The sequence below is a fragment of the Erythrolamprus reginae genome, chromosome 3 (assembly GCF_031021105.1).
Source record: "Erythrolamprus reginae isolate rEryReg1 chromosome 3, rEryReg1.hap1, whole genome shotgun sequence".
NCBI classification, from domain to species: Eukaryota; Metazoa; Chordata; class Lepidosauria; order Squamata; family Dipsadidae; genus Erythrolamprus; species Erythrolamprus reginae.
In genome coordinates, this window is record NC_091952.1 from 201,646,485 (window position 1) to 201,749,225 (window position 102,741).

Here is a 102,741-nt window from a genome sequence, read left to right on the forward strand (position 1 = left end):
ATTCAGAATTCAACTGCACTTCTAAGTTAAGCAAGAATGCTGTGTATGTGTTCTAATAAATCAATGTAAATAAGAGTGTGTTGTATTGCATATAACAAATGATCTGTTTATTTTAGGGGCAGTTCAGAAATGAGACACTGAATGGAATGTAGTAATGATTACAGTATTTTAAAATATTCCTTCTTTGAGTTTTTCAGATAACCTTGTGTTTCTGATTTTTCTTGTTATGAGATTATAATTAACTTTAGGAAATCATAACTCCAAATTCCTCCTTGATTTTACAACATATTATACATTCAGTTTTCATCCTCACCAATGTCTTGTCTTTTACCATAGGAAAGCTGATATAGAACCAGTTTTTTAACAGTTTCAAGATGTTATTAGAATGATGAATGAGAGAAAGATGGGAATAGGTAGAGGAATCTAATTCATCCAATGCTGATTAGAGTTAACTCACCCTTTAATTCTGACATGGCTGTTCAGTAATGTATTTTACCCACTAAACATTATAAAACATTTTGGGAGGAAGCAACTGTAGTCAGTTTCAATGACCCCCTAAATTTATAAAGAATCGCCTCTTTTCCCCCCCTCAAGGTGTGGAAAATATTTTGTAGTTTATTCTAAAGTCCTAAACATAAGGACTGAGAATTAAAAAAAACCCAGTGGCAGTCAAACAATTTACAGTACTGCTTTGTTCCTGTCAACTCTTATTCAAAGAAAAGCTAAATTGTCTTCATATAAACCATACTTTACCCATCACGATCACACAAAACTATGTAAACTATGTAAGCCTTAAATGCAAGAATTATAAAACTAAGAATTAGCTGTTGTTTTTTAAAAAGCAGTTTATTTCTGTTCTGCATTTTAAGATAAAATACCTGGTATAAATATAAATGTTATAATTGTACAACAATTTTAAAAGTAAGACACCTAGAATAAATTAAAGATTTAAACATAGAGTTTACAATGTAATTGTGTAACAGATGCAAAAATCAATGAGTTCTACAATATATGGCTTTTTTAACTGTTACTTTTATTACTTTTTAAAATATGTATTTAACATTTCCTAGCCATTGCCTGAGCCCACATAGAAGCTATTCCTGTGCTCTCACATATTTGTGAACATAAAGTGCATTAGAAGTAATCAAATGTCTCATTCCTACATTTGAATTATTGAAATTAAAACACCTGAGTAATATCTAATTATTTTAGATAAGTGCAATTTTATGACTGCTCTTGATTATATTTTAAAAGGCATATGAGACAAAAACAATAATACTGCAAAAATATTTAAGCAAAATTATATTTTGCTCTGAATCATGGATTTTCTTCATTTTCTAGTTGGTTGTTAAGTATGTGCATTAAGATTAATTACTCTGATACTGTGCTGCAACCATCATTTGGATAAATTGCTAGAGACTAACAATTTTTCTTCCATGCTCAAACACAGCTTGAACAAATTGCTTGAAGATTCTGTCCATATACGTGCACTTTCTTGGCCACAGTCCTTCCAGAAAACCAATATGGCCTCCATAGGAAGTAAGGATCAAAGCTATATTAGTATTCTGTTTTGCAAGTTCCACTGGTATAGCTAAAGAAATAAAACAGAGCAGCAGGGAGAGAAAAGTAATATTTTAATACTCATAAAATTATTTGCAAATGTTATAACTTAATGATTTATTTAAGTGCAGTTCTGGTTTGGGTATATTGTATACTGGTTAGTAAAAGATAAGTACTGATCATAACAGAAGTGTGTGTATGTGTGCCTGTATGTATAAACACATACACACACACACACACACACACACACACACATGCCGCCCCGAGTCCTCGGAGGGGGGCGGCATATAAATCCAATTAATAAATAATTATATATCTATATATCTATATCTATCTATATTTCTATATCTGTCTCTCTCTCTGTCTGTCTGTCTGTCTGTTTATCTATCATCTATCTATCTTCATAGATTTTCATGGGTATAGGTATGTAGGTCTTGGCATATTCGGGTCTTTTCCCATGTAAGGTTGATAGAATCCTGGCATGTTTCGATGAGGTGCCACTTGTCATCTTCAGGCTGGTGCTTTCAGCTTTGAGCTCAGACGAACAAAGCGTGATCTGAGCTGCCATCCCTCTATAAATATTGGTGGGTGGGTGTAGAGTGCTGGCTCAGCTGTTGCAAGTGGATTGGTTGGCTGTGTTGGAACATCCTGATTCTAGGGTAACACCTTATGTAATTGATGCAGTTGATGCACTTTTCCAACACCTCAAAATAACAGGACATGAAATTGAAACTAAATTAATTTCCAAAACTGAAAACTCCAACAAAAGAATAATTATAGAAGCCATTGAAATAGAGAAGCACCCCAACATGAATAAGCACGATGATACCTCCCGCCCACCAGACATCTGGAAACTAGCCCTAATCAACAAACTAATCCCAGCCACAAAAATTGATACAAGACCCAGAACAACACAGGAAGCTACTACCAATCACCCTCACCAGACCCAAACCCATACCCACCCCACAGACAAAATACAACCACCACCCAGAAGCCAAATCACGGCAACACCTCCAGCTGCTGGACCCCCCTCCAACACACACACAAAGCAAACTGACACACACCATAAACAGAAAGTCAGACCACAAACTCAGAGCCAAATCAAAACCCGGCATGTTACACCACAGACATACATTACAAAACAGCTGACTAGTCTGCAGGCATCAACTGCAACAACTACTCAGGATGTCATCCTTAATCTGCAAACATCATCTAATCTGCATTTATCAACTGCATCAGTTACTCAAGGTGTTATCCCATCAACAAATCAGGATGTTTCAACACAGCCAACCAACCCGTTTGCAGCAGCTGAGCCACTCCACACCCACCCACCAGTATTTATAGAGGCATGGCAGCTCAGACTACGTTTTGTTCGCCCGAGCACAAAGCCAAAAGCACCAGCGTGAAGATGACAAGTGGGACCTTGTCGAAAGGTTGCCAGGATTCTATCAACCTTACATGGGAAAAGACCTGAATATGCCAAGACCTACATACATATATCCATATACATATATGTACAAAGATACAAAGCTGAAGGGATTAGATATTGTGGCCTAGAGGTTAATTCTCTGCCTTAAAAGCCAAGGCTGCAAGTTCAAATCCCAGTGAGGGTATGGCTAGCTGATGAGGCCAGAACAAGGCCAAAATAGATCTATCCCAGTCTCCCTTAATTTTCAAATTCAGCAAAAACATATGACATATACATATATATTATAAGGCAAAGGTTGCAGGTTCAAGTCCCAGTGGGTATGGCTAGCTGATGAGGCCAAGATAAGGCCGAAATAGATCTATCCTAGTCTCCCTTAATTTTCAAATTCAGCAAAAAAAAAACATGTGATATATATATCACATGTTTTTTGCTGAAATTTTAAAATTAAGGGAGACTAGGATGGCACCATTTTGGTATATATATATAATATACAATCTGTAGACTTTCTTTTGGATTACGAGACTAGAAATTAGGAATTGACTACTTTGCATCTGGATCCAGAACTGGATACCAAGAAATTATATAAAATCCCTCTATAGTCTATAAAATACCTTTAAGTGAAATAAAATTTGGCAATGTTTGTGTTGGCACATCCAAATCCTATTGCACTGCTGCCTTACTCTGTAGAAGCTTTTAAATAATGCAATGCAAATTTATTTCTAAGGACAGTCAATTCAAGATCAATCAAAAGCATTATCATAAGAGAACAAAAATAAATAAATCTTGCCATGATTTGGTGAGAAGACATCATCTAGAGAATTTAAGCACAACACTGGAATTCCAATTTTCTTTAATTTATGACATGGACTGGCATCTTCATAGTAAGCTTCAACTGAAGGATAGCCAAACATGACTGTGGTAAACTGCTTGTCAAATTCCCTAATAGTCTTAGCCTGAAATATATAATTCAAATTATGCACTTACATCTGCATTAATAAAAAATAAAGTTTAGAAACAAATTATTCACATACCTTCATTACCAGATTCATGTTAAATAGCTTATCAAATACTTGCCGATGTCTATAAAAAATACAAAAAATCAAATTAAAAGCTGCGAAAGAAATCTGAATTTGCACAATGTTCTAGTCTACATAGTGATTGTCTAGCTCTAGCTTGTGGTTCAAGGTCCCAGCAATTGCGACCAATGAATTTAGGCAATTAGAAAGGTTGAGAACTACAGAAAAGTAAAAACAACAATTAACAGTAGTTCAGAGAGGTTAAACCTATCCAAGATGTCTATAGAGCTAAGTTCAGACAATTTTGGGCTTCTATCAGAAAGGACTTTTTCTCCTTGACTTCTAACATAATTGTTGTTCTACATGGCTAGGGCAATAGACACCGATCTTCAGTGGGATGATCTTGGGTGAAGTTGATTCTTTACACAACGTATTTTTCACTCATTTTGAATTTCATAGTAATATTTTTTGCTCCAAAATGTTCTTGGCTTTCACTTACCTAGTGATTGAAGATTTTAGACAGCTGGTTAAATAATAATTAAAAAGAAGCCAATTTACTGGTTTTTCCAGTGAGTCTGCAGATTCAAAAGCATTCCATCCTGCTGAAAACACTGCAGCTGCTTTTAATGGTGTTTTTTCCCCAGTCTTGCCCAAATAGTTTAAAAGAAGCATGCTACAAACAGGAGAGAAACAGAAGTCTAAAAAAATGATTTCACAAAGTATTTTTACTTATCCTGAATATTTATATTTTATTTTTGTCAGGCATGTATTTGATAACATTTTTTTTGCCAATGTGTAAGACAAAGCATTTGTTGGTTGAGATTTGGAGTTGCCAATTGTTTGACCATTCTGACACATAGTAAAGGTATTTTTGTAGAATAGCAGCACTGTCGGTGGTGTTGAATACATAGTAAAGGTATTTTTGTAGGATAGCAGCATTGTTGATGGTGTTGAATAGTTTTACATCATCAGCAAAGAGAATGCAGTTGCTTATAATATGATCACAAAGGTCATTTATGTAAAGTATAAAGAGTGTGGGCCCTAAAACGCTTCCTTGTGGAACATCACTGTTAATAGGTGCAGGGTTTGATAGTTCCCTATTTTGACTACTTGTTGTCCATTGATAGGAAGGCAGCTATCCACTTATGCGCTAACTTTTTTGTTTTGCATTAGCTTTTGTAATCTATGAGTAAACAGTGCCAGATGTATTAGATGCAGTGCTAATATTCATTGTTCACTGATTATGATGCCATTTTTAAAATTTGGAACTCAAAAGGCTTACACTGAATCACTGAGTTGGATCCATAAATCCAAATCATATAGTAAAAGTCTGGTATATCTGCTACAGAATTACCTACTCAGGGGATAAGATTTTTGTTTTTAAATAAAGATGTTTCTAGTGAAGCACAAGAAAAGTCATTCCAGGCAGAGCACCATTAACATTCTTTAGATCCAATTTGTAATCTTTGTTTTTTCTCTAGATTAATTTTTAGTCTGTTTGCTTTGTTAGCAAAGCTGAAATAACAATACAATATTAACAATATAATATTAACTATGTTAGTATCAATGTGTTCAAATTTGAGTTTAGTACTAAATTGTGTTTTAGGATTTGATTTCACCAGTGCAAAAAGCTCATGAAGATTTTTGTGACTTCCTTCGGTCAGCTTATATAGTATTCCACTGAGGGAAAGAATGAGATAAAACTATTTTTAATATTTATCTAATGAGCTTTTATCTGCTTGCCATAAAATGCCATTAAGGTTTTAGTGAGTGTGGGTGAATGGCCTACTTAGAATCAAATTCTTCCCCAATGTGATAAATCTACAACTTTGGGATTTCCATTACAAAATACTTACCCTCCCATCGAAACACCTGCTGCCATCAATGCAGCTGGAGGGTATAACTTATGTATATAATCAATAATTGCTTCCAGGTCCTCTGTATTAGCAGCACAGTATGTTCTTGGTGTCTACAAACAGCCCCAAAATGAGAAACAGTACACTTATCATTTATATTAACTTTAAATAAGACTGAAGCAAAGCAGGATGCTACTGAGTGCAATACATGCAGTGTATTAATATAGCTCTAATGACACTTTAGAAGGTTGAAGATTACCATTCCATAGAGAAAGAGCTAACATTAGCTCTCCATCGGGAAAGAATGTTTTCTGATTCCTCCCTTTCCCTTTGTTTCCTGTGCTGCCTCCTGAACTGCTTTCAAGGATTCTCCAAACCTCAAGATGACTACAGGATAAGGATAACTACAGGACAAATCTTCTGCCATTAGTAAATTTCTATCAATTATGTACTAATAAATAAAAATAGATCTAATCTTGGTTATTCAAAAAGGCATAGATGCAGGAATCATCCAAAGCATTGTGATTTGTTTGATATTAAGTTAATATATTACATGAGCCTAATCAGTGTACAGTAGTTGTCCAAAAAATGCATGTGTATAATTTGTACATTTGCAACTTAACCCACTTGCAAATACATATCATCAAATAAAGTGACTACTAACAAGGCACATATGCCCAGACACATTGGAAAAGACTGCACTATACTTATTTTATCCTAGGACAGAAGAAATGTCTATACAGTTTTTTGATACTTTTGTAGATGTTCAAGACTTTCACTTGTAGTAGCCTAGATCTACCCTACCTGCTTCCTTAAATGAATTTGCCACATTTAATTTTATAGCCTACTAAAGCATAAGACAATTCTTACTATTTATCTAATGGGCTTTTATTTGAAGGCTCAAAATGTTGCATGCTCATTAACTCAGTATAAAATCAACTCATAAAAGAAACTGGAATGAGTTTCTCTATTTTTCAATTAGAAAGCTGAAGAACTGAATTATCACAGTTCCTGAACCAGCTGCCTATTATCTCTTATACTCCCGGATGTATTTATGTATCATTTATTTTACAAGGTAGCAATTAAATCAAAGTAGAAACCCCTGAGAGGTCCAGAAAACAGTCCAGTCCTTTATGGACACCTGAAGCTACAAATCCAGGCTGAGCTGAAATTTGAAATACAATTTTTAGCAAGTAGCTATGAGTTAATGTATGATATTTTAAAGTCAGTGCAATAACTAAACTCCTTCATTTAGGCTGCAGGTAGTAGAACTGTTGGCAAAGTTGATACTTGAGCTGTTTATCTTAAGTATTTTGCTGTGCTTTATTATGTGATTTTACCTGAAGAAGAAGAGAGATGGAGGACTAAAAGGAAGGAATTGAGGAAAGTAGAGACAGAGGCATTTAAATGAATAAGGATGAAAGATATTAATGCTAGAAATTTTAGGGGAAGAAACAGTTTGAGACATGGGGGTCAGCCTAAAAGAGAATAAACTATATGTTTGTATCTTGAGTTAGATCAAAACATGAATTTTAGTTCATTAGTAATTGATAATTGAGCAAATTACTTGTCTTTTAATATCATCTAACATCCCTGTCTGAAATGGCTGTCCATAAATGGCAAATAACAGAATTGCTGTAAATTTACAGATTATACTGCTTTTTTAAGGAATAATCTATGTTCAGCCCCACTTAAAAGGATCTGCCCTCCTAAAGTAATTATGCAAAGTCTTCCTTAAGCATTATTTATAATTTGTTTTAACAGAGACTGTTTAAAAAAGGGAGAATATTGCATCTGTTCACTTATGAATTTTTAACTGTACTACCTGCCGTGATTATTTTTTCAAACTCAATATGACAGTATATAATTATGCAGTAAATTATGAATATTTATTTATTTGACTTCTATGCCGCCCAATCCCGAAGGACTCAGGGCGGCTTACAATATTCCTAGATTATAAATGCTTCTACCTTAGAAGGAAATTTTAATGTTAACCTATATAATTGTTTCAACATCCAGTTAAAATAGATTTTTGCTTCTGAGATACAATTTAAAAAATACTTGGTCTATCACTGTGTATTTTTTCTGTATTTATCTTAAGAGACAGAAAATGTAATGACTGAAAACAATGTAATATAAATATTTGAAGCTATCAAACTAAATATATAAGACTATTCAATGTATACACTAGTTTCACATATTAATAAAACACAAATCTGGTTTAACATTTTAAATTAATGACTCAAATGTTTTCCCCCTCTGAGCTAAGACCACTGGTATTGTTGGATAGCTCCCAATTATCCTAGAGCAAAGTAGTACAGGAAAAACTCTGTTGATTTGGTTTATGAACTATCACCCCTCTAGATCAGGGATATCAAACACGTGGCATCACGTTACCGGCCCATGACGTATGGTAACTTTTTTCCCCTTGGCTAAAATGGGCATGGCCAGAGCATGACGCATCCGGCACGCAGGCCGCAAATTTGATACCGTGCTCTAGATATATAAAAGCTAAGAGGTAAACAATAAATTAAGAGATTGATGTTTAATTTTATGCAGAATTCACTGCCAAGCAGGAATATACTCTCTGATCAAACTCACAGCATCAACACATATAATTCTCACAGATATAAGCCAGAGAAGAGCCTTCATGTGAACTTGCTTAAATACATCAATCACATCATTCCTTCTGAACAAGTTTGAGAGTGCCTTGTTCTGATCAATGGTGTCCATTTGGAGATGGTGACCTACAAATGGTCATTAGCACGTTGCTGCCTTGTTTGTATTCTAAAGATGCACCTTACACTGTGGAAGTATTGTCTACTAGCTCAGTTCTCAGGAAAATGTGGGGCATATTATCTAACTTGCAGTAGAAAACTAATGTTCAAAGAGAACAGTGTTTGTATTGAAGTTCTTTGCTTGATTATGTGCAGTACACAAAAGAATTATACAGATGTAGTATCTGCATTAACAGATGATGGGATAAAATTATTTCACAATGAAATTATGAATATTGAATAATGAATATAGAAATGAATGAAAGTATATACAATATAGGTAGTCCTCAACTTATAATTACAATCGAGCCCAAATTTTTTGTTACAAAGTGAGACATTTAAATGAATTTTGCTCCATTTTTCGACTTTTCTTGCCACAATTATTTAGTGAATCACTGCAGTAACATGGTTGTTAAGTGAATCTGGTTTTCCCATTGACTTTGCTTGTCAGGTGGTCACAAAAGGGGATCACATAACCCCAGGACTCTGCTATGATCATGAATATGAGACAGTTCCAAGTGTCTGAATTTTTTTCACAATGGCCATAGAAATACTGCAACTGGTTGTAAGTGTGAAAAACGATCCTAAGTCATTCTTTTCAGTGCCGCTGTAACTACAAATAGTCACTAAATGAACTGGAATACCTGTACAAACATAGATATATACATGATAATTGACTGTATGGACAATAAATTTACAAACTTGATGTAAAGAACCCAAAATAAACAGATTTGTTTTATTGATCATGGACCACAATAACATTTTATCTATCACCTAGATACGTATAACGCTTTGTAGGAATGTTTGATCGTTGTTAGCAAAAGTTACCCCATTTACCTTGATTTTAATTGCTATGAGAAGACCCTGAGATTGTACTGATTGCTGAATAATTTAATTCTGCCTTGATGATCTATAATTCTATTACATATTTTCCCAAACCTGTATCTCTCTCTCTCTGTTCCCTCAAGATACTTTGCTTTATTTGACACTACTACAGTGCACTGTATTTTGAACTATGATTGTAAATAAACTTTAACTGGTGAAGCTTTCCATCAACTGAAGTTTGCTTTACCCCTACAATCTTTTCCACAGACAAAGCAACTGATATCTATGATATATACAAAATTCTACAATTTCCAGGCTGGCTAATCATTCTCTACACAGGGCTAGCTCTAAAATTTCTATTGATATTTTAGATCAGGAGCAAGAAATTGGAATGGAACTAATTTTGGTGAAGAACTTCACATTTGATCCCTAATTAATTTCTAGGGATAACTCAACATGGTACTTTTCATCTTAAAACAGTCATAATTCACATTATTTAAAAAATTGCCTCTTTTGATAAAAACTGCTACCCTAACTCTCATGTGTTGCATATTTGGATGGAGACTTATCCAAACACATTTATATGAAATTGGACCTAAAGTTTCTAATGTGATGCTTTGGTTATCACTGTACAGGTAATTCTTCATTTGTAACCTTCCGTTTAGCAATTGTTCGATGTTATAATAATGGCACTGAAAAATGTGACTCGTGACCATTTTTAATACAACCATTGCATCCTCATGGTCACCTGATCAACATTTGAACACTGGCTCATATTTATGATGATTGCAGAGTTCTGGGATTGTGTGATTAACTTTTGTGACCTTCTGACACAGTCAGCAAACACATCAGATTCACTTTACAACTGTGTTACTAACTTAACAACTGCAGTGATTCACTCTAACAACTGTGGCAAGAAAATGAGGCAAAACTCACTTAACAGCTGTCTCATTTAACAACAGAAATGTTGGGCTCAGTAGAGGTCCTAAATCAAAGCCTACCTATATTTACACTATCACTTTAGCATTTGCTGGGCTTCCACTCTACCTATATTTTATTTAGTTATTTAATTTGTTTAAAGCATATGTTTATGTAGTGGTTGATGTGCTACAAAACTAAATGAATTGGAATGAGAGCAACTCACTGGGATATCATGAATTTCTGCATCGTTCTGCTAGCCTAAACAAAACTATACATACATCTTGCCTGAGCTAAATATAATTCCCTAGGTCAGGAACATGCAGTCCTTTTAAACCCAGACTAATTAGCTTTTATGTCATTTGCTGAAGGCTACTGTAATCTCTCTCTCTCTCTCTCTCTCTCTCACTGATATAGATGGCAATGTGATTTCTGATGCCTCTTTCTCTATTGTGTGCCTCTTTCTGTCCTCCAATACACAATAGGGAAAGAGGTCGCAGAAATCACATCGCCATCTATCAGCATGACTAAGGTAAAAACAAGTTAATTACAGGAGGGAGGCAAGGGTGTGGGCCTATTGCGTGTGCAATGACATGGCATAACTAAAAGTAAGCGTCTCCCCAATGGTGGTTTTACACTCTGACAATGTTATCAGGGGAGTTAACAAAAGCTTAGTATAATAAATACTTCCTGAGATCGTGATGTCTATCGTTTCTTATATAATTACACCCAGAACTCTGCTTGGAGAAATTCCTGCAGTTTTCTTGGCAAGGTTTTTCAGAAGTGGTTTGCCATTGCCTCTTGCCCAGGGCTGAGAGGAAATGACTGGCCCAAGGTCACCCAGAGGGGACTAGAACTCAAAGTGTCTAGCCTAATGCCTTAACCACTACACTAAACTGGCTCTCACTGATTGAATTTAAATTGTACTAAACTTAATCATAGGTCATATGATTACTACTCATGCATTTATTAAGCTTCCTATCTACTACACTAAAGATTAAATAAAATCGGTCATAGTATTTAGGCAATTTTTGGAAGAGATTCAGGTGCTGCATTTTGTCTTGCATGCTATAAATTAAAATTTTCGAACAATATAATGAGGTACCATCGACAAAACAGAACATTTTCAAATCGGCAACGAAAACTCCTACAACTCTAATTTAGCAAGATAATTTGAAATCTAAAGCACAGTACAAGTTAAATCCTTTCAAATTGTAAATATGACACTCACTGCAAACACCCTGTCCTTGCAAAACCTTTATTTATCCTCATTTGCCTTGCAAACAAAGGAACTCCTTCAAGCTTAGATCAGGGTCACTGATAGGTTGCAGAGATAGGAACAATATAATAAATGATTCTGGCACATGGAGATGATAAAAATAAGAAAGTCAATTAAAATTAGCAGATTATAGTTAAATAAATTAAATCTTCCCTGCTATCTAAAAATGCTTGTTTGTTGAACTGAGAACCCACAGGGCTGTGTTCTGCTGATCCCTGTGCTCTCTACAAATCTACTTCAAAAGATGAAACAAAAAAGGTTATTTGTATTATTTATGCCTTGCTCTTCTAACAGTTTGACTCTCAGAATAAGCTATAATTCGGTAAAAACAAGGGTTGAGGGAATGCTGTAAATTAGGTGCCTTTGGTAGATTTCTCTTGCCTTTTTCTGGTGAATTTCCTCCTAGGATATGGTGCAGTAATGGGTTCTAAAACCCTTTACTAGCAGTCCGCCTGCACAGAAGCATCCTGGGTGGGTGGGCGGAGCCTTCTGCTGCCGGCGCTACCAATTCTTAGAATCGGGCCGCTGATATGGTGGTTTCTCTCTCATCATCTTGTTAATTGCAGAGAAAACTAGCAGGCCTCATAACTACTACGCCACTCCCAGAGATCAGGCAAAGGCATGAGGAACAGCTGTTGCACCTCACCTGGTTGGTGAGTCACCTGGGTACAATTTTTGGGCCAATAACAGTTAAAGTTTATAGCCATGTTCATTATTTAATCAATTCTTAGCTTAATAACCAATACATGAAATATATAATACTATGACAATCCTCTTTTTAATTTAATTCTATTAACTACCATATATTAACTCTATTAATACATTTTCAATATTTCATCTATTTTTATTTCCAAATATGCCATATAATACAATATTTGGTTTATTTTCTCTCTTTAATTGATACTTCATTTCTGCACCATCTAATATTTTCCTAATCACATTCTCCTCTATAGGGATCTCTTCACTTTTCCAATTTTGTGCAAATACAATTCTAACTGCAGTTATTACAAAGATAATTAAATATACATTTTCTTTGCTATAAGTTTCTGGTAAAATTCCCAACATGTTTCAAGTTAATATGTTGCTGATTCATATGTATTTTTGTCCAATATTTCTTATCTTCTATGCATGTCTACCACATATGATAACACGAGCCAGGTGTCGACATTTCCAACATTTCATATTTTGCCAATTACCAGATCTTAGATTTATTTTACACATTAACATTAGCATGCAGCCTAAAGGAATGCAGTACTGTATATGTGAGGAGAGATTTTTGCCTTCTTTCTGGAAATGCTTTATGGAACACAGTATTAAATGGAATTAAGTGTTTCCATTTAATTCACAAACTTGGAAATCTGAACTGTTGTCTCTAAATTTGGCAATGTTCTGTATGGGTGTGATGATAAATTTGTCACTTACTCATTTCTTCACCTTTCACATTTTAACTGTATTCTCTTTAGCAATATAGTTAATCACTTCTTCGGCCTTCATGTTTTAACTAATACAATTTTTTATTTCAATGGCACTATTTTTCTTCCTATTTTATACTATATTCTTAGATAGGGAGACTCTCTGCCCGGTCATTCACATCCTGGTCATCTCCCATTTGGATTATTGCAATATACTCTACCTGGAGCTATCCTTTAAAAGTATCTGGAAGCTTCCACTGGTGCAATTCAAAGAATGATGTGTGTAACATTTTTGCCACGCAAGGTAAATTGGGTGCTAATTTGCTTCCTGGTCCAATTCAGTGTGTTGGTTAGGACCTTTAAAGTTCTATATCGCAGGGGCTAGTCTACCCATGGAACTGTCTTCATCCCACTACATCAGTCAAACAGGGAAGAAATGTTGCAGACCCCACAACTAAAAAATTCCAGCTGGAAGAGAGCCTTCTCTGCCATTGCCCCCATTCTCTGGAACATTGCTCCCACAAAAGGTGGGGTGGGCTCTGACTCTCCTGGCCTTTCACTCATGTGTGAAAACACTGCGGCCTTGCTAAAGACTCACAGAGGAAAATACAGCTGTGAGGATGATTAATGCCCTGAACATTCAACTTCTACTTCTTAATTCACTTTTAACATTGATTTCTTAATCATACTTGTCATTTTTTTAAAAAATTATATGCTACCCAGAGTCCTTCTGAGGAAAATTGATGGTTTCAAAATTTTAGAAATAAAAAAATAAATAAATTTAGAATAACCACCAAGGGATTAAGTTTTTTAACACATAAAGAACTGTTACGTTCTTTCAGTTATGCCCACTACATTACATTTGCTCAATGTTCTTACTTTATTTAAGAGCAATTCTTACCAAGAGATTTTCACCAGCAATTCCTCGATAGTTAAAAACCACACACCTTTAAAAGACAAACAAAGAGCACTGTTTACCAGAACTGTTCATTTGAGTATTCTTGGAGGTGAAGAGCCACATATCTAAAACCTGTTTCAATGGGTATTTTTTGATTTGCCAAAAGATTCAAAACAAGGAATAAAAACATGTATTTTCCACAGATGTACGTTTTCTGTATCTGCCCATTTTTCCCCCTGTAGCCCAAACTAAATCATTTGTAGATGTATAGATAAGAACAGGAAGAAGGTTGAGAATCTGGATCAGGAGGAAGAGACTAGCTGACTTCCTCATTAACATGTTTGCCACTGGTGCACATGCTGCAGCCAATTTTGATGAAAGTGATGAGCTACTTTCAACTCTCAATGCAGTGTTTATATTGTAGTGTAATACCTGCAGTGGAGTAAGGGTGGCAAGTACCTCTTTATTAACAAAAGATCAATTACATGGTGCAAGTGGGCTTCAGACTGAAAATAGTAAGTCTATGCATCCTGAATGCCATGTCTCATCATTTTGTCTTTCTCTTTTTAATTTGCCTGCTGATGTTAATTTATATCTCTCTCTGCCTTTCAGTATGTCTGAACCCAAAAAACATACAATGTTTTTGTATGGAAGCAATCCAGTCGAAGTTTGCAGCAGGCTATAATCTCTCAGGCTCTCAAAAACACTGCTAGGGAACAAAGTTGGAATCACCCTCATAGACAAAAGCTAAGCAGGTCCTTAAGAAAGATGAAGGGATGAGCTTTTCAGGCCAGGAGATGGAAGGGAAGAAGTAAGAGTGGAGTTGGGATGGCCAGTCCAAACTACAATTGTAGGCAATGAGGGTTTGGGTGGAGACAATGCATGAAAAGGTGTTGCAAACCTATGGCTATTTTGCTGGGAAGAGTGGGGGCAGGAAGGAGGCATTAGAAGTATGGTAAGAAGCTGGCTAATAAGCAGAATGATGGTGAAAGCCCCACCCCCACCCCCAAATCATTGCTTTATAGATGAGAGGAACTTGAAAGAATAATAAAGTACACTGAAGAAATACATAGACTTGTGGTGAGATTTATAAGATGAGAATTGAACTGCTAAAAAATCTGGGATTTGACTCCTAATGCATTTTGAAAATCCCCTGCACAAGCTCTAAATAACTTTGCAGGTAGATTCCTGCAAAAAAGGCATGGAGGAGGAAAAAAACTTCACAAGATGAAGCTTATGGATGTGACAAAATTATCTGGAAATAAAACAGCAGTTTCAATTTAGTTTCTGAACATTTTGTTACCAGACTTGGTAAAGTCAACAAGATTTTTTTTATTCTGTTCCAACTGACCACACTGGCACACAAGACATTTATAAGCTAAAGAGAAATAGGAGAAGAAAATCCTGCTGATTGTGGTATCTAGTTTGGTAAAGAAATGTTCAGAAACAAAATTGAAACAATATTTGGAGAGCCAAATATCACAGCCAAAATCTAAAACCCAAGTTACAAGTATTTTCTATTATTTCATAAAACGATAGTATTCAACATTTAGTAAAAACTGACTTAGGACAATGACCTTATTACTTTGATCCTTCCTTTAGCCAACATGTGCCTGTTGGCTAAAGGAAGGATCAAGCCTTTGGTTCGATAGGCTCAGCTGAAAATCTTACAAATTGTGCACTTTTACACAGCTGAATTAGTTAATGGGTGGATTTGAAAACCACTCCTGTCCAAGGCACACGCAAAGCAGCCACCATGCTACCATATCAGGAGACAATTTTCCACCTACCATTTGATTGGGAGAGCCTCCGTTTTTCCAGAACCCAATACTGTTGGGCTGGGCCTGACTGATTCTTGGGAAGGTCACACTGATGCAGGGAAAATCTATTTTATCAAGTCTCCTGCAGGAGTATATTTCTAAAAAAGTCTCTTGCCTCTTAAAGCAGATATAACATTCCTTCACAACATGCAACTAATCCATGCTTTGAATGAGGATGATTGAATGATTTCCATGCAGAGGAAACTATGGGTGTGAAGTTCCATAAGAACTTTTTAGGGACTGTAAGCAACACAAAAAAGCAGAATTGCAGATATCACATGGCTATTATACATGCATGTTGCTTTTTGTTTTGTTTTTGAATGAATTTATATCTACAATATCTGCCTTGTCAGAATAAATATTGGTGGAGAGCGCTAACATTAGAGCTCTAAGGTCCGGGTTGCAAAAATCCACATAATTACTAGATGAGAGTGTTAAAAATTTTATTGTTCTGGACTGGTACAGTAGCTGTAAACAAACAAATGCAAAACTATTTTTTCATTCAATACCATGTATGATGGCAAGCTACCATGTTGTGCAACTAATCTCAGTTGATACAGCATGATATATCAGGATTGCCAACTAGGTTTGCTTTCTTTATATCCTCAGGATTCATACTCCAGAGGATTTTAAGGGAATTGCTTGTAAGGAGGCTACAGATGTAGCAGTGATACAAGAATAGCCAGGGACAAGAGATGGATATGGAAAAATGTGTATAAGTAAGTAGGATGTGGCCTTTTATTTTAAAATTTTAAAGGGCTTGGAGGACAAGATGGCCTTTTTTAACAAAATCCAAGGAGTCTCCTCATTCAATTTCCAAGATTCTATGGAAATGCCAGCTTCCTATTTAACCCTTTATTTAATTTTATTTGTAACATATTTCACTACTTCTAACCTTGTACTTTAACCTCTACAAAGAACTGGGTCTCTTATGTGGCATAGTTCTCCTGAAACTGAATTTGCTATTTTGTGTTATCACTGTCTGGAATCCTTTCCAAAAGGACCCATAAATATTTGCGGATTTATCATGCATTTAAAAGCATAATCAGGGATGGAAATTTTCTCTAATTCCTTACATCTATTATAGACAATCAGAGTTTCTATTGCATGGACAGAATTACAACACAAATGTCAAGGGCAAATTATTATACCTGTATCCCAGTGTTTTGCTCTGTTGAATCATATGAAGAATATATGATTCCTTGCTTGTTCCTGTGAGGCCAGGCAGCAATAGTATAGTAGGCCTGGTGCTGGAATCAGGGTACTGCATGCTATTGTCATTATCAAACCAGTCCAGGAAAATCTGTCCTCCATCTGTAGCTGTAATAAATTCACTGAAAAAAACAACAGTAAACAGTGTTACAGAAATGCAGTGTAAAACCAGTGTAAGAGTGCATATGAGCCCCCTCAATTTGCTCCAAAAATTGCCATGCCTTTGTATTTGTAAAGTGACAGAAAAGAAACTTCTCACATAAAGGGAAATAATTAAATATAGCTTCCGGAATACAAGTAGTCCACAACAATTCAGCCCAAAATTGTTGTTGTTGCAAGGTGAGAAATTTGTTACAGGAGTCGTCCCCCCCACCCCCAAATTTAATGAGTTTTCTTGTCATGTTTATTAAGTGAACTGCTGCAGTTGTTGAGTTAATCTGGTTTTCCCATTTATTTTGCTTGCCAGAAGCCTGCTTTAAGGAAGTGTGCAGGGAAAAGAAAAAGGAGAGGCCTGCCTTCCAATTAACTGACCAGTAATTAATAGCCTGCCTGTTCACACCAATCACAGTAATTTGCAGGAGAGGGGCTGAAAGATGCATCTAGGTTGAGCAAAACAGGTGGGAGAGCTCTTCCTTCCTTTAACACAGGGGTGTCAAACTGACCACCGTGGGCTGGATGCGTCACATGTAGGCCACGCCCACCCCAGCTCCGCGAAAGGTGGAAAACATCGTAATACATCACATGATGGCAACCTGTGACTCTACAAGTTTGACACTCCTACTTTAACATCTCGCTGCTTTTTGTGCTGAATGCTGGGCAAGGAAAGTGTTTTATCTCCTGAATCAATTCGCTCACAAATGCCAGCATTTCTTTGGATGAAACTGTGGGCTGACTATGGTGACAAAACTACAACATAACAAAAGATTGCTGTAGCCAACTGTTTCTTCATAGAGAAATTTGGAGTTTTAAAAAAGTTCTTTAAAGGCAGTTTTTTTTTTTAAAGTAGTATTATGGTTACAACTCTTCTCCAGATATATTTATTTAGTTAGTGGTTTGTAAAGCTACCTACTTAATATATGACATGATTTTTATTAACAAATGAAACTAAACCAAAGCTTCCATATTTTAACAAGAAGCAAAATAATAACTGCATTGATCCCATCAACATTCATTTTGGATAGTTTATTGTTAAATAAACCATTTGTTACAAGCAACACTGATGGGGATTATCTGGCAGGGCCAGGAGAGGCATGGAATGGGAGGAAAGAAGCCCTCATTTTTTTCTTTCAATTTCATGAAATTATCCCCAGTCCCTGTGGAGAGTCATGGAACCAAAGGGGTTAAATCATAGAATTTTCTTATCCCAATACCATATGCCCATTTTATTATTTTACGTGTTGATCTCCCCACTTGGAAATATCAATAACATGACAAATTTTGAAGCTCTTGAGATTGTTAATAAGATTACATCAATTCACTTAGAATTGAGGAGGCATTGAACAAACATGTGACTAAATGTTGAAAGCTCCTGCTGTAAATTATTTCCATTTAAAAAGCAATGGAAGGGAATTTTATGAAGTAGGAAGAAAATGGTAGCTTGGTATGGTAACAAATTTGTTCCTAAATTGACTTTTCATAAATACCATTTTTACCAACATGACCCCTTGTTAATGAAAGTAGAGTTAACTTTATTTGTTCTTATTCATATTCATTCAACAAAGTTTCTAAATATAATTCAAGTCTATACAATATCTGGATTGATGGTAAGTACCTTTAGAAAAAATTCCATAGCCTGGTATTTTGCATTCTAAAATGTTACTCTTCTCTTCTAAAAGCACAGAAGTGATTCTTCAGATGTTCCAAAAATATGCTGTGAGAGGAGCATCACATTTGCATTGGCTCATTCTCACCCATTTTCCTCCCCCCAAATATTGCTGTATACCTGTACACTAAGGTTTTTATTTGATGTACTGTACATGCTTATGTACAGGTTCCAAATTTGTCTTCTGGCAAAGGTGCAGATGGATGCCTGTGCTCTCCTCTCTATACATTCGTAGAACATGTGACAGACAAGTGATGAAAGTCAATACAGACAAAAGAAAGAAGGAAGGAAGGAAGGATGGATGGAAAGAAGGATGGAAAGGAAAAGGAAGAAAGATTTAAGCATACACTTGGTTATATATAGAAAGGACATTCCAATAGTTTCTGGAAGGAACAGCTGTGTAAGAAAGGAAACAGTACTTACTTCCTATATTGCACATTTGGTTTAGATGTAATGAAAGGACGTAGAAGGGTTTGCAAATGGCCTTCCCAGCACCATACAGTGGGATAGTATATTTCTGTCAACACCGGGCATTGGTCCTGCAGAAATTGGCACAAGTTCTCATTGCCAGTTATCAGCTGAGGTTTCTAGAAAAACATGTAGGAAAGAGGAAACATCAGAAAATATTAGAGAAAGTTTACAAGGAGGCACAATGATGTTGCTGCTGGAAATAGATCTGAGATGCACTGGGAATAACAAATCAGAAGTGCAATGTTGTGAAGAAATGTGCTGAAGTCCCCACTGAAATAAACAGGAGCAAAGCAGAGTAACATTTTGCAAATTTCCGAAATATGTAATTGTCTGTAAGGATGTAGTTTGGATTAAGCTCCTTGTACCCAATACCAAAACATTGTTAAACTTGCAGACAAGGAATCTGTATCTAGAAAGCTCACAGGCTCAAAAAAGGGAATACTGTAGTATGGCAACTATGTACATAACTGATGTACTTGTAACTGTACACATTTTTAAAGAATGTACCATTATCCATGTACATAGAGCAAATAAAAGATGTGTGTATGAGTTTGTTTGTTTGTGTGTGTGTACATATGTGTGTGTGTGTGAGAGAGATATATTATCAGAATATGGTAAGTGTGGGTATTGTAAAATATCTTAATGTATTATTCTTAGATATCCAAGGACGCAGCAGACATATAGAAGAGAGGAATTAGAAATTGCAAAAATGCAAAGATGCTTAACCCTAGGAATGTGTAATATGCAGAGAAAAATTTATAGTAAATTAAGCCTGCTTTTCTAATGGAAGGATTTCAGTATCTTCTCCTTTATTTTCTTCTGTGGACACATAAACAAAGTTTTAATAATGATTAACTACATTTTCCACTACATGACAGAAGATAAAGGAGACATTTTACTCAAGACAATAATTGAGCAAGGGCTTAAAAATACCCTTGCTCTCTCAGTATGTGTGTTTGTAATTTGAGTCACAGTGCAAATTCTGTTAACCTACATAAAAATCCAGATGCCTTCATGTTATCCTTTTGTAATTTTAATGCAATGTTGAGGTAGATAGACTGCAACTTCAGAGACCTTCAGAGGAAGCACATTATTTAACTCCTTTCAGTCAGGTTTCAAGCTTCTTTATGCTTACTGATGACCTCTAGCAGGGCTCAGATTGGAGCAGCTCTATTGTCTTGGTCCTCCTTGACCTTTCATACCATCAGTCATGGTGTTTTTTCCAGTGTGGAAGAACTAAGCCTGAGGCCCACAATTTGCTGCTCGTGTTTAACATCTGCTTGAATCCAGTGGGTGAGGTCATTCATCACCGCAGGGTCAGTATCAGTAATATGTTGATGATACCCAACTTTGTAACTCAACCCTGCATCCACCAAATGATAAGGCTGAGTTCCTAAGTGCCTAAGGATAGTGGGGGTGGGATGGGAAAATACTTTAAAATAGCTCTGATCCGGCTGTCTTTTAAATATGCTCTAATCTAGTGGCCTTGTTCTTTCCAGGATACTGTACTGGGAAATATTTGCCTTCTGGGAGAATGCCTTGAATGTGCTGGCTATATTGACATGCAGGCAATCACCTTCTCTCTTTTATTGCAATGGGTTTGTTTTATGCTGCCTACATTTATTATGAGCTGAGCAGATTAATCAGTCAATCAGGGAGAACTGCAAATAGCAAGACCAAAAGGGAGCTCTCCAACACCTCAAATTTCCTTCAGCATGATGACAGATGATCAGTCTCATCTTCTTTTTATCCAGCTTGGATTTTGAGAAAAATCTCAGCCCAACCACATTTACTTGACCTGAGAACCACAGGTCCCCACAGAATACAGTGGCTCGGAAACCATGGAATGCTATCTAATATTTAAAGTTAACAGAAAATTAGATTGCAAAAGAATAGGTTGGGGGGAAAAACTGTTTAAAGACAAACTCTTAATTGCTACCAAACGTAATGGTCACATACACATTCTAGATGCAGAGAAGCCACAGTCAATTATGGATGACAGAGGTGATTTTAATGCCTTCCTTACGGGCTACTTGGAAACATTTAATTGGCTGCTGTTATAGACAGGATCATCCAGATGGAGACTCTTAATTTTAGAAGAAAATGGAATATGGGGTGGCGCAGCAGGTAGAGTACTGTACTGCAGGCCACTGAAGCTGACTGTAGATCTGAAGATCAGCAGTTCAAATCTCATCACCGGCTCAAGGTTGACTCATCCTTCCATCCTTCCGAGGTGGGTAAAATGAGGACCCGGATTGTGGGGGGAAGATGCTGGCTCTGTTAAAAAGTGCTATTGCTAACATGTTGTAAGGCGCCCTGAGTCTAAGGAGAAGGGCGGCATAAAAAGTGAATAAATAAATAAATAAATAAATAAATAAATAAATAAATAAATTGTCTTAAATCAGCTTATTTTAGGTTTACTAGAAGGACATTTGCTGGAGTGGAAGGGATCAAAAAAGTAAAGATGGCAGCTGCTGCAATTGTCTAGTTGTGTCTGCCATCTTGACTTTTCTGAATTTCTCTCCCATGTAATACTTTTGCAGCCAAGACGTATTATAATTTGAGTACCTTTATTCCAAACAGCATTTTTTTAAAAACAAAATGCAGGGTAAGCAAATTCAAATATTTTCAACCATGATTTAGTTAGCCCGGGTAATAATTAATTCACACAACCATTCACTTTGCCCAGCAAGAATTGTCTCCAGGCATAGGGAAATTGATTCCCCTCAGCCGCTCCATTTTATATATGGTTTGTTTGGGTTGTATGAATGTTTTTAATCAAGGGTTTTTAACTGTTTTGCTTTTTTTAATCATTGGATTTGTATTTTGTATTCCTGTTGTGAGCCGCTCCGAGTCTTCAGAGAGAGGCGGCATACAAATCTAATAAATAAATAAATAAATAAATTATGAATAGCTAACAGTGGCAAAGACGAGTAATATTACAGTGAATAATCATTTATTCCTTTGGCTTGCTACATAGGAATAGAAGAACTATACAGTATTTCACATAAAGAACACATTTTTTAAACCTGTCCTGTCTGGTGTCCTCTGAATAAAGCTGCTGCCATTTCCTCTGGCTAAAATTCTGGGAATTGCCACACACACACACACACACACACACCCTGAATTGTATTTGCAGAAAAGCCCAATGAATTAGGGGGCCTTATTTCAAAGTCTTAATACTGTAGTAAGAGAGAACAATGCATTCCATTTACTTCAGTCCTTATCCTAGATTTCCTGTATGCCTCCCCTTTCCACAAGCTGGCACCGGGTTCCTCTGCAGTGTATTTTGCAGCAACCACTGAGGGACCAAGGTTACTGAGGGAAAATAACCCGCCCCACCCCCAAAAATAAAATAAAATAAAGCAAGCCTATTTTCGTTTTATTCATTTAAAATGTAGAAGGGGAATTCGCCCCTTGGCTTTCTCTTGGCTTTTCTCCGACGCCGAAATCCAAACCGTTTGTTGCCCTCAAGGCCTAGCTTCTAAAGTTAACTGTGGATAATTTAACTTGTCTTCTTTCCAAGTGGGTCACAGCCTGGCGACGAGAATCGTTTGGCGGTTGCCCGCTTTCCGCGGGAGGGTTTCCCCTGACCACTTTTTTAAAAAAGCGGCGACTGCAGGGCGAAGAGAAACGGAAAGGCTCACCTTGGCGATCGTCCTGAGATAATAGCAGACATAAGCGGCTCCGAAGCACAGTACCAGCGACCAGCCGATCCCCGAGGCCAGCAGGCCCTCCCTACTTTCCAAGTACGCCGAGAGCTCTTGGAAGTCCATTGCTAGACGCCTTGAGGAAATCGCGGCTCCAAGCTTACATTACAACGCCGAAGAGGTAGGGGAGAGAGAGATGGTTGCAACGGTAAGGATGCTGCTCTCCCAAAAGCGGCAAATCGCCGGCTGCAACAGTAGAGGGCTTTGCTTTAATTCTACCGCAGCTCCCGTTTCTCTATAGGATTACAGGCCGGGCTACTCCGCCCCCGTTCCTCCTTCCCTTAGCTCGGCGGCGGGGACGGCGAGGCGCTGTAGGAATCCCGGGCGTAGCAAAGAAAAGAAAAGAAAAGAAAAGGGATGGTAGATAGTTTTACAACCAAACGTCAATTGGTTTTAAAACAGCGTTATTTTTCATTAGAAAAGTATGCTAAGCGGGGAATTTAAATTTGGCCTGTTGACTCCATCGCCCTGCAGTTTTTTTGGCAACATTATAGGCAAAGGATTCACTTGAGTGAGATGAGTGATATAAGAAACGTGGTGAATAAATACATTTATTTTTTAAAAAATAAAGCATTGTTTGCCATCGATTCTGGACTTTACAAGTCTTCTGTTGCTTTTAATCCTTCTTCAGGAATTGCATTTAAGTCTACTGCAGGAATAGGCAAAGTTGGTTCTTCTATGACTTGTGGACTTCAACTCCCAGAATTCCTGAGACAATCGTGCTACTTCAGGAATTCTGGGAGTTGAAGTCCACAAGTCATAGAAGAACCAACTTTGCCTACCCCTAAGTGTATGGTTCTAAGTGTATGGTTCTCAACCCGGGAGTAATTATGAGGAATTATATGCAACGTACTGTCTACAGTTAATATTAGGGGTATTATAATATATAATATTTTGGGGTTGCCTAAAACTATAGGACAAGACAAATTTCCCATGGTGCTAGGAACTAAAGCTTCTATCCTGGCGCCTTGGAACATATTTTTTACAATCCCACCTTAGTACCAAGTGCACAGTTCTAAGACCTATGCTGTCTATTTTTAGCTGGAAGGTGCTTTTCAAATGGTTAGGTTGATACAAAATTTTACTTGAAATTTTATGGATCGAACCTTGAATGATCTGAATATATAATATGTATCCTGCCAATAAATATTTATCCAATTTATTATGTCTATTAGAATTGATTTAGTAATTTACTAACATTGAATGGCACCCCACAATAAATATAAAAACATTACTATTCCAAGTGGAATAAATATAAAATTATTCAAAACCAACATAAAATATAATTAGAAAATGAAAATGAGAATTGTCTATGGTGTAAAAAGGAATTGTAATAAACTGAAAAAACAGGCTGCTGTTGTACAATACATTAAGCTATAAATCAACTACCTTACTTTTTTAGCCCAATGTTTTTTGTAAACTAAGTACAGTGTCACTAGTTATGTTTCTGAAAATTTTGAAAAATTCTGGAAAAAAAAGTTATGTCAGAACAAGGATGGATAATGCACGCAGCGGTCTCAGGGACCTGTATGAGGATGACAGAGCTCTACCCCTAATATTAACTGTGGACAGTACATTGCATATACTGTAATTCCTCATGTTTTATGCTGTAAGAGTGGAAAGATATCACTTTAAAACTAGAGCAGAAAAAGATAAACCAGACTGTTTTTTGGATGGTCATGAGTGTATTGAAGAAGGAATCATCCATTTGTTGTTGTTGTTGAGACAGCTCTAATCTGTTTAAAACTAGGAGCTCTGCTAATGTCCTCTTATCATCCCTGTTGACAGCTAGGCTGTTCTATTACAGGTGCTAATGTACTGAACAATTATAAATATCAGTTACCATTCTTGTATGAGATCACTGGAACAACTTTTACAGCATGCAATTGTATCTGACTACACAGTTATTAATTTACACATTTTATTCAATTTAACATTTAAATCCAGTAGATAGTTGCTAGTCCATAGACATGTCATAATGTTAATGTTTAAAAAGTTGCACTTTGTTTTCGCTTTTGTTGAAACAAATATAATTATATTTTCAAAAAACATTAATTTTTTTTCAAATGTTGCTAATAAAGAATATTCAAAAGCGTTATAAGCCATACCTATGTTTGGTTTTCTGTGACTATAAGTAAATAACAGTTCATAACATTTCGTGAAAGGTGCAAACTTTCATGACATTAAAAGTAACACTACATTAAGTGCTTGAAACTTACAGAATAGTGAAAGACCAATCAATTAATTACTCTGTTAAAAAAACCCCTAACAGCTAGTGCTAGTGCAAAGCAAAAAGGCTGAGTAAAAGTTATAGTAATAATAATCTTTATCTTCATAGGCTCAAATGCTGAATGAATAAAAACCACCTTGGCTAATTGGGCAAAATAATGTCATGGCTAAAAGGATTAAAGGTAGACACATCACATTGACAGATATGTTTGTCAATCTGTGGTTTCCCCAGTTGTAAAATAAGGTTGTTTGAAATCCTGATACTCAGAAAGACGCCATTGCTTTTGAATTGTTGAGAGATTATTGAGAATATTTTCCAAAACGCTGTGAAAACATGGCTCTGCCGGCAGGCTTGGGGGCCATAGAACTACTTGGTCCCAGAAACATGAATGTTATTGAATGGGTTTGTTTGGTTTTTTTACTGGTTTATATTTTTTGTGTTACTTAATGTTATATATTATATTGTTTTATATTGCCTATGACTGTATGGCGCTCACAGTCCATTAGGAATTGGAAAGCTTAGAAGTTAAATAAATAAAATAACAACAACAGAGTTGGAAGGGACCTTGGAGGTCTTTTAGTCCAACCCCCTGCTTAGGCAGGAAACCCTATACTAATTCAGACAGATGATTATCCAACATCTGCTTTAAAACTTCCAGTGTTGGGGCATTCACAATTTCTGGAGGCAAGCTGTTCCACATTAATTGTTCTGACTGTCAGGAAATTTCTCAGTTCTAAGTTGCTTCTCTCCTTGTTTAGTTTCCATCCATTGCTTCTTGTTCTACCCTCAGGTGCTTTGGAGAATAAGTTGACTCCTTCTTTGTGGCAACCCCTGAGATATTGGAACACTGCCATCATGTCTTCCCTGGTCCTTCTTTTTATTAAACTAGCCATGCCCAGTTCCTGCAACCATTCTTTATTTTTAGCTTCCAGTCCCCTAATCATCTTTCTCACTCCTCTCTGCACTTTTTCTAGAGTCTCAATATCTTTTTGCATCGTGGCGACCAAAACTGAATGTAATATTCCAAGTGTGGCCTTACCAAGGCATTATAAAGTGGTATTAGCACTTCACATGATCTTGATTCTATCCCTCTGTCAATGCAGCCTAGAACTGTGTTGGGTTTTTTGGCAGCTGCTGCACAGTGCTGGCTCATATTTAAATGTTGTCCACTAGGACTCCAAGATCCCTCTTACAGTTACTATTGTTGAGCAATGTACCACATATACTGTACTTGTGTGTTTGGTTTTTCTTGCCTTACTTTTTTCACCACTGAATTTCATTTTGTCAGACAACGCCCATTGTTCAAGTTTCAAATTAAATTAAATTAAATTTTGGACAGAAAGAAAATCTTAATATTAGAAACATAGAAGATTGAGGGCAGAAAAAGACCTCATGGTCCATCTACTCTGCCCTTATACTATTTCCTGTATTTTATCTTAGGATGGATATATGTTTATCCCAGGCATGTTTAAATCCAGTTACTGTGGATTTACCAACCACGTCTGCTGGAAGTTTGTTCCAAGCATCTACTACTCTTTCAGTTATATAAATCTGATTTATTTTACCGAAAGAGTAGAATAAATAATAAATTAAATAAATAAATCTAGTTGAAATAAAACCAGATTTTCACCGAAGCACTCGTCAGCACCCATTCTAAACATAACGTGAGAAGGCTACAGAAATCGTGGAAGGAAAAGTTGCATCCAAGAGGAGGCCAAGATAAGGTACATCCCCCGGTAACAGAAAGGTGAGCTTCCAACAACTCAAAGGAGCAGTTACTGACAGCCAATCCTGAGAGAATCACAAAGCCTCTTGACAGAACGATTTAACGATATATGAAAGGAACGCCGGCAGAAAAGCTGCTGCGAGCTATAAGCGGCGGAGCTATTGCCCTCCAGTTGTCCTTCCTCTTGTTGCCGGCCTGATTCACCCACCAGGCTCTTCTTAGGCTTGAGAAGAGCGTTCAGGTGCAGCTACATTTCGGACAGCAAATCCAGAAGAGGTTCGGCCCTGAGCGATGCAATACACTTCTCGTTTCCCTAGAGGTCCCTAAGGAGGCTCTCGCTTCCTTTTGTTCTGAATGGGGCCCTTCCCTTCCCCGGTTGCAAGATCGGAGCATGCGCAGGAGAGCCCCGCGTACCCTATCTGCACTACCCACGGCCGGGATGGCGATTACCGCCGTATAGTGCCCGGATGTAGCAGCCGAAGGTTCGCCCCCTCCCCTTTCGAACCTGCATAAAGCGCGGCCGGGTCGGGCGACACCATTTGGGGGAGGGGGGTTGCGCGGGTGGAGAAAAGGCTACAAGTCGTGATCGCGGCGCTCCGCTGGCGGAGGCCGCATCCCATCCACCCCGCGGGAGGAGGAGACCGGCCGGCCGGTCGGCTGGTTTTGGTTTTTCCCCCCCAGGTCTTTGTTATTCCGGCGTCTCGGGGAAGGCATCCCGACGGCCTCGCTTTCCCCGTTATTGGCGCCCGCGACTCTTCCCGGCCTCGTCGCTACACCGCCAGCTGGACGCCCCCGCCCTCCCCCCAGCTGAGTAACAATGAGCAATTCGAGGAACAACCGAGTGATGGTGGAGGGCGTCGGTGCCCGCGTCGTGAGGGGGCCCGACTGGAAATGGGGCAAGCAGGACGGCGGCGAGGGCCATGTGGGCACCGTGCGCAGTTTCGAAAGCCCCGAGGAGGTGGTGGTGGTCTGGGACAACGGCACGGCCGCCAATTACCGCTGCTCAGGAGCCTATGACCTGCGCATCCTCGACAGCGCGCCCACAGGTGAGAGGGAAGCGGGGGGGGGGGGGGGGAGAGCAGTAGTGTGCGGCACCGTCGGGACACCACTCGGGGTTGTCGGCGACTCTCAGACGAGGCCTTGTTTGTCCGCGGGGCTCCTAATCATAGTTTGTCTCCCTGCTCAAGAGAGGGCGTGGACGGGGAAGCCCATGGCAAAAGTTGCCCAGGGGACGTTAAAAGCTCAGTCAGTGCAGAAAATGTTAAAAAGGATTCAAAAACACACTTAATGGAGAAAGGAAAGAGGTGGGTAATGAAATTGACCTAGTGTGTTAATTGAAATAATAATAATAATAAATAATAATAATAATAACATTATTATTATTATTATTATTATTATTATTATTATTATTATTATTATTATTATATGCCACCCTTCTCTGAAGACTTAGGGCGGCTCACAAGATACAATATAAAACAATGCATACAAACAAATCTAATTAGTTAAAAACTACAAGCTAAAAACCCAATATATTAAAATCAATCAACCAATTCAATCGCAACCATACATCACGTTTAGGGCCTGGCGACATTTATTTATTTAATTGGATTTGTATGCCACCCCTCTCCAAGGACTCAGGGTGGCTCACAGCATATATAGTAGGCATAACAATACAATAAATCCAATTAATACAATTAAAAATTAAAAATAAGTGAGTCTTGAGACTCTTGCGGAAGGCAAGGAGGGTGGGGTCAGTGCGAATCTCTGGAGGGAGCTGGTTCCAGAGGGCCGGGGCAGCCACAGAGAAGGCTCTTCCCCTGGGTCCCGACAGACGACATTGTATGGTTGATGGGACCTGGAGAAAGCCGACTCTGTGGGACCTAACTGGCCGCTGGGATTCATGCAGCAGAAGGCAGTCCCGTAAGTAATCTGGTCCGATGCAATGAAATGTTATTATTACTTGTGATGGAGAGCATCCCATTCTTACATGCCTTTAAGTAATGGGGTTAAATCCTAGGTTTGGCCCCTGTGGAGGTGAATTTATATAAGAAGTTAGTTCAATTGGAACTTCTTAGTAAGATTTTTTTAAAAATAAAATTTATTAGTAATTAATAATAATAACCGATACACACTACACAAAAGACAAGTGCACAGTGATATGTGCTCCTACCACCCAACATCGTTCAGAACCTCTCCACCAAAATGAGGGTGTACTAACTTATATTATTTTAAACCGAGAACATTACCATGTTTACAGATTGTAGAGTGGTTCCAGTTTATTCTTTATAACTCAGTCTCGAATTCTACTAACCATAAAACTCTAACCCTGTCCCATCTTCCCATCAATTTTTTCACTTTATTTTCATTAATCGTATTCGTTTTTGTATCCATAATTTCAAACTGAATGTGTTCCACCATGTACCGTACCAATTTTATGTTGTCTATTTTGTTGCATCCTTCCAACCTAAGATTATTATGGCTTGGGTACTTTCTATAGCTCCTTTCTTAATTTCTCAGAACTTCTTAGTAAGATTCGGAGTTTCTTCAGTTTAATGGTAAAACACCCTCTTTATTCTGTGAGACACACACACATGAGGATGTATGATGGGGCTTGGATTAAATATAAAAAGAATTTTCTGCAAAAGTGTCTTTCATCTTGCAATATAGGCATGCTTTTTTTCCAGAGACAATTTCAGCATTCTTTTTTTAAAAAAAGTATAGTGCTGAAGTTAAATATTGGGGGGGGGGGGGGGGAGTGTTGGCAACAAAGTCATGATGACACTGTGAGTTACTCATTTTTTTAATAATAGTTTTTGATCCAAGTTTGGAACGTTTTCATCCCAGTGCTTAAGATGCACTTAGTCTTGGAGAAGATGCCCCTTGTAAGCATATTCAGCAACAGAGAAATAAATTTATATTTATATTGCGGTTTTACAATTGTGAGGAATGTGGATTATTAATGGCCTTGTTTTTTCAATTATTGTAATATGAAAAATACAAGGTTCTTAGAAATCAGTTGTTACTGAATTAATGACATTTCTGATATTTATTCAATTTCTATAGCTGCCCATCTAAATCAATGACTTTAGGCAGTTTACAATTTTAAAAATAGGCAACAGTATTAACCTTTTAAAACAAAAAAACTATAAAATGTAATAAATATTTATCCAAAGTAAACATGTATTTTAGCAGAGATGCAAGGCCAGCAAACAATAAAGCCAGGAAATGGGGCAGTACATTTAGTACCCCAGGCTCAGGAACACAGCTAATTTTTTAGAACTTTATGAAAGGGTTGGGGCCATTCTAATGTCTGAATTGAATGTCAGATATTTTCACAAATCAGGGGCTACTGCACACAGTGGCCATTTTCTAGCCCCTACCAGCAACACTATTTGACTGACAGGATCTTCAGTATGCCTAATATGCTAAATTGAATTGGACAAGTAGAAATTCTTGCAAAAAAGTAGGTCTCTTAAGTAACCTGGTCCCAAGTCATGTAGGTCTTTAAAGGTGTCAACCAGCACCTTGAATTACACTTAGAAACATACTAGTAAAGGCATTCCAGTAGTAGTGGTATTACATGTGCCATAAATCTGGCAACATTTGCCACCTGTGCAGTCATATTCTGTTCCAGTTCTGAATGTTTCTGAATGTTCTTCAAGGTCAGCCCCATGTAGAGCATGTTTCGGTAATCTACATAAGAGGTTACAAGGGTGTGATATACACTGCTAAAAAAACCAAAGCGAACATTTAAACAACAGAATATAACTCCAAGTAAATCAAACTTCTGTGAAATCAAATTGTCCACTTAGGTAGCAACACTGATTGACAATCAATTGCACATGCTATTTTGCAAATGAAATATTCAATGAGAATATTTCATTCATTCAGATCTAGGATGTGTTCTTTGAGTGTTCCCTTTATTTTTTTGAGCAGTGTACTATGCTACTAACAGCATTCTGGTCCAAGAATAGGTGTAGTTGGCACATACCCCCGTCAAAGGTGTGCAAGACTCTCCTAACCATGGTTGCCATCTGCTGTTTTAGTAGGAGCTATGAGTCTAGGACAGGGGTGACAAACTGGACAGGCTGGATGCGTCATGTGCAGGCCATACCTACCCCAACTTGGGGAAGATGTCGCAAAACATCACATGACAGCAATATGATCTGGTGAGTTTAACATCCGTGGTCTTGGAAGACCCCCAGATTGTACAAGAGGTCTGTTAGGTAGTGCAGCCCCATCCAGAATTAAGGATGGAAGAACCTGTTTGTAGATACAGGACTGCCCTTTTTATTATTAAATTTCCGGTCACAATTCAAAGTTATTTATTTATTAGATTTGTATGCCGCCCCTCTCCGTAGACTCGGTTATGACCTTTAAAGCCTTACATGGCATTGGACCAGAGTATCTCCGGAATTGCCTGCTACTGCACGAATCCCAGTGACCGATGAGGTCCCACAGAGTTGGTCTTCTCCGGGCCCTGTCGACTAAACAATGTCGTTTGGTGGGCCCCAGGGGAAGAGCCTTCTTTGTGGTGGCCCCGGCCCTCTGGAATCAACTCCCCCCGGAGATTAGAACTGCCACCACCCTCCTTGTCTTTTGTAAACTACTCAAGACCCACCTATACCGCCAGGCATGGGGGAGTTGAGACACCTTTCCCCCAGGCATTTTTTATATTTTATGTTTGGTATGTATGTGCTGTTTGGTTTTTAAATATGATAGGTTTTTATATGCTTCTTTTTTAATATTAGATTTGTTTTGCTATAATATTGTTTTTTATTATTGTTGTGAGCCGTCCCGAGTCTTCGAGGAGGGGCGGCATACAAATCTAATATTATTATTAATTATTATTAAGCAATTACCCATTGAAGGCAAGTTTCTTTTTTATGATTAAGTATATATGTTTGAAATTTCATTAAATTGGTGAACATAGAACTAGTGCTTAAACTCAGATGTGGGATGGAAAAAAAGACTGCTTACAGCTTCTGTAGAAAATTTCATTAAACTACATTTTTAGAAATTGATTAGCAATATAATTAGAACTACTCAGTGAAGGGCCATACTTATCTTTCCCTACTGGATCGGTTCCTGAAGTGTGTGCATGAAAGAAATAAGTGAAAATAGCTGTAATCTCACATGAAGCCGCTTGGACATATGAGATTTTGGCAATTTTTGCCAATTTCTTTGCTTCCGCACATGCACAGAAGCAAAGAAAGGCCGAAAATTGCCAAAATATCACATGTGAAAGTGTCCTTGTGTGAGATTTTGGAGATTTTCACCATTTTTTTTATTTCAGCATATATGTGAAAGCAAAATCTCGAGCAGAGGTGCGCGGGGGCATGCGTGTGTGCAGTGGGACACGCAGATGCGCACGCATCACCATTTCCGCTACCAGAACGATGATCCCAGGCGTACTGGGGGCAACCTGTCCCTAGAACTACTAGATATCAAATAAATTAGGTACTATTAGGATTAGGACTGGTAAGATTGACCCTCATACTTGCAGTTCCTTCATAGTCTCCCTTAAGATTTCGATATGCAAGAGAAGTGTTTAATATTGAAGTATCATGTTCATATTAGAAAAATGAGAATTCTAGTTCTCTTTAATGGGTCTTATTCCTATGCAAGTGCAGATAGCATCCTATTTTAGTTTTAGAAAATATGAGTAGTCCTGGACTTACAACCATTTGATAAGTGACAATTGAAAGTTACAACAACACCGAAAAATATGACTTATGGCAATTTTTCATACATAAATATTAAGTGATCAAAATTCAGGTGTTAAGCAATTGGTATGTACAGTATTTATGATTGCTGCAGGAACTGGTGATCACCTTTTGTGACTTCTGTCAAACAGAAGATAATGGGGAAGCCAGATTCACTTAACAATCATTTAACAACTGCAACCGTGGCAAGAGAGGTTGTAAAATGGGGCAAAATTCACTTAACAACTCCTTGACTTAGCAATAGAAATTTTGGGTACAATTGTGGTTGTAAGTCAAGGACTGCTTTTTCCCTTGATAAAATATTTTATTTATAGCTTTTATAAACATATTTTGATTCATTGATCAAATATTTTATACTTTTTAATGGCACTGTCTTTTTAATTATAAATTATCATTAATATTCTAGAAAATATAGAAGTTGGTGAATATCTGTAGTTTCAACTTCTAATGTTCTGGGTCAGTGTTTTTAGCAATTAGGAGTCTAGTTTTCTAGAATAAAGAGAATCTCCATAGACATATTGTTAATTGATGGCATTACTTATGCAAATCATTGTAATACTATAGGAATTTGGTTATAAAATAGAATTATGTATTTTATACTAAGATTATTATATACATTCTTGTGTAACAATAATTTAAAATCTTACGTGATTGATGGAAGCCCATTTTTTTGTTCAACATTCAGCTCCTTTCATTCCATGTATCTTTCCTGTATGTATCTTTCCATGTATGTAGGACTCCAAACTGAGCTCTATAAATTTGCTTTCTGGTGCAAAAATCAAGGAGGGAATCAAAATGTTCTTGAGCTATTTACAAGGCTGTGTTATCTTGGTCAGGATGAAATATTTTTTTCACTTTAGAATAGCTTTAATTAATGTTAGAAGGAAGAAGGAGAAAATCCTTTGATTCCTTAGATTTAGTTCCTAAAGTTTCTGCCTGCTGGGCCCCATATTCATAATCACTTGTTATTTTAAGTGATGACTTTATAGAATATAACCTCTGACAAACACTTGCTAGGTAAGCAGAAACACATTGCTTGTAAACTTAAATGTTCAATCCCACTAAACGTTACATCTCTATTTGTTTAGCACAGGCTATATCCATTCAGAGGAAAATATCCTTTGCATATTATCTTTTCAATAAGGTATTCTTTGTTACGTAATCTTAACATATCTAAAAATTGGCAGTTCTTTTGTTTGATCTTGTAAAAATTTGAAACTGATGTAACATAATTTTCTATCTTAATGTTTGAGACAATAAAAACATTTCCCAAAAAGTTAATTTGAATATGGATTTTGTGTTGATATATATCTCTAAATTGGAATGATGGAATTGGAGTTGCTTTAAAAAAAGCATATCACATTCATATGTTTTAAGTGGGAAAAAGTTTGAACTGTCTGTTGGCTTTATCATTTAAACACATATTGATTGTATATATTGATTGAAATAAACTTTAAATGTTTTAGTTATTACAAAATATGCTTATTATGCAAACACATTTATTTCAATTTATATGACTGCCCATCTCAAACTCATAACTCTGAGCAGCTAGTAATATTAAAAGAAACCAAAACTTTTAAAAGACATAGCAGTCACAGTAAAAACAAATTCATCAACCACAATTCAGTATAACAAATGTAAGGATTCAATGTTTCTGTTGTTAGAAGATTGCCTGTTTGCTTAGAAAAGATTAACTGTAGGGGGAAATGCAGATTTGGAAATTATGTCATTTCTCTTGAAATTAACAATACAGTGGTACCTCTACCTAAGAACGCCTCTACTTAAGAACTTTTTTAGATAAGAACCGGGTGTTCAAGATTTTTTTGCCTCTTCTCAAGAAACATTTTCTACTTAAACACCTGAGCTTGGAAAAATTTCACAGGAAATTTGATAGTGGCACAAAGGCCTGGCCAGTTTCCTGCTATTCCCTCTTTAATCCTGGCCATCTCGGGCTTTTCTGGACTGCCAGAGGAGCCTTTCGGTGGCACTTAAGGAGGCTTTGGCAGTCCAGAGCGAACAAAGCATTTTCCTTTCTCTGGGTGCTTGGAGAGGGAATAAACCTCTGCCAGTGCCCAGAGAAAAGAAATGCTCCCTTCGCTCTGGGCAGCTGGCTACAAAGCAAGCGAGCGAGAGAAGAGGGGAGCCCTTCATGAAGCATGGGAAGGAAGAGGAAGCAGATGGCAGCAGCAGCCACCTTTCGATCAAAGGAGTGGGAGGTTCCCCCCTCTTGCCTGTCTGGGTTTCTCTCTCTGGCGCAGTGTATGGGAGGCAGCCTCGCTCCGGGTGTATGGGAGGCACGTGCTCCTCCTCGCTGCCTTAGAGTCCCTCTTTTTTTTTAAGCCTTAAAGTTTTGGATTTTTTGATTCCCCTCGTCTCATTTTCTTCCTTCGGCAGCAAGTGTCCTCCTCCTCCCCCCACCCAAATTCTGAGCTTTTATTTCTTTCCTAATGGGTTTACACACATTATTTGCTTTTTCATTGATTCCTATGGGAATAATTGCTTCTACTTACAAACTTTTCTACTTAAGAACCTGGTCACGGAACGAATTAAGTTCTTAAGTAGAGGTAACACTATATATGAAATGGTAGGAAATGTCGGGGTAGTTCAGTGATGCATTAGATTCAATAAGGCATTTGTGTTTGGTAGGCCCAGTTCTAAATTTTTAAATAGATGGGAAGACAACATAATAATGATGGAACTCACCTAACGATGTTGAAGATTTATTGTAACATGAGTCTGAGAAGAATTCAGACTCAAACAGCAACTGACATAGCTGCCCTTTTAAGGATGCTGTTCCTGTCTGTGACATTTTTCTTGTTAATTTATTTCATTGACTCCTAGTTCTATTATTTTGTGAGATGACAGTTTTGTTCTTTCTCTTTTTATGCCATGAAGAGAAAAGCCCATTTCATTTATAGTAGCTATATTCCTTTTTAAGACACAGTGTATAAAACCATGGACTGTTTTTATAATGTATTTTTATATAAATTTTAATGATGATACTGAAGTTTGGTCAGCTGTAATATGTAAAGAATATTAAATTTGTCTGGCAGATTGGATTGTTTTTAATATGTAATTATAGATCCAGTATCTTATATACATTCATATTCGATAATTTGACATAAGTAGTACCTGAAGCTATTATGTAATTAAATTGAATAATGTGGACATTATAGGGTGAGGTTTGAAAAGTAATTGAAATTATAATAGTGTACTCAATGCCTAGACTTCAGTGTATTTGCGTTTGCTTTCATATGTCTTGTTTACTATGTTAGTTGTATATCTATTTATAGGTATTAAACATGATGGGACTATGTGCGATACTTGTCGCCAGCAACCAATAATTGGTATCCGATGGAAATGCGCGGAATGTACAAATTATGATTTATGCACAGTATGTTATCATGGGGATAAACATCATCTAAGACACCGCTTTTACAGAATAACCACACCTGGAAGTGAAAGGTAACAAATATGATTTATTTTAAAACTATTATTTTTTAAAATTCCTGCATCTAAAATATTCATTAAATTGAAATATACTGTTTTAGATTAAAACAAGTTTTAGATTTTGTCAACAAGCATTTTAAAATACGGTAACTTATTTTTGATTAGGTATCCCTTTAATGTATCATCATTATTAAATTTTAGGGTATTACTGGAATCTCGCCGTAAGTCAAAGAAAATTACTGCAAGAGGAATCTTTACAGGTGCCAGGGTAGTACGAGGAGTTGATTGGCAATGGGAAGATCAGGATGGTGGCAATGGACGCAGGGGCAAAGTAAGAGTTCAGAGTACCATTATTGTTTCCTGGACAATTAATGACTACTGGCAGAATATATTTACTATGTGTTCCTATAAGTGGAGGCTTCCCTTACCAATGAATTTTTGATATTTCTTTGGATTTTCCTTCTAACTAGCAGCCTTTATCTATTCTCTGTGCCTTTAAAATATAAATATTGATATGTTTACTGACTCATCCTGGTGTGACTCACTTACAGTGCAGTAATATTGTTGTATACTGAGATAATGGTGTAATAAAATTACTTGGTGATTAAGTAGTTAAAATTCATAATAAGTATGATAAAACCAGATTATAGTATATTTCTAAGAAGTGTTTGATGGCAAAAAATTGCTTTTCCATCTCAATTGGATCTGGTCAGTGATGGCCTGTAATACTTCTTTCTTGGTAAATATGCTAATAATCAATCTTCCTCAGAGAACTTAATGATATAATGTTTAGTGCAGGGGTATCAAACACACCTCGTCATGGCAGCATCATGTGGTATATCGGGACTTTTCCCTCCTTTGCTAAACCAGGGATGAGCGTGGCCAGCGTGTAATTTGGCCCATAGGCCAGAAGTTTGAAAACCCTGATTTAATGGATTTCTTGGATATTATGGTTGGCTTATTTATTTTTTATTATGTAGTGTAAATTTTTATCTATTACTTTTTAACTTAGGAGCAGACTACTTGAAAAAAAATGACCTCCCAAAAATACACCTTGTTATTAAACTTTGAGGGAGGCTAAATCATACTGTAAGAATATATAATACTAATAGAAAATATTGCTGCCTTAAAAAGAAGCAACATGATAACTGCTTTAAAAAAATAAGAGTAGACCCACTGAACCTTACTGACGTTAAGCTAGTTTGATTAGATTTAAGCCTTGCAACCCAGAGGTGGTTGTGGGTCACATTGCAGTCTTGTTTTCGGGCTACAAGATAGAAATGACTGTAGTTACCCTGACAGATGACTATTAGGGAATAGACAAATAGTGCATTCCTGCTTTTTTTTGGTTTTGATACCCATAATATTCTTCTAATAGCTTGCCAGACAAGACTTGGAGCACCATGTTTAAGTGATTTGGATATTTTCTAAATGATGTGGTATTGATGTGGTAAATGGGAGAGATATCTCTGTTTTGCCTGCTAGTCTTTAGAGAATTTCATTGGTCCCTCATATTTTAAATAATTGGTGCAAATGTATAGAATACTGTATTATTAAAATGCTACTTTAATATTTTTCTTTTTATAGTTCTTTGTTCTTTTTATTTTTTTAATAACGATTTGTATTGTAATTTATTAGCAGACTTTTTGGGTCTACTAATTCAGTGTTTTTAGAAAAATAACAAAGAATCTTGTCGATTGTGGGATAATCATAATTTTACTTTTTTTATTTTTGGTAGTAAACACGGATTCTTTTTATTTTGCTAGGTAACTGAAATCCAAGATTGGAGTGCCTCAAGTCCACATAGTGCAGCATATGTTTTATGGGACAATGGAGCTAAAAACCTTTACAGAGTTGGCTTTGAGGGCATGGTAAGAAGTAAAACAATACAAAGAACCAAAGTATTTCATGATGAAGTAATAACAATAGCCTGTACTGTGCTATTTTCTTTTGTGTTATCCTTCTGTCAGTTTGCATGCTATTAAGCGCTCCATTGTTCCTATAGCTATAGGGATAACTTATGCATAAGCCTGATTTCAGGCTAATTTTTAAGATGGTTTTTGTCTCTGTATCTATAATATTTCCTGTTTTAAATAGGTGACATTTTTATAAAATAAAGGAAATATCTTTAATAGTAGAGATTGCTGTAAAATAGTTTTGTGTTATTTTCCATGTTTCATGAGTAATCCAGTGTTTGGATTACTCATGAAACAATGTATTATGGCCATTAATTTTTTTGCTTGAGTAATTTTGATTTCTATGATGCTAGGGCTACAGCTAACATTTTCTTTTGTTTTATTTCACATGTACAGTACATTATTTCTGCAATCATTGCATAGCATGGATTTACTTGTTAATGGGTATCTTTTAGCATTAGTAAAATTATTCATTTTTAATGAAAATTTATTATATTGGAGTTTGTTGTCTTCGTACAAATTTATGTCCTAATCAAGCTGCAAGAACATCCCATGTTCTGTTTCGTAATAAAATAGTGTGATGCAAATGTTGGGAGAAGTGTACTTTATTCAAAATTACGGATTGGTATAAATAAGCTTTTCTCACCATCTTAGTTTTGCAATACAGAGCACAATCAGCCAAGGCGGTTCATTGATTTTAAAATCACTTTTTGAAAAGTTTTACATTCAAACTTCATGGTGTTACATGTTCAAACATAACTATAGGTTACTTGTTAAAAATAGCTTACTGAGTTCCATGAATTTACATGCTTTCCTCCCATGCTTTGATGTTTTTCTTTGCTCTTGTTACCAAATTGCAGGGTGCAAGTGTGCAAATGTAGAGTGTCGGTCTTGTATGATATAGTTATGAATTTTGAAAGTACCAGTTACTGGTTTTTAAGATTATTGTATTTATATTATTCAGAGGAGAAGACATTATTCTTTGCATCTTGCATATGTCAGTTTACATTTTTGGAACTTTTGTTTCTTGATAAAAAAAGAAACAGAATTCTTTGTAGCAGCACGTGGTTTGAGTATACACCACCTGTCCCTTTGTTTGCTCACTGGGTTGTAGTTGATGCAAATTAAAATTCAGCTTTCTTCCTGTATACCTCAAATAACCTTTGTCCAAGGGGTATTTCTTCAGAGATAGAACCAGATATCTGTATTTGGATTAGACATGGCAAGAACAATTAGATGAAAGGAAAATTAGAATTTGTTGCTGAGTATATTAGCTGGTCTTTAGATTGTTTGTTTGTTTGTTTTTGCCACCCATCTCCGCTACAAGATGACCTGTATGTAAACTGTAAGCTTGAAAAACTGTTTTATTTTATGCATTTTTATTTGACTTTGCAAATATTTTCAAATGTTTAGGGAAACTGTGATTCAGCATTATCATTGATTTTAGAAGAGATGAGTGTGCCTCAGTTAGACATGGCTTTCTAATTGTTGAATATATACAGAGAAGGAACTTGGTATGATTAAAATGAGAAAGAAATGAAACTTGATAATCATAATAGCAATAGCAAGCAGTGACACTTAGACTTATATACTGCTTCACAGTGCCTTTACAGTCCTCTCTAAATGGTTTAGAGTCAGCATATTGACCCCAACAATCTGGGTCCTCATTTTATCAACCTTGGAAGGATGGAAAGCTGGGTCAACCTTAAGCCTGGTGAGATTCCATCAGCCAAACTGCTGGCAGCCAGCAATCAGCAGAAGTAGCCTGCAGTACTACATTTTAACCACTGTGCCAACACGGCTCATATGACTACAGTATATCCTGAGTTATAATTGCAAGGCTTGAATATTAATTTAAAACAGTCATTTTCCAAATAGTTTGTACAGATTTACGACAGAATAAATGGCAGAATTTTCTAATTTGTTTTTGTTTGCCTTGAACTATAGGACAAATAGGGCAAAGGTTATGCTACAAAGTTATGCACTGAGGGAGCTCAACCAATTCTTTGTACATATGTTGTGCAGTGACAATAAAGATTTGAATTGAATACAATTCCTTATACGTTTACTAGTAATAACTTTCACTTAAAATAATCAGACTTACATCTGAATAAATGTACTATGATTTTTCAGTCTCCAGAGTTTTAATGGTGAAGTATGAATGCCCATTTAAAACCAGAATCTAATTACTATATAGTATATACTGCTTAGAATCCTGTTAAGTATCAGTTTGCTATTTCTTTATGAATTATTGAAAGCTTTAAAAGTATTGTTTATCAATTTTATCAAAAGCAACATGAGAAAATATTATTTTACTGAAAGAGTAGTAGATGCTTGGAACAAACTTCCAGCAGACATGGTTGATAAATCCACAGTAACTGAATTTAAACATGCCTGGGATAAACATATATCCATCCTAAGATAAAATACAGAAAATAGTATAAGGGCAGACTAGATGGATCATGAGGTCTTTTTCTGCCGTCAGTCTTCTATGTTTCTATGTTTCTAAGTCATCATAAATATCTCACTTAATCTTATGATGCATATATTGGTTCAAAGTTAAATTCTCTCTATGGATTTTTATTTCTTCTAGTCAGACCTTAAATGTGTCCAGGATTCAAAAGGAGGATCCTTCTATAGAGACCACTGTCCTGTGCTTGGTAAGATACAGAATCTGAATTCTGATATTCAACGCACAAAGCTAAAGGGATATATTTGTAGGCATTTTAACAGACGATTGATGACAATGACCAGTGGTTATAAGAAAAATGTCTGCTTATGTAAGGAACCATAACTCTTGAAAGTAAATGCAATAAATGATTATTGTCTATTGGGGTTCATAAATACAGTGATTGCTGGATACCCTACCAAGGAATGCAGAAAAGTAAGGCTGCAAGTTAAATGTCTCCTGAAATTATATATAAGAATTAGAAAGACAATGTTTAATTCTGATGAGAATGTGGGGTAATCTTACTATGGACTTATTTGGAGCTGCTAAATTCCATTTCTTTAAAGTGATTCCATACCTGCCGTTTCTTATGATGCTGGTACCTCCTAACAAAAATGTCCATTATTATGCCACTATATTGATTTTTTTCATACTAAGGAAAAGAGAAGAACCTGATTATCTGCGTCTTTCCCCTCCAGGTCATCAGGCAGATTTAGTTTGTCTTCTTTCACTGTAGAATTCAGAAACCTTTAGAAACCTTTGTATGCAAAGATAGAACCTTATGTGTCGCCCAGAGAACATTTTACTTAATATTTATCGTATTTTTCCAGACTATAATTGCAGAGGTTTGTAAAATGAAGTGGTAATACCATTCCCTGATTTCACTTTTAGTTATGTAATGCTGCTATGTTTCTACATTACTGAGATTAGACTGCTAAAATAGCAATGTATCCTTTTATATGATTATGAATTATATATTTATTTATGGATGAAATATCCAAAACATACATTCTCTTTAAATTCTTAACTTTAGGAGAACAGAATGGCAACCGAAATCCTGGTGGTTTACAGATTGGTGATCTAGTGAACATTGATCTTGACTTAGAAATTGTTCAGTCATTGCAACATGGTCATGGAGGATGGACTGATGGAATGTTTGAAACCTTAACAACTACTGGCACAGTTTGTGGAATAGATGAAGACCATGACATTGTTGTACAATATCCAAGTGGGAATAGGTATATTAATTTATTTTTTTATAAAGCAAATCATTCTTATTCTGCAAGGGTTTAATTAGTGTTTTATGTTTACTGTTGTGTCATGCAAGATCTCTAAATAAGAATGGAAATGCTAATTCATATTGATGATGTGACTTCCAGGAAAATACCATGGGCTTTATTTTATATTCATTGCCCTGTATAGCAGGGGTGTTAAACTGGCGGTCTGCGGGCCGGATGCATCAGATGTAGGCCACATTCATCCTATCTCTGCAAAGGCAAAAAAGGTTGAGATACAATATGTCATGCAATGGAGTTTGATACCCGTGCTGTATAGTATTACTAGGGAATCTTTTCACCCATTAATACTACCTTAAAAAAAAATCTATATTCTATGAGTAATCTGCATTACAGTGAACCCTCGATCATCGCGAGGGTTCCGTTCCAGGACCCCACGCGATGATCGATTTTTAGCGAAGTAGCGGTGCGGAAGTAAAAACACCATCTGCGCGTGCGCAGATGGTGTTTTTGCTTCCACTGCCGCCCGCCCTTCGCCCGCCCACCCCGTTGCTCGCGCCTGGGGTGCGCGCGCGTTTGGGGACTCCCTAGATCCGCTCCCCAGCTGGGGAGCGGATCTAGGGAGTCCCCAAACGCGCGCGCTTTCCCCAGCTGGGGAGCGGAGCTGGGATGTCCCCAAGCGCGTGCCGCCCGCCCGCCCACGCCGTTGCTCGCGCCGCCGCTGGGGTCTTACGGGGGCAAGAGGGGGAAGACCCAGGGAAGCCTCTGCCCGGCGGGGAAACTCCACCATCTATGCATGCGTGGAAGGGCACGCATGCGCAGATGGTGGAGTTTACTTCCTGGTTGAAAACTCGCGAAATAGCCCTTTCGCGATACTTGAACATGCGAAACTCGAGGGTTCACTGTACTTTGGTTATAAACACATCAAAATAATATAACAAATACAAATGGGACACATTTGTCATTTATTTCTTTTGATATATTTTATACACAAATTAGATCCTTTAAATTACCGCTCTCAAGTAGAATTTTCATGAAAATAATAAATAATATAGCACAGAAATATCTTTAGATTCTCCACTCTGCATTCTGTGTCATTTGTCTGTTTCTTATGTCTTGCAACAAAATTATAATTATTAATAGCAACTTCATTAATTTTGCTTTATAGGTACAATAAGGATTATTTCTATTTTTTGTAAAACTTTGTACATTTGCTGCTTATCATGACAGGAGAAGTGTCTGTTTAAAACATTTAGTTTAGACCCCTAAGCTAGCCCCCACCCTCTAACTGTATGATAAAATAAGTTTGGTTTTACTCAAGAGCACTACTTAACCAACAGCTCAAATTGGAATAGTTTTTTCATGCCTTTCCAAACTACCCAATTCCCAATTGTCTTTGTTTAATAATATTTGATTTACTTCTATTTAACTACAGTCTAACAGCACTTTGATAGCTTCAGCCTGAAAATCTGTGCAGTTCCTTAACCTTTAGCAGTGACGGCGAACCTATGGCATGGGTGCCAGAGGCAGCACACAGAGCCATATCTGTTGGCATGTGAGCTGTTGCCCTAGCTTAGCTCCAATGTGCATGTGTGTGCCAGCCAGCTGATTTCTGGCTTGCACAAGGCTCCGGGAGGGTGTTTCTGGCTTCCAGAGAGCCTCTGGAGGGATGGAGGAGGGTGTTTTTACCCTCCCCCAGCTCCAGGGAAGCCTTTGGACCCTGGGGAGGGCAAAACACAAGCCTACTGGGCCCACCAGAAGTTGCGAGACAGGCTATTTCTGGCCTCCAGAGAGCCTCTGGGGGGTAGGCAAAGCTGTTTTCAGCCTCCCCAAGCATTGAATTATAGGTGTGGGCACTCGCGCGTGTGCAGTAGCATGTGCCCATGCTCTTTCGGCACCCGAGGTAAAAAAGGTTTGCCATCACTGACCTATAGTATAGGCCTGTGATGCAGTAGTGGGTTCTAAATTCTGTTGCCACCAGTCGAGCTCATGCTCACGCACGATGCTTCGTAGAAATGTTGCGGGTGCGCAGTGCCTCCTGCTGCTGCTACTGGTTCACAGAATCAGGCCGAACTGGGATCAACCCATGACTGTCTTGATGGCGTGCCAGAGGAAGCATGCAGAATCCTCTCTACTGGCACACACGTCGTTGCCTCAGGTCAGATCTCCATGCGTGAGCAGTTTGGGCACTCAGTGTCTAAAAGGTTCGCCATCACGGATAACAGGCATTTTGTACACAAAGACTTTCCAGGGGAAATTGTCAGCAGCAGTATTCTTAATTCTTTGTACAGTTAATTCTCCTTCCAATCATAAGCAAGTCTTCGTTGGGATCATACTACACTGCTGAAAAAAATAAAGGGAACACTTAAAAAACAGAATATAATTTCAAGTAAATCAAACTTCTGTGGAATCAAACTCTCCACTTAGATAGCAACACTGATTGACAGTCAATTTTACACGATGTTGTGTAAATGGAATAGTTGTGTAAATGAAATATTCAATGTGAATATTTCATTCATTCAGATCAAGGATGTGTTATTTGAGTGTTCCCTTTATATTTTTGAGCAGTATAGATAGAACAAGGAAACATTTTTCTAAATCCTTAGACAGTTTTTGCTTAGAGTACCCGATTTATGACTACATTCTTAAAAATATGTGAGCAGATTTATTTTTCAAATACTGTATCAGAGTAAATTAAAAGGCATGCTGAACCAAATTAAAGGTTCATTGTGTGTTCTATAGTGGCCAAATAGATGCCTGTGGCTTGCCTTAATGCCAGTGATGGCTAACCTTTTTGTCACCGCATGTCAAAAGCACACGTGGACACATCCATAAAGTAATGTAGATGCAACCCCTCAAGTGCTTCCATACATCTCTACATGACCCCTCTGCGCACCCAGTCCCCTGCATGTAGGCATGACCCACACTTCTCTCACCCCTGCACATGCGTGCACTCCCCCCGCGTTCCCCCACTCCGCGCATGCATGAACTGATTGTCGCACCCCCATGCATAATTTATCTATTTCTTCCACAAGGCTCTCTTGCCTCTATTTAAACATATCCAGTGAAGAGAAGCCTATCACCTTTCTGTTCAATTAGTTTGTTAAATTGCTCTCATTCTAAAAAAAAAATTGCTTTGACCTTTTTTTTTGTATTTCGTGATATTGGCAGTCATATATTTTAAAATTCTTTTCTTAATTATTGTTAGATGAGATGTGCCAAATGTTTTCTGTAGAGACACTTTTTTGAGTTTAGACAATTGTTTCTGATTTAAAACAATTCACTCTGAACTCATAACTCCGAATCTTCGGAGAGGGGCGGGATACAAATCTAATAAATAATAATAGTAATAATAACAACAACAACAACAACAACAACAAACTTTACCAGAAATGTTCTAACCTGAAACACAGTAAGCTTGAAACAGCTCTAGTAAGGTCAAAACAAATTTGTTAAGTTTCTTATTAAGTTGGAATTCCAAGGCTACCTCTAATATTTAACATGAATTTATCTTTTTTTTACAGTTGTCACACATTAAGTCAGTATTTTCCTAGTTAGATTTTACAGCTTAAAATCCCTTTGCTAGTCAGTATTAAAATCTAAGATGCTATTTTATGGCTGTATACATTCTGTATAAAATTATGATAATTGTTTTCCCTGGGCGCATTTTTTGGTGAAAACAGGCTGTGCAGAGCACTGCAGAGTGCTTCTGGGGACCTGGGAGGACAAAAACCTGACACAGACAGGCCAAAACCTTTTTTTCTTGTTTTCCTCCTGTAAATTTAGGTGCGTCTTATAGTCCAGTGGATCTTGTAGTCTGAAAAATACAGTAATATCAGCTCATGTACAAGCACATTTTTGCAATATCAGCTCTATTTCTTACATTTATCAGCCTGTTTATTCTTAACCTATGTTTTCTTAATGAAACATCATTTTGTAAAATATTTTTTTGTCCACGACTATTAAATTTGCTTTAATAAAAGCTGTAAAAAGTTTTCGAAAGTTCAAATATGTGTCAGCTTTATCTTATCAGTTCACCCTAACTGCATAATTAATAGAGCCTTGAAAGATTTGTAAGACCTATCTTTTGAGAACAATCACAGAACTATCTTCAATAAGATTGATTCTACTACCTACTTGAGATTCACTAGTGTATCAGCAGGTCTACTTAGAATTAACTTTAATGTAACTGGCTTGCAAAGTACTGGATTGCCTTTCAATTACTTGATTAAAAAAATATACTTGAATGATTTTCACCTGAGCTAATAATCAGTATCCTAAAATCATTGTTAGGATATTGTTATAATATTTCAGAATCAAGTATCAATTGCAAATGGAAGGCAAAACTGAGCAATAGTGAACTAAGCAGCTTATGTTTTCATAAAACTATAAAAATCACTTGCTGTAATAATACGTTATTTTTACTTTTTAGATGGACCTTTAACCCTGCTGTTCTTACTAAAGCCAATGTTGTCCGAAGTGGAGATGGTGTGCAAGGTGCTGAAGGTGGTGCTTCACAATTTCAAGTGGGTGATCTTGTCCAAGTTTGTTATGACTTAGAAAGAATTAAGTTACTTCAAAGGGGACATGGTGAATGGGCTGAAGCAATGCTTCCTGTAAGTTTATATAAATATATTTGTTGTTATGTAATTTGAAATAAAATGTGGATAAGTTTATTTCAGGAATGAAGTGAACTCCTTCAATGAATGGCAGTGAAATTTTAGAAAATTATGTAAATTATGTCCATTGCAGATAGGTTTCTCTTTCTGGATAAATCCTATTGATAATCAGGTATAATGAATCAATAAGGAGGAAATGATTTTCTGCTTGGATAGTTTATTCCATCAGTTACCATTATGACACAAGTAAGCAATACCCTGTCTCCCAGAAAATAAGACCTTTCCTGAGAATAAGCCCTAGTATGTTTTTTTTTACGTGTCTGCCTAATATAAGCCATACCCCCAAAATAAGTCCTACTTAACTACTCAAGACTCATTTATACCGCCAGGCATGAGGGAGTTGAGATAGCTCTTCCCCCTAGGCCATTACAAGTTATGCATGGTATGTTTGTATGTATGTTTGGTTTTATAATAGGGGTTTTTAGTTGTTTTTTTATTATTGGATTGTACATGTTGTGTTTATTATTGTTGTTAGCCGCCCCGAGTCTGCGGAGAGGGGCGGCATACAAATCCAATAAATTATTATTATTATTATTATTATTAATTAATTAAGAGCTTGCACAACCTGCCAGCTGCCCATTCCATTTAGTTGTTCGCAGTGCCACGGTGGTGAGGCAGTGTGGTGGTGAGCTGTCCCATGCACCCTACACCGGCTTACATCAAAGTCTCAGCAGCCAGGCCACCCACGCCTTATTAGATTTGTCAGGAACTGTTTTTATTGTGTTGTGAGCCGCCCCGAGTCTACGGAGAGGGGCGGGATACAAATCTAATAAATAAATAAATAAAAATAAACACCTGCCTCATGGTGATGGCACTAGCAACCATGTGCAGCAGCAACCCACATGGCTGCCATCCCACTTTATATCTGCTTGCTCATGGCCGCAATGGAGCAGGAGACCTCGCAGTATGTTGCTGCCATGACCGCGAGGCAAGGCAGGTATCAGGATGTGGCCTAGCTATCTAGCCCCGAGAGTCCCCTGGGAGTTGGGTGGCATATAAATAAGACAAACAAACAAATAAGCAAGTCAGTGCGGGATGCGTGGGGCAGCTCCATCCCCCTGCCTCATCGCAGCAGCAGTCACGTGCCACATGGCCTCCTGACTTGCTACAAACAAGCAGAAGTGGGCCCTCACATACACGGGGGGGGGGGAAAAGAATAAGACACCCCTCAAGATAAGCCCTAGTGTTTATTTTGGGGGCCAAAAGAAAATAAAGAAAATAAAACCTGGTCTTATTTTTGAGGAAACATGGGTAGTTATGAACTTGGAATGAAATTTGATGGAAATATTACCTATTTTTTAAGCATTATTGAATATTGACTATAAATATTACTGAATATGTCCTCAACTTACAACCATTTGTTTAGTGACCATTCAAAGTTTCAACGGTTTTGAAAAAAGTGACTTATGACCGTTTTTCACATTTACAATTTACAAGGTCAGGTGATCAAAATTTGGATGCTTGGCAACTGGTTCATATTTATGATGGTTTGTTATGCCCCAGGGTCATGTGATCATCTTTTGCAACCTTCTAACGAGCAAAGTCAACAGGGAAGCCAGATTCACAACTAATAACCATGTTACTAACTTAACAACTGTAATGATTCACTTAACCACTGTGGCAAAGAAGGTTGTAAAATGGGGCAAAATTCATTTAACAAATGTCTTGCTTAACAACATAAATGTGAGGCTTAATTGTGGCCGTAGGTTGAGGACTATCTGTATAACATTCAATCTCTAAAGTATATCTTGTTTTATCTTCTAGGATTAAACATCTATACAATCTTAAACATTTCTAGTATCTTTAAAACCATCTGGTAGAACAGATTTCCCCAACTTTGTGGACTGGCGGGAGGGAAAGAGGGATGGTTTGTGCAAGCGGCCTGCAACTGCGCACAGATCCATTTGCCCAAGTGGTGTTCATGCACATTTACCGCACAAATGAAGTGCGCACACAGCATTTGCCCATTGCTCATGCAAGTGAGGATGTATATGTACATGGGCTCACTGGCTATTTCCATGGGCCAGTTGCAAATTCCTCATGGCCCATTAGTGGGTTATGGCCCAAAGGTTGGGGAACTCTGCGGTAGAAGATCACTTAGCTAAAATGAGTTGGATTATTTGATTACCAAACTTATTGAAAATAATACCAATATTTTATTGAAATGGTAATAGAAATGAGCTTTTTTTGTATACCATTGATTGATCTGCAGTCATTCGTTATTAGGTCAACATTCAAAGAACTTTATTGGAATATAGAATAAGATATCCATATAAAATGATGATTTTATTAATAAAATAATATAAATAATATTAGCTTTCTTTAATCTAGACACTAGGTAAAATTGGAAGGGTCCAGCAGATCTACTCGGATAGTGACTTAAAAGTAGAGGTTTGTGGAACGTCCTGGACATATAATCCAGCTGCTGTGTCAAAGGTAGCATCAGCAGGATCAGCTATAAGCAATGCATCTGGTGGTAAGTTAGAAGCTAACAAATACTAAAGAAATTGAAATTTTGAAGTCAGCTATGTTGCTTAGTTTTTAATTTTTGTTGCTGTCTTTTAAGAACACTTTCATTTAGAATAGTTCTCAAATACACAGTGTGCAGCCTACTCTTGAATATTTTGTTAGATACATTTTGTGTATTTAACATTATGATTTTATTTATTTATTTAACCAAATTGCATGATCTCCTGACTCATACATTTCAGCCTTGGTCAACTAACAGATAATTAAACAAGGAACAAAAGGAACCAATGAACATAAAAACCACATAACCACATCAGAGCCAATTACTTGAATGGATTTGTCTCCCAATCTTCAGAGAAAAAAGCAGGGTATTATTACAGAAGGATGACACATTCTATTTTCTGTCCTTTTGGCTCCATCAGTTTTTATTCAACTTTTTTTCCTACTGTACAGTAATTGTTCAGATGATAAAGTGTTTAAGTGTTATTATTCTTACCTTTTTGTTTGCTATTTTCATTTTTATTCTTCACATATTTCTGTAAATTTACTTCCCCCACTCCCCTTAGCAATATTACATTAATAGTTTGTTCCATAGTCAGCTAGATGTTCAGACTGGGATTGACACTTTTATTCACCTATCGAGTCCTTCCAAAGGACTGGATAAGCAAATATTAATGTTTGATAGTGTGAGAGGTATTGTCACAGGATGTAAACTCTTCAGAATAAAGCTGCCTTTTGCAATTGATTGATGGTGAATTTGTCAATGCTGATGATATTCAACTGGTGCTCCAATTGTTTTGGAATAGCACACTAGGAATTTATTACTATTGGTAGTACTTTTACTTTATATCGCCCTTTTGCAGGTCTTGGTTATCATTTCCTTTAACGAGAATAACTTTCTAACCTTCACTACCTAGCAGATGATAAATAACATTTAAACTTGCTCATGAATATCTGCTCTACCATAATGTTTCCATTGTAGGAAATGCTAGTATGCAGTTATGATCTAGGCAAGGAGCAAATGTTGAAGCAACTTTAAAAAATGTTGGAATATAGATTGTTACATGTGAATTAAATAAGAATGTTATGTTTAAATGTATCATATTCATTCATACATTCATATTCTATACACCTGGTAATAATAGTTGTTTCACTTAATATTCACAGAAAGGTTGTCCCAGTTGCTGAAGAAATTATTTGAAACTCAGGAATCTGGGGATCTTAATGAGGAGTTGGTTAAGGCAGCTGCTAATGGAGATGTAGCAAAAGTGGAAGATTTGCTTAAAAGACCTGATGTGGACGTGAGTATTTAATTATATCATTTCTAATAAGGGGCATTAAGAGTTTCTAATCAATAATCAGAGGCTCTTGGAAAGAAAACATTTTGTAATCAAAAGAAAGATGGACTTTTCTTTCACAATCTTTACTGTTGCAAATAGGAAATTAATTATTTTATTTATTTATTATTTATTATTTAGATTTGTATGCCGCCCCTCTCCGCAGATGCTTTAAAATAGGAGGCTTGCCCATTTTAACATTTGTCCATTGCTTTTTGAATGCACTGTTTGCTTCAAATATTTCAAAAATTAGCCTCTTAAGAAGTTTACATTACAATGTCCTTTAAATAATTACTTTGCTTTGAAGTGATATAAACTTTGGAAAAACAAGTAATTAATCCAATCTTCTCAAGTTACCCTCAACTTGCCACCAAGATCATTTTTTTCCAGTTCAGTGTTTTAAAAACTAATATTTTAATACTCCATGTGTTCATATCCTGCTTTTCTTTCATAACTTATGGCAGAATGCATAAATCTAAAATATTTTAGTAGAGCTAAGATATGTTTTCTCCGTTATTATAAATTAAAGATAATTTGGAAAGACAATTGATCAGATCTCTACAAGGTATTTTTTACAGTTTAAGTATGTTATCTTTTAACTGTTTCTTCTTGACATTCTACTTCTATTAATGAGCATGGCTATATTAATGTCTCATTTTAAACTTCTTTGATTTATTAATATATTTTAGGTGAATGGACAATGTGCTGGACACACTGCTATGCAAGCTGCAAGTCAAAATGGACATGTTGACATTTTGAAATTGCTTCTGAAACAGAATGTGGATGTAGAAGCAGAGGTATGTGAAAGCTTAAATGTTTAATAATAGTGAAATGTAATTATTATACATTATAAATTATAAATATCTGTATTATATCTTAAAATATTAAATATTTTAAAACATAAAGTTGCCTAATATTATTATGGGTTATTGTTTGTAAGATAATACAGTGATACCTCTTCTTACGAACCCCTCTTCATACAAACTTTTCATGATACCAATCCGGTGTTTAAGATTTTTTGCCTCTTCTTCCAAACTATTTTCACCTTATGAACCCGAGCTTCCGCCTCTGGGAATCCCTTCATTTTTGCCAGCACTGCTTTGAATCCCAGCGAGGGGAGCCTCAGGGGAATACCAGCGCTTCCGCTGACAACCGAAGTCAGGACGTGGGATTTCCCAGGAAGGGGAGCCTCAGGGGAATCCCTGCACTTCGGCTGACAACCGATGTCTGGAGATGGGGTTTCCCAGCGAGGGGAGCCTCAGGGGAATCCCCACGCTTCGGCTGACAACCGAAGTCCGGAGGTGGGGTTTCCCAGCGAGGGGAGCCTCGGGAATTCCCGTGCTTCGGATGGCAACGGAAGTCCAGAGGCGGGGATTCCCAGCGGCACAAGGCAAAAGGGGTGACTTTTGGGATGGGGTTGCACGCATTATTTGCTTTTACATTGATTCCTATGGGGAAAATTGCTTCGTCTTACTAACTTTTCATCTTATGAACCTGGTCACGGAACGAATTAAGTTCGTAACACGAGGTATCACTGTATTTCTTTTATTGCTAGTTATGTAATTATTTAACTAGCTTATTGAATGCATCCCTTTCATTTGATTTAATTTGGTAATAGCCAATAGTTTTATTTTAGGGTATTTAAGGATTTTATGCTTTTAAAAAGAAAATAATTCCCTTGTGTAAAATAAAGTCAGGACAATAAAATGCAGGTATACTCATTCAACTAATGAACCAATTAATTATGGTTACTTGAATCAATTTTACTGAATTGAGATTAATAGATCATTTCCTATAAAGGGGAAGAAACTTGAAATTTACAGATTATATTACTACTGCACCATGGATGGTTCTTTGCACTAGCAATTGAGTTATTGACTAGACTGAAGGTTGCATGCAGGAAGTATCAGAAATTATTAATAGAGCAGTTCATAAATAAAGTTCTTCTCTTATAAACAATTGGCTATGACTTGTAACTAATATTTAATAGCAAAATAAGTTGCTAAGAGCCATGGTGATGCAGTAATTAGAATGTAGTATTGCAGGCTAATTCACCTCACTGCCAGGAGTTTGATCCTCACTATCTCAAGATTGACTCAGCCTTCCATCCTTCAGAGGTCGGTAAAATTGAGGACCCAGATTGTTGGGGGCAATATGCTGACTCTGTAAACTGCTTACAGAGTAAAGCACTATGAAGCAGTATACTAGGTGCTATTGTTATTGCTATTGTGTATGTTAATTCTGTTTCAATGTGAAGTAGAACTATACATACACATCATCTGCTATTGATGCTTTAAATCATTGCATCCTTTTATTAACTATATACAACAATTTAAAAGCCTCCCATTAAATTGTAGAACAAAAATATTATGCAGCTGAATTTTAATTATTTAGGACAAAGATGGAGACAGGGCTGTTCATCATGCAGCCTTTGGTGATGAAGGAGCTGTGATAGAAGTTTTACATAGAGGCAGTGCAGATCTCAATGCTCGCAATAAGCGTAGACAGACACCACTTCATATTGCTGTGAATAAAGGTCATCTACAAGTTGTGAAGACATTACTGGACTTTGGTTGCCATCCTAGTCTCCAGGTAATTTAAATTGCTGTTTACTTTTTATTTATTTATTATGAACTCAATTTGAGTATTTTTTTCATACGTACATAACTTTGAAATATTAAATAGGGTTAGCCTCCGAGTTATAATTTGGAGTGTAATATCAGAAACGGGCAATGTTCAGCTTTCCATCCTTCCTATCAGGATGTATGGAAGTTTGAATATACTGAAGATGATGATAGATTGGATATGATGCAGATGAATAAACTAAGACCAGTATTTTTGGTTTCTATAAAATCTGAGGAAGAATTATTTCTAAATAGTACACCATTGTAAACAGGAATTCTTTTGCAATCCTGACACGGTGGCCTGTTTCCATTTTACTAGCTTTTGCTACCACGCAAACATGGTGATGACTATTGATGTAGAATGTAGATGTTGGTCAAGAGGGACTGGATAAATTAATTAAAAAACAGGGTGTCTAGCTAAATATGGTGTTGGCTAAATTCAGTAAAGCTCTTACTACATTCTTATATCAGGATTTTTTTTTTAAAATGAACTTTGTGTTTGTTTGAATAGATGGGGAAGATTTATTTAGTTAAAATATTTATTTCTCTAAAAATTTATTATGTTATATGTTAATTTGATTTTTTTACATTGTTTTTTAATTGGGATACCAAAGTGGCATTTTTCTTTCTATTCGAAAAGGCAGCATCAAATGAACTTTCTCTGAAAAATACTTTCAAGATATTGTCTGTTTTTTTATTGCTTTGATAAAACATACCCATGAATATTTTCTGTAGGTGTTCTATCTGATAGTTTCTGTGCTTGAGGCTAGCTCTATAGTTTATGGCCTGAAACAGTAGCCTTTCCCCCTCTATTGGGATCATTTGCCAGAAATATGCTTCATCAGCATTCCATATCAAACTTAGCTTCTACAGTCAATGATAAAAGGTGTATTGAATCACTTGTATTTTAAGATATTATTACTGAGTAAACTTAAAATATTTTAGGGCAATTCTTTTTCTGCATCTGTTAATGGATAAACAGCATTGTATTAATGCCTTTCATGGTATAAGGCATCTTAACATTTACCCAAAGGATGTTGTTGTGCTAATTTAAGATCATGTCAATTATACAGATGTATTCTGTCCAAAAATCAACTATTTTTTCATATCTAGCTATTTTTTTCTTGAAGTTTGATAGGTAGTTAGGGAGGGAGATAAAGAAATTTATATAAATTGACTAACATTTATTTTTAGGATTCTGAGGGTGATACTCCTCTGCATGACGCAATAAGCAAAAAGCGTGATGATATCTTAGCAGTCCTCCTGGAAGCTGCAGCAGATGTTACTATTACAAATAACAATGGATTTAATGCTCTTCATCATGCTGCCTTAAGGGGAAATCCAAGGTATTGTATAGGTTTACTGTCTTCTAATGTTTGAGAAGCATAGTGTTATAGTAAAAATGTTAACATTAATTCAGAAGAATTTTAACATTAATTTTTTTATAGCTTAGTAGTTGAAGTATTAAAATTATATAATTGAACCATTTAGAATTGATGTAGTGAGTATTTGAACAAATGCAGGTTATAATAAATTATCCATATAGTTAATTGCTTTGTGTGCAATCAGGTGTTTGTTCTCATGCAACTACACTCTGTAAAAGTATCATGACGCAATGCAGAATTACATTTACTTTATTTTGCAAAGACTAAGACTGGATAAAAAATGTGAATGTGAAATTGAATGTGAATGTATAGCTTGTGGAATAACAGTGCGGATAATATAATTAATATATACAGGTTGCCATCCAATTATGCAAAGTCAAAGCCAACCGAATCAATATAAAATTTTGCTTTTTCTAGTATGATGTTAAAACTCAGAATCACCATTGAAACTAATTATGGAGGATGTTTAAGCTCAATAAGACAAAGCACTACCTTTAGCAACTCCATAGGATCTTTGTCTTTTTGTTAAAATATTGTAGTTGTGCTGCAATAATAATAATAATAATTAATAATAATTAATTAGATTTGTATGCTGCCCCTCTCCGAGCTATGCCTCTTTAGATACGTGGCAAGAATTGCAACATAGGAAGAAAAGCAGTGTGCTTTTATCTGATCTTTTTTCCCTTGTCGTCCCCCCCTCCCCACACACTACTGACTACTTTAGGATTGAATAATTAACAGAATGGTGAAAAGCCTTTAAAGAAGTGCTTCGTAACATGTGGACATGTATACAAAGCCTTTCCTTTCAAATTGCTAAAGCATGCTTGCAAAGCTTGTGCAGCTGCTCTTGACTATTTCCATATGTGTGGTCATACACAAACCACTTGGCTTTGCTTTTGCCTCTTTTGAAGCAGCTGCGTGAGCCTTGCAAACCTTATGGCTTCTTTAACGATTTGTGAATAAATGCTTCATGTGAGCTTATGCATATTATTAAGCCTCTCTTTTTTAAAGGCTTTGCCCAAGCCTTATTGTTAAGCTGTGGAATTTGCTGACATCAGGCATGATGGCTGACTTAGTTTTAAAAATGGTAAGAGAAATTCACTGAAGTTAATTCCATCGGTGGCTACTACTCTTGTTGGCTGGTTAGTTCTTTTGGGATCGCAGATAAGATAAAGATGCCCTTGGATTGAGCTTCACTCCTGATGAATTCATATAGTTGATAACTAAAACAACAAAGCAAAATTGAATTGTGAGCCTCTTCCTCTAGGGTGTTTTTTGACTTTCTAGACCAACTTACAGCACTGGTATTTTTTTCAGGTCTTTGATCCTGTCTTTTGAGCCTTGATACTATTACCGTACTTGCTGAAATAGAATCTTAGGCTGATATATTAAATGTCATTTGAGAAGCCACAACAGTATAGGACTGTCACTGTCCTATCAATCTTTGGTCTAATGCAGCTGGTTGGTTACTCTACACAGTTGAACTAAGAGTGCTGGACTGGACAGGCCACTGGCCTAATTCATTAGCACTCCTCTTGTGTCTATGAAGCACATTATAACATCATACATTTTCTGATTTCAGCCATGGACTCTCTTTAGCTCGGACTACTTTTTTAAAAGTTTAATTTTCAACCAGCCTATGATAATCCAAAACTTTGTAATTAAGTTTACAAGCTATAATTTATGTCATCACTAGCTGGTATGTCAGTGTAACTAAAATTGCTTTTGTCTAAAAGGGAATGGAAATGAATGTATAAGGTGGGCTATTGGCTGAATTTTTAAACAATTTTCTGCAATCATTAACTATATGTTCATTTAGAAATTCTATCTACATTTCTCTCCTAATTGACTAATATATACTAAAAGTTGGTATGGTACGCGATTTAGACAATAGCAATTAATGGTATTCAGATCCAAAGTGAGAAAGGTATACTGGATTTGGCATAGACCTGTCTATGTCAGTAGCATATTTTTGTCATGCTTCGAGGCCAGGAAAAGACCCCACTTTTAAAATGCCACTGAAAGTTTCAGTGATCATGCCAAATTTAAAGCACCTTTTCCATTTTGGATTTGAATACTATGCACTAGCAGAAGAATATGTGCCTGTTCTCAGAAATGGCACTACTTTTTGTAAGTTAATATCACCTTAATAAATGTATTAGAAGCCATATGTGATTTGCAATGTCTGAAAATAGTATTCATTGTTGTTTAGATAACATACTTAATCTTTGGCATATCATGGGCCAGAGCTTTGGCTAGTACATTTGCCACTTACCGTAATCATTCTATAATGGTTAATGTGAATGTTGTTAGCGATGTAATGCTACTAGTCAGAAGCCTGTAGTTCTGTATTTGGATGAAAAAATTTCTTCCACAGATATTTCAATTATGAAAGGAAATAGTAGAATCAAAGGTGTCTGAATCTATTTGGCAGCATGTCTTTTTTAGATTGGGGTTAGCGTATTAATTTAAAACTGGCTTTCAGAACTTGGGTTGAAAATGGCAAACTAATAGGAAAATACATTATCCAATAGTAATTTACTGAAGTCTTGTAATTTAATGGTATTTTTATTCAAACGCTATCTTAATTTATATTTTAGGACAGGCAATGTCAATTTAATGTGAAAAAAAGATATTGAATACTTTTTTGTCACCTATTTGTAATTCTTTATTTTGTTGAATATGCAGAAAGTGAAGAATGAGCTTTAACTGTATCTTCATCTTTGTAGACGATAAAAACATTGTCTGTGAGATCCCATCTGTGTGCCATAAGAGAAAAGATCCAAAGTCTAATCCAAAATTCCAAAAATGAACAGTAAAACATAAATATAATTTTCTTATCTAATTTCATTCTGTATCTTTTATTTTTAGACAAATTGCATTTAGAAACATAGAAACATAGAAGTTTGACGGCAGAAAAAGACCTCATGGTCCATCTAGTCTGCCCTTATACTATTTTCTGTATTTTATCTTAGGATGGATATATGTTTATCCCAGGCATGTTTAAATTCAGTTACTGTGGATTTATCTACCACGTCTGCTGGAAGTTTGTTCCAAGGATCTACTACTCTTTCAGTAAAATAATATTTTCTCATGTTGCTTTTGATCTTTCCCCCAACTAACTTCAGATTGTGTCCCCTTGTTCTTGTGTTCACTTTCCTATTAAAAATACTTCCCTCCTGGACCTTATTTAACCCTTTAATATATTTAAACCTGAAGATTGCCCCTAAGCTACTATAGCTAATAAGGGATGATAACTCTTTTTATTATAAAACTCAGTTATTTTATACCAATATTTCCTCGATAATACAACCGAGTCTTATATTAATTTCTGCTCAAAAAGGCTTATTAGAGCTTATTTTCCTGTTAGGTATTATTTTCAGGGAAATATGGTACTAAATGCTTCTGTCTGGCTAACAAATTTAACTGTCAATTAGGGCTTATTTTGGGGGGTAGGGCTTATATTACGAGCATCTGGAAAAATCATGCTAGGGCTTATTTTCTGGTTAGGTTTTATTTTTGGCAAAACAGTATTTTGCTTTGCTAAGCTACTATAGTATGCTAGATTTTTCAACAGAGTGAGAATAAGAGTTTATGGCAGGTGCAGCAATAAATATTGACTCTACAAATAACCCCATAAACTCATAAATACAACATTGCAAAATAAACTGTTTTATTGCAGAAAGATACAAGCCACATGTGTGGAGAAAATCTATATACGACAGAACTTAGATCGCCGCCGCCGCCTCTTTTCCTCTTCTTCCATTTAAATTCCAGAGTTTTTCCTTCTGCTCCTTTGTATCTAGAGAAATTTGAACATTTTCTTCCTGTTCTTGAGATTGTGAAATATCATTCATTGTTTATATAATGGTTTTATTTAACCTGCAAATTTCCAATTCTTGTTATAACTTCACCCTGAGCATGGAAATGAATTTCTAAGAAAGCAAACATGCAATCATGAGCCTAGCATGATTCAAGAACAAGGTTCAAATACATAAAATGCTTTTATTCAAAAAGATGCTGCCTTAATAACAAAGATCAACTATTGCAGTTTTTATTAATCTAACTAAATTAATACGTCAGGTTCAGGGTTTAAATTTTTTTTGTCTCTTTCCCCCCCTGATGTGATAAATGACTTTTTCCTGCCCATTCCACAGTGTTTTGATACAATCTTATTTTTTTAAACTATCCTTCTGCCCGTGGCAGCTTCAGCAGTCACCTTAGGTAGTGAATTCTGGAGTGAATGTGGATCTCTAACAGCGGTCCCCGTCTAAGTCTTCTTCTGTGTCCCAGATTGTTTGCAAAACTGTTCATGTCATACCAGCTGCCTAATTAGTTCCAAAATTCTTAAAAGTTCAGGTAGAGGTTGATGATCCATCACCAGTGCTGAAATTAGATTAGCTTCTGGTCCAGTCAGTTCAAAATACAGAAGAGGAGTCTTCACATAGTAAAAGTACATGTTAAATTACTAAAATGTTTTCTTTTGGAAGCATAGTATCTAGCAATTCAGCTAAAGCAAGATCAAATCAACTTATTATTTAGATAGATAATGACCAAGAAATAGCTGTACAGTAGGCTACATTGAGAAGTCAGAACTGGAAGAAGGTAATAGCAAACCACTTCAGTATTCTTGTCAAGAAAACCAAATTAATGCATCTATAAAATCCTCAGGAATCAAACTTGACTTGGAAAAAAAGAAAAGGAACAGAGTTAATGTTAACCTTCCCAGAATAGGCTCCAATGATCAGTTTTGTATAGCTTTTCCCTTTTTAATATTCGTATTATTAAAAATCAGTTGATAAAAACACTTGTCCTGTAGTGATCAATACATAGCTACAGCTGGTTGAAGGGGACCAAATCCATTAAACATGTGATTTGATTCCATTTTACCAGCTTAAGCAAAGCATTGAAAACCTAATTTTGCCATCAAGCCTGGGACCCTGAGTCAATTTCTTGGCTAGGTTATAATGAAGGTGTGATGTCAAGAATGTTCTCTGGTGCTATTTTATGTTATATATGTTGTTTATAATTTCAATTGTACTTCTTTTTTTGCTCTAGTTTTATTCCTATTTTCACTGTTAGATGTACAGAACCATCTGTAGGAGAGGGCCCCCCCACATAAATTTATTAAATAAATAAATTGAAGTTTAGGAAGCATACAGCTGCTTCTCTGTTAAATATCAGATAAGGGGAATCATATGCAGTACTTACTTTTAAGTTTTGTTTATAATGATTCATTTTTATATTATTAAAAGTTGAAAAAAACCCTTAAACCTAAGCCATTGAAGAAAAAAGTTATGGCTTGCAATAATTCTTCTTAATTATTTGCGTTTCTTGGGTGAGAATGTGAATATATTTTTACACAAGTTTACTGAAAAGAATTAATTAGAGAACAGTATTTCCAACAATATTTCCACAAAGAGGTTTATTTTGAAAGGCCTTTTCTGTTAACAGGTTAGTTCTGTACATATTCTATCTACATCTGTTTTTTAAAAATGATTTCACAATTTTTGGAATATAGTTATACTATGGCACATAATTTAATATGCATATGTTTTAGTTAATAAAATGGGATTCATCTTTAAGTATAGAAGAGCATCTTATTTGGAGACCTGTGAACTTTAAGATGTGCTAAATTGGGGTCCGATTAATTTGGTCTCTAATAATGCATTACTTATATAAAATATTTCATTGCAAAGACTTTAGTTTTCTCTAAATATACAGTATGTCTATCATATATAAAACTTGAACATTTAAAACTGTATCTATTTTTGTCAGTAATACAGGACTGCACTGGTCCAGCTGTTCAAGTATTCTTTTAGATGGCAACAGTTTTTGTGTACTGGCTATATCGGGGCAAAAAGTGACCATGGAAAGAAGTATAGTAGCATTTGATAATGTCAGCATCTGTTATCCTTGTCAGTCAAATGGTTGAGGTGTCTGAATTACAACTGTGTCAGCAGATGTCCAAAGTTCAGTTTGTACTTAGTTAGAATTCAGCAGCTGACATAAGTAAGGGAGGTGACATTTTAGCATGACTGACAAGGTTCAGAGAAGTATTAAGATTTGTTTTTATAAAGCTGCATACATAATTCTATGTAAGGCTTGCTTTAGTGCTGGTGTATAATTAAGTTTTGATCAAAAGCACAAAGTATGTTCTTCAGTTTATAAATCATCATCGTTTTTAAAATGCGACCCTACAGAAGTTAATATTTAATTTATTACTCAGATGACTTATTATTAGAAATAGGCAGTGCTTCATAGAATTCAGACAGGTTTGCCAACTTTGTTGCTAATGATCATCAGTCTGTTGATTATAGAATAAAATGTGTTAATGACAATGCCAATATTTATTTCTGCTTTGCACATATACTCAATGAATTTTAATTAATTGTGTAGTGAAAGTATAGAACTATTTATTTGCAGGAGAAAATAGTTTCTGTTTAAATAACATGTATTGTTAAATTTTTAAGAACGAGTATCTTTTTTGGCATAAAAATCTGTATATGAATAAACTGAACAGGATCTGAAGAGATGACAATTAAATAGGAATTAAATATGAAGCCCAAGAGTCTACGAGTCATATGTTATAAAGTTTAATCCCACTTAGCCTTCTTTGAATTTTCAGTCAGAACACTATATTTTACATAATAACATCCTTTGTATATAACCAGTTAAACCTCCGTGTTAACAACATGAGGGATTAATTTTTTTTAAAAAAAATGAGATGTTTTCAAAACAAGATTTACCTAAACAGTATTGATTTTCTCCTAAAAATAATTACGTTAATAATGGGAATGCTGACCTTTCAGCTGCACAATTATTCTCTAAACAGAATGAAATAAAAATGTTCTACCTTAAAGAACATCTTAATTAATTTTGCAGATAAGAATGATATTGAATCTGCCAAACCTAAGCCGATCTACTTTCTTCTGATGAAATAACCTGTTTCAAAATATAGATTTATTCTGACATACAGATTATTATTTAATTTTCTTGCTACATCTTCCTTTTAGTCATAAACCAAAGTGAAACAAAAAGGAACTATGTTAGGAAAAATAAATACAAAATTGTCTAATCCAGTGTTTCCCAACCTTGGCAACTAGAAGATATCTGGACTTCAACTCCCAGAATTCCCCAGCCAGCGAATGCTGGCTGGGGAATTCTGGGAGTTGAAGTCCAGATATCTTCCAGTTGCCAAGGTTGGGAAACACTGGTCTAATCCACACCCATTCCTAGCATGGGTGTTGTTATCATCTGGGAAAAATTATTTTTACACTTTGAACATTTAAAAGTGGATGAAGACTGCCTTGGCAGTTACAGAATACAGAAATATTTCCTCTATCAAACATAATCCTGTATTTGTGAAATAAATACGATACACTATTTAGATTTTAATTTTCATTAATGTACATTTAATATAATAAGGAATCTTAATTCATCCTTTTTTATTTCCAGCTGCCCCAGTGGTTTCAAATAGGTGGGAAAGCCATGTGCTTTAAGCAATCCTCTTTTTGAGGCTCTAATATCACGCAGCCTAGCACTGCGAAATAGCAGCCCAATTCCCCACAGATTTTTTTTTCATAAAATAAAATAAAATTAAGCAGCCAGTAGGCTAATTATGTCTCTGAAAAGATGCTAAAAGAGCAAATTCCTGGCCCTGCTTCAGCTCAGTGAGTGAAACACATCTACTTGTACATCAAGCCAATTAAATTCTATTGACATGCTTGCAAATGAGAGAATTACATGGCATGGTTAGAGGGTCCCACTTTGCCTGTGCTGCCTCAATGCATGTGTATGTGTGTGTGTATATAATTAATTCTTTATTTTTAGCCAATTTACTCTAGTGGTTAAGACACCAGGGGACTATGAGTCTAATCCACCTCACAGGGTTGTTTTTGTGGGAAAAATAGGAAGAGCAAGGCGTATTATGTGTGGTTGCCGTCTTGAGTTACTTATAAAAAACAATAGGATAAAAATAAAAAAACATGCAAGAGTGCATGATGCGCCCCCCCCCCCCCCCCCAAAAAATGACATAAAATCAAGAAGAGCAATGTTTGAGCTGCGTAACTGGGCTATAATCATATTAATAAACTCTTGTACTGAATCTTCAGTGGAAACAAGGCCATTTTAAACACATACAGTTGTGCCAAATGCAACAAAGGTGTCAATGTGCAATAAATGTTTGGTGGATTTCTAATGGAAAAGCTAGGTAGAAAAACAGAGAAGTCTTCGTCGTAATATCTTCATTTTGGCATACATGAGAAGCCTTGTTTTGAAAGCCATATTTTACATTCATAGATTTACATTCTAAGAAATATTCTTGACTGATCATTTTAATATTAATTTGGATGGTTTGACAAGAGATCACAGCAGGAGGTTATTGTGGTTTTCACAATACTTATTGTGGTTTTCACAATACTTATTGTGGTTTTCACAATTATGATCTAGAAATCATACTGTAATTGTTTTTATTTGTGTACCGTTGCATTAAACGTTGTGGGTCGTTTTTATTTAGGTTTTGAATTAATAAAGCAAATAAATAAATGATTGAGCGATACTGTTAGTATCAGTTCTTTAAACAATTGTCCCATTATTTCCTCCAGTATGTTCTTCTATGCTAATATTCATTTGATCCTTTTACATGTTACCTTCACTTTAAAACACCATGACTTTCATGTGAAATATAGTTTATTTTTCTTTTACTGGTTGTTCACTCCTGCCAAAAGTACATACTTCTTTACATTCCATAATATTGTATGTTCATATGGGTACATAAAGAAGTATGTGCTCTGGGCAGGTTTTCATAGCTGCTATTTGCTGGATAAAACTGAACAATATTTTGTCCCTTTTTTAACATAAAGTATAAAATAGTTGTTCTTGGTGAATTTTAAAAACACACTTTTGCTCTTGTTTCTTAGTATCTGGCCTTATTGCTGAGAATTAAAGCCTTCCTGTACTTTACATGTACAATAATTTAAAACACATTAAAATAATAGTTCTTTCACAAAGATTCAGGTACTTATTAGGTTTCTGTTGCTGGTGGCTATTAAGCCTGGTGAACAGCATGATTTCACCAAAGTTTTGAGTATAAAAAATGCCTTCATGAAATGGTAATATATATTCATGTATTCCACCCTGAGCTTGCATTATCATTGGTCTTCACTCATATTTTATCATATTTATGTTAGTATCTGGTGAAGTGGAAAAAATGATCTATTTTGTAACGATGTATGCCTTTGGGAAGAATCTCAACTGTTGTATTTTATAATTAACGAGAGAGAATATAGCCGAATAAATAGCTAATTCTATTCCAAGAAAAAAAATAAGTTGCATATGTAAAAATTTGGCCTTTATTTTTAATTCAAACCAATGTGAACTAGTTTTTGCAGAACATTTTCAAATTAGAAAAGTTCATAATAAAATGTACTTTTTCATGTCAAAATTGTTGTAAGTTTACTGGCTCATATATCTTCACAGGTTTAGTTGGCTGATACTGTAGTTTATCTTTGGATTCGTATTAATCATAAAACAGAAAACCCCAATATCAGCTTGCAAAGAAAATTGGATTAAAAAAAAGAAATATGTAGAGAATTCATTTTAAATTATACACAAATCCTTTTGTAAAGTATGTTTATAACCAGAACAAGAACATTCATCCAGTACTTACACATTTTCAAAAATTAGGAAAAAAGCCCCAGTTGATCATGTTAAAGAAAACCAGTTGTTCAGTTTCTGCAGCTCAAGAGAAAAACCTAGTGCAGCTGATAGAGAGCAAATCAGAGACTAGCAGCAGCTAGCACAATTCTATAAGAAGAAACAGCAATGCAGCAGAACAATTACAACTTGCTTGTTTCAAATTTAAATTATATTGTTCATGCTCTAAAATAACATTTTTAATCTCTTAGTAAAAGTACTTTATCACTAAATCATGCCTTATCCTACTCTTTTATATATAATGAAATGGATCCAGAATATAATGAGAAAGTAACAATGGGGTAATGCATTTCTGTAAAAAAAATTTTTTAATGCTAACTTATTAGTAGATATAATACTTAAAATACAATTGACAAGATTTCTTGTCCAACAGTATTAAGCTATCATATTACTCAAAGCTGATTGTTTCCCATATTAACACTTTACACTAGAAATACTTGATATTTAAGCACACTAGTAGTATGTTAAACTGCAATTGATATAAAACATACACAAAATATTTTTAAAAATACATGCAGATATGAATCCTTTAAATCTTTGAATAATTCAGGTCTTCTAATGCTCTATTACCTGTAAGCTTATCATGCAGCATTTGCAGTTGGATGACCTAGAGAGAGACATCAGCAGCAGCCATCTCATCTTGAATGTTCACTCTATCGCTGATTCAGCTCTTCATTATGTGGGAGGGGGGAAGCAATGGAGAGGTGAAAATGAATACATATTTCACTATAAAGCAAGTATAATTAAAATATGAGCACATATCTTACAAGGTGTCTGTTGTGTTTTCCAAACCATTTAGGCGTTGTGCATAGAACTAAGTTTCTTGAACCTGCTGGGCAGAAAACACAAATATCCAAGGTAGAGGCTAAAAAAACCCAAAGAAGGATAATCTCATCTTGCTTAGATAATTGAAAAGAATTCAAAAATGTTCATGAGATTGTAAAAAATAAATAAAAATCAGCATACACCTTCATCCATCCCCCTTTTTCAAGCAAATATCGTTTCTTTCTCCATGGATAGAGAACTTGATTTCTTCATGCTTGAATTTTAGTTCCCAGACAGGTTGCTTGTAGTTATTTTTCATTTTTAGAGGTCAAACGCAGCTCTTGAGGTCAGGATTTCCACATGCATGCTGTTTAGCATGAATCCATTTGCTACTCAGGGCACTAGCAAAACTATTTCAGCTTTATAGGCAGCCAGGCATTTGAAACATCCACTCACAGGCTGTCTTTTGCCCCTCTCTTCCCTGACCATATTTAGTCAACCCTTGCAAAAAATAGTATCTCAACTGTTGGTTGCTGTTCCAGGAACAGACAGTGCCTCTGTCTTTTACTCTGCCTATTGATGGCTCACCCTGCAATTTTACTACTCAGTCCCTATATCTGTGATATTAAATTAAATTAGGTTGCGTATTTCAATTTATGATTTTCTAATATTTTTCCCCACTGATGGTTAAATTTGGATGTCTCAGTCACTGTGTTTATTCTTCTAGAAATAATAGCAAGACTGAGAAAATTCAGAATGGAATAACATTTCAAAAACTTTGTTTTGTGAAAAAACAATTAAATACAGCATGGAATAAAGAATCAAAGCTTTTTAATCAGGATGGCAGAAACTCTGTTCATTTAACTTTAAATTGGCAATTGAAGTTTTAACTTATAACTTGCATTTCATTTTTGAAAACTACAGCATATTTTAGTGATATGTATGTATAAATTAAAGATGAGCACATTAATGTTTATATATGTGTATATATATATGTGTGTGTGTGTATAGTGTATATCTATATATATATAAACATTAATGTGCTCATCTTTAATTTTTTAAAAAAACAACTAATTTCATTTGTACATTAAATGTGGTTTGTGTTCTATCTTGACAAAATGTCAGTAACAATAACAATTAAATATGTAAAACATTCTACAAGTGTATAACTTTTCTCTCATTGCTCTTTTTGTGGCGAGATGATGATTCGTAAGATACAGAGGATCATTGCTCACAAGAGTGTTTAAGTAATTGGACCCCTCTGTTAAGTATCTTTAAATAACCACCAAGAAAAAATAGTTTATATCTATGGTAGATATATCTCTAGATTTGTATTTTTCTACATAAACCTGCCTAACCTTGATAAATCTATGTAGCAATGCCCATATTTTCATTATTTAAATGGCTACTAGTGAAAGGATTTGTTTTATGGCATTCCATATATGGAAGGGATACATTGGGTGGCAGATACATGATTCTCTCTTCCCCACTGTGTTTATTGTTCCATTAACTCTTTAAAAAAAGACTATTTGATAGCTTTCAAAAATCTTTCTAATGAATCTATTATGTGGGTTTTAATTATCTGTAAACTACCTGGAAAAATGTTTTTCAGATGGGATGTAAATATATTTAAATGGTAAACTACACCAAGGTTTTCTGGTCCTCAGTTTTTCTAACTCTTATATTATGATCAATGTGAAAAGGCTTAATGTTTGGCAAAGAAAGGAAAATTAAAAGCATTTGAAGTTGCCTTTTAAAAGGAATTGTTTTGAAGGGTAGATTAAGTTTTTTAAGAGGGGAAGACTGAAAGATGCACATTCCCCAAGCTGCACAAAAGTACACACACATGCATACTTGCTATATAGACACCCCCCCTCCAAGCGACACAGAAGTCTAACACCTAATATTGCCACTCTGAATTCCCATACAAAATTCCATTCATATATAATTGGAGAAAGAAAGTATGTAATGTCAGCATGGTAGATTGAAGCACAGCAGGTGGTATATGATGAACTGCAGGAACATAATTCTTAAACATGAAGTAATGATATTTGAGGCAAGGGGGAAGAGTAAATAAATGTGAGATACAGGATAGTCTTGAAAATAGAGACTTCCTTTCCATTTTCAAAGCATACCATTACTAGATTTTATGTATTTATTTCTCTGATTTCTAGGTTGCCTGCTCATGGTAATTAAGCAGTCATAAATATCTTGTATATTGCATGTAGCAAACTGAGTGGGATAATTTAAAATTGCATTTTCTTATGAAATTATACATATATTTTCTCAGAAGTAAGTTCTATTGAGTTCAGGAGAATTGTTTATTTATTATTTATTAATTATATTTTTAGGATAATTAATAAATAAGAAATATTTAATTAATGATTTAATTATTAAACTTAAATCATTAGATTTAATGATTTAAATTAAATCATTAAATGATTAATGAATAAAACAGCTAATAGTACTGAAAGTACATTAAACTAACATACTTCTATGGTAATGTATAATATGAATAAAACTCAGAAGAACTGGACATAGATTAGTAGAATAGCCATTATGTATTCTATTACATTATCTAATTGAGAAAGAATGTTAAGGTTTAATAGAATGGGTAATATTTCATATACTGTAAAATCAGTTTTTCAGTCATAATAAAAACTGGAAATATAATCGCTGAGTTTTGGGATGTTATACTTAAATAGAAAATTGTATTCCTTCTAGAAGTTGATACTAATGTAATCCTTTACATTTTTGTCCATTTCAGTGCAATGCGAGTGTTGCTGTCTAAACTTCCAAGACCATGGATTGTAGATGAAAAAAAAGATGACGGATACACTGCTTTGCATTTGGCAGCACTTAATAATCATGTAGAAGTAGCAGAACTATTGGTACATCAGGTAAAATTTCCTATTAATTAATTTCATGCCAGAAAGAATGTACAATTTGTTACCAATAGATGCTTACATTCGCTTACAAACCATTTTCTACATCCAAATAAAGGTAATTTTTAAAAAACTAATTATTACGACATTTATTATATCACTACTGATTCTCTTAGTAATAGCAAAGTGGGGGTAGTACAGATTTTTAGAAATGTTTTATATATTGTATCTTTTCATCAAAATGTTGCAAGTCCACAGACAGGGGCGGCATATAAGTCCAATTAAATAAATAAATAAATAAATAAATAAATAAATAAATAAATAAATAGATTTCCAGAAAAACTAAGTTTTAATATAATCAGCTATTTTATCTTGTACTTGGATATTTTATTGAGATTTTGGAAACACATATATTCCTTTTTTTCTAATTTGTATAGCCACTTTTATGAGACAAATCCCTTAGTTAAACAATTGAAAAATATAGATTATTCAAAGAAAAGAGCATTGAACCAGGGTGGGTTCTAACTTACCTTGCTGCTGGTTCACGTCCTCCTGTGCCACGTGGCCACATGTAAATTGTGCACCACTTGGCCATATGGGTGGGTTTGCATGCACAGTGCTGAAAATTCACAAAAACTTCCTCACCCCCCAAAAAGCTGAAAACAAGATGGTGGCACATGTGCAGTGCTAGTAAATCGGCTTCTATGCATGCACAGAAGAAAAAAATCAGCCAGAAAAAAAATAACCAAACCCAAAACCATTAAAAAAAGATGGCGACATCCACAGACCAGCACCGATAGAACTGGCTCCGTTTCCTATCAACGGTTTGCAAACTCACCTCTGCACTGAACCTTATAATATGCATATTTGCTCAAAAATAAATACAATTGACTATACTATAGAAAGTGCCTAGATTAAAACAAGTAGAGTAGAACTGAATTGAATTCTTTATTGGCCAAGTGTGATTGGACACATAAGGGATTTGTCTTTGGTGCATATGCTGTCAAGAAAGAAGAAAATATAAATTTGTCAAGAATCATAAGGCATAATGAAGCATTGAATTTCAAATTGATACTGAATTTAAATTTGAAACAATAAAATTGTTTACATTGGCTTACCAAGCAAAAAGAACATATGAATAAATAAAGTTCAGCCATGTTCAAAATAAAATAAAAGGAGGGAAAAACAATATGCCAGTTACTGTAATCTTCTCCAACAAACAGCATCCATGAAAAGTCAGATGAATAGATAGAATTGAAACTTGTTACTGATTTTAAAAATAGCTATAGAATATCCATTTATTTTGAATGAGTTTAAGTCAGATAAATTGCATCCTAGATTATCAAGTGAACTGTATTGGGTTTATTTTCTTCCATTCAAACATATCCCAAGTCCTTACTAACTTAATTAATCACATTTTTGGTTAGCAGTTTAGATTTTGGGAAAGCTACAGGCAGAATACATCTTAATTTAAGCAGAGTATGTTGACAGAGTATCCCAGTGCACTCTGTTTAGCAAGCTGCTTAATTACAATCTAGTTGGCGTGATATTTAATTGAAAATCCTACTTGAACAATGTTCATAAATGGTTTTCCATCAAAACATGAGACATAATGTGTGGGGTGTAATAATCAGAAATTGCATGGTTAGTTACTTAGGGGCTTAGTATCTAGGGGACAAAAATAAAATAAAGGAGCTTAATTAATTAAAAAAATTGGCTAGTATTAATAGTATAAAATTGAACCTAGATATACAAAAGAAACTGATTTTTTAAAAATTAAAAGAAGACCACAAATGATAAATTAACAGAATGACCTGGAAAATATTTGCTTATTGGATCTACAAAAGAGGCTTGTTAAAAATTTGAAGAGATCTGTGTTATAGAATAAATTAAAGAGAAAAGCCCTTGTTGTATAGCACTTGCTATTTTTTAAGTTTCTTTTTTTATATTTTATTGATTTTATTGTAATTCCCACTGCCAAGTCGTTCAGAATCAGGTGCCATATTAGTTTAATGTATTACTATTAATTAGTTCTTCATCTAGAAGCTGTATTGACCAAAGAAATAAGTTGATTATGTCCACCCAATGTGTGGAGCATATGAATTCCTTTAGATAAATTGTCTCAGTACTATATAAACCATCTCCTCTTTTAATAACCAAAATTATTATTATTATTTATTACTTTTTTATGCCGCCCTTCACTGAAGACTCGGGGCGGCTCACATAATAGATATAAAACAAAGGATATAGAAAAAATCTAATATATTAAAAAAGTACAACTAAAAACCCTATATAATACTCAATCAGACAGGCAAGGTCTAATTGCCCCAAGTCTGGCGACTTAGGTGAGCCTTAAGACTCTTGCGGAAGGCAAGGGAGCTGATTCCAGAGGGCCGCCCCCACACAGAGAAGGCTCTTCCCCGAGGCCCCACCAAATGACATTGTCTGGTTGACAGGACCTGGAGAAGGCCAACTCTGTGGGACCTAACCAGCTGCAGGGATTTATGCGGCAGAAGGTGGCCCCATAAGTAATCTGGTCCAATGTCATGTAGGGCTTTGTAGGTCCTTACCAACACTGTGAATTGTGTCCAGAAACCAATCGGCAACTAGTGCAGTCCGCAGAATGTTGCAGAGACATGAGTATATGTAGGGAGACCCATCACCGCTTGCGCGGCTGCATTCTGCATGATTTGAAGTTTCCGAACACTTTTCAAAGGTAGCCCCATGTAGAGAGCATTGCAGTAGTCGAACCTCGAGGTGATAAGAGCATGAGTGACCATGAGCCTCCAAATAGGGCCGCAACTGGGCGCTGGGCAAATGCCCCCCGAACCTGGGCAAATGCAAAATCCATTCGTTAAGTTGATACAGTAGGTAAATGATCACACAGCTATTAATGGTCACTAGAAAAATGTGACAGAGAGAGTTTGTGCAAAGATAAGTAGTTGCTTCTTTCTCATTTAGATAAAGATATCTCATTTAGTGTCCTATACCTGACCCATTTCCCCCCTTCTCATATTTTTTCATCCTATTCCCCTTTTAGTGCCGTTGCAGAGCAGAGAGATTGCTTAAACAAAGTATTTCTTTCCACGGCGCTTTCCTCCATGGAGTAGTGCTTCCCTAAAAAGTACTAACTTCAAGTGAACAAGCTGAGCTCTGTAAACTTAGTTTATTAGAACTCTCCCACCAGCTGATACTGTTGCCCCCAACTGACCAGGCCTTAATCCATTTCATGTTGTAAGCTTTTGTTGTCAGGCTTGAAAATTTGGTGGCAAGTACAGGCACTGGCAGAAAATGATTTAGCATCATAGGGACTAAACAAAGAGTAGCTGTACTTTGAAAAATATTAAGTTATTTCAGTACATCAAATTATTTTTAAAATTTAAAAACATTTCATAAACTTTCCATATTAAATATTGATTTGTGGAAAATACTGGTAAATGCAAAATAGAAAGAATATGAAAATTAATTCAGTTTCATAAAATATACGTATAGATTTTGTTAGTTGGATTTAATAGTGGAGAAATAATAGTATTTTTAATTACGCTATCATAAATTTTATTTCGCACCTACCCTTAATATGTTAATATGAGTAACATTTGGGATTTTTCTTTCAGGGCACAGCTAACTTGGATATTCAGAATGTAAATCAACAAACTGCACTGCACCTTGCTGTTGAAAGACAGCACACTCAAATAGTGCGGGTAAGGCAATAATAATGTACCATTAGAATGTATTTTTCAGCTATACTACTGTAGTGCTGTATATTTCTAAATGGATTTCTAAAAGGATTATGGAATAAGAGAATTTCTCTACATGTTCATGCTCTGATTTTCCTTCCAGAGACGTTAATAGGAAATGTAGTCTGTTTAAATGAGAGTCTGGTTGCTTTTCCAGTTACCGTATTTTTCAAAGTATAAGACACACCTTCCCCCCCCTAAAGAGGCTGAAAAATTGGGTTCCTCTTATACTCGAAAGGTAGCTTTTACTAAGCTTGTTTTCAACCCTAACAAGGTGCTAACAGTGAAGCAATCTTCACTGCTTTGCTAGCTGAGCGACATTCCCTTTGCCTGCTTTTTTCATTGCTGCTCCCTCCGACAATCAGCTGAGCCTTTTTTCAGCCCTAATGGCTAACAGTGAATCAATCTTTTTTTCAGCCCTAACAAGTTGCTAAGGAGCAAAGTGAAGGGTCTTCCCTTTGCCTGCTGTTCTCATTGTTTCTCTCTCTGAAGAGAGAAAAGTAAAGTGTTTTAGGAACTGTGTTTTATCCATAGGATAAAAAGCAAGCACATGCACTCAAAACTAGCAAACTTAATGAGCTGAAGATGACCAGACAAAGGTTAGCCAGATGAATACCTGGTAGGCAGAATCCCCTTCCCATTTTCGTCCCCCAAAACTAACGTGTGTCTTATATTCCAGCGCATCATATACTTTGAAAAATATGGTATATATCATGCTTAATTTTTTAAATATATTATTAATATATTAAATATTGATCAAAAATAAAACATGCTTATTCTATTTCTGATTTAATCCTCCATGCACATGAGATATATGGGCAAATTCTTTTTTTAAAAAAAAAGGTTTATTAGCAGGGTTTTTTTTCATACCATACATATTTTGTGGACAGTGTATCGACTGGGTCAAATATTTTTTAAACAACGCTAACAATAATAATACAAATAAGTATGTGCAATCCTAATCTTCCAACTTCAACAATACTATACTCTCTACATAATTCTTTATCATTTTTCCCATTAATTCATTTAAACATAGATAACATTTCTTTGTACCATGTATTTGTTATCTCCTACTAAATTACTAATATTTAATATTTTAAGATCATTATTCCACCATAACTTCAATATTCCAAATGTGTAAAATTACTGATAAAACCAAATATTAACATTATTTAATCAATCCCAGGAATTTTGAATCCTTATAATAGTTTAAATCAGAATATACAATATGGAATATATATATATATATGTTTTCGTAGATTTTCACAGGTACATGTATGAAGGTCTTGGCATATTTTGGGTTTCTTCCTGTGTAAGTTTCAGAGATTCCTGGTGACTTTTCGACGAGGTCCCACTCATCATCTTTAGACTGGTGCTTTTGGCCTTGTGCTAGGGCGAACACAGTGTTGTCCAAATTTTAAAGTCTTACTTAACTTTCCTTCTTTTCTTTTATTCTATCACCTTTCTTCTTTTGTCTCATAGAGTGTTGTTAGATAACATTAATAATCCAAACCCAAGTTAATCAACTAGATTCCTTCACCCTTTCAGATCCATAATGCAATAGCCAATTTTAATAAAATTTAGTTATTTGCAAATTAGTTCCTTTTAAAAATCTTCAGAAGGGGAAAAAAAGCTAATTAAATATTCTCAAATTATCCAAATCATCATAATTACAAGATACTGATTATAAAATAGAGGTTGGTTCAACATCATTATTAAAATGTTTTCCATGTTCTTTGAGTTTATGTTTCTAAATATTTTTGCATATAGTATCATTACACCAACCTTTCGGTGGAAAATTGCATTGGTCATGTTGGTGATTTTTCATGTATTTATAATAATAGAGCATTGGAGCAATTTCCTTTTGGATATCCATTGTTATCTATTTAATCATTTTTTACTAATTTATAACCATAATTTACTAATCTATATTCAGTGAGCACATAAATTGATGAAATTAAGAGTAAAAGAAAAGTTTAAAGTATAGGCTGCACAATTTAATTAAGAAGAAACTGTTTTAATAGTCTTGAATAGCTAAGCTTATGAGCTGTTTTTAATTTTCAAGATGTTTTTAAGAAATGTAATTCTGTTTGCTGCAAAATGTATTCAAAATCTTGAAATTTTTATTTGCTTTCAGCTTCTAGTTCGTGCGGGTGCTAAATTGGATATTCAGGATAAAGATGGGGATACTCCCCTGCATGAGGCCCTACGGCATCATACTTTGTCGCAGCTTCGCCAGCTCCAAGACATGCAAGATGTGGGTAAAGTAGATACAGCTTGGGAGCCCTCCAAGAATACAGTAAGAAAACTTTTATTTCTTCTCTGTTAAATTTTGTCTTTGCAGTGGGCTGTAAAGGCTCTTTTGCTATGATCTGCTTTTTCTTCTTGGAAAAGAGTTATTTAAAGATTCTGTGCCAGTAAGTAAATACTATTTGATAACACAACAAACCTAGATGCGTATATGGCAAAAGCTATATTAAAACATTTAAAATGTTTCAATTTCATTTAATTGAATTTTGAAATCTTTAAACATCAATACCTATAATTAAAGAAGATAATTTGGCTAGAGGTGATCTAAAACATTTGCAGTTTGTTTTGTGTGTGTTGGTATATGTACATAAGTGGTGGGGTCGTAAATATTTTTGCTACCAGTTTGCATGCACGCTCATTCGCGTGCGACACTTCTACGCATGTACTGAAGCATCCCCAGGCAGGTGGGCAGAGCTTCCTGTCGTTGGCGCTACCGGTTCTAAGAATTGGTCTGAACTGGGAGCAACCCACCACTGATGTACATATGTGTATATTGTAAGTATTTAGTATTTGTAATAACATCTCTGTTGCAAACAGTATCTCTGGGATAAAGCAGCATATGCATTTAATATTATTACTATTGACTTCTTTATATTCAATAACTAGTTTAAAGTAAAATTATTTAAAAGGATTGCTGAGAATTGTTGCATTAATATTACAGTAGTACTAGCAGGAGGGTTAGTTGCTAAATTTTAAAATATGAACAACGTCAGAATTGTGGTAATTGTGAAAATAATTTCGAGGATCAGGAAGAATGGCTTGTAATCAAGACAATGGTCAGATAAGACAGATCTGAGTCCAAAGCAGAAATGTAATTTGACTTGACCCTCCCTAGTTTTCTTGAATGTAAAGGCAGAGAAAAAAGGGGGAAAATACGGTATGTATATGCAACCCAAAGAGTCAGAACGTGTGTGTTTGATGGGGAAGAATTGTGGAACTATTTTCATCTTTTAGCTGTCTTCCTTCATTGTAAATATACATTTTGCAATATTTGGAATTAATCATCCTATTGGAAGCTTGGCAAATGTTGAAAGATGTAATTTTGGAAGAAATTATTTAGAAATGGTTTGGGGAAATCAACTTGTCTGTTTTGTTGAAACAAAAATTTGTAGGTGGCAGACGATTTGTTATTCCTTCCACATGATAAACATGTTGTGAGGGTATCAGCACGTGAATCACACTTTTTCAGAAATACCTAAAGACCCAAAGGGATTAAGGAAATCCACACTAAAGATATCTTAATTTTGTACAACATTATATTCTAGAACTGCATTTACTAAAATCTATTCATAGTAATTATACCTGCATATAGGTACTGTATTATTTTTATTTGCTCTTTTACGATATTTTAGGTACATGAATACAAATTCAAAGATGTTGCTTGTTTACTTTCTTTCAGTTGATAATGGGATTGGGTACTCAGGGAGCAGAGAAGAAAAGTGCAGCATCTATTGCTTGTTTCCTGGCAGCCAATGGAGCTGACCTTGGTATTCGTAACAAGAAGGGTCAGTCACCCCTTGACTTATGTCCTGATCCTAGCCTCTGTAAAGCATTGGCAAAATGCCACAAAGAAAAAACCAGGTTTGTATTACAAGGAGCTACCGTATAGTACAGTGTTCCCTTGATTTTCACAGGGGATGCGTTCCGAGACCGCCCACGAAAGTTGAATTTCTGTGAAGTAGAGATGCGGAAGCAAATACACCATTTTTGGCTATGGACAGTATCACAAGCCATCCCTTAACACTTTAAACCCCTAAATTACCATTTCCCATTCCCTTAATAATAATTTACTCACCATTATTACTGGTACTCAACATTGAATAAGACACTTAGTGATCCTGATATTTATAAACATAATTATTTATTAACAATAATTATTTTTTGTGTTCTTGATTTGCAAAAATTATTAGTTTGGCGATGACGTATGACGTCATCAGGCGGGAAAAACCATGGTATAGAAAAAAACCCACGAAGTATTTTTTAATTAATATTTTTTGAAAAACTGTGGTATAGGCTATTCACGAAGTTCGAACCCGCGAAAATCGAGGGAACACTGTACTTACATTTCACTACATAGTCTATTTTTTACAGATTAGGTAGATAGTTTTTTACTTTAATCAGGGTTAAATTTAATTTTAATCAGAGTTGAGGTGGCATAGTAGGTAAAGTGCAGTACTGCAGGCCACTAAAACTGACTGCTAGATCTGCAGGTCAGCGGTTCAAATCTCATCACCAGCTCAAGGTTGACTCAGCCTTCCATCCTTCCAAGGTGGGTAAAATGAGGACCCGGATTGTGGGGGCAATATGCTGGCTCTGTTAAAAAGTGCTATTGCTAACATGTTGTAAGCCACCCTGAGTTTAAGGAGCATTTAAAAAAAATCAAATATATATATAGATATATAGTTGCCTTATTTAAATCAGGGGTCTCCAAACTTGGCAACTTTAAGACTTGTGGACTTCAACTCCCAGAATTCTCCAGCCAGCTAGGTTTACAGAGTCAGCATATTGCCCCAATAATCTGGGTCCTCATTTTATTGACCTCGGAAGGCTGAGTCAACCTTGAGCTTGGTGAAATTCGAACTGCCAAATTGCAGGCAGCTGGCAGTCAGCAGTAATAGCCTGCAATACTGCATTCTAACCAATCAGTCTTTATTTGACTTATTGATTGACTCAACCACTATTTTTTTTTTAAAGAGCATATTTTGCTCATTATACTTTACATTTATATTTTTGTTTTTATGCTGACTAAGTTAAAGAACTAACAGCTTCATTCATACAGCATACTAAACTCTGATTAGTTTGAATCTGGATTTTTTATACCTTAGCACATTATCTCTGTTAACAATTAAATATGTAATAGAAAAACTGAAACAAGGACTTATTTCTCTTTCAAGTCAAGGATATTGTATAAGCAGTTTTATGTAGTTTTATGTAATTTTCAAAGTGATTTGGTTGTTTTAACTGAGCCAGATAGTAATTGCAACTCAGTTTACAACTGAAATGTACAGTCCTGTTGACCTCACCAAGATGTGCTTCCAAGTCAGCAGATATGTTTGCAAACTGAGCCGTCTTCTAAAATGCTTTCTGTAAGATTGTCAGAAATGAACATATTTTTATTTTCCTGAATTTATAATTACAAATAATTACAAATGTTAATGAATCTCTTAATTTTGAGCGTTATATTCAATGTTCAGACACAAATATCTGAATGCTTATGTTTAGTGGACAGGTTGGTTCCCGGAGTCCTTCTATGATCAGCAATGATTCCGAAACCTTAGAAGAATGTATGGTATGTTCTGATATGAAGAGAGATACTCTATTTGGTCCATGCGGGCACATTGCTACTTGTTCCTTGTGTTCACCAAGAGTCAAGAAATGCCTCATTTGCAAAGAGCATGTTCAATCAAGAACAAAGGTGTGTGCTTAATTTTTTTTTCATCATTTCAATATGGTCAAATATTGGATAATTCCTTGCCTTTAAAATGAAACATGTAGTAGATGCTTAAATAAGGAGTAGATATTTCAGTTGTTCATAGTTTAAACTTTTTTTGCCCCGACGCTGTGCCGTCCTATTTAGGGACGTATTGAAGCCGTGCGCATGGGTGCAAGCCACACGCTCACATTTTCGGTGCTGGGCGAACCGGTAGGTAAATCCACCTCTGACAGGGATGTATATATCTACACTGAACCACATTTGTAAAGTATGTTGTTAGTTCACCTAGATTGGGTTTAAAGCATTGGAGCTCTTTTTCTTTCCTCTTTCCTGCAAGTTTTTTTCTGGCTTCTGGCTTACTGCTTTTTCCTAATTCTAAGCAAGTTAAAAAGTGACAGACCTTATGTGGCATTTGGGGAACTTACTTAGTTTTGAACTTTGTCACTTGAATCATTTTCTTGAAGTAGTTATCAATCCATCACTCATACTGCTTTTACTATTCATTCAGGAAACTTCAGTGAGGCACTTTTTAAAGCATGGAAACGTACAGTGTGTAACAGATCCTCCTCTCTTTATCATTTCTGAAATTTCTGCAAAGTTAGTTTTGCAGAAACAATAATGATACATGAGGAAAATGTGCCTTTTTACATGCCAGATATTATCTTTAATAGCTCTTACTACCACTTCATCCAGAATAGATATTAAGCTAACAAGCATTTAATTGAAGATCTAAATCCTATACATTAACTTTTGTTTTGTTTTTACAGATTGAAGAATGTGTTGTATGCTCAGATAAAAAAGCTGCAGTACTCTTTCAGCCTTGTGGACACATGTGTGCTTGTGAAAGTACGTAAGAGGAATCCAGCAAATGACTGTATTTTTCAGAGTATAAGGCACACTTTTTTCTCTCCTAAAAGAGGCTGAAAATTTGGGTGAATGTAGCCCCACCCACTCGCCAGCCTCTACTTTTCAGCCTTCCTGGATACAGAGATTGCCAGTGATAATGGTTTGTGTTTTGGGGCTTCGCGTTTTCAGCCTCCAAACACTTGTGCAGTCCCAAGGTAGCTACCCAAAACAGGACCTGCCTTCTCTTATCCCTTCCCTGCTGTGCCTGCTTTAGTCACTGGGGCTCCCTCCAAGTATCAGCTGTGCTTTTGAAGCTGTTTTTCAGCCCAAACACCAGCTAAGGGATCTTCAGTGCTTTCCCTGCTTTTCTAATTGCTACTCCAACAATAAGCTGTGCTTTATAAGCATAGCCCCAACCCCCACCCCCACCTCAAAACCAGCGAGTTAACAAATATGCTGAAGGTTATCCCCTACCATCCCCAACCTCAAAACCAGTGACCGAACTAATGTGCTGAAGCTGACCAGGCTAAGGACTAGCCAGATGAATACCTGGTAGGCAGAATTCTCCCCTACCCCCAATATTCCTCTCCAAAAACTAAGGTGCGTCTTGTACTCCAGTGCGTCTTATACTCTGAAAAATATGGTATTTAAATTGACTTGACATTAGATGGTTATATAAAAGCTGACTTTTGATTTTGCTATATTTGGCAAAGACTTTTATCTTCAGTTAATTGCCTAAGACTATTTCTTGCTTATTTTTTTTCTATCTGTTAAAGTTAAAGAATTTAAGTTTGGTTAAGACATACTAGTTTTAATTGTTTTTCTTTGCAGATTGTGCCAGCCTTATGAAAAAATGTGTGCAATGTCGGGCAGTGGTAGAACGAAGAGTTCCTTTTATTATGTGCTGTGGTGGGAAAGGTAGCGAAGATACCATAGATGACATTGGTGAGTTGTTTATTATGCTGCAAATTTACTCTAGTAAATTCTTGTTTCCCTTTGTATAAAGCTTATATTTTTTCTTCTATATAATAGTAATAACAACAACAACAGTGATGGAATGTATACATGATACCTGCAATTATACTAGTGTTTTAGCCCGAAGTCTTTGGAATTTGATTCTTAATTCTTAACTTAGAAACCTATGAATCAAATCAAACAGCTGTTGAATCTTAAACCTAATAACTTTGAGAAACTGAAAATCAATGGATAAAGATATTTTTTTCTCCAGCACTTTAGTCATATTGCTTCACGCCCTTCAGCCTTTTCCCATAAGAAAAATGCATGAACTATTTCTTTATGTAATCATTTCCAAAGAAGCGATAGTGATTAGAAGACATTGCCAATATAGTGTAATAATTAAGATGCTGCATTGGCATTGGGGAGACTTAAGTTCAAAACCATCTTTAGTTTCAGAAGCTTACTGGATGATTTTTTGTCAGCAAACCCTATCCCAGGTTGTTGCAGTAGAAAAAAAGAGGAGGAAAGCTGTATGTAAATCTACCAAATACATAAAATAAATATTTATCTACTTAAAGCTTTAATGACTCAAATTATGAATATTGGCATTTTGTAGCGATCTGTTTAAATTCACACATTGAAGCTGAATTCTGATTGCAAAGTTCGGAATTCAGAAGATTAGTATGCAGGATGAATACATGTATTTGTGCTTTAATGAATGATTAGCTTTACAAGCTGTTAAAATTCACAAATGGATTTTTTGTGTGTATTTTAACAAAATTCAAGGAGGCTAGATGAACATTTTAGATAACTTTGGATAAAGACGGTGGTTATGATGATTCTTCAAACATTGTGTGTCATTATTTACTCCTCTGTGCCTTATTTAGCAAGTGGAAACATTCCTGTTATGCAGAAGGATAAGGATAATACTAATGTCAATGCTGATGTGCAGAAATTACAGCAGCAGTTGCAAGACATAAAGGAACAGGTAAATTAAATCAAATATGTCAATAATATACTTTGTTAGAAAACAAATATGTGAATATTTTCAGGGTAAGTACTACATAATGAAAAATTCAAATAAAACACATGTTGAGGGCAAAATACATTAAAATTTATTATTGGATTCCATAAAACATCAGGGATTTGTCCAGGCAATCACCAGGAGTCAATACTAAAGGGCCAAATAAATATTTATTTGAATAATTGATGTTTTCCTGACTATTTTTTAAAATAAAATATACAGAAATATAAACTAAATCTCCGAAAAGCATAGTGTAACATAAATGTTAAAAGTAGAACTTATATGTGTAAATACAATTGGTGTGCAAGATTAAATATTTCGAGACATTGTTTCCATTAAATCTTAAATAGTATTTTACATGGACAAACATCTTTGCAAATACCTACTGTACTTTATAAAGTATAAAGTCAGTAAACACTGCATATCTTTGTCTGAGATTTTAAAAAATTGGGGGGGGGGAGTGTTCTTTCATTGTACCTTATTGTCATACATAAAGACATTGACTTTCGTGAAATAAACCAATCTGAAACATAATTAAAAAAATAGACAGTGCGTGAGAGGCTTTCCTTTGAAGCTGTAATAGACAGTAGTGTTAAAGTCAACTCTATTTCTTTTGAACTAAGAAAGTGGGAATTCTACCATGATGCTATGCTTGGGGAAATATTCATCATGATAATGCCCATATCTATTTATCCCTCATTTTCTCTGCCCATTTCTGCTTTGGGGCATAGTCACCTTCAGCAGTTTTAGCCCCCATGGTATAATGTGAGTCCTTCATTAGGCGATTTCTTATTTGATAGTTCTCTAATCTATATTATAAGGTATTAAAATAGTGTATTAAATATAAGCTAAACTACTTTTAGGTAGAATGATGTTAACTCTCCTTAGTATTTGCCATTTTTTCTGCAGTTAGAGTTTTCTGGAAGTATGTGTATGAGATTAAATACTATAGCTAATTATTGTACTATCCAAGGAAACATTTATTTTTTTGTTTCTCATTACAGACTATGTGCCCTGTATGCTTGGACCGCCTGAAGAATATGATCTTTCTCTGCGGTCATGGAACCTGTCAGCTTTGTGGGGATCGAATGAGTGAATGTCCTATTTGTCGAAAGGCTATTGAACGAAGAATTCTTTTGTATTAAAATGTCAAGTGTCTTATGCTTGTGATATTATGACTACATTTTGTTTTTTGGATCCCCATAAATTGGTATGAAAGGTAATTGTAAAGATATGTCTAGCATTACAGGAAGAGTTACATTGTAAATGCTGATGTCTACAACACAGATTATTATTTGCACAATCAACTTCTACCATGAAGAAATTTAAAGTGAGATTGGATTATTTTATCAACACAGTTTGTTTATATCTCCTCCTCCAAAACCCCTTTATGTTAAAGGGATAATCCTGATTTTCTAGCTTGGCATTTTTGTTTTACACGTAGAGACTCTTAATTTCAATGATATTAATTTTTTATATTGTCAGTTGCTTTTGTGTACAAATATTTTTAATTTTCTAATTTTCATAGTAATAATGTCAGTCAAATTACAGCAACAAGCTAAATCATAGAATCTAGCTAAGTTGAGGAATCAAAATATTTGACATATAACTCAATAGCATTTCAGTATTACATATTGCCTTCAAAATCCGAAAGCTGATGATTCTCCATGGTCACTGAGTTTCTTTGTTTTTTAAGAAAAAGAAGAGCAAAAGTAATTTAGCATGCATTCTCATGACATATTGATCCTTCTTTCTCCAGAACTCAGGGAAAATCCAGATGTGTTTGAAAAAAGTTGTTACAAGTAATAAAAAGAGAACTGCACAAGCAAACTCTTTTGCTTAAAGGCTATTTTGAATCTCACATAATGAACCAATAAGAGGCATTCTGGCTACAGGGTTACATCCATAATTTGTCATATTTTGTTTTAAGTCATTGAATATTGAATTAGTTAAAAATTATAGTAACTAGTTAACTACTTTGCAAAAAGCAAATATATATCAAGATTATATAACAACTGTAGCTAGAATATTCATTATTTTTGCAAATATCATAATGTTTGTCATCTGCCTTTACTATGAATCCCTCTGGAATTTGAGATAATTCCGTTAATATCTTCATTTTAATAGAAATGTGGAAGGACATAAGAAAACAATTTTTAAAAAATACTTTGTAGCTTGATATACTTGGCACACCAAATATTAAATTACTTTTTAAAGGTGATGCATGATTTTTACATTTGTAACTGATAGAAGTGCCAGTTCTTGTATTTATCACCAGTGGATTCTTAGAAGCATAAGTTGCTTTTCCTCTTAACTAATACAAAAATTATTTAAGAAAATTGCTTGTGGGAGTATTTGATATTTGGTGGAATTACCAATCTTTGCCAAGTTTTGTTTGTTTTGTTTGTATGTCTGCAGATTGCATTGTAGCAATGTTGATCATGTATTATGCCAACATTTCCTGGCCCTGGAGCCTCCCTGTATCTCTAATTTTCATTTTTTTAAATTTCTTTTTCTTAAAACATATAACTCTGAAAATAGGTGTGTCATTCCTCTGTTAGGGTTGCACTAACATACTGTTTTCAGCATCTCCCTCCTAAAATTTATCTAGGCTTAATATTTTGGCTCTGCCCTCTCCAGAAATGATGTTTGTCTTCTTCTATAATCTTTGGAGGGCAGGGTTTTTTTTTTAAAGTTATCCTTTCTTGATACACTTTAGAACACTACACCAATATATAGCCGTAGAGATTCATTTAGTAAAAGGTCTCATATATTGACAATATTTTTGCTATGAAAGTGTTTTAAGACTTAACTTTTGGAATTGCCAGATATCCAGATTTCTGTATTGATATAATTATTAAATTTGCATACACACACTTTTGGAATATTTGGAATAAATCCTTTTGAGTATATTATGCGTAATTTTTAATAAACATAGATAAGAATGACATGATTTTGCAGCATAACCTTCTTTTAGCTGCATTAAAATTATTGGGCCTTTGGAATTTAATTATATCAGTTTAAAATGAAGCATAAAAGTAAAGAAATTAGTTTGGGAATGAAGTATAAATCTGTTAAATTAGTGAACAAACCAAACAGAAACCACTGTTATAAGTTGGTGGTTATAATGACTATAATACTTTTTATTGCTGTTCCTTCATGGCCCTTGCCAGGATTTGATTGGAATTTTTTTCACAGCTGGGCTTGGGAAAGAGGTAGAAAAAAAATCCCCCCCCCCCATCTCTGAACGTTAGATTCAACATGGCACCATTGTCACTTGCCATTTAATCTTTAATTTCATATGAAGTATAGATCTCATAGCTAAAACATCCAGCTTAATTTTTGAATTTTCTTGCTTCTCTTCTCAATTTTTTTGTAACATCTTATCTGAAAAAGAGTTCTGGAGAATTCAGGCATTTGCATATCCTTTTATGGCATTTTGGTTGCAATAAAAATATTTACCCCAACTATAGAATTTGGTCATTTTTTCCCCATGAACCAACATAGCTGTAATTGTTTTACATTCACTTTCTGTCAAATATGCTCAAAATTATACATTTTTTAGAACATGCTTTTGGTTTTAATTGGGAAATTCATTCCTGACTTGCATAATAGTCTTTCTAACTTAATTATTTCCACAGACATTAGCATGCATGTATACAGAAATGTTTTTAGACTAGTATTTATTTATAGAAGAATTCCAAGATATAAAATATCTAAATATAAACATTTTTAAAAATTGATTTGGGACATCAAGTTTATGTTAGGAAATATGCTAAAAATAGCATATTATGTGTTGAATAATAAAAGTAATACCCCCCCCTTAAAGGATAGTTAGCAAAGATTGAGTAACCAAATTTCTTGTTTCTTATAGACCTACTATTTATATCCATCCCTGCCCCAGTTTCTGGAATACTGTTAGGATGGCTCCCTGTTAATATTGAGAAGGCAGAAGAAAACATGCTTTTTCATGCAGTCTCTAAGAATCAAACACAATCAAATGGAAGAAAAAACAATAATGCATGTAAGACGTTCAGTATTGGAAAGAATGATAAGTGCTATACTGACCTCAAATAGAAGGCTGTGTATGACCCATATTCAATCTTAACTTTTATTTTGCAAGATAATTATGTTAAGCTACAGGACGCAGTTTTTTGAGGTTCCTTAGTTAAGCAAATAGATTTATTTAATGTTTGTATAATGCATTTAATTGTTAAAACATATGAAACTAGATGTTGGATTTGAATTTATATTTTTATTAAAATGCAAATTGAAAGTTGAAATGGATAGCCACATAAAACTATGTTATAAATATATATTATAATTTGGTCAGGGAACTAAATGGCAGCAGAAGAATCAAGGTATGTTTGATGAGGAATACACTGTGCTTCTTTCAAGATCTCCGGTTATGTGCCAACTCTAGTGCTTAACAACCATGGTTCTTTAACTCAGTGTTTTTCAACCAGTGTGCCGTGGCACACTAGTGTGCCGCGAGACATGGTCAGGTGTGCCGCGAAGCTCAGAGAGAGAAAGAAAACGAGAAAGAAAGAGCAAGAGAGAGAGAAAGAAAACAAGAGAGAAAGCAAGCAAGAGAGAGAAAGAAAGAGAGAGAGAAAGAAAGCAAGCAAGAGAGAGAGAAAGAGAACAAGAGAGAAAGAAAGCAAGAGAGAGAAAGAAAGAAAGCAAGAGAGAGAGAGAGACATAGAGGGAAGTAGGGAGGGAGAGAGAAAGAGCAAAAAAGAGGAAAGAAGGAAGAGGGATGGAGAGAGAGAGAAAAAGAGGGAGAGAGAAATAGAGCGAAAGGGAGGAAGAGAGAGAATTTTTTTGTCCAAACTTTTTTTACCCCCCCCCCCTCAATGTGCCCCATGGTTTTGTAAATGTAAAAAATGTGCCGCCGCTCAAAAAAGGTTGAAAATCACTGCTTTAACTGACCCTATTATCTTTTTCCTAGTCTCAAATAATTTAATTAGGTTCACACACAAAAAAACCCCTCTCCAATTCTCATATTTTACATTTCTAGTAGCAGTAGTCCCAAACTCATAAATGATGAGTCTTCAATTCACAAACAAGCTATTACTAAATCCTTCGTTACATATATACACTCATATATGCCCCAGTTGCCTTCTTGGGCATAATTAGCCTCACTTTAAGAATTGCTTTATGCTGTGCCAATTTATTTATTTATTTATTTATTAGATTTGTATGCCGCCCCTTTCCGTAGACTCGGGGCGGCTCACAACACAATAAAACAGTTCATAACAAATCTAATAATTTACAATTTAAAATATTAAAAAACCCCATTATTTAAGCAAACATACATACAAGTATACCGTACATAAATTGAATTGAATAGGTCTGGGGGAGATGTCTCAGTTCCCCCATGCCTGACGACAAAGGTGGGTTTTAAGGAGTTTACGAAAGGCAAGGAGGGTAGGGGCAGTTCTAATCTCTGGGGGAGCTGGTTCCAGAGAGTCGGGGCCGCCACAGAGAAGGCTCTTCCCCTGGGGCCCACCAACCGACATTGTTTAGTTGACGGGACCCAGAGAAGGCCCACTCTGTGGGACCTAATCGGTCGCTGGGATTCGTGCGGCAGAAGGCGGTCTCGGAGATATTCTGGTCCGATGCCATGAAGGGCTTTAAAGGTCATAACCAACACTTTGAATTGTGACCGGAAATTGATCGGCAACCAATGCAGACTGTGGAGTGTTGGTGTAACATGGGCATACCTGGGGAAGCCCATGACTGCTCTCGCAGCTGCATTCTGCACGATCTGAAGTTTCCGAACACTTTTCAAAGGTATCCCCATGTAGAGAGCATTACAGTAGTCGAACCTCGAGGTGATGAGGGCATGAGTGACTGTGAGCAGTGAGTCCCGGTCCAAATAGGGCCGCAACTGGTGCACCAGGCGAACCTGGGCAAACGCCCCCCTCGCCACAGCTGAAAGATGGTTCTCTAATGTGAGCTGTGGATCAATGCTTTTTTGCAGCTGTATATATTGGAATGGAAAGGTGGAACCAGCAAAAACTTACAAAGTGGTTGGCACTATTTCATAGCTAATATGTGGAAAGCGCAATGTGCTTACTAGGAGTTTCAGTTTTTATTTCTTTGATGTACAATATACTGTGGAAAGCAACAAGGCAGGTTGGTAACCAGTTAGCCAATCCCGGCAGAGACGGCAGCGGTGGCAACTATTGAGGTGGCTCTGGGGCTTTCCTTCGAGGAGCAGCAGCACCAGGAATGTCACTTCCACACCCCAGGCCCCCACCGCCGCTACCGCCACTGTCTCCACCAGGACCGGCTAACTCAGGCGGCGCGCCCACCTTGTCCCTGTCAGCTGGAGGTCTCAGGCAGCCACCTGGAATGTGATGCTTTGCTCCTGGGACTTAACCTGGCAGAGAGGAGCCTCCGGGAGCTCCTTGTGAGGAGGATTCCCCGCATGCAGCTGCAGAGAAACGGGCAGGGCATCCCCTCTGCGCATCTTGGGAATCCCAGTAGCAGCGGCTGAAATTGGAGCTGTGGGGCAGAACCTGGCCAAAGAGAGATCAGAACGCAGAGTCCAGGAGAGGAATCGATCCTGCCCGGCCAACTGTAAAACCAGGACATGGTGCAGTTCTGCGTGAAACCGGAGGATAAGCTCAGAAGAAGTGGGGTAGGCTGCTTGCTGGTCCTCAGAGAGACAGAGACTGAGGCAGAGAGATGAGAGGTAAAGAGAGAGGGGAGTGAGGGGGAGGGAATGTGAGAAAAGGAGAAAGAAAAATGAGAAAATGAATGGGCGAAAGAACGAGTGAGAGGAAGAACAAACAAATGAGAGAAAGGGAGAGAAGGAAAAAGATGGAGAGGAAAGAGAAAAACAAATGAAAGGGAGAGAGTGAGAAATGAGAGCAAAAAGGAGAAAATGAGGCAGAGAATGAGGAAAGAGATAAACAAAACTGATTTAAATTGTATGGTAAAAGGCACCCAAAGAAAAAAAGAGTGGGGGGAAAACCAGGCCTCTCCTGTTTTTGGAAATGGTTCAAGAGTGAATACACACACACATACACACACATACACGAGGGGGGAGGAGACTGACAGAAAAGGGGGGAAATGAGGGGGAGGGAATGAGAGAAAAGGGAGAAAGAAATAAAATGATGGAGGGAAAGAATGAGGTAGAGGAAATAGAGGCAAATGAGAGGAGAGAGAAATGAGAGAGGAGGGAAACGAGAGAAGGGGACAGAGAAAATGGGAGTGGGAGAGGAAAGAGAAAAATGAAAGTGAGAGAAATGAGGGCAAAGGGGAGAGAGAAGCAAATGAGAGAGAAGGGGGGGGAGAGGTACACAGAAATGAGAGACCTGGAGGGAGAGAATGAGATAGAGGGAAAAGAGAGAAGTGGAGATAAAGAAAAGGGAAAGAGGGAGGGAAAGAAGTGGAGAGGAGTTCCCTCTAGGACCCCTCTTGCTTACTTGCAAACATAACAGGCAGGGAGCAGGTTCAGTTCCTCACCTGACACCATCCTGACAGATCCAAAGGAAGTTAGCAGAGAAATTTTGCTCACCACTTACAAGAATAAAATGAAATTGAATAGAGACAGTAATGAACCATTCCCAGGGCAATCAACTGAGACAAATCTAATAAGGAAATTGCACAAAGTGATTTGGAGATAAGCACTTAATCCATCAATATTTCTAATTTGCTAACAAGGAAAAAAAAGGTTATTTCCAACGTCTGCACGCTCATGCAAAACACAATTTCTTTACAAAAAAACCTGCTATCCATACAGCCAAACTTAAACAGTTTTTCCTGCATTGCTCAAGATCTTGACAGTATATCAGAGCCCTAAAACAGAGCGAACTGTTATGGGTGTGCCTAGGTACTGTTCTGTCGGGCTCTCTGGTAGAATCCTCCCAAAAATGCACAGGTACAAATTTCACACACACACACACACACACACACACACACACACACACACACGTTTGAAAATTCAAAACAATGTTCTTTATAATGAAAATTCACTTAAACTAAGCCCTCTTTTGGTATAGCAAAGAGCACTAGTCTCCAAACAAACTGGTAATTTGTACAAGTCCCTTATCAGTTCTGTGATACTTAGCTTGCAGCTGTGGGGCAATTCACAGTCCTTCTTCTTTCACAAAGTGAAACACCCTTTGCCCTGGTTTAGTTTCAAAGCGGGGGGAAATCAGCACACAAAAAGTCAAAGTCAGTAAAGCAGTCATGAAACACAATGATCAGTTAATCCTCCACAATAGCCAAACCCACAGGCTGCTCTTTATAGCAGCCTCACTAATTACCACAGCCCCACCCAACCACAGGTGGCCTCATTTTCTTTGATAATAATCTCTCAGTTGTTGTTGCCTATGCATCGCTCTCCGCATGCGTGGCTGTATCATTAACTCTTGTTCTGAATCCAAGGAGGAGCTAAAATAATTGATCTCCTTCTGAGCTGTCTGCCACACTCTCCTCTTCCCTGTCACTCATGTCTTCTTGGTCAGAGGAGCCTTCATCATCAGATTCCACCGGGGGCAAAACAGGCCTGCAGCATGTGGATGTCTCCCCCACATACACAGTCCTTGGGGCAGGAGCAGGGCCAGAGCTAACCACAACAGGTACACCCACATAACACCAACATACTGTGAGTTGGACTGGCTTCCAATTGGTCTCTGGACACAATTTAAGGTGTTGGTTATCATCTAGAAAGCCCTATATGGCTCAGGGCCTGACTATTTATGGGACCTCTTCTGCTTCACACTTCCCAGTGGCCGATTAGAGCCCACAGGGTAGGCTTTCTCCAGGTCCCATCGGCCAAACAATGCTGACTGGTGGGATCACATGGGAGGGCCTTCTTTGTGGTGGCTCTGGCTCTCTGGAACCAGCTTGCCCCGGAGATCTGAATCCGAATCGCCCCCTCTCTCCTGGCTTTCCGGAAAGTTTTAAAAACCTTACTTTGAGCAATAGCATCTAGCTCTGACCTAGAAGTGATGAATGTTATTATAGGGGTTTTTAAAAATTGGTTTTATTTTTTATTTGCTGTATGCCGCCCAGAGTCCGATAGGAATTGGAATTGCCTATACAGGTAAAAAATTACATTAAATTTCCCTTCCCACAACTCAAAATCTTCATATAAGATTTTCTTTTCTGTTCTCTTGTTTCTCTTTCTTTGTAAGAAAGAAAACTTGACAATAAAGTGAGATTCTTACTCCTCAATCTTTTGCATCTGGGCCAAGAGAAAGTGGAGGGAGTTCTTGATTTCACTAGGTGGGCAATTCATCTCAGGCAAAACTACTCAGGAGACTATTCTTTGCTTGGAAGTATGTTCTGAAAACTCTTATGACAATGACTTTTAGGTTGCGTGTTCTTTGGTAAAAACACTGATGAGGTGATTTTCTTTCCTGGCATCTTAAAACTAGATGCAATGAGAACAAAAATATTACCGTAACTTGCAACATTTCTTTGCTATCCAGGGAATGTCCCAAAGGTCCTTTTTCAAGAGGCAACTGGACTTTGTTTTACCTCATCCAAGAACGAGAAGAACATGTCTTCAAGGAAAATGAAGCCCAGTTGCCTTTATGACCTGGATGACTGAGAATCTCCATAAATATACAGGGAAAGGCATTAGCCTACTCTCTTGGAGTCATCAAGATCCTATAAGCTTTCCAAACCTACCCTTTTCATATCAATAAAAAGCAGATTTCTTTCAAAACATTCAGTTTCTTATTTTTGCTGCTCTTGTCCCTGTTTCGTTCCCTCAGAATTTTCATTTTTAATATTTTACTATTTGTGTCATAAATTTATATTTTTATTAGTTAAACCATTCTAAAAATTATACCATCTTCCTTTTTATGTTTAAAGAAAAAGAAATATTGTTTATAAAGATAATTGTATTCATTTCAATGTGTTGAAATATATACCCTGTTTCTCCTAAAATAAGACATCCCCTGATCGGGCTTTTGAGTGCATGGCAATAAGACCAAGGGCTTATTTCAGGGGTTCAAAAAAATATGCCAAGGGCTTATTTTGGGGAAAACACTGCAGATAAAGAGAACATAAGTAGAAACATAGAAACATAGAAGACTGACGGCAGAAAAAGACCTCATGGTCCATCTAGTCTGCCCTTATACTATTTCCTGTATTTTATCTTACAATGGATATATATTTATCCCAGGCATGTTTAAATTCAGTTACTGTGGATTTACCAACCACGTCTGCTGGAAGTTTGTTCCAAGGATCTACTACTCTTTCAGTGAAATAATATTTTCTCACGTTGCTTTTGATCTTTCCCCCAACTAACTTCAGATTGTGTCCCCTTGTTCTTGTGTTCACTTTCCTATTAAAAACACTTTTTACAAAACACTTTAAAACACTTTAAAATTGCCAGGGGATTTTAAAAATTACCTTGGGGAAATGTCCTTCCCCGTTATGAAACTTGCAAAAATACTCAGCTTCTCTGTCTGCATAAAAAAGTAAAAATGATATTTTATGAAAGGAAATAGAAATTGTATAGAATAATCTAAATGTGTGGTCTGTGCTGCTTATTTCTTCAGACTAATGGCATAAACAGGTTCCCCTGTCTTTTTTTTAATTCAAAAAGTGCAAATAATTCATGGCAATCCCATCAATATTGCCATGCAACGTTTTTTAAAAATTATTTATTCATTCATTCATTCATTCATTCATTCACTCATTCACTCATTCACTCATTTACTTACTTACTTACTTACTTACTTACTTACTTACGTACGTACGTAAGGTCTTTCATTTAAGCACCACTCTCACTCAAGCCCTTTCTCTGACTGAGCCCCTTTGATGATGAGGGTCCCAGATTCAGTCTCAGAGAAAACAACCCCAGGTAAGGAAAGGTTTTACATGCTCCACTGGCTGACCAACTCTGTCACTTCCCAAAGACCGTAGCTTTTGAACTGGATTGATTAATTATCAGATAATTATTATGACAAAAGAATCCAAGTCTTGTTCACAGAGTATACAATCCAATGTGTAAGTATGATAATATCATTTTGTTCGTGGAAATTAGTGAGTTCCAATAGGTATTTACGTACTTATTTATTTATTTATTTATTTATTTATTTATTTATTTATTTATTTATTTATTTATTTATTTATTTATTTATTTATTTATTTATTTATTTGATTTGTATGACGCCCCTCTCCGAAGATTCGGGGCGGCTAACAACAATATAAAAAGACAATGTAAACAAATCTAATATTAAAAATAATCTAAAAAACCCCGATTTAAAGAACCACTCATACATACAAGCATACCATTTATAAATTCTATAAGCCTAGGGGGAAGGGAAATTTCAATTCCCCCATGCCTGACAACAGATTTTGTAGGATCAGGCCATAAATATATAGTTTTCATTATGGAATTTACAGCAAAGTGGGTTTTTTTTCCAATTACAGGCCATAAATGGTTGGATGTGGAGGACAGAAAAAAATCCTTGGTGGTTCCCTTGTGCCAGTGTTCAATAGTACCTATCTATTCCATGCTTTCTGAGCAAGAGACAGGATCTTTCAAAGTGTATTACTGAATTGCAACTCTTGGATGAGTCTTTACCCTTCAGTACCATTTGGTGTCACTGTAATCACTAGGTTGGAGAAATTGAGCGTTCAAGTATTCCTAGGTCAACAATGATATGATGCAGAATGGAATACAGACACACATTCTCAAACCCTATTATACCAAAATCTGATTTTGAGCAGGAACTTGAAAAAAAGAAAATTGGATATTTCAAGGTTTCTTTTCAGTTCTGTGGCCTTTCCACTAAACAAATGACTATTTTGATCTATTAGGCATTAATATTGATTGTGCTGTTTAAAATTGTCCATATTTGATAATCCATTTGGAATGAAGTTTACCAAAAAGATCTAATTTACCTTTAGTAGAGCAAAATTCACTCTAAAGCACTGTTTCCCAACCTTGGCAACTTGAAGATATTTGGACTTCAACTCCCAGAATTCCTCAGCCAGCGAATGCTGGCTGGGGAATTCTGGGAGTTGAAGTCCAGATATCTTCAAGTTGCCAAGGTTGGGAAACACTGCTCTAAAGAGACTGGCCTATAACGCTAGTGCCACAAACATGTACAACATATATATTTCCAACAATCCTTCCCACTTCCCCACCCATATCCCTACATGCAAATCAGGCACAGAAGCTCTGAATGGTTTAAATGACACATATTTCATGAGTCCTGCACTTTTTAGAGATGCCTTTTAAGCAGTAGCCGTGACTAAGACTCAAGACTGTCTCTGTGGATATGTGTTATCACAATGATGACAGTTTAAACAGACCTTATCTGTGTATATTCAATCAATATTTATGAGGACTGATAAAGCTGTGTTCTATGTTCATGGAGACACTATCGCTTAGATGACACAAGCTTGATATTAATATTCGCTGTCTCTTGTTTTCTTACTACATTCATGAGAAGATTTATCCAAGGCATAAAAGGGAGTTTTTTAAAGCTGCTTGACCAGGGTTGTCAAACTTATGTCATCACGACAGCATCACGTGAAGTATTAGCACATTTCCCCCCTTTGTTAAACATGACGTGGCCATGACCAGCGCATGATGCATTTGGCCCTCGGGCCGTGAATTTGACAATCCTGTGCTAGACTCAACTCATTGCTTTATCTCAGCTGGTTGCCATATGTTGTGGTTCCGTCTGAGGCCCCTCAGGGAACGGCTGATCTTCTGTCGGTTTCCAGCTCAGAGGGAGAGGCTGAGGAACAGGAGGTGCAGGCAGACGAGGAGGAGGAATTCCAGGCTGAAGAAGAGGGAGGACAGCCAGAGTCCCCCCAGAGGGAGCTCTCCCCAGCAAGCAGCCTGGATTCCTTAGAGGAAAATGCACAAGCCATAATTGATCTGCTTGACAGAGAAGAGCTACTCAGAGAAGGGATCAATTGGCTAAGTACATTCAGCATTAAAGAGGCAACAGCTGGGTTTGGGTGTGGTGCTCTTTGGAAAGGCTAAAAGGCAGACCCACCCTTCCTGGCTTGTGGAGTTTTATCTTTGAGAGTCTTGGGACCTGGCTGTGAACTTTGGCGTCTTGGAATCCTGGTTTGTGCCTTTGACTACTGAAACCTTGGGGTGGGTGTGCCAGCAAGAAGCTTGCTGTATTGTCTGGACATCAGGACTCTGCTGTAAAGTATTATAGCCTGTCTGTTGGGAAGAACAGGTTTTCCTCTGTGTTTATTTTTTCCAGCTATAAAATACTTTTGGCTTTTACCAGAGTGTCTGGCTGTTTTTTCCAGTTGGTGTTGAGGTCTGGGGGAACCCAGACAGAACACCATATTTACACCTAAGATCAAACTTTTGTAACTTCTACATGGCATCGGACCAGAATATTTACGGGAGCGTCTGCTGCCTCATGTGTCCCAGCGGCCAGTCAGGTCCCACAGAGTTGGTCTTCTCCAAGGCCCGTCAGCTAGACAATGTCGCCTGGGGAGGGGGGTCTAGGGGAAGAGCCTTCTCTGTGGTGGCTCTGGTGCTTTAGAACCAGCTCCCCCCAGAGATTCGTACTGTCCCGACCACCCCCAGCCTTCCACAGATGTTTGAAAACCATCTCTACTGATAGGCTTGGGGCCGCTAACATTAACACCGAGCCCCAGCCGACAAATGAACCTATGTTTGATTGTTTGTGTATGACTATTTTTAGTAATTGAGGTTTTAGCGTATTTTAATTTAGATTTCTACTTGTTATATTATTTTGTTGTAAGCTGTCCTGAGTCCGAGGAATAGGGCAGCATAGAAAACTAATAAATGAATGAATAAATGAATGAATGAAAAAGAGAGAAAGAAAGAGAAAGAAAGAAAGACAAAGAAAGAAAGAAGGAAAGAAAGAAAGAAAAAGAAAGAAAGAAGGAAGGAAAGAAAGAAAGAAAGAAAAAGGAAGAAAGAAGGAAGGAAAGAAAGATAGAAAGAAAAAGAAAGAAGGAAGGAAAGAAAGAAAGAAAAAAAGAAAGAAGGAAGGAAAGAAAGAGAAAGAAAAAGAAAGAAAGAAAGAAAAAGAAAGAAGGAAAGAAGGAAAGAAAGAAAGAAAGAAAGAAAGAAAAACTTGGGCTGATCTATGCTTCACAGAAGCTATGAGTAAGAGCAAAACACTGGTCCTGGAAGTTGTAAGGAAGTCACAACCTATGGCACAGCTGCTTCAAAAGCTTTCCTAGGCCATCTATGTATCATGCATGTGCAGTGATGGCTGCTTTACTTCACGTTCCCAGAAGTCCAGGAAAATTGTTGCTTGGATACGTACATAGAGACAGCAGGTGCCATCAGACAAATGTCTAGCATTATGCTGCTCTTTCATTCTTTATCTAGAATTTGACTCACTACATTATCTGAAGATGGTTTCTGTGCTGGATGCTTACTTTAACATCCTGAATAGCTTGAGGACAGGGGCCTTGGAGACAGGTGGTGGTGGTTATCTAGTTATGATTTGCACTAGAATCTGTTTGGCATTGGAGATCATTGTGTTTCTTGCCCTGTGGTGGTGCTGAGACTACATTATTCTTTTCCTTTGACAATGCCTGCCTCTCCATCTAGCCACCCGCTCACTTTCCTTCTCTTGTGGCAACAATTCGTAGCTGAGAAGAAAATCTTAATTTAAAAACCTCTTCTGCCTCTTGTTTTCATCTTGTGATTTATCCATAGCTTTCCTGATGATACTTCACTTATGTGTGCTCTATGTACTGCTCTATGGTTTGGGTTTTTTGGGAGAAGACTTCATATCACTGTTGACTCATGGTGACTGCATGGGTGAGTCTCTGTGGCTTTTTAAGCAAGATTATTGGAAGTGGTTTGCTGCAAACTGCTTCCCAGGGTTGAGAGATGATTTGCTATTTATTTGGCCTAGAAAGTTTAGAACTAAGACACCTTAAACAAGATCTAATTATTGCCCACAAGATCATGTGCTGCAACGTCCTGCCTGTCGGCGACTACTTCAGCTTCAACCACAACAACACAAGAGCACACAACAGATTTAAACTTAATATTAACCGCTCCAAACTTGACTGTAAAAAATATGACTTCAGTAACCGAGTTGTCGAAGCATGGAACTCATTACCGGACTCCATAGTGTCATCCCCAAACCCCCAACACTTTACCCTTAGATTATCTATGGTTGACCTATCCAGATTCCTAAGAGGTCAGTAAGGGGCGAGTACAAGTGCACTAGAGTGCCTTCTGTCCCCTGTCCTATTGCTCTCCTATATCTTTCTTCTATTCCTATATCTCTTCTTCTATTCTTTCATTGATATGTTCTATTACTTTATCTTCTTTTCTATTATTGCTTAGATATATTTTACTATGAGTATCTCCTCTATAACCTTCATCATGTATTTTACTATGTGTATATAGATATATACCCACTAAAACCCTCATTGTGTATTGGACAAAATAAATAAATAAATAAATAAAATAAAATAACCAGCTTAAGCGTTTTGGGATGTGAACTGGAAAGGTGGGAAGAAATACAGTACCTTAATCAAAAACAAACCCACTTAGGACTTTCTTATAGAGAATTCTCTGAAAGAATTGTTGTTTCTCCCACCTCTTACCCAATTAACGTGCTACAGATTAGGAGTCTCCAACCTTGGCAACTTTAAGACTTAAATTCTGGGAGTTGAAGTCCACAAGTCTTAAAAATTGCCAAGGTTGGAGACCCCTGCTATAGATTACTCTTCCCTTTGTGATAGGACAGCAACTCCCAGAATTCCAAGCTGACATGCAGAAGGAAATTGTGGGAGTTGTTAGGCCAAAACACTTCAAGGATGCGGAGCCATGAAAGGTGGTAAATCAGTTCTAGAGTTTGTTTAACTTCGGTACTGTTATATTCTAACACATTCACAATAGGATAGTTTGCCTAAGCAAACATGAACAATTGTACCCCAGGAGGTTCCTAAATAGTTTCTTGCACCATGCCAGTCATACATTGAAATTGGCTTGGTTTATGCCTATTCATCATGGGACCATTGGTCGTCTCACAGCCGGCGGTGTTTGGCAGTGGTGGCGGGAGCACAAGGGACACCGGCGGTTGATTCAGAGGGAGAGGGGGACATGGCGCGTGGGCGGAACCCTTAGTCCGCTCCCCAGCATCCCTGCACTGTCACAGGGCATGATGAGCTTCCAGGGTATGAGCGTCGACCCTCTATTTCAGAGGTCTTCAAACTTGGCAATTTTAAGACTTGTGGACTTCAACTCCCAGAATTCTCCAGCCAGTATAGCTGGCTAGAGAATTCTGGGAGTTGAAGTCCACAAGTCTTAAACTTGCCAAGTTTGGGGACCCCTGCTCTATATAATGGCTTGTGCGCCGCTCGTCCCCTGCTTTTTATCTCATTATCATCCTAGTCTTTTTCCTACAGGTTCAGGTCTGGTTTTTTCATCCCCAATAAGTGCCGTCTTGCATGATCAGGCATGGTATCTGGGTCCATCTGGGCATTTTTCATGTCCGCATTTATTGTGTCTTTCCATATATGAAATCCTTACTTCATCTTACTTTTCTTTCCCCTTTTCCTTCTCTCTGTTTCTTTTTCCCTCTCTGTTGTCTTTTGTAAGTACATTGGTACCTCTACTTAAGAACGCCTCTACTTAAGAACTTTTCTAGATAAGAACCGGGTGTTCAAGATTGGCGCAGCAGGTAGAGTTCTGTACTGCAGGCCACTGAAGCTGACTGTAGATCTGTAGGTCAGCAGTTCAAATCTCATCACCGGCTCAAGGTTGACTCAGCCTTCCATCCTTCCGAGGTGGGTAAAATGAGGACCCGGATTGTGGGGGCAATATGCTGGCTTTGTTAAAAAGTGCTATTGCTAACATGTTGTAAGCCGCCCTGAGTCTAAGGGGAAGGGCGGCATAAAAATCGAATGAATGAATGAATGAATGAATAAATAAATAATTATTTTTTTTGCCTCTTCTTAAGAATTATTTTCTACTTAAGAACCCGAGCCCGGAAAAATTTCCCAGGAAATTTGAGAGCGGCACAAAGGCCCATCACTTTCCCTAATGTGGTTTGAGCGAGGCTGTGGTAGTTGGCTTTGTAGAATGGTGGGTTTCACCATTTGGAAAACTACCTAACTAAAACGTCTGACGCACAGAAGGGAATGGGAGATATCCTCTTCTACCGGTGTGTTCTCAGTATCTTCCCTTCTACTGTAACGGGTTTCAAGCAAGGAACAGTATGAGAGATGAAGAGGAGGCAGTTCTTAGTGCTCCTGCTTCATGCAAGCCTTCCTATGATTTATCAGTTGGGTTATTTCTGAACATGGGTCTGTGCTTCTGAAAAAGCATTAAAACCATATCCACTAAAAGACTATTTGACAGGTATTACTCTATATGAATATAAAGTACTCCTAGAGGAGCATAAAGTGGCCAGTAAGATTTTGATAGATAATAATTTAATAATAATAATAATAATAATAATAATAATAATAATAATAATAATAATTTAGATTTGTATGCCGCCCCTCTCTGAAGACTTGGGGTGGCTCACAACATAGCAATAGTACAATACACAAACTTCCAGCAGACGTGGTAGATAAATCCACAGTAACTGAATTTAAACATGCCTGGGATAAACATATATCCATCCTAAGATAAAATACAGAAAATAGTATAAGGGCAGACTAGATGGACCATGGGGTCTTTTTCTGCCGTCAGACTTCTATGTTTCTATGTTTCTACATTACAAATCTAATATTCAATTTCAATTCAATTCAATTTATTAGATTTGTATGCCGCCCCTCTCCGAAGACTTGGGGCGGCTCACAACAATGATAAAAACAATATTACAATGGCACAAATCTAATATTAAAAATAACTAAAAACCCTATCATAATTAAAAACCAAACAGCACATACATACCAAACATAAATAATAATGAGCCTGGGGGAAGATGTCTCAAATCCCCCATGCCTGGCGGCATAGGTGGGTCTTAAGTAGTTTACGAAAGGCAAGGAGGGTGGGGGCAGTTCTAATCTCCAGGGAGAGTTGATTCCAGAGGACCGGGGCCACCACAGAGAAGGCTCTTCCCCTGGGGCCTGCCAGACGACATTGTTTAGTCGACGGGACCCGGAGAAGGCCAACTCTGTGGGACCTTATCGGCTGCTGGGATTCGTGCGGTAGCAGGCGGTTCCAGAGGTACTTTGGTCCAATGCCATGTAGGGCTTTAAAGGTCATGACCAACACTTTGAATTGTGACTGAAAACTGATTGGCAGCCAAAATTTAAAAAGTTAATTTAAAAAGTTAATTAAAAATTTATTTTAAAAAAATAAATAAATAAAAATTAAGACAATTTTATCGCCTTATTGGTATTGTCTGCCAGATCATGTCCATGGCAAAAATTATGCTCGGAGAAAACAGGAAGCTCTATTGGAAAATTGGAACAGCTAAAGATGACCCAATTTGGCTCAGATATGGGTTGAGGTTAAAGTAGACAACATGGCAGAGAAAAAAATATTATTGGGACATGTTTGTGCCACCATAAAAAAAGTAACAAGGGATTCTTTTAGAAACCTCATTATTGTGGTTGTATCTGCTTGGTAAAAGCTCTGACAAACACAGGCAGATTCAGTGTGAGCGCCTAACTCGGTAAAACAGATCATATTCATCTCTAGACTAAGACCTTTAAAAAAAAATTACATCGATGAGTGAACATCAAAACAATAAACTCAGTTGAGTTATTTCACAATTTCCTCTCCTCACATTCTCTGCAGTGGTGGTTGCTTGGGTTAACAATAGTTGCATTTATAACACGATGTTGTCCTTGTAAATTGACATATAAGGGAGTATCATGAGCTTAGGTCACCTGCTCATACAGAGGAGGTTTCATTATTTTCGCTTTAATCCTTCCATTCTTTTGGATGTTCACTCAGGAGTCGTATTTGATCATTTGTGGAAAGCAGCACCCTGATGTTCTGCCAAGTATTGGCCGTGGTAGAATTACTAGAAGTGGTTAGGAAACAATAAAGGCAGTGTGTCCTCCATTAGATGGGAGAGAAAGAGGGTGGTTTCATTTTTACAATGTAATTATGTATGTAAGTCCTTACCTGTTAGAAGTAAGAAAAAAGACTCAGTATCTCTGTGGAGTGTTTTTGGTCAACGGTTGTTCCAGAGATGGACCATCTTTTCACCGCTAGAGTTGTGGATAGCGTTCCATCAAGATCTCTGTTGTGGTTAGCTCTGGCCCTGCTCCTGTGCCAAGGACTGTGGATGTGGAGGATGTGGAGGATGCTACAGGCCTGTTTTGCCCCCGGTGGAATCTGATGATGAAGGCTCCTCTGACCAAGAAGACATGAGTGACAGGGAGGAGGAGAGTGGGGCAGACAGCTCAGAAGAAGATCAATTATCTAGCTCCTCCTTGGATTCAGAACAAGAGTTAATGATACAGCCACGCATGCGGAGAGCGATGCATAGGCAACAACAACTGAGAGATTATTATCAAAGAAAATGAGGCCACCTGTGGTTGGGTGGGGCTGTGGTAATTAGTGAGGCTGCTATAAATAGCAGCCTTTGGGTTTGGCCATTGTGGAGGATTATCTGATCGTTGTTTTTCGTGACTGCTTTATTGACTTGGACTTTTTGTGTGCTGATTTCCCCCCACTTTGAAACTAAACCAGGGCAAAGTTTGTTTCACTTTGTGAAAAAAGGACTGTGAATTACATCGCAGCTGCAAGCTAAGTATCACAGAACTAATAAGGAACTTTTACAAATTACCAGTTTATTTGGAGACAAGTCCTCTTTGCTATCCCAAAAGAGGGCTTGGTTTAAGTGAATTTTCATTATAAAGAACATTGTTTTGAATTTTCAAACGTGTGTGTGTCTGAAATTGTATCTGTGCATTTTTGGGAGGATTCTACCAGAGAGCTCGACAGAACAATCTCTAGCATGATTTTAAATTCAACAAACATTATTTACATTTCCTTTTGCTGATGCTCTTATCCACCATTAATTTTCTTTTCTCCCAACTTGATCCCTTTCTGTCTCTTGATGACTCTATCGCTGTGCCTTTTCTTCTCTGCCTAAATGCAGTGCTTCTTAATTATTCTCTGTTATGCCCTCCCTGGGAAAAAAATAAACATTTCATCCCCCCCCCAAACTCTCCGTCAGGATGGTTATTTGCAATATTCAGCACATTTTCGCTGAAATAAACGCAAGCGGCTTATCAGCGTGATTGGGGTATAATGTGATTAAGTGACACCTTAATTTATTTGGCTTCATGCTGCCCACTGCCAACACTTTTAGACCCTGCAAACATACTGGTCTTTCCTTGTCTCCCACCATAGTCACAATGAAACCAAGCGCTATACAGTGATCCCTCGATTTTCGCGATCTTGATCTTCGTGAAACGCTATATCGCGATTTTCCCCACCCGATGACGTCACTCTCTTCCTTTCTCATCTTTCTTTCTCTCTCTCTTTCTCTATCTTGCTTCTTCCTCTCTCACACTCTCTTCCTCCCTCTCTCATCTCTTTCTTTCCTTCTCTCTCTTTCTCTATCTCTCCCCCTCTTGCTCTCGAGCGGCGGGCGGCGGGCGGGCGAGCGGTGGGCGGGCAGCAGCGAGGAGCCGAAGATCGGGGTTTCCCCTTTGCGTGGGTGGTGGGGAAGACCCAGGGAAGGTTTCTTCGGCCGCCCAGCAGCTGATCTGCTTGGCAGCGCCGCAGCAGCGAGGAGCCGAAGATCGGGGTTTCCCCTTTGCGTGGGCGGCGGGTAAACCCCGATCTTCGGCTCCTCGCTGCTGCGGCGCTGCCGAGCAGATCAGCTGCTGGGCGGCCGAAGAAACCTTCCCTGGGTCTTCCCCGCCGCCCACGCAAACTCCACCATCTGCGCATGCGCGGCCATGGAAAAAGGGCGTGCATGCGCAGATGGTGTTTTTACTTCCGCACCACTATATCGCGAAAAATCGAGTATCGCGAGGGGTCTTGGAACGTAACCCTCGCGATACTCGAGGGATCACTGTATACGCTTCATTTCCTCATCTTAGCTTTCACAGGAGACTTACGTTTATCTCTTTATCTATCTCTCTCTCTCCTCCTTTCTTTTCTTCCCTGTTAAATATTTTTCCATGGTGTCTCTTAAGGGTATGCTTCATATCTCCTACCTTGCACCATATCTCCTACTCTGTGCTATGTACTATTGTTAGGTGCAAAAAACCAATCCCACGGGTCACGCATCCACCCACCCCGGCACTGCTCTGTCTCCCCCCAGGAGAACCCATCCCACTATTTGTTGAGATTCAGTCTGAGGCTCCTCAGGGAACGGCTGGAACTCTGCCGGCTCCATGCTCAGAGGGGGAGGACGAGGAACAGGAGGAGGAGGAGGACCAGGCAGACGGGGAAGAGGAATGTCAGGACGAGGAGGAGGGAGAACAGCCTGAGACCCCCGGGGGAGAGCTCTCCCCAGCGAGTAGCCTGGAGTCATTAGATGAGAACGCACAAGCCATCATAGATATGAGGCAGAGAAGGGCAGCACAACGAAGGGGACAATTAGCCAGGTATTTCCATCCCTAATAGGCAACAGCTGGGTTTGGGTGTGGTTCTCCTCAGAAAGGTTGAAAAGGCAGGCCCGCCCTTCCTGTATTGTGGAGAGTTATCTTTTGGGAGTCCTGTGACCTTGCTTCGATCCTTGGCGTCTCTGATTCTGGCTTGTGGCCTCGAAGGCTGAAAACTTGGGGGAGGCGTGGGTGTTCTTATCTACAGTGGTGTGTGTGCCAGCAAGAAGCCTGTTGTATTGTCTGGCCGTCGTGACTCTTCTGTGAAGCTGCATAGCATTCCAGTTTGTAAGAACAGTTTTTGTTATCTGTGTTTGTTTTCAAAGATATAAAAGGACTTTGCTTTTTACCAGCGTGTCTGGCTACTCTTTTTAGTTGGTGTTGACGTCTGGGGGAACCCAGACAGAACACTATTTGAGAAGCACTGGCCTAATGTGTTGGGTCTACAAATTTCAACCTCAGCCAATGGGAACCATAGTCATTTGTATGAGTCTGTAAACACCATATTGGGAAGCCTGCCAAGCCATATACACATAAATATATTTGCTAGAGGTGCTTTATAATTATAAGGGAAACAATTGTTTCATGGGTACATTTAATCCAGCATGTGAAGCAACCAGTTACCATGTAGAAGAAGAACATAAATAAATTTTGGCACAGATGCAAGTGACTTTATTCTCAACAATGGCCAGGGTCATGATTCTGGCAAGTCCAGTACTAATAGTTGCTGCAACTTTCTAAAGGAAAAATGTCACATTTGGAATTTTTCCACTTCTACACATCTAAGGAACAACTTGGTCAGATGGTCCTTGAGTGGAAGAAAAGCCATTTAGATTAATCCCCTCCAACCTTGATGCCCTCCAAGGTTGTGTTATGCCCATCCTGGTTGTTAAACTTTGGAAATTCAAGCCCTCCCACTTGGAGAGTGCCAGAGTTGGAAAAGGCTGACAAATTTCAGGTGCTATCTAGAACTTTCAGACTGTTCTAAACTGATGAAAGAAGTGAGGGCAATTTTCATACCAGTCCTGCTTTGAAGATGCTTTGGGAGTGGGGACTGGCTGAATCCAGAGAAACTCTAGGTGTGGGGATGGATGAAGGGGAAGGAAGAGGATTTCTTGGGAAATCCAGAACTTTGTTGCTCTTTTGAAGCAAATCTCAAATGCCAAAGTGGGCTATATTGTTTTAACCATGGAAAGTTGAGAGTGGGAAATGAAATAAATATCAGAGTGCTATAATACAAACAAACAACTCCAGCCTACTCGATATTGCAGTTCCTCTCCTGCTGAGAACAAACCCCCTATTGTGGCAGACCCATTACAAGACAGGGCTGTGGCCAAAAGCTTAAGTGGA

The 102,741-nt window shown here is 36.8% G+C and overlaps 2 protein-coding genes across 5 annotated transcripts; one reads left to right on the forward strand and one right to left on the reverse strand.

The window, feature by feature from the left end:
* Positions 1 to 827: 827 nt before the first annotated feature.
* ABHD3 (abhydrolase domain containing 3, phospholipase) lies at positions 828 to 23,293 on the reverse strand. Its single transcript, XM_070747619.1, has 9 exons — positions 22,943 to 23,293; positions 19,248 to 19,411; positions 16,942 to 17,124; positions 13,974 to 14,019; positions 5,862 to 5,974; positions 4,505 to 4,678; positions 4,021 to 4,069; positions 3,777 to 3,942; positions 828 to 1,591 (listed from the first exon to the last, which is right to left on the reverse strand). Exons 1-9 carry the CDS (start codon positions 23,069 to 23,071, stop codon positions 1,413 to 1,415), a joined length of 1,203 nt encoding a protein of 400 aa, XP_070603720.1. The 5' UTR covers positions 23,072 to 23,293; the 3' UTR covers positions 828 to 1,412.
* Positions 23,294 to 27,356: 4,063 nt separating this feature from the next.
* On the forward strand, positions 27,357 to 83,372 carry MIB1 (MIB E3 ubiquitin protein ligase 1). Of its 4 annotated transcripts, none has more exons than XM_070747620.1 (22): positions 27,357 to 28,007; positions 35,981 to 36,152; positions 36,339 to 36,468; positions 37,904 to 38,008; positions 40,647 to 40,713; positions 41,536 to 41,740; positions 46,170 to 46,353; positions 48,748 to 48,892; positions 50,053 to 50,186; positions 50,912 to 51,019; positions 52,617 to 52,814; positions 54,041 to 54,192; positions 67,481 to 67,613; positions 71,213 to 71,299; positions 73,473 to 73,634; positions 75,045 to 75,226; positions 76,868 to 77,060; positions 77,223 to 77,288; positions 77,846 to 77,924; positions 78,756 to 78,869; positions 79,769 to 79,869; positions 80,910 to 83,372. In XM_070747620.1, the coding sequence occupies exons 1-22, from the start codon at positions 27,779 to 27,781 to the stop codon at positions 81,048 to 81,050; spliced, it is 3,087 nt and encodes a 1,028-aa protein (XP_070603721.1). In that variant the 5' UTR covers positions 27,357 to 27,778; the 3' UTR covers positions 81,051 to 83,372. The 4 variants fall into 4 exon arrangements, with proteins under 4 accessions (XP_070603721.1, XP_070603723.1, XP_070603722.1 ...); XM_070747622.1 differs by having other exon boundaries at positions 27,370 to 28,007; positions 46,170 to 46,263; XM_070747621.1 differs by lacking the exon at positions 77,223 to 77,288 and having other exon boundaries at positions 27,418 to 28,007.
* Positions 83,373 to 102,741: the final 19,369 nt, after the last annotated feature.

Excerpts from the sequence above, each read along its gene's own strand:
- ABHD3 (XM_070747619.1), bottom strand. The coding sequence starts at position 23,071 with ATGGACTTCCAAGAGCTCTCGGCGTACTTGGAAAGTAGGGAGGGCCTG. Across the intron at positions 5,975-13,973 it reads TTGCTGGTGAAAATCTCTTG|ACACCAAGAACATACTGTGC; the intron begins GTAAGAATTGCT and ends GGCTGTTTGTAG. Across the intron at positions 3,943-4,020 it reads ACATGAATCTGGTAATGAAG|GCTAAGACTATTAGGGAATT; the intron begins GTATGTGAATAA and ends TATATATTTCAG.
- MIB1 (XM_070747620.1), top strand. The coding sequence starts at position 27,779 with ATGAGCAATTCGAGGAACAACCGAGTGATGGTGGAGGGCGTCGGTGCC. Across the intron at positions 40,714-41,535 it reads AGACCACTGTCCTGTGCTTG|GAGAACAGAATGGCAACCGA; the intron begins GTAAGATACAGA and ends TCTTAACTTTAG. Across the intron at positions 48,893-50,052 it reads TATAAGCAATGCATCTGGTG|AAAGGTTGTCCCAGTTGCTG; the intron begins GTAAGTTAGAAG and ends TAATATTCACAG.